The sequence below is a fragment of the Drosophila navojoa genome, chromosome 4, assembly GCF_054131105.1.
Source record: "Drosophila navojoa isolate 15081-1374.11 chromosome 4, UAZ_NAV_1.0, whole genome shotgun sequence".
NCBI classification, from domain to species: Eukaryota; Metazoa; Arthropoda; class Insecta; order Diptera; family Drosophilidae; genus Drosophila; species Drosophila navojoa.
In genome coordinates, this window is record NC_142892.1 from 25205197 (window position 1) to 25343448 (window position 138252).

Below are 138252 nucleotides of genomic sequence, written 5' to 3' on the forward strand. Positions count from 1 at the left end.
ACCCTTGGGGCAGGACATATAAGATAGTAGTTAAAAGACTATACGTAGGTAGACAAGTGCAGCCTACGGATCGTCTGGAGCTTAAAACGATTGTGGAAACGCTCTTTCCAGAAAGTTTAAGCTCCATTCACGCCCCTCGGTCCGAGTCTGCTTATCAGGGCTCAATGAGCACTGAAATTGTTTTAGTCACAGAGGAAGAAATTATATTAACTCTCCGGGGTCTTAGAACCAACACTGCTCCAGGGCCGGACGGGATCCCAAATCGTGCGCTAAAGCTAGCCCTCGCCTTGCACCCTAATACGTTCGCTGAATTATTCAACGAATGTTTAATACAAGAGAGGTTCCCGGCAAAATGGAAAGCCCAGAACCTGGTGTTGCTACCCAAGGCTGGCAAACCACCAGATGAGCCATCCTCATACAGACCGATCTGCCTCTTAGACACCATGGGAAAGGTGTTTGAGAAATTGATCTGCTCCAGACTGGAGACTGCGATTACTAGCGCCGGAGGCCTGTCACCAAATCAATTTGGATTCCGGAAGGCCCGGTCAACAACGGATGCGCTAAACAAAGTTGTTGGTCTGGCCACCTCCGCCATTCATGGCACAAGATGGAAGCATGGGACGAAGCAATACTGCATTATTGCGACCCTGGACGTAAAGAATGCCTTCAATACAGCTAGTTGGGATATGATACTGAATGCGCTGTCACAATATAATATCCCTAAATATCTTAAAGAAACAATAAAGAGTTACTTCAGAACACTGGTATACAATACGAGTGAGGGTCCCCAAACTCATACAGTGTCAGCTGGAGTACCCCAAGGCTCAGTGCTGGGGCCTCTCCTATGTAGCTGTCGTCGCCATAGGCAAGGAGCTTAAAGATACTGAGGATATGTCCAGTGTAAGTATCAATCGCATACGAAGCTGGTTGACTGGAGCTGGGCTCGAGCTAGCGGCACACAAAACCAAAGCCGTCCTAGCCAGCAGTCGCAAAAGAGTGGAAACTGCCAATATAAAGATCGGCAGCGTCACCATTGCGTCAAGGAGGGCGATAGAGTATCTTGGTGTCATGACAGACACAAGATTAACTTTCCGTGAGCACTTAGAATATGTGCATAAAAAGGCAGCTGATTCTTGTAGATCTCTCTCTAGAATTATGCTTAACACGTGGGGACCAAAACAGCAACGGCGTCTCCGTCATAAGGTCCGTCATTCTCTACGCTGCCCAAATATAGGCAAGGGCGATTGCAAATCCGAGCTACAGCCGGGGCATTTGCGCGACCTACAGACTGTGCGCAATCAGAGTCTGCTGCGCATTCAGAACACAGTCTCTGATGTGGCGGCGCTCGTCATAGCGAGCGTGGTGCCTCTTAATTTCTAGACGTACAATCTTAAATGAAACTTTTAGAACGTTATCATAATGTTCAAATTTATGTATATTCCCAAGCACAAGTCTCTAGTATTTTTCTAGTATTTACAAATATAATGGGGAGGGGGTGTTTATAAAGGTGGAGGGTGAAAAATTAACAAAAATGTTAATTCTATAAAATGCGTCTTAATATATACTTCGATTTTTAGTGATAAACTCGATATGCGCGCGCTATGTACGGACATTTTTTTTTATACCCTGAACCCATTGAAAATGGGAAATCAGGGTATAATGGTTTTGTTGAAATGTATGTAACAGGCAGAAGGAGGCGTGGCAGACCCCACAAAGTATATATATTCTTGATCAGGACGACAAGCTGAGTCGATTTGGCCCTGTCCGTCTGTCTGTCCGTCCGTCCGTCCGTATGTATGAACGCGTCGATTTCAGAAGATATAAGAACTAGAGTCTTCAACTTTTTTTTAAAATGTCCGTATATATCACGCGCAGATCGAGTTTATCACTAAAAAACGATAACTAATTCCGATATTTTTTTATCGATAAAAAACCTTATCGAAGATCACTTAAATAATTATATCTCCTACATCTTTCAAGCTAGAGTCTCCAAATTTAAAATGTATATTAAGATGAATTTTATACAATTTCGGTTTTTGTTAAAATTTACCCCCCACCCCTAAATCCACCCCCTCACCCTCATCTTTGTAAAAGTCGTATATCAAATACTAGAGACTTGTGCTTCGGTATACACATACATTTTAACATTATGATTACGTTCTGAAAGTTTCATTACGATCGTACGTCTAGAAATTAAATTATTCAACAAATAAGTTTTCATTATATTGCCAACATTGCAATGCAACCCAAGCGCAATCGCCTGTATATGCGAGTGTGTGTATATGCGTGTGTTTGTTTGTATGCGTGTGTGTGCGTGTGTTTGTTTGTATGTGTGTGTGTGTGTGTGCGTGTGCGTGTGTGTTTGCTAATTCTTATTGGAATATCAGTTGCTTGTAGGGTTCAGGGGATCTCGTAGTCGAGCAGTCTCGACTAGAGCTTTCTTTCTTGTTTAATTTGAAGTCCCTAGCTCTTATATCTTCTGAAATCGACTCATTCAAACATACGGACAGACGGGCGGACGAACAGACAGACAGACAGACTGTTCAAGAATATATATACTTTGTAGGGTCTGCCACGCCTCCTTCTGCCTGTTACATACATTTTAACCAAACCATTATACCCTGATTTCCCATTTTCATTGGGTTCAGGGTATAAAAAGTCACAGCCCTTATGGTTTCCCGGATTGGTTCAGGCTGTAAATGCATACGGTAGTACTTCAACTGCCGCGTGTGTAGGAGCCATATCCTCTTTTTGAATGAGAGAGATATAAGAATACCATCACCGGCACTTAAATGTGTTGCATAATTCAAACAACATTTGTGCAGAGCTTTTGTCAAGTATAAGCATTCTGGAGGTGAAACGGAAGTGTGAAAGCATAGCCAAGCAAAAAGCAAAGAGCAGAAATCAGCATTTGAAGACGCAAAGAGCAACGGCCAAGGCAGCTTCAGCTGAATGGTAGTTTATTGGAGACAAGGATAGTATACAAAAAATATAAAACTTCACACGCCAAGGATGCAGATGTGAATATGGATGAACTCCCTTTCTAGCGGAGCTATCAGCTCACTTGTGCGAGTATAGAGATAAGGGTGGCTAGATCCAGTGTAATGCCAGCAGTTTATGCATAACTCAATTGTGATAATCTCCGTCGGATTCGCTCGTAACACTTAACAGCTTTTATATGACGGCGAATGCCTGATACATATCTATTTAGAATCATAGCGCCTTAGAGCATATCATATATGTATCTTAGTTAAATATTTGTATAACTAAGCACAGGATGCTAGGTGAAGCACACATTTACATATACATACATATATAAATACATATTTATGGCCTAATCAGACAGTTTTGTAGAGTGTAGTAGAATACTTTTACCATACAAAATTACTTGCTGCTTTAAATTACATGGAACCAAGTTGGTACCAAAAATGGGTTTCGCCTAGCAATATTTGGTTATTAAAGGAAAACAGTTAATAGCCTACAAAAGTGTAGCAGTTCGGTTACCAATTACATTTATTTTACATCATTTTCAATCACAGTTACATACTACAAATTTATTATTACTTTACACTAACCAAATCTTAGAAAACATTTTGTTTTTAATAATACCCATTTATCTTTCGCAGTGCATACTGAAAGGTTGCCAGCGTGTACAAGTATGTGCGTGTGTGTTGTGTGAGTGGGTGGTTGGTTGTGTGTTGTGGATGTGTGGGTGTTTCTATCTATAAGGAATGTGCGTATTTGTGTGTTTGTGCTGGGGTCGCGCTTCGCGCTGTTTACACGGGCCTACATAAGTAGCTACATATGTACACGCGTACACACATACATAATATGTATGTATATATGTAAGTTAACTAGCTAAACTTGAGATGTGGGTATTTCAGTTTCGGTTCTTGTAGGCGCGTCTCATTTGGGTGTGAGTGTGAGTGTGCGTGTGCGTATGAGTGTGTTGTGTCATTTATGGCACAAGTTTCTTAAATCCGGCACCTTCTTGCCCAAGTTTGAGCTCTTCGTAAATTGAGGGATTCACTTCATTGCACTGCGTATTACTAAGCGGGTTGTGAAAATGATGGGCCGCATCTGTAACACCGCGGCCGTTTCGCAGCTGCTGCTGCTGATGTCTGTTCCCATTCACTATGCTCCCCGTATCAAGCGTCGTGACTGTGGATGTGAATGTCGTCATTGTGGCTGCATTGCTATTGTGATTATGGTCGTTGCTGTTGCTGTTGCTGCCAGTGTGTGCGCCGACACCGCTGCTGCTGCCGTTGCCATTGCTGTTGCTGTTGCTGCTGCTGTTGCTGTTGCTGTTACTGTTGATGTTGCTGCCATGCGTGTGATTGTTTCCATTCTGTGTTGTTGTGATGGCCGATGTCACTGTTGGCAACTTTAGCGAGCGTGTATATGTGTGTGTGTGCGTGAGTTCATTTCAATTGAAAACAACAAAAGGAGGAAGATACACGTTGTCGTTATAACAGGAATACAAATAAGTATATGCAACACTCCGATTTACAGTCATTGCGGCTGGCTTATGAAAAGATTACAGGTATAGTTAATAGGCTTTATACACACCTGCACCTGCTCCAGTCCACGTGTGTACGTGGGATTCTCGAAGGCAACATTGCCGTTGACTGCCTTCCCATGGTGACAGCGATGTCGCCGATAGAACACAATGGCGGCCACCGCCAAGAGGACGGCCAAAATGCTCGCTACGATGCCGCTTATGGTGCCCACGGCGCTCGAGTAGCTGCTGGTCGCGGAGGTCACCTGCTGTTCACCCAGGGTGAACCTAATCGGATCGGTGAGTACACTGGCACCTGGGGAAACAAGTCTGCGAATTAAGCCTAGGCAAACGGCACACGGCAAGCCGTCGATTCACCCACCGTATATATTGCCAGCTTTTACCACCAGCTCATAGAGCACGTCCTTCTTCAGACCATTAATGCTTATTGTTGTGTCCTTTACATCGATGCGTTGAATTTCCACGGCGCCTGCTATGGCCATGTTATTGTAGTTGTTGTTGTTGCCATTGCTGTTGCCTATACTTGTTGCATTATTCATGGAGGCCACTGTATCCAGGGCAGGCTCCATCGAAGATGGCGGCAGCACGGCGGCCTCATGGTAATATATTCTATAGCCGTCGACGGCATTTGGATTCTTTGTTGGAGCATCCCATCTGTAATGAAATAGTTTTCAGACCGTGTGCATGGCGCCATATTATGAGTAGTAGTAATATTGTTGCAGCCGCAAAACTTGACTGGAATTTTAATAAATTTAATGCGGACTGGCATCTCGACCAGAACCCATTGCCCACACATTGCCCACCACCCAAAAGGCGCTGTGCTCACGCAGCGGTTCCAGACTGTGTGCGAAACCTTTGACGTTGACTAAGTGTATTAAAGTGAGATAAAAATCTCAGCTTTAATGGATTTTGCGGTCTATTAGTGCAGACAGCAGCAGCATCTACGCATGGACTTGCGACTTTTCGCACACACAGACGCCAGATGGGGCATGAGTGTAATGAATGTATTGGCTGGTGAGCAAAATGGATGAGTTCAGTTCCGGCTAAAGCAATGAAAAAGTATTTTCGGTCTTCTGGCCGGACATTGTTAAGATATTTAGCTTGATAGGTCCTAATGAAATGAAGAAATTTGCCACTTGCGCGCTCCGAAGCCACTTACTTAATGTTCACCGCGTTGTCTGACAGCACGCTGACTACAATGTTCTCTGGGGGTCCCGGGAGGCGGTCCCGATTCTTCTCAAAGCACCCAATGATGGTCCTCGAGTACTGCAGGCTGCAGATCTCCTTGGAGCGCACCGACTCTCCGCGACACCAGTTCAAGCACTTGCGTGGCACCTGCTCATCTGCGCAACAAGATCTGTGATCCGACCCATCGGCAGCGCACTTCATCAGCTTGTCAAAGTCGACGATGCATTCGGGCCGGTTGGCTATGGTATCAAAGTCCACGTAGTAGGTGCAGGCATCCCGACAGGCCACCGACACGTTTTGTGCGGCACAGCACTGCGACACGTTCCGATGCAGGTTGGGCGTGTTGCGTATACGCACCGACACCGGTGTAGTGGAAGAGCCAAACGGATTTTCTGCATGGCAGAAGTAGTCGCCCACGTCGTTCGCTTGCAGCTTGCTGATGCGAAGTGCCATCGTATAAATGGTTGACACATTCGTGACGGACACGAAGTAGTTTCCTCCCTGTGGCACGGGCACACGGCCGTCGTGATCGCGCCAGAAGATGGTCTTAGGCGTGGGCTTTGAGTCCACCGTGCAGCGCAGCTCTACCTCATCACCAATAGAGGCGACAGTGATGCCAGCCGCCTGTATCTTGGGCGGATCTGTGGAAGGGGCCAACCTCAATTATAGATTAATCAATTTCGATAGATTTCGATAACTTACAGCAAATATTGACGCGACGCGTGGCTTGCATAGGCACACCGTAACCGTTGTCCGCGTAACATGAAACGTGCTCCATGTCCGCGGAAACATTGTGAATGACAGTCACCATATGCCGGGAAGTGTCCTGTCGCACTAGGTGCCCCCCGACGTACAGGGATATGGTGGGGGCTGGGTTGCCCAGAGCTAGGCACAGAATTGTCATTGATCCGCCCTCGGGTATATTGTCCGCCGGATGTACAGTTGGGGGCTAAAGCAAAAAACACATTTATTCATTTTGCTCTCTTCAGGATATGCAAAGCAAGAAGCGGGAATTACATCCACAAAGGCAGGCAGGGCCGGATCTGTCCACGCCACAAGGGTCTCTGAAGGCAGCGAGGTAGCTCGCTCGCCTACCGCCTCTACGTAGAGCACATGCTGAGAACTGGGCTTTAGATTCGTTATTCGCAACCAGGCCAACTTCGTCTCGATTCTGGTAAATTCAGCAGAGTTCGTTGTCTTATGGTAGACTCTGTAATAGTCTGGTTAGTAACACACAAGGCATATACTCCTGGTCAACAGCTTTGCCACGACTCTAGCTCACCTGTATGTGATCCGTTCGTGCGGATGCGAGTACTCAGACGGCTGCCAGGCTATCTGCATCCAGGTCGCGCTATGGGTAAGCACTGTCAGCGAGTGAGGCGGAGACGGTGCGCCCCACGTATCGTTTGGATACAGGGCTACAAAGACACAAGTCCATGCAGTAAATTCAATATGCAATAACCCATATGCCATATCCAGTGACTCAATAGTCAACCGGTTTAGGCTAGCAAATCTGTCGACATTGACACACAGATCACAACGATCACACCGATCACAGCCACTTACCTTTTTCGCCAGCAGCACTCGTATTTACAAGCAGCATCGATGCCGGCAGCGATGTGCCGAATTTTCCACGCGCCACAACCATAATGCGGTATAAGGCATTTTCTTCCAAGTTGGTCAGATCTATGCTAGTCTCGTTCGTCGTCAATTCCTGAGAGTAAAATTACGTAAATGGAATGTCGTCTGCACGCCGAGATTGCTCGAGTAGAAAATACTCTATACTGATACACCATATAAGCTATAAATAAAATCCTCTATCTATATATAGGGCTGTGCACATAGTTAATGTAGCAACATAGAATGACAATCGAAATTCGTGAAATGCAAATAATTTGTCAGTGCATCGTAGCTGCCATGCAGTGGCACCTGCGACTACATCTGCGACTATAGCTGTAGCGGCTGCGGCTGTGGCTCTGGCTGGGCATCAGCTAGCTGAAAGCCACATTGTCGTGTTTAGCCGTTTTCGAAATTGCTGCAAAGTAGCGCGATTTGCGGTATTTAGCCACAAAATGACACCGCCAGCCAACACCAACGAAGCTGACAGCGCGTAACGATGGCACTGCCATTGCCATCCGCATTTGGCATCAGATTGTTTCAAAAACTATCGCCAAAAATTGACAGCTGTATTTCGCTCGCATGCATGCATGTTATATTTACAGCACTTTATATATTCAGCACTGTTATTCGGCCCACGTTCAAAATAATTGGCTAATCGGCTTCGCGGCTGCCGCGTTAACGTTTATCGATTGTTATATCCCTTACCAAATCAAGGTAGCAATGTAGACTTTTTTCTCTGCACTTTTACTCAATTTGATCATACTGATGATAAATAAATATTGTTATATATCAGCACTGACTTTTTGTACATGAAAATAAGCATTAAATTTTAATATCGCTTTTAATATTTTGCAAGATTTTGCACACATTTATGAGATCTAGTCAACGTTTGCTCCGCTCGTGCGAGACATTGACATTTTAATTTTAGTAAGTGGGCCTAAAAACTTTACTTATACTATATTTCAAACTCTGCTACTCTGGTTATTGCATTTGATTATTGCAGTTTGAGTTCGCCCAATTAAATGGCTGCACCAAGTAACTCTTTTGAGCGTTGATTGCGAAAGCCCACAAAAAAAACCTCCTAAGTGGTTGTCATTAGGAGCGATGCCCCAATGAATAATTAATGTGCACGCAAGTACGTGAGCTATTAGCTAAAGAGTAAGCTACAGCACCCGGGAAGATTCTATTCCAAGCAGCAGTTACCAAGCGATATGGCAAATAAATATGCAAAAACCATTGCTCCACTAACACGGAGGCCAGATAACTTTTGGTCGTAAAAATACGTCCCAAGGTGTTCATTTTCCACAGCTCCAAAGACACAAGTTTGAAATTCGCCATCCACGCTCCATCTGCCATGTGCTCTGCCAGTGCCAGTGCGTAACTACATAGGAATTTAAATGTATTTTAATTGGTAAACTGTAGACAGGGTAGCCATTTTATATTCCTCCTTATTCCAGCACACTAAAAAGTTTGATGGTCATCATTTAGGGTGCTTCTGCTAACAACAAACAAACCGACACTTTGTCGACAGCGGCATAAAGCCCACCCACCCACTAAGCTGTCCAAGCTCGGATAACTCGCTCCTTTTATTTCATTTTAGAAATGTCCATTTAGCACCTAAAGCTTCTCGAAAAATTAGAGCTATAAAGACTACGATCCCACTTCATGGAGACATATGTAGACATGTTAAAGACATATGTATTTCACCAAGAGTCAGCTGCCCTACGTAGTTCTTCAATTACTATTCCCTCCACATAAAGTAAAAATATTCTGTATCTATCAGCTTGTGTTTATCAAGAATATCTTAATAATAATATTCGCATTTATGACTACAGCTACTGATGACCTCATATTTCGATACAAGTTTATTATGATTAACAATATCTCAGCCACATCTAAAACAAATAAATTTATTGTGGGGATAGCCGAGGCCACATGACTGCCCCCGGAGTCAGAAATACTCTTGACCTTTCGAAGAGTTTGAGATTCAGCAACGGACTTACATTATATATGTACGGACATATATATACTTACATATATATGTATTTCAGAACAAAGCTGCATCTCCTGCTTAATTTATATTTATATACATATACATATAATGAAAAATATATATATAACAAGAAAGAAAGCTTTAGTCGAGACTGCTCGACTACGAGATCCCCTGAACCCTACAAGTAACTTATATTTCAATAATAATTAGCAAACACACACGCACACACACACACACACGCATACAAACAAACACACGCGCACACACTCACATATATAGGCGATTGCGCTTGGGTTGCGCTGCAGTGTGGCAATATTATGAGAACTTATTTGTTGAATAAATTAATTTCTAGACGTACGAATCGTAAACTTTCAGAACGTAATCATAATGTTTAAATGTATGTGTATACCGAAGCACAAGTCTCTACTATTTGATATACGACTTTTACAAAGATTAGGGTGAGGGGGTGGATTTAGGGGTGGAAATTGTATAAAATACATCTTTATATACATTTTAAATTTGGAGAATCTAGCTTGAAAGATATAGGAGATATAATTTTTTAAGTCACCTTCGATAAAGTTTTTTATCGATAAAAAAGTATCGAAATGAGTTATTGTTTTTTAGTGATAAACTCGATATGTGCGCGCTATATACGGACATTTAAAAAAAAAGTTTTAAGTCTCTAGCTCTTATATCTTCTGAGATCGACGCGTTCATACATACGGACGGACGGACGGACAGACAGACGGACAGGGCCAAATCGACTCAGCTTGTCGCCCTGATCAAGAATATATATACTTTGTGGGGTCTGCCACGCCTCCTTCTGCCTGTTACATACATTTCAACAAAACCATTATACCCTGATTTCCCATTTTCAATGGGCTCAGGGTATAAAAAGTCTGAGCCCGATGCATGGGGTGCATTTAAACCAATTGACACCAGGCGGTCAGGGTAAAAAAAAGATGCTAAGCTCCAGCAGCTCCGCTCTTTCGACCAAGCTAACAAAACCAAAGTGAACAGGCGAATGAATTTTGAACTGAAGGCAAAACAAGATAAAATGCTTATCTTCGGCACCTCGAAGACTAAATACCCTTTCAGTCATGTGACTTAGATTGATATTTAAGTATAAGTTACTAAGGAAACAAAACAATATATAAGTACATTATAATATGAAATAATTTTGAAGATCTTTCATTAAGCAGAAGGTTATGCAAGTAGTTGCATATACGAATTAATGCATTAATTAATGCAACTTATTATAGGAAATATATCGATGGGATCAGACTGTGGCGCATTTAATAGTAAAATTATAATGCAAGGGTATTCGCTCCGAACATTGGCAGCGAATAATGCTGACAGCAGCTGCACTCTCTAAATGGCTTCCCCAATATCGATTCAGCTGATGTCTGTGGCTGGGTGTTGGGTGCTGGATGCTGGATGCTGGCATTATGGGCAGGTTGCCGTCGACAGGCCGCCACTGGGGCCTGCCCACATTGAAAACATTTTGCGCGCATCAACAAGAACAACATAAACACGCGACAAACATTTGCACATTGTTTTTGTATTTTTTAGCATTCGCCGTTTTTTGGGGCCAATAACTCTGTTGATGGCCACGGCTGATGCTGCAGGTGGCACTGCCGCTGAGCTTTGATGTGTGACAACAATAGTCAATAGTTGCAACAATGCCAATGGCAATTTATATGTACATTTGCCAACTCTGGCTCCATTGTGTGCTTGCCAGTTTTGGGTGGGAGCTATTTTGAATAGTTTATGGTCACGTGCCCTATCCATATCCACAGTTATGAACCACAGAAAAACTTCGGGCCCCACTGTCCCCCAACGCGTGGCAGTGAATGTCTAGCTATGTATACACACACATTGCAAAGTGATCAAATAAGCGCAACACAAGCTTTCCATATTAAACCTACTATTTCACAATGTCTTAAGTTTGCTTCTGTTTTCTTGGAATGTAATTAATATTCAAAGATCGTAACCAAATTTTCCAAATTTGGAATCAAACTATTTATGAGCTCCAGTAGTTAATTATAATTATCATTACACACTGAACCCATTGAAAATGGGAAATCAGGGTATAATGGTTTTGTGAAAAATATTAACCCAAAAAAAAATAAAATCAATTTTTCGATTATTCTCGATAAAAAAGTTATCTGATGAGTTATTGAAAAATGGTAATCAACTCGTACTGCGTACGGTATATACGAATATGTATTCCCATCTTATAACTTCTAGTCCCATCGTATAACTTCTGAGATCGACGCACTAATACGGACGGCCGGACGGAGGGGCGGACAGACGGACAGGGCTATATCGACACAGCTCGTCGTCCTGATCAAGAATATAAATACTTTATGGACTCTGCGATGATTCCTTCTGCCCGTTACATTCTTTTCACACAACTATTATACACTGATTTCCCATTTCCAATGGGTTCAGGCTATAAAAATATATATATTTAAAAATATTTGGATTCATCACATTAATCTACACAGTCAGTCTGAAAACTCTAGCTCTAACAGTATTGAAGCTTAAAAACGAACTTAATTTATCCATTATTAATGAAAAGAAGTGGGATGAGCTATCGGAAAAATATTATGGACTCATAATGCGTACGGCGTATGCATTTGTATTTCCGGAGATCTTTACGATAAACGGGCATGAAATCATCTCGCGTCATCCTCATCGAGAATATACAATATATACTTTATTTTCACAAAATTATTATCCCCTGATGTCTCAATTTTAATGGATTAAGGGTATTGAAACCCTCAAGAACTGAATACAGAGTATAACGGGGTCCAAGTAAATATATAGAGCATGCAATACAACATGGCGTAATGTAAAACTTGTTTGATCAACTTGAACTACTATGTACTCACATTCTCTAATTTGGCAACCGTTTCGTAGATGGTCATGTTATTGACTCTGCCATATTGAACTACGAATTCAATGGCATCATTGGCATCGTTAGCGTCAGCAGCGTCGCTCGCAGCAGAGGAGCGCGACGGTTGTTGCGACTGGGAGGTGTCTGCTGCTGATGCAACATCGCCAGCCACAGCGCTGGTGGCAGCTTCAATCTCATCGCCAGTTGCCGTGTCACTGCGATGGGTAGCGGCGGGGTCCACGGGCGGCGTCCAGGCTATGCTTATGCTTCTGCTGGTAATCACTGTTGCATGGACATCTTCTGGCGGCCCTGGTATGTTATTTGTGCCTGAAAACAGCCAGTTGTAACGCAAATTTAATTGACCAATATTGGTTTTGTCTGCCAAGCCTAGGCATCAAATCAAATACTTAATATGGAACACATTGAGCAACGCATGACAGACGTATCGGCTGCGAGGGATGTTGACTCACCTTCCTCGAAGCATTGTAAAATGTTTCCAGCGTACGACAAGCAGTCAGGCATATTGCTCGCCCATGTGGAAGCGGTCGACGAAGACATGCTGCCCACAGTAGCACCTGCTCCTGCTGCGGCTCCTGCTCCTGCTGCTGATGCTCCTGTTGTCGATTTCGTGGTCAGAGCCAGTGGCATGACGCCGCGGCAAAGTGGCATGCATGCGTTTATAACGCTGCGTCGACTGCAGCAAGGGCTATGGTCACGTCCGCCAGCTGCACAGCGCGCCAGTAGAGCTGCGAATAATCAATGGAAGTTAATAACGGACGTATCGGCATGAGCTTGCAGTATTTGCCTTTGACATAATGTAATTATAACGCCATACACAGCATAACGGAATTATCAATTTGATATTTGAATAATTTAAATACTTGAATAACATTTTTGATACCTCAACAGTTTTTGCCGCTTTGTCTCAGTTGAGCAACCAATGGAGCAGTAACTGAGTCAGCATATTTCGCCAACTAATCGGAAATTTTATTCACTTCATGTCTGTTCAATATTGTGTCAATATGCACCATGCAGAGCTTCAGTTTAATGAAAATATTTAACAGTACCGCGAATCCTAAATAGCAGGTATTTCATTCATTACCAATTCATTAAGATATATGCATTTAATAAATAATATGTATGTAAAATTCTAGAATGAACAAGTAAGAAGACTCTAGTCGAGACTGTTCGACTACGAGATACCCTGAACCCTCCAATCTAATATTCTAATCATTCTGCACTTCTTTTATGTACATATGCATACACATGCATCCGCACGCACGCATAAGCCCGCGCTCTGCTAACTACGCAGTTAGCAGCGACTGCGCTTGGGCTTCGCTGCAATGTGGGCAATATTATGAGAATTCATTTTTATACCCTGAACCCATTGAAAATGGGAAATCAGGGTATAATGGTTTTGTTGAAAATTTTTGTTTAAGACTGCTCAACTACGAGATCCCCTGAACCCTACAAGCAACTGATATTTCAATAATAATTAGCACCCACACACGCACTCATGCAAACAAATACACGCACACACACACACACTCACATATACAGGCGATTGCGCTTGGGTTGCGCTGCAGTGCTGGCAATATTAGGAGAATTTATTTGTTGAATAATTTAATTTCTAGACGTACGATCGTAATGAAACTTTCAGAACGTATTCATATTGTTTAAATGTATGTGTATACCGAAGCACAAGTCTCTAGTATTTGATATACGACTTTTACAAAGATTAGGGTGAGGGGGTGGATTTGGGGGTGGAAGGTAAATTTTAACAAAAACCGAAATTGTATGACATGCGTCTTAATATACATTTCAAATTTGGAGACTCTAGCTTGAAAGATGTAGGAGATAAAATTTTTTTAGTGATCTTCGATAAGGTTTTTTATCGATAAAAAAGTATCAGAATGAGTTATCGTTTTTTAGTGATAAACTCGATATCCGCGTGATATATACGGACATTTAAAAAAAAAAAGTTGAAGTCTCTAGCTCTTGTATCTTCTGAAATCGACGCGTTCAAACATACGGACGGACGGACGGACGTACAGACAGACGGACGTACAGACAGACGGACAGGGCTAAATCGACTCAGCTCGTCGCCCTGATCAAGAATATATATACTTTGTGGGTTCTGCCACGCCTCCTTCTGCCTGTTACATACATTTTAACAAAACCATTATACCCTGATTTCCCATTTTCAATGGGTTCAGGGTATTAAAATCACTATATCTTTAGGTTCGATATGCCACGAACCTAAAAGGCGTAGACATAATTTTTTTTATCAATCTTTATAGAATCATAACATTAGCTCACGTCCTTCAACGTTCTAACTTAAAGACTAGAAGATACAGCTGTATCCAAGTATCCACGCCCCTAATGGACGTAGATACATATATCCGAAATAGCACGTAATCTTGGGTGGTCGATGCGGATCAACATTCCAAATTTCAGCTTTCTAGCTGTTCAACTAACATGATTTCTGATATATCGTAAAATGCATTCTCCGATTTGCCACGCCCCTAATGGGCTGATCCAAGTCTCTAGCTTCAAAAGCGCCGAAATGAACTGCGTTCATGCGGACAAACGAACGGACAGCCAGACGGACATTTTACAAAACCAATAACCACTAATTTCACTTTCGTGAGTGAGTATAAAAATTATTATACGGAGATATGCGTATATAGGAATAACTAAATATGCAAAAAACTCTCTTTCATTTAGTTTTAGCTTAAATTAATTATAATTCGAAGTGTAAGCCGAAGCCAAACATAATCCCTGTTAAAATATTTGTTGGACCTTATAACAGTTTTTCCAAGTTTGTAGTTAAATGCGACTAAAGAATAATCTATATCTATACCTATCAGACAATAAAATGGCTAAATAAGTCAAATGAGCTCATGTAAGTCACTGAAAGTGAAAGCCTAAAGAGATTACCCAATTGAGAGTTGTTAATCAGGCTTCAGGACTGACACTAATTAGTGTTTGCTAGATTCATGTGAATGTATGGGTGTATGTGCGGCTTGGATGCTACTCACGAATTTGGGCACGGCATGCCGGACCGAGATTTTCAATGTCTGAAAGCCGTATGTTGTACGAACAAAGCGGGGCACATTGTGGCAGCAGTCCTGAAGCTTTGCAGCACGTCGACATGTTGTATTTGGCAACAGGGTCTGTGGCCAGCTCGGCTGGGAGGGTCCGGGTGATAAGCCGTGGGGAGGGCTCACTTTTTCCGTACGCATTAATTGATACCACATAGAACTCGTAATAGATGTCCGGCTCCAGGCCTTCAAGAATGAGTGGCGGCTGACGCTGCAAAGGTAATTAAATTAGTCATGCAGTCTGGAGAGTAGCCTCAATCATATGTGCCTTTTCCACAGTCAAATAGTCGTCACCAACGCCGAGACGTCGGAACTTAACGTGATAGGTGTTTACAGTGTCACCTAGTCGCTTCGGGTTATTCCAGTCCAGAATGACAAAGCTGTCCGTTTTAGCAACTGTGCGCAGCTTAGAGGGAGGATCGGCCAGCACGCCATAGCCTTGATAGAGACAGCTGCTATACTCAGACATAAAGCGCAGGCATCTGTCCCGAAAAATACGGCTATAAATCCATTGGGATACCAACTTTCTCGTCACTTACTTAAACAAGCTGAAGTCAAGCGATGCCAGCTTTCCAGCACATATCGGGAAACATGCGGACGGTATGCCGCGGGCCCTGCAACAGGGCGTATGATCAATGTTATTGGCCAAGCAACTGAAGGTGATGTTCGACCACGGCGCACACACCATTAGGTCTGGCAGCGTAGCCAAGTCCGTCTTCTGCGGATCGCACATCTTATCCATGCACAAGCGGTGAGTCATCCCACTGGACTCGCAGCAACTGCGTATGTCGGGCAAAGTGGGCATCACCTGCTTGTTCGGGGTGCCCGTCTGGGACTCGACCACTGATGCGCTTGTGTGCGTAAAGAAACGCAGACGCTCATTTGGCAAACTCGCACCGAACTCGTTGACGGCCGTCACTATGACAGCATACATAGTGAGAGGCGTGAGTTTGTCGAGCGAGAGAAATGTCTGATTGGCCGTCACATTGTACAACATTGTTTTCTCCGTAGCGGAGGCGCTTTGCGCTTGGTGCTTGGCCTCGCCAGTCAGCTCATCTTCGTCGAAGCTGTGCAAGACGATCAGGCTCACAGTATAGTAGGAGACTTGGTCGTCCAGCTTTTGCGGTGGAGCCCAGCTTATGTTAACACTTGTTTCTCGCACATTATCTATCGAGACTCGCGTAGGCGTACTGGGTATCAGCTGAATACCCTTGAGAATGCACTGCAGCCCAGTCAGGGTGTGCTGCACGCACGAAACCCGGGTCTTGAGTTGGTCGGTGAACGGTGTATATTCGCCACGACACATATCTTGGCACAGATCCGGTATTTGCTTCTCCACACAGCACGGTACGTGGTTACGCCCGTCGGCCATACACCTCACAATGCTTGGAAAGTCCCTCTCGCAGGCCTCGGGATCGATGCCTGTGGTGCCATCTAAGATGTTGTGCAGGTTGCAGAAGCCCATGCACTGAGAGGAGACATTCGCACGCTCACAGCACTCGGTGAAATCATGAGTCAGCTGCGGCGGAGACTGACCCGGGCGCCAAAAGCTGCGATTGTCCTGCGCGTTGAGGGGCGGTGGCAACAGAAATACATCGGTAGATTCAGCTGCCACTGGATCTGAGGCATTGGCCTGCAGGCCTGTTGCCGTTGGCAGCTCCTTAACTAAATTCCCATTAGTATGAACTGAGTGGCGCTATAACCCAGACTAACTTACCTTTTAGTATGTGAATACTACGCAATACGGGATCGGAGTTTAACTCGCAAATGTAGGCACCCGAATCATTTGCCTTGAGGCCCTTTATCAGCAACACCCACACCTCCCCACCCACATTCTGATTACTTCCCCTGGGATCTGTGTATAAGGATGCTTATTGATTATGTCACATTTAAGTTCACTTATACTCACTTTCATCGTGTAAAACCCTAACACGCTGGTCCTTGGTAACACGCACCGTACCAGCCGTTAAAATCTCGTCACCCTTCTTCCATATTACTGTGTTGTTGCCTGAGTTTTCGGAGACCACGCAGGTTAGCAGCGCGTCTTTGCTTTCGAATATTAGCGATGGGCCACCAGTTCCTAGACCACAGTTGATTGCAAACTGACATAACTGGACCATTCGCCCATTTTATATTACACTAAGCACACTTACCAATTGGCACACCTGAGTTAACACTCGATAATAAAAGACATATCGTTATTACTGGCAACACGAACAGCTTGAGCATTATTCCTATTATTGCCTAAAAGTAAAACAGAAAAAGAAAATATTTTCTTAATAATATTACTCTTCCCATTTTGTGATCCAGCGATGTACTCGGCTTAATCGATCTTATCAACCTGTCGTTTGGCAACAACAAGTTGTATGAATTATTACCCTCTAATCTGATATTCTAATCACTCTGCACTTCTTTTAGGAGCACATACAGACACACGCACGTATTAGAGCGCGCTCTGCTAACTGCGCAGTAAGCAGCGACTGCGCTGCAGTGTAGGCAATATAATACGAATTTATTTGTTGAATAATGTAATTTCTAGACGTACGATACTAATGAAACTTTCAGAAGTTAATCATAATGTTCAAATGTATGTACATTCAGAGTACAGAGGGGGGGGGATAAATTAGAACGAAAACCGAAATTATATAAAATATACATAGGTCTACATTGAAAATTTCGAAGCTCTACCTCTATAGGTGTAGGAGATATAATGAAACAACTAGCTTTCGATAAGGATTTTAATCAATACTCAAATATCGGGAGTAGTTGTCGATTCTTAGTGATAAACTCGATATGCGCGTGATATACATGGACCTAAGAAAAAACAAGTAAGAAAGCTCTAATCGAGACTGCTCGACTACGAGATCCCCTGAACCCTACAAGCAACTAATATTTCAATAATAAATCGGACACACACACGCATACAAACAAACACACGCACACACACACACACGCATATACAGGCGATAAACTCAATATGCGCGCGCTATGTACGGACATTTAAAAAAAATTTGAAATTTCTCTAGCTTATGAGATCGACGCGTTCATACATACGGACAGACGGACGGACAGACAGACGGACAGGGCCAAATCTACATAGTTTGTCACCCTGATCAAGAATATATATACTTTATGGGGTCTGCCACGCCTCCTTCTGCCTGTTACATACTTTTAACAAAACCATTATACCCTGATTTCCCATTTCAATGGGTTAAGGGTATAAAAAGTTCAAGTCTCTAGCTCTTAGACAGACAAACTAAAATCGACTCAGCTCGTCGCCTCTCTCAACTCTATCACATTTTTTTGATAATTCATCTGATTTCTAGTTTATTGAGAATAATCGATAGATTGATTTATTTTTGTTCAGCCTAATTTAAGTAAAGTAAATTCTTATAATATTGCAGCGCAGCCCAAGCGCAGTCGCTGCTTACTGCACAGTTAGCAGAGCCTTATGCGTGCGTTTGGATGCATGTATATGTATATGTATATGTGCATAACAGAATTGCAGATTGAGTATAATATCAGATCTTTCGATATGCTACGCCCCTAAAAAGACTCAAGAATTATTTTAGGTTCATCAATAGAGGTGGTTACAAGTAACTAAGCTATCCACATTTGTAGCCTCTAAGCCTTAAACTGAAGGGGATATACAAAATTACGGTTTACGACGCCCCCTGTATGCGTAGTTTTTCAACTGAAGTGCTCAATTTGAGCTATATACCAAATTTCAGGTCTCTAGTATCAATAGTGCCTAGAACATCGTACAGTTTTAAAAATCACTATATCTTCAGATCCGATTTCCACGCCCTATTAGCGCGTGGGAAATTTTAGCTTATAAACTGTATTAGAACATATTTATCCAATTTGCCACGGCCCCAATGGGCGTAGATATATCCCCCAATAGCTCGGGATCTTGATTGATCGACGCAGACCTATATTCCAAATTTTAGCTTTCTAGCTCTTCAACTACTATGATATTTTCATTTTCCGATTTCTTCAGTTCCTATTGGGCGGATCCGGAAAATTTTAAATTTTTTCAATAAAATGTGCTTTGCCGAGCCCGGTAAGGAGTAATGCCATTGAAGCTAGCTGAGCTTTCGCCATCCATCCACCCAGTTATTGTCGCCACGTTCTATCAGCCACCCCGAACGACGCCGTCAGTGTCACCCCTCGACTTTGGGTGTCTGCTAGAAGATTGTTTGTTTGCCCCTGGCAATTGTTAGTGGCACTTGTAAGGCATCAGAGGTTTGTGACACACTCGCAGCACTAAAACCCAATGCGAATAACGCCCGCTGACCAATGACAATGCCGACGACAACAATGCAAAAACAATAGCCTTGGGCATTTGCTAGTACATGACATGGTAGTAACGGCTAGAGCAAGGGGATGGGAACGAGCCAGCCTCGTGGGCTGACTCACTCGTTGCCATTGAAAAGGGTATTTGATGAGCCCTAAACGCATTTTAAATTGAATTTACATCACAGAGCGCGAGCGTCACCTGCTTGCCAGACTGATACACCTGAGACGCCGACATAGTTGGAACTTAGACACTGAACGCCCATTCATAAATTGCTCAGGCGAAAACCTTGCGACAACTGCCTCACGTACTCGCACTTTTACTGTGCCCCACAATGGAACGATGCTGGCGGCGACTGTCTCTGCGCCTGTGACTGTGCCTGTGGCTGTAACTCTGACTCCCGGGAGTCGCTCAATTGCAAGCGTGACAAATTTGATTAAATTATAGCACTATTGCAAAACGTTTTATCTTTTGCTTTCGCTGGCTGGCGCACTTGCACTCCGACATAGAGCAACACGTACGAGGAGCCACTCAATTAATTGTTTCTGCTGTTGCTTTGCCTTCCTTGTTATTTCGCCATTGCAGCCGTTGTGCACACCCATAAAAGTAGACACGGACACAGATACAGAGACTCAGAGCAATCCTAGCCAAGTCAGACCCAAACCAACATCACCCAACCCATCATTCATACACTCATGTACGTATACGTGCTTTACACGGATGATATCTACTTGTCTTCATCTGCCCGTTTCCCTGCCAGAGCAGTCAGCGTTACGACTCATTCCCCTTTTCCCCAGCAAATTGTATAACGTGGTATCTGAGTTATACGATATGCATGCTTCGATTCCGTATGTCGTACGGAGGAGCATGCCCGCTGAAGAAGATGTGGTAATCAGTTTTGATTTTATTAGCACAAGGACACCGCGTTAAAAAGAGCGGTAAACGTCTTGGATCCTCGTCAGCGACACGCGGGGGAACTGGATGAGTGTTGGCATCTTATACGGTTCAGTCCTCCGGGCTTTGTAGTCATCACATTAGCGGTAGGGTTCGCAAATGGCAGTAGTAGCATTCGTTAACCATGCTAAGGTCGTAATCTGATTTTCATAATATAATTTTCATAATTGTAAATTCGTCATTCCCAGCATAAATAAACCTCTTTCTTATTCAAGTCGAATGCGAGTCTCGGAATGGGAAATAAGGCCAATTGGTAATTAGGACTCGATATGAACAAATTAACTGTAACCGCTACCGGGGCTCTATTTAGAAAAGTTTGCCTTAAGTTAACTAATTATTCGATTCAATAACTGCCTATGCTTCACAAGCTCTCGCTAATCGACTTCTTACATCTCATGAATCAATTGAATAGGAGTCGGTTCCCATCCGTAAGCTGCATTGAAACAAGTTCAGTTTTATTTACCTAATATTAGCTCCCCCGTACTTATTTTAATTTCTATCAAATCAATGTACATTGTACAAAAGACTAGGATTAAGTAGAAAAGGATAATGTGTCCTGTATTCTTAAATAAAAAAAAGAAAAACATCATTTTTATACCCTGAGCCCATTGAAAATGGGAAATCAGGGTATAATGGTTATACCCTGAACCCATTGAAAATGGGAAATCAGGGTATAATGGTTTTGTTGAAATGTATGTAACAGGCAGAAGGAGGCGTGGCAGACCCCACAAAGTATATCTATTCTTGATCAGGGCGACGAGCTGAGTCGATTTAGCCCTGTCCGTCTGTCTGCCCGTCCGTCCGTATGTATGAACGCGTCGATTTCAGAAGATATAAGAGCTAGAGACTTCAACTTTTTTTAAAAATGTCCGTATATATACGCGCATATCGAGTTTATCACTAAAAAACGATAACTCATTCCGATACTTTTTTATCGATAAAAAACCTTATCGAAGATCACTTAAAAAATTATATCTCCTACATCTTTCAAGCTAGAGTCTCCAAATTTAAAATGTATATAAAGATGTATTTTATACAATTTCGATTTTTATTAAAGTTTACCCCCCACCCCTAAATCCACCCCCTCACCGTCATCTTTGTAAAAATCATCGTATATCAAATACTAGAGACTTGTGCTTCGGTATACACATACATTTAAACATCATGATTACGTTCTGAAAGTTTCATTACGATCGTACGTCTAGAAATTAAATTATTCAACAAATAAGTTCTCATAATATTGTCAACATTGCAGCGCAACCCAAGCACAATCGTCTGTATATGTGACTGTGTGTATATTCGTGTGTTTGTTTGTATGTGTATGTGTGTGCGTGTGTTTGTTTGTATGCGTGTGTGTGCGTGTGTGTTTGCTAATTATTATTGAAATATCAGTTGCTTGTAGGGTTCAGGGGATCTCGTAGTCGAGCAGTCTCGACTAGAGCTTTCTTTCTTGTTGTATATCGTAAACTGATTTAATGTAGCATTCCATATAAATAAACTAAATCAAATTTAATTTTAACAAAATAAAAGTAAGTAAACTGTTATGCAGCCAGTCAGCTTTGATAAACAAACACAGTATAGCTGTAACTTGGTATTTATTTACATAAATAAAGATCCAATACCCACCGAGCGCTGTGAATTAAATTCGCATTTAATTAAGGAGTAAAAGGACTAAGCAAGCAGCTACTTTATAAATTTAGCCTATACTCCTCCTCGATCCGAAGAAAGGGACTGACAAATGACAGTTGCTGGATAAGGTGCGCACTCCAAGCTATCTTTTTTGATAAATGGAGTACACCGCAAAACATTTTAAAAGCAAACCAACAACGCTTTCCACTTTCCGCTTTCCGGCTAATTCAAAGTTTAAACTCTACGCCACAAGAACGTGGTTGGAGACGGCCAGTAATGGAGCTCAGTTTGGGTGAGCAGAGCAGCTCAGCTCAACCCAGGCCAGCAGTCAATTCGCAACATGGTTTCCATGGCTGTTGGGCCTGTCCGGCAGGACGAGTTCGCCCTTTGACTTGCCTGTATTTGACTGAAGCTACTTTATGGCTTCTGTTGTCCCTTTGTTTTTGTTTTCGCTTTGGGTCTGTCTTTTTATTTTTTATTTTAAACATTTCTCTTTTTAAAGAGGTAATTTTTCTTAATTACCTAAAATGTTTACCTTGTTGCTCGTGTTTCGGAGTTTGCCCTTTTGGACGCACAGATAAGGACTGCGTCAGAGTGGTAGTTAAAAGTCTCCGTAAATTGTACCCTTGTGTAAAGGTGTAAAATATTTTTCGACATGGCACACAAAAAAACAACAGCATTTTACTTTTTGCAAATGTTTTTGTTTATGCTTCTAAGCAGCTTTGCTGTGATCTGTGCGGCTGTGATTTCCACACTCACACACAGGAGCAAGTAGAGGTATGGAATACCTAACAGCGGTGGCAGCACTTGCGTATACTTGCCAATAAGTGTGTGTGTATTGTGTGGTTGAGGGTAACTAACCATCTGGCGACACTAAGCCAAAAACCAAAACAAATTTTACAGCTTACTGCAAGGTGAGCAACACTGTTCAACAATTCCGCGGGCCCCTCCAAGTACGTCTGCGACGAATACATATTTGCAGCGCCCATGTGAGGCCGATGGGGTGTGCTTAGGCCTGTGTTTGTTATATCTTGTTTAAGTAAATATATAATGATAAAAAATTGCGTGACAACTTTTTGGACCACACCGCAAACACAAAGTTATTGGGCTAAAAAACTTTTTAGAGCCGAAAAGCAGTCAGCTTACCCCATAAGCCCTGATAGACGGAACCATCTAGATGAAAACTTCCTTTCTAAGCTCCACAAACTTTTTGTCAGCGTGTTGAAAGCGATAGTTTTCGGTAGATATGCATGCACACTGTGTTGTCTGTAAACCATTTTAAGACAAATTGTAAGAATAATATTGTGAGGACGGCATCTCTATAAACATACAAATCTTAAATAAAACGATAGTTTGTATTGTTTCTAATTATACCAAGTAGATAAGATAGATAAATAGATGAAATAGAGAAATTCGAGAGTTAAATAGCAGCTGTATTAATGAGAGCTATAAGTAAAAAATGTATTAATATAAATTAAATCGAGCTGCCATCTGGAAATGTAATCCTGTTCGACTACGATTAAAGTAACTCTTAAATACAATAAGTTTGTGTCTTTTATGCGACGAGCTGAGTCGACTTAGCCCTGTCCGTCTGTCCGTCCGTCCGTCTGTCCGTCCGTCCGTGTCTCTGTGTGTGTGTGTGTGTGTGTGTGTGTGTGTGTGTGTGTGTGTGTGTGTGTGTGTGTGTGTGTGTGTGTGTGTGTGTGTGTGTGTGTGTGTGTGTGTGTGTGTGTGTGTGTGTGTGTGTGTGTGTGCGTGCGTGTGTGTGTGTGTGAGTGTAAGTTAGTAATTGTGACTGAAGAGAGGCTGCAGAAACTTTGGACCCATATTCAGAAAGTGTATATGGATATGAGTTGTAGTACAGATCAGCAGAAGAATAAGTGGATTGAAAAAAATCAGCAAATAGATCAGAGGAATCCTGGTCATTGCAAGTTTTTTCACCACCAAGGACAAATGAGGACGGCAAACCAGAAGATTTACGCTTCAAGTTAGCAAATGAATAAAATTGTTTGGGATCTCGGGCAAACTAACGTTTGCAATGAATAAGATAATTCTCATAACAGCTAGAATTCAAAAGATTGAAGTTTGACTTGGCAATGGACAATGGGCCAGTCAACACTTGAACCAGACTTTTTATAATTATACTCATTCACGAAGTGAATTAGTATATTGGTTTTGTGCAATGTCCGTCTTGCTGTCCGTCCGTCTGTCCGTCCGTCCGTCTGTCCGTCTGTCCGTCTGTCCGTCCGTCCGTCTGTCCGTATGAACGCAGTTCATTGCGCCGCTATCGAAGCTAGAGACTTGAAATTTGGAACACATACTCGTGTATAACTCCGATTTATAAAGTGTTAAAATTTTCCCGATCCGCCCACTAGGGGCGTGGCAAATCGGAAAATGCATTTTCCGATATACCAGAAATCATGTTAGTTGAATAGCTAGAAAGTTGAAGTTTGGTATGTAGATCCGCGTTGACCCCCTAAGTCCAAAAAGCTATGGTGGATATATCTACGCCCATTGGGGGCGTGGCAAATCAGATAAAACTGTATCTCATAAAGTTCTAAAGCTAGAACGTTGAAATTTCGCACGTGAGCTAATGCTATAATTATATAATAACTGATGGAAAAATTGTATGTCTACGCCTACAGTGGGCGTGGCAAATCGGACCTGAAGATATAGTAATTTTTCAAATTTGGCTATATTTTAGGCACTATTGATGCTAGAGACTTGTAATTTGGTATATATACGCGAGTTGACCACCCAAGTCCAACAAGCTATGGTGGATATATGTCCGCCCAAAGGGGGCGTGGCAAACCGCAAAACTTTATATCTCCTACAGTTTAAGAGCTAGAAGCTTCAAATTTGGATAGTTGAGTTACTGGTAACCTCCTCTATGGATGCCCCAAAAATAATTGTCACGCCTCTTTGGGGGCGTGGCATATCGAAAAATACCCTGTAATTTTCACATTTTTTGAGCGTAAGCATTCAAATTTTGCATTTACGTTACCGTTAGCTCTTTCTAAGAACTGGCCAAAAATGAGGTGTCTACGGCCACTAGGGGCGTGGCAATCGGCATTTGTAGTATCAAATTGCGACATTTATATGCTTGAGCTATCTATGTATGTACATGTATATACAAATAGGCTTATAAAATTTAAAAATAAAATTTTAATATTTAAAAAATATAAAAGAAGCTAAAATAACAAAATTTGCAATTTACAAAAAAGAGTTTTCCGCGGGATTTGAACTCGCACCCTAGTCATGTTTGTCAAAATAACAAAAACAAATTTAGCCGGCGCCTTTGCCGACAGCGCTACCGCATACCGTCAGCAATAGTAATTAAAATGAAATCCAAAAATAAGATTCTTGTTATGAGAGTAGCGGATGGTAAATTCAAGAACAAAGCAAAAACAAATCAGTCTCATTTCAACGCTAGAGTATGCATTTATGTGTACATACATACACACATACAAATGAGCGCGTGCATAAGAAAGGTTGGAATGCTTGATGCTACATATGCGTGCAGACTTATATATGTTCATACATATTCATGCATATATGCGTACATACATGTATGAGGGCTTTTTAAGAAGAATAAAATATCTATTTTATAAAAAACGAAATTATAACCTTGATGGGGACTTGAACCTTCGCAACTGTAACATAACTTGCGACGCCTTTAGCGCCCACGCTATCGCTTTTCTTTACAAACTGGTAGCTAAAATACAATAAGCTAATAACAGAGGGTCACTTGACAAAACTACAATAACAGCTAGAAAATCCAGAAATCAATCGCAATTCTTAGAATGTTAAAAAGCGCGCTTTTGTAATGTAAGCAAACGCTAAAGAATCTGCAATAGGTGTGACCGAAAGCTATCAACGAAAATTACCATACATTTGTACTCAAAAAGTGCACGATCAATATAATAATTATCGATTACTCGATAAAAATTACCAAAAGCTACAAGATAATCAAAAAGCATAATTGTTTTGTACTAATTTTTTTTTAAAGCCAAATTAAATTAAATTTACAAAGGGACTGTGAATGAGTATTTCGCAGTCGGTAGCGCCCGACTGCAACGTTCTTACTTGTTTTTAAAACATTTAGTTTTAATGTTTCTCAAGTTCAAAAGAGTCTTGATAAACCAAGGTGACTTCTTTGAAACTGGCGAAATACGGCAGAGAGGGACACAAACATCCAGAATAGAGTTTAGGGTAGAATAAAAAAACGATGCTGCCAAATTGGTCTATTTTATATGAGTCGAATGAATTAATTAATTCATTAAGCAGGGTCATTGACCTGAAGGAAACTATCAAAACGTTACAGCTGCAGGGATATTTAAAAAAAAAATTATTGAAATTTCGTACAATTGCAAAGCGGAAGGACCTCATATGTGCTCAAGCATGTGCAACAGAAATAGTTAATCTGACGTAATTGCATGAACTCATGTGCTCATTTAACTAGGCAAAACATCGAAACTTTTGTGCACTTTTAATAACTTGCTTCAAGCCCAAATGCACAATGAAACAGCAACAACAACAACAATGCAAACAAACATATACAAATCCGGCAAATGATAATGAATAGAAGACACCAGGCGACAGTCACAACAATGCCTTACAATTCGCCCTACTGATGACAAAACATGTGTGTTTGTATAATGGGGAATGACAAACTGCTTGATACTGTGGCATAGCATCGTCAAAGGAATACTGAATCATTTCTATGCTTATATTATACTAATATTTCCAAGCACCAATCAGCACTGAAGCAGCTTAAGCTGTCGATTATTTGCAAATTTTAATCGGCTTTATTACTTTTAGAGTACATGATAGACGGGGTCAGCAGACGGAAATACATCGAGATTGTTATGGCGTTGAGCCTGAAATATACCCTTCTAGGGATCCTCCACATCATAACTACAAATAACAGTACATATATAGAGCTAGCTATACCTGGTGTAATCCGATCAGCTATGGTACACTCTTGCTTGTCCCTTTTCACTGGGTAGAAAGTATGAAAAATCATCATGTAGTGCTGGCGAAAAACTCAACAATAAAAGCATTGAAAATGAAAGTAAGAGGCAAAAATACATTTCCGCCGCTTTGCTTGCCGACTTCCGGCGCTTCCATTCTTTCCGAGCCAAGAACAGTTTGCGAGGCAGAATTTGGGTTGCATCTCCTATATGTGGAACGCATTTCCAGCGGCCCCGCTGTGTGTGTGTATGGTTACGCTGTAGTTACATGTATATAAAAATATCTTTAGGCAGTCCAAAGCACGCAAGACACGCCCACTCACACACGCGCACACACACAACTCCAAAATGACTTGCGGCTTACGCACACATGCCCTGATAATCACACACTTACAGAGCCTATACATGTATGCGTGAAGTCATGTGATAACTGCAGTTCGTACGCGCAGTGACAACAACTTAAAAGCCAGTCAACTCAAAAGTGGCAACAACTGACGTCTGACGTCTGATGCCCTATGTCGGATGCGTGATGTCTGTCGTCTGTCGACGTCAAAACTCTGCAGCTAACGGGCTGACGAAGTTGTAGAAGTTGATGTTACATGGCCGCAGATGGTGCAGCCCGTTGACGCGGGCTCAGTTTGTGAGGCTAGAAATTAGATTTACAAGTCTCCCGGCAAAGCAAGGGGAGCAAGGGCTACTCAAAGCTTCTAAAAGTGGCAACAACTTTAACAAAAGTAAAACAAACGCCGTTAGCTAGAGCTCCAGGCTCCGGGCTGCATACCCAGTTGTACTATTACATTTTCCCATGAGAGGGCACGGGGATGTAGAAAACGAGTAATGCAACTGTTTTGTTGGTCTTTGGGCGAATTGGCTAAATTTGGCAGAGGTCGGCACGAAAGGTAATCAATAGAGTATTTACTTTTCAACACAAATTTTTTACAACAATTTAATCACTTAAAAAGGTTGGCTCTTGCTGCTCTAAAAGTTGCGAAACATTTATTAAGGCCATTTTCACAGCAAGAGTCGAAAGTTTAAAGTTGTTGAATGGAGCACTCACTTAAGTTGGGTTAGCTTGGGTTCCCTAAACCTGAACCTGAACCAGAACGAGGACCAGAACCACGACCAGGACCATTACCTGTCCTGTGATCATCCAAGCTGTCACCCACTTAACACGTCACATTGTGGCAGCAATCGTATTACGTGAATACTGACTTCTGTTTTCCTCGCAACTCACTATTCGCCCGTCGCATCTTGGCACGGGAAACTTGAGATTGCGGCTAACTCAATTTCAACAGAATGTCGCGTCAATAGACAAGGATTGGCGGCAAGTTTGCCTAGCAGCATGGGGAAGACTCAAGTCGCTAATGAGCTGCAGTTGCAGATGCGGGAGTGCAGCAGAATGGTGCACATGCAAGTTGGCAACTATTTTACACAGTTGGCAACTTTTTACTTCAGCTTGTACCTTAGCTTCTGATGCTGCTGCTGCTGATGTTGAGCTGATGCTATGTTGTCGCTTGCAGCTTGTTGGCAGCACTTAAAGGCTTTGTGCCATGCACATGCCTTGCCAAACTGCCAACGCGCTGCCAGCCTCTGCTTACGCTCTTGATATTTTTGACGTGTTCGGTTGACATTTTTGTTTCCGTTGCTGCTGCTGCTGCTGCATCTTTTACAGGTTGGCTGCACTTTGGGCAAGTTAACTGCTACTGAAGGGTAATTTCGCATTATTTGCATTGCAGTTTTAATTAAAATTTCACATGTCAAATATTCTCGAAGTTGGTCATTGAGTGGGCGCAAGCACTGCCACACAGCAAATGGCTGTTTTGAGGTCTTACAAACCACAAACTTTTCGCTTGCCACAACGCACGAACTGTTTCCCATTTTTGGCACTCACCTCACTGATGGTATCAACACCTTCCTATTACCAAAAACGATGCCAAATGAGGAGGGAAACCTCGGAAGATATTTTGAGTGTTAACACGAATATTGAGCGAGTTTAGTGTAACTCTATATGGAATTTCATGTTATTTTACTCATCTTTCTCTTTCTTGTTAATAGATTCTAAAAAAAATGATTCGGAAACTTCATAAATGGATCATAATAATAAATTTATTTATGTCGAAAATTTAAAATACCCGAAAAGACTTTTTATTTACTTGACGATTTGGTCAATAGTTTTGATAAAGATACAAAACTCAAACTTAGCCCATTGTTATTCTTTTGATTAACATGTAAGAACGTTGCAGTCGGTCTTTACCGGCTCCGGAATACTCATTCACAACCCATCAGCAGCTTAAAAGCTAAGTTTAGCTTTAATACCGTTCAAAATTCAGTTTTTCCCGAATTGTCACGCCCACACCTCATTTTTGGTCAGTTCTTAGAACGAGCTACCGGTACCCTAACTGCAAAATTATGCTTATGCACACCCTAATGGGCGTAGACATATAAATTCTTATACCCTGAGGCCATTGAAGATGAGAAATCAGGGTATAATGGTTTTGTTAAAATGTATGTAATAGGCAGAAGGAGGCGTGGCAGACTCCATAAAGTATATACTTTCTTGATCAGGGCGACGAGCTGAAACGATTTAGCCCTGTCTGTCAGTCCGTCCGTCCGTATTCTTCCGATTTGCCACGCCTCTAAAAGGCGTACACATATAATTTTTTCACCAATCTTTATAGAATCATAACATTAGCTCACGTGCAAAATTGTAATTAATTTAGCTTAAAAACTCTAGAGATACAGTTTTATCCGATTTTCTACAGGTGTAGATATTTCCGCCATAGCACGCACGTGCGAATCTACATTCCAAATTTCAGCTTTCTAGCTCTTTAACTAATATGATTTCTGGTATATCGGAAAATGCATTCTTTCGATTTTCCACGCCCCTAATTTTAACACTTTATAAATCGAAGATATACACGAGTATGTTTACCGAATTTCAAGTCTCTAGCTTCAATAGCGCCGAAATAAACTGCGTTCATACGGACAGACGGTCGGACAGCAAAACGGACATTGCACAAAACCAATATACTCATTTCACTTTCGTGAATGAGTATAAAAACATATTGCGGACAATACATCAACTGACGCCACATTTCCCAGTTCCCGAAGGTCCAATCTTTTATCCCAATAATGTGCAAACGAGTGTAAATAGTAGACGACTTTTTCTATTCAGCAGCGAAAACAGCATTGTACCCTCTGACTGGACTGCAGAGCATTATGCAAAAATATATGCACTCTGCCTCTCAAATAGAAAAGTTCGCTTTTGCGCCACAAAAAGTGGATTTAAAAACACACTTCTGCAACACGAAATTTTTAACTACCACCAGAGAGCAGAACTCAAAATAAATAAAAAAAAAAAAAAAAAAAAAAAAAAAAAAAAAAAAAAAAAAAGTAAGAAGGCTCTAGGAGATACCCTGAACCCTCCAATCTGATATTCTAATCATTCTGTACTTGGCTCTTATATCCTCTGAGATCTCGGCGTTCATACGGAGAAACGGACGGACGGCCAGACGGACAGGGCTATATCGACTCAGCTCGTCGTTCTGATCAATAACATATATACTTTATGGTTCAGAGTATAAAAAAAGACTCTACTATTATAATCATTATTTTACTGATTCATTATCAACTTCCCAAGTATTAAATAAGTATTAAATACATTTTGGCTGCAGTACCTTTTAATACTGCATAGACGACCGAGGGAAGATGTGGTGGCCTGGCTATGAGTCCTCAGTCAAATCAGTTGTTGGCAGAAATTTCGCAATAAAAAATCTAAGAAGTAAAAAGTTTTGATGCCGCCGCAGCATCCAACGCACAATCGACAAGTTTTGCGTTGGCTTAACTTCTGCCACAAAATTTAGTTTCCGGCTTTTGATGGCTTGCAGTTTGTGCTAGCAATATGTATTTGTTGGCTGCCGGTTCGCTCAACTTCTTTGCCTTTGCTCAACCTTAACTTTTTTCCACTGCATAAAAGTTGTCGGCATGGTGTTGCTTATTTGATTTTGTGCAGTTTTTGTGATAAACAATCAACACGAAAAAAAACAAGTAAGCAGTCTCTATTCGAGACTGCTCGCTAGGAGATATCCTGAACTCTCCAAGCTGATATTCTAATCATTCTGCACTTCTTTTGTGCACACTGCGACTGCGCTTGGACTGCGCTGCAGTGTGGGCAATATTATAATAACTTATTTGTTGAATAACCTTTTTTGCAGAAATATAACTGAGACTTTCAGAGCGTAATCATATGGTAAAAGGTGTGTACATTCCAAAGCACAAATATCTAGTACTTGAAATATGTTATTTACAAATTTAGCGAAAGGGGGCGTGGTATTCAAAATCTGTAAATTACAAAATGTTTGTATTCATCATATGTATTTTCACAGTAAATCTAAAGTCTGCACGTCTAATAGTATTCCATTGATGCTCAGAAAACCAAATCAATTTTTTGATTATTCTCGACAAAAAAGTTATCGGATGAGTTATCGAAAAAATATAATAAACTCGTAAGCGTATGGTACACACGAGTGTACATAGAAAATTTCAGCTCTCTAGCTCGTATATCTTCTGAGATCTCGGCGATCATACGGACAGACCGACGGGTGGACAAACCCACGGACGGACGGACAGGGCTATATAGACTCACCCGTCGTCCGATGACTCCTTCTGCCTGTAAATTTCCATAAAAGCATTATACCCTGATTTCCCATTTTCAATGGGTTCAGTAAGAACGTTGAAACTGGCGGAATACTCATTTACACCTCATAAGCAATTTAGTAGCTAAGTTTAGCTTTTCTCGATTTGCCACGCTCTTACTGGGCGTAGACACTTCATTTTTGGCCAGCTCATGGAACAAGCTAACCGTAACCTAGCTGCTGTTCCTAATTTCTCTAGCTTCAATAGCGCCGAAATAAAGTTTGAACACTAAACTTGCATTTTATACCTCGTATGCTTTTGATTATCAATCAAGAGATAACAAGTATTGGATTGAAGAAACATAATAGAATAATAAACATATGGCTTCCAAGGGATGCTAGAGCTCTTCTATCCTTAATTGTTTCCAGTTTTGCATGTGGTTAGAAACTTTCAGTTCGAAGTAAGCTAGCCATATATTAAGTCCCAATTGTCATGTAACTAAATATCTTTACGTTTCGCAAATAAAAATTTTTAAAACTTTAGATGTGCAAATAGAAATCGCTCTAGTTGAACTTTTATAAATACTATAATGATTATTATTATTATTATGTGCGAGAGTATATAGGGGGTGCCCGATTGACAGGAGTTATCAAACGAAAAATTTTCAACAATACATTCAATACACACAGACGGACCAACTGACAGGCTAGATCAACCAGATCGTCCGAATATATAATACATATCATCTATGTATGGGCTCTGTTACGCCACTCCGTAAGTGAAAACCGATTGCTAATTCCGTCCCATTGAATTCAATCGCATAATAAATCATTTAGGTGCCCCCGCTAATTCGCTAATTCTTTTACATCAAATAATATTTTAATTATTTCATAGCTATGAACAACCGCTAGGTTTCTTCTGTCTCTACTCAAATAATATTATTCGATTTGCACCTAAGTGACCAAGCATGTGAAAATTCAGAAATTCGCTCGCAGCCGAGGCACCAAAATGATAATCCAAAACCTATTTAATCGTGAATGCTATTCACTTCAGTTATGGCAATTGCAAATGCATCATAATTCATAATTTAATTACTAAATAACTATAAATAATACTGTTATGGATAACCACATCCTTATAGGGATCTATTTTAATCAAATTTTAAGCGCCTTGAATATGGTATATACAAATTTGCGGTTTGTCGCACCGTCAGATAGCATCGACAAAGAATATTTGTGGTTCGCATGTGGGCTGGACTGCAGTAATGCTATTCGGTAAAGGTAAAAGGCAGACAACTTAAAATTATTCGATACGTACACTTATATTACTTCAATGACAAGCTTCAGCACAAAGAAAAATACGAGCTGAGAGACAAGTCGACTTTTAGAATTGTATACAAGTATATATACGTAAGTACTACGTCATACCGTCGGTCTATCAGAGGCGTATTTGAAACCGGTTGCTATTTCTATAAACACAAGACGAATACACAATCAGGCATACAAAATTAGTGAACAAACGTATAATTAGTAGCAGAGATGCAATCAGACTTCCAGTCATTAGTTGCTCGTCTAACAAAACTAATTCGAAAATCACTCACATACAGAATATCTAAGTCTTGGTTTTATTATTATTATTATATTTTGTATATTATATTTTTTATAAAGCCGATAGGGAAGCAAGTATAGAAATTCGTGTGATTAAAATACTCGTTTTGTTATAAATTGTGTGAATTTCTAATAGGATATCTGCAAAAGTGCAAGCAACAAAATTTTCACCCGGCTTTGCTCGCGATAAATGAATTATGTTGTGCTTTCAATTGACAGCAATATTATTAAAATAAGACGATTGCGGTTCAGATGCAAAAGCGAATTCAGATACACATACATATATGTCTGTATATAAAAAAATTGTGTGCAGTTTTGATTCAGTATTTATTTAATTGAATAAATATATATTTAGCCGTCGCTGTTTTCATTTGAGTTAATGCTATTATTAATATTACTTTTATAGATTTACGTTGTAGTTACTTTTAATCAGGCTCTGACGAGAGTTAGAGAACCCAACTATACCAGAGTCCTCACAAAATATTTGACTAGGTTCAGAAGACGAAATGAAGTTTCATGCAAATCAGGAAAAGAGCGATAAACCTTTCGATTATGGTAATGAAAATAAAATGGTATTGCTACATATACATATACATATATATATAAGTTAAGCGCTCCCGCACTGGAGTACTAGTGATTGGGGACGCTGTGTTAGGTTATTGTGAATATATAACAACTTTGTGTTCAATGAAATAATATATTTTATATAATTTGGAACAATAGGTCTAAACTCTTTCTAGTCCGAATATAAACTGAACTAAATCTGTTCTTCTCGTTAGATTCTCCCTTTGAATGTCTGACTAGACTCTCCAGCCTCCTTAGATCGTCGAAAGTCTTAACATATATAATATAAAAATAAGTAATATAGTAAATATATATAAATAAATAAATTAATATCTGCCTCCAAGATCTTATATTTAATTGTAAGATGGTATATTAGTGTAATTCAAAATTTTTTAAGAGCAGCACTGCATATGGGAATGAATGTTGAATGGAAACGCAAAAAGAATCGTTTTCGGTTGGTCCACAGTCAGAAAATAAGGCGTAATTTTCCGTCCGTCTATCTGCTTGTAGAGGGTGTCAACGGACCGCAGTAGTTTGCAAATTGCATTAACATATCACTTGTTGAGAGCAACAAGAACAACAATAACGACAAATATGCGCTTGATTGCAAGCTATTAACAACATTAAGGACGAGAAATATAAATAATTCCCGCATAAATTGAAGCATTTCTCTTGGCATTTACAGTCAAAGCTCTGATAGACGCCAGTATTCAGGTATTATTGCAGACAGAAATGGGTGCTTCAATACTCCTGCTTGAAAACCATCAAAAACAGTTTTGCAGAAATATGAAAAATCCACCATAACAACGATAAAGCCAAATGCCTGTCAAAACAGCGACACTGAGGAAAAATATTGAATCTCAAGGAATAGAGATGCCATTGAAAGGAGATGCTCGCCCCAAGGAAGTTGTCAGTTAGTCGACCTTTCACTGTACACAAAAACTACGAACATTCATGGATATACATATATGTATGTACATATGTCTGTGTGTATGGCATTCACAACTGGGTGTATGGGTGTATGGATGTAGGGGCCTATGAGTGTAGGGGTGTACGTATTATGAGATGTACATTCTGGCTGCCGTTGCAAAATGAAGCTAAACTGTCATTCGGAGATAAACAGCTTTGAGCTAAATGCACGAAGCTGCCAACGACATGGCCGAGGCTTATAAATTACTAATACGCACGTTGTCCACGTCAACTATCCCCACACGTCCACACAAACACCTAAGTACATGAATGCACACACGTACCTAGAGCCTCATTTGTAAGTAGCGTGGGTTACACTTGTTTGCATATGCTTGCGTATGTATTCGTATAGCTCACACAGACATTCACACGCATAGATTGGCGGATATATATGCGAGCTGAAGGACCGAGGAATAAAACCAAGTAAGAAGGCTCTAGTATGCTCGACTAGGAGATACCCTGAACCCGCCAAGCTGATATTCTTATCATTCTTCACTTCTTTTATGCACGCACACATACAAGCATATGCTCCACCCTCACGCGTCCGCGCTTTGCTAACTGCGCAGTAAGATGCGACTTGTGAATAACTTATTTTGTAGACGTACAATCTTAATGAAATTTTTTCAGAGCGATTCTGTTGATTACAAAATGTTTGTATTCATCATATGTATATACACAGTAAATCTGAAGTCTCCACGTCTAATATTATCCGAATGAGGCTAAAAAAAAATCAATTTTTCGATTATTCTCGATAATAAAGTTATCGAATGATTTATCGATATCGAGTATGCACACAAAATATCAGCTCTCAAGCTCTTATATCTTCTGAGATCTCGGCGTTCATAAATATCTTCTTCAAATAAGAGCTAAAATCCCTTGCATTTTTACCTAGATATAATAATCCAATGATTATATTGATGCATGCCAACCCATCGGGATGGGGAGGCTAACCGCATAAGCCTAGAGGAAGAAAGTACTAAGTAGACTCGGTCGTATGTGTTCCATGAATCTAGGTACATAAATAGCTAGAAATCTAACACTTACATCTATGTCAGGTTGAGCAATGCCTTTATAAACTTATATGCATATAAGTCTCAGTATGTTCCATAAATTTAGTAGAAAAGTTTCAATAGCGCCCAAATATTATCAAAGCTATCCTCTACTGTGACTATATATGAGTCAACAGAATCTATTAAAATATTAAATTTCATTGGACTCAACTTTAACCATCAAAATATGCGCAGTAGCATGCTTCGAGAAGCAAGGTAGCAGAGCCTTGTAATTGACAATCGCACTCGCATCCACGGCCTGTCTCAGCTGACTAAAACAGCAGATAATTTCTAAAATTCATTTTAGCAAATACGAAATTGGCTATATTCAAACAAATTACTGCGATACGCCTGTATGAAGTACTTGGCGGGTCTATCGCAATCGCTGGCAAGCTCAACCGTCGAGCTGTCTAATGCAAACAGCTGTTTAGCTACTCAGATGGGAATTATGAAGTGTTTCTGCCGGCACGTCGCAACGCGTCGTGCACGGCTGAATTGAGTATTATTTATATCTCGACTCACTAGAATGGCAATATCTGTGTGCCTGGGATCACTCGCCAACTGGTTTGTTATGGCGCTGCATGAGCTTGACCTTGTATCTGTTTCAAGTTCTACATCACGTGCAAGGGGTACGATCGGCAAGAGAGGGTTACGCCATCTCATTATACGCAAACCATGGGTAATTTTCGGTGAGGTGTGAAAAATGATGCGCCATGCAAATTGAATGTGTATACGCTGTTACACAGCTGTGATTGCTCAGAACATTTTTTCATTGATTCCATTTGACTTGGATGTCTTATAAACTACATGCAAGTGGCTGTCAAGCCTGTTTTAAACTTGTTTTCAAAGCTTTTCGGTTTGAGCAGAAAAGGGTGAAAACTCACCTGTGTGTGCACTTGAAAGAAATCTTTGAAGCAAACCGGTCTAAGATTATATTCTCCATATGAACTCTGTGCAACTGCCAATGATCAATCAAATGCATAAACGATATGAATATAACGAGTGTGTGTTAAATTATAAGTATAAGCACAAGCCACATAAAAACAGCAATTTTGAAGGAAGCTTGATTTTTTATGATTGCTTATACTGAGGAATATATGAATATAAGGTCCATATATTCAACTAGAGTGAAGATCGTCTAAACCCTGCAATGAAGGGATATTCATTTTTGTGGGTAGATAACATCCAGCACATAAATAAATAAATCCTTTTATTGAGGGACTATCTATGGGCACTCGATTATAAATGTATAACTTAAACTCTAAATAGCTTTGGTAGCTCACGAGGTTAATCATAGGGACGGACGGTGGACAGACAGAAATCCAAGGAAGCAAAGTATCCAGGAATGAGGGCCACGAATATGCTTACAATATTTCAATAATTTCTGTGATTTCTGTGATATTGACTATTCAGTTCGATATTGTCTTTTCTGAAACATTAATGCCAGATTCTTAAGTAATAAACTTCGGAGGATAGCACAAGTGATGAGGATCATGTTGTAGACTCATCTATTGAAAAACGCTAGTTCGGATATTAATATGCAGCCCAGTCCATACGTATATGAACTGAGCAAAGTAATGATTAAGTATTAAAGGGCTGGCCATTTAGCATTGAGCGCAGCTTTCCCTCTTGGTCATTGCGCTCAATAAGTTGAATAAAATGCATAAAAGTGGGCCTAATTGCCTAGTGGGCTGGCATTAAATACATTAACTGGCAGAGAGCAGAGCTTAGATGGAGATTGAGTGCTGCAAATTTGAATCCGTAATTTCCTTGAATGGACGGTTTACAACACTGCAATTTTGTTGCAGCTACGGCGTTTCTTTTACAGTCGCTTTCTTTCGATGGCACTCTCAAGTTGGGATGTTGGAGTTGGATTTCCGTAGTTCGTCCTCCTTTCCTTCCTTCGCCACCCACACCGACCCCCGCCCAAGCTGCAACTTTGCATTCGCACTTTATCGACGTATCCGCATCGGTCTATTGCACAAGCAAGTGCAGCATCCTGGCAAACAGCGCTCGAGCTGACCCCCCAAGCCCTCTGTCATGTCCCACAGCAGCTGTTAACAAACTAGACATTTTTGAGTACCGCTATATAGCGCTGCGAAGTTAACCGACGGCGGCAGGGGCTTTTTTGATTCAACCTCGACAAATGTAGCTCAAAGTCGAGCTACATCGTAAATCCAACGTTGAACTATAAAACACCGTCTCATTGCAATGTGTATCTCTTTTAGCAGCGAAAGAAGAACATTTCAGCGGTTGGCTTTACGCTTTGCCCAGTTGCCTTACCACGAGCTTTCTTAATCCGATTTGCTTGCATTTTTTCCATGTTGTGTGTTGCTCGGCGATTACGCTTATTCCTCTTACTACTACTTTTCTACCACTACTTTGGTTATTTTATTTTTTATTCGACCCACTCACTAACAGCTTACCATTTTAATACCCTATAGCTGAGTGTCTCAAATGGGTGTAATTTCAAATATACCTATTGTTCACATTAAATGTGTCTTTAAAGGTATGGCATATTTAAACCTGTTTATGAAACTGGTAAACATGAATACTCTGCGAAATGAAAATATAATAATATTTCTTTTCTTGATGATTGTCTTTTAATGTAAGATTGTAAATTTTGTTCTGATTTATTTAGTATTCAATTAAATTTATAGCCCATATATTTGTACATTCGAATGGATTAGCATTAAACTATATCTACATATACCTTCTTATTCATTGAGAGTATTTATCAAGGCAGTACCGCAATGAAATATGTTCTTTCTCTTGAACTGTTACTATGTGAGAAATTTGAAATAGAATTTAGTTGTAGCGATATAAAATATTAAGTGTGTCCCATATGTCCAATTAAAAAAGACAATGTGTAATCATACAAACCGAAATGCTCGTTGACCACAGTTTTAGTATTAAGTCGTATTAAAAATTATATTTTCAATGTTTTCAAACATTTACTGATCGACTTATTATTATTTTATTTTCTCATTCAAGACTTCATTGTACACGATGGATTCGAGGCTGGTAATAAGTTACTTGAATCGTTTGATATAAAACAGATTAGTGGCTCAGTGTATATGGATGCTCGCAAAGAAAACGATGCACATAGTATATGGCATATTCATGATACTGCGGTTCTTGTTCCACGTTTGCCAAAGCTTACGAGTATTTCCTTGTTGCCTTCACACTAGTGTTCCTCTGTTTATGGCCTATTTGCATTATGAATTATTTATTTTACTACTCTTTCTTCCAAAAGAACCACAATCGAAAAACAGAATGCAAACTGAAACCAAACAAAAATCAACAACATTTTCCAAGAGTCGTACTTGACGTCACCTCCGCGATAAACGTGATAGCAGAGTAGAGCAAAGCCAGCCGAGCCATAGAGAAACTTAGGCCAACGAAATATGCGAAAAGTGTTTGTTCGTATTAAATTTATGAATATTATATTTGTGTATTCAAGGAGGTTTTCGCAAAGCAGGCTGCTCTGTAGCCAGGTTAACTTTGTCTATAAATTGTCCGTTGTTGCTAGGACTTTACGGCGCTGTTCAGTCCACGATGAAGCGGGACTGGCTGAGCGGGAGCGGTGAGAAATAGGAGCGAGACGCCTATGCAATTCGCTTTGGGGTATCATTTTAGTCGAATGGTTTATTTCTTATGCATCGTGATATAGAATATCGGCTGGGCATCATGTTCGCTTAAATTAGCCTTAAGCAGGTAATTTGCCTGCTCTTCCCTATTGTGATAAGTTATCTATTTCAGCGAAACTAATTCAGCACCTAGCAGTGCGAATTTCTGCTGCATATACAATATTTGGCTACTACTACTACAATAATATCGCATTGATAGCAAATGCAAATCATTTATTATGTTAGACCCCTTTGGGCATAGAGTGTATAAAATACGATGAAAGTCAATGTCAGAATTCACCTTTGGAAAGTAAAACGATTTCAAAGAGTTTTTAACTAGCTACACATTAAAAGGTGAAACAATTACAATAGAAAGAATATGACTGGACAAACGATGCTCATTTGATTTGCACTAGCGATAGCCTATAATTATAATTTTTAAGGCTTTTTTCAGCCGTATCATCAATGCAATTATTGTCAAATGGGTCAATAAAATAGTAATAAATAGCAAGGAAAATTAATGATTGCAGAGTGCAGATTGATTTTCGTCCGAATATGGAATAGCACTAATGGAATGTCAGAGAAGAACTAAATCATGTCCCACAATGGAAAGCAGGTTGGAAAATAAATAATGTCAAGAAATTCCCGACAATTCAAAAGGAAACCTAAAATACGTTTAAAGATGCGCGATAATAAAGGAATATGTCAAAAAATATGCACATAATATACGTCGGGAATGTCCAACTAGTACTTATGCAGTCCACAAATATCTTTTCCTAGAGCAATAAAAAGCCAAGCATAGTTACAAGAGGTATACTCATTTCTCGCCTAATATTTGCTTTGTCCCGCTTTTTTTGCACCTCACTAAACATCCCTAAGATTTCAGTGAAATATTCATTACACTTTTAAATATTTAAGGAACTTTATTAAAGAACAAGTAAGAAAGCTCTAGTCGAGACACACGCAGACAAACATACACAAGCACACACGCGCGCTTGGGTTGCGCTGAGGGTGAGGGGGTGGATTTAGGGGTGGGGGGTAAATTTTAACAAAACCCGCTTTAAAGATGTGGGAGATATAATTTTATAACTGATCTTCGATAAGGTTTTTTATCGATCAAAAAATATCGGAATGAGTTATCGTTTTTTTAGTGATAAACTCGATATGCGCGCGATATATACGGACATTTAAAAAAAAAGTTGAAGACTCTAGTTCTTATATCTTCTGGGATCGACGCGTTCATACATACGGACAGACAGACAGACGGACAGGGCCAAATCGACTCAGCTCGTCGCCCTGATCAAGAATATATATACTTTGTGGGGTCTGCCACGCCTCCTTCTGCCTGTTACATACTTTTAACAAAACCATTATACCCTGATTTCCCATTTTCAATGGGTTCAGGGTATAAAAAAACCAAATGAATCATGTGTACAGATTTATTTTTGTTTACTTCAAAAATACGTAAAACATGTAAGGAGCTGCAATATACAAGCTAAATGCCGTACAGAGCGACTCGCATTCCCTAAGCGCGCAAATAATGGTGAATTTTAAATGGACTCGTAAATTGATTAAATTGATAGCGAGGGTACTTTACACATTGCAATAGGAAACTGTGGATGGCTGGTCGTCGTCTTTTGACGTTTCAAACTATGTAAGTTTTTACTTGGCTTTTATTTCATTTTCTAATAACGTTCACAATGTACCATTTTCATTTCAGCTCCTCTCGCGTATATTATCAGCAGCTCCATTGCGAGTGCTGGATTTCAGTGCGGCGGATAGTTACTCTAGTCGATTAGATTACATCCTGTACTTTGAGTCATAATACACATAAGTTTTTACGTTTGAAAATGAGAACTTGAAAATTTAATGGAAGGTGATGACAAGTCTGAATATGGGGATTCATGAGTGCTACTGCTGAAGTTTTTTAACGGAAAATTGTATATGTCTAGCACTTTAGCTAAGTCGTAAGAAGGTAAATGGATAATGATCGATTTGAAATAAATGTATAAGCAACCGCAAGACACTGCCTTAAATTTGTGCTTTTTTTTACAAATTTTTCAATCAAGAATTATAGTGGTCTAAATCATTCAAGGTAATACCTTAAAAACTCTCTTCCTCCCTTCCCCAAACATTTACAATGTGCTTATAAAATGACAAAATAAAATGAAATTTAATTAAAGTTAATAGAGCGTAAAGAGTTAAATTTTTTCTATTCGGGTCTTTACAAAGTAGAATGCTTTGAAACGCTTAATAAAAGTTCATGGTTTAATTAAAATGGTTTTAGGCAGCATAATGTGATGTATGTATATGTATAAATGTCATATACAATTAATATGTATATGTTGAAACAATTACATCTGTCCCCTCTATGAATTGATATATTGGCAATGTAGTAAAAATAATGTAAGTCATAAATATGACGCAATTTATTGTGATAATTAACTATAATTACGAGTGAAAACAAGAGACGGGAGTGATCGACTAGAGAATAGCCCGAACCCTTTGTATATCAAATCACATGCACTCTTCGACAATGGGATTCGCATAGGTTAATCACTACTGTTTACCCATTTAAGCCTTATGGCACTCAAATAAAATAACTGATATTTGAAAACGCAATGGGAGGACAGCTTCCATTTGAATTTGAATGAATTTGAATTTTAATGTGTATATAAATTGTACAGTTAAATAAAATACTGTACACAAAAAGTGTATCTGTTGTAGCTGGCGTAAAATATATACATACGTGTTGTGATTAGATGGTCAGGTGCTCACTTTTTGTGCTTTCAATGCAAAACCTACTATCACCTAGTCGTGTGGACGGTGTGGATTACAACATTGTTTTTCGCACATATATCCGTGGCCAAAAGTCGCAAAGGCAACGGCTTTTTGCAAAATTTCATTTCGAGCATAAACTTATAGTCGTAAACAAGCCAGAGAAACGCCTAAAACATTCACACGCAAATGTTCGCTGTGCAGTGTGCAATCCTCAAGCGCCCTATTCCAATCCCATCCCAGGGTCCCGGCGTAGCTACTCTTCCGCTGGGATGGGTACACCGGACGCACCGGCGCAAGATAAACTGTACGTCTTGAAGCGCATACGCCTCCCTCCTGCCGCAGCTCCACTTGCACTTCAACATTTGCTGAAGGGGATAGGGGCTGTGCGCCAATGTGTCTACATAAATGTACACTGCATGTGTGCATGTGTGAATGTATGCATGCATGCATACATGTGTACATGTGTGCTTTGACTGCTGGCATTTTTGCATGTTTGTCCCGCAAATTATGCGTCGCGCACAAACAAAAGCGGAAACTTAGCTGCCGGCTACACTGAAACACTTTTTGGTACAGATGATGGCTCCGGGTTTCAGTTGAGACTGGGTTGGGCTGGGCCCGGCTGAGCCTTAGCGAGCCTCATTTTGTACATGGCCGTAGAGTCTGGCGCGTGTTGCTTCTTGCTCATTTTATGTTTCGCTGCGAGCCGGATATAATAATTGCAACATGGTACTGACTCCCCAGGGTAAAAGTTGCAACTGTAACTGCAGAATGCATTAGATGAGCTCAGCATCCGCGCGCGCGCGAAAAAATTGTCATTTGTGACGAACACTTTGACGCCCCAAAAGCCGATTTGTTAACCCACATTAACAACATAACAAACCCACATCAACAAACCGTGTCCTTAATTTTGGTACCCAACAGAATGACCGATTGTTTTTAATGATCCGCGAGATCATGCAACAGCTTTCGCCTCAATATAGAAATAAATATCTTAATCCTATCTCGTTATAATATAACGTCTCGCTGTGGAATGTATGATGTCTTGTACAATATCAAATTCATACACAGTCATCAAAAAATCGAAATGAAACTATAGCTTGGACTCCATCTCTTGAAGGTAATAATTTTGATATTTTTATACCCTGAACCCATTGAAAATAGGAAATCAGGGTATAATGGTTTTGTTAAAAGTATGTAACAGGCAGAAGGAGGCGTGGCAGACCCCACAAAGTATATATATTCTTGATCAGGGCGACGATCTGAGTTGATTTAGCCCTGTCTGTCTGTCCGTCCGTCCGTCCGTCCGTCCGTCCGTCCGTCCGTCCGTCCCTCCGTATGTATGAACGCGTCGATTTCAGAAGATATAAGAGCTAGAGACTTCAACTTTTTTTTAAAATGTCCGTATATGTCACGCGCAGATCAAGTTTATCACTAAAAAACGATAACTCATTCCGATACTTTTTTATCGATAAAAAACCTTATCGAAGATCAGTTTAAAAATTATATCTCCTACATCTTTCAAGCTAGAGTCTCCAAATTTAAAATGTATATTAAGATGAAATTTATACAATTTCGCTTTTTGTTAAAATTTACCCCCCACCCCTAAATCCACCCCCTCACCCTCATCTTTGTAAAAGTCGTATATCAAATACTAGAGACTTGTCCTTCGGTATACACATACATTTAAATATTATAATTATATTCTGAAAGTTTCATTACGATCGTACGTCTAGAAATTAAATTATTCATCAAATAAGTTCTCCTATTATTGCCACACTGCAGCGCAACCCAAGCGCAATCGCAATGCGTGTGTTTGTTTGTATGTGTATGTGTGTGCGTGTGTTTGTTTGTATGCGTGTGTGTGTGTGCGTGTGTGTGTGCTAATTATTATTGAAATATAAGTTCCTTGTGGGGTTCAGGGGATCTCGTAGTCGAGCAGTCTCGACTAGAGCTTTCTTACTTGTTATCTTTTCTGTGTGTGATATTTATGGAATATAGAATATAGACAATTAAGACCATGAGGCTGACATACGACGTATATATATTATCTGAACACAAACGGCAAATTCTATATACCTAAAAAATAAGGAAAAAAGGCAATTAAACTTATTTATGAAAATGTGTTTGCCATAAATAAAACAAAGTTTTTCAATTTATGACGGAGAAATAGACACTCAAACGATTTTTTGCAGGCAGCATCAGACAAGTAAATATTTTCCCCGTAATGAAGGCCTTCAGTAAAATATGTGCACAGTATATTGCCAAAGCATCGACTCGATCGCTATTGAAGTTCGATTTAAAAGCGAAGTCAGTTATATCACAATTCTCATAGAGAGTTCTAGTTTTATGTTAAAGTCTATAACAACTTCATCGTAAATTTGTCACATTCTTTATGTTTCCTGCAAATTTAGTGCATTTCCGTGCCAAGTGACCCAATCAACTTTTGTCTCACATTGCTTTATTCAACAATTTGGAGATGTTGCTGCAATCAATGATAGAACAGTCTAGCCATATATACATATATATTTATATACATACTGATAGATATATAGATATATTTACAGATATTATTGTATATAGCGACTATTTGTTAAATTATACTTTACACATATAAGCATATACATTTTTTTCTCTTCATCTTTCAATTTGTTCAACTTAGTCGTAAAGCAAGTTTAACACAATAGCTCCTTCTTCGGGACTATCCGACTAGGAGATACTGTGAGCCCTGCGGTCAACTGATATTTCAGTCATTTCACGTTGTTAATATTTACAGCTAATATACACACATATATACCTACATATATACACGCCCATATGACTCTTTTGTTGTATAGATTTTTTTCTAGAGCTATCGCCGAAAATTTCCAACTCGTACTGCTTATCGAATATGCAAATGAAAACTGATAGAAATACATATGTACGTACTATATAGTATGTATATGCATGACGATATGTCTCCTAGTTACAATACTTTTATATAGAGTACAATAGAATTATATAAAGTAATTCAAACAAATAGTTGCATAGTGATTAGTAGCAGAGTGTATAATAATATACTATATAGTAGATATACATATGTATGTAATCCATGAAATAGCCTTGCTAACTTATATTATTATGTTTATTTAAAAACAAATCGACTACAAAAAAGACTTAAACGGATTTAAGAGATTAAACCTGAAAAAGTTAGTCATGTAAATTTTATTGATCATATATTAAGATTAAATTGGCTTTAAAAATTCGCGAGCGTATCTAATTGTCGGTGTGTAAATAAAAAAAAAAACTTTGTACAAGCGAAACAAAAATTAAGAAGCAAAATAGTGGTCACACTCCTCTGCCAGTCTGTCAGTCTTTTTTTTAAGATTTCTCTAATATTCAGCAATAGCTATAGCTACAAGTACGTTCCTATTGTATATCGTTTGAAGGTCCACACAAAACGTAACTGTGATTGTTGAGGGTTTTTTTTTTGTTCAATTATATGTATAGACGTTGTGTGTCTAACTCTTACAAATATGTAGACATCTATACACGTTTGGATAATATTTCTAGAAATACATCATTCACAAGAGATTATATATACATATATTAATATTCAATTCGGGTTTTATAGATCTTATAAAATAAATAGATTTTATAAATCTAATCAGATTTTTATTAGAATATTTTCAATTGTCTGTTTAACGTGAATCGACAAAATAAATGTCGAGAAATCTAACTAATCGAAGCAAAAAAACAAATTTTATTCATACCATATTTTTTACATTTATTTAATTGCCTAATTTAATTTGCATCAGCAAGTAAAGAAGAAAACAAGAAAAAAATAATAATTACCAAAAAACATACCTCGGTTCTTTTGTTAAGGCGTAGCAATTTATTTCACAAGTGCTATATACGTATGTGTGTGTGTGTGTGTGTGTGTGTATGTATGTATGTATAAACATATATGCACATTTATATGTATGTATTTACAAATATTTATTTTTGTTTTTTAACACTTCACTGACTTTTTTCAATTTTTGGTGTGCTTTGCCAACTTTTAGAATGGTTAATCAATGGCAATCGCCTATTGATATAGAAGTAGTTTTTATTATTTGACGCTCTGCTTTTACTTCGATTTTTATTATTATTATTATTTATGGCGCCTTTGTGCACTTCAGCATAACAGAACGGCACGAAATACTCGAAATACTCATTTACATTCGCACAGCGATTGGGAAGCAAGCAGCGGACTTGTTTACGTTTTGCGTTAGCTCGAGCAAATTTCTATAAAAAATTAACAGTTAAACTACAAGTTTTCTCAGTAAAACGGTTGCAGCTTTGCTGCCAAAAAGCTCGCCAGAACTTTTCTGCCCAGCTGGTTTGAACTCCGTTAGACGACTGAGTCGCCAAAGCGCCAAGCCACAATTTTATAGCCGACCAGTGGGGGCAGCCGACGCCAAAGCCGAATCCGAAACCAACGCCGAAGCCGAAGCTCAGATTCGTGCCCAACTCAATGCGCATGAGCTGCATAGTTCTCAATAACAAATATAAACACAAAGCAGCTGCTTCTGGTCCCTCAGCTGTTTCGCTAGCCAAAACTAAAAAGCCGGCAACAACAAGCGTTCATTTAGCGAGGTGTTTGGAGGATTCAACTTTAACATATTCTTTTTTTTTTAGAAAACTTTTATATGTAACTTTCTGGAAGTTACGATGTCCTCTAAAATTTTAGCCTTGATATATGAAGCACTCAAGAGCCGCCCAAATGACAAATGATTTCAGCATATAACTTATATTTTCTGATATGTAGTTAGCGGTAATTTACAAATTCTTGTCAAGAAAATAAAATGAACGAGATCCTTGGAAAGCAACCTTACAATAAAATACAGAATACATTTTTTTTCTTTGATTTCCATACCAACAGAATTATGTGACTTCAGCAATCATATAGATTAGTACACTTGTATATGTATGTATATTCTTTCTTTCAGAACGCTCAAACATTTACATAAGCAGTTTTCGCAAAAGCTTTGTGCGCAGTATCTTAAATGAGAATATAAAAACAAACAAAAAAAACTCGTCAAACTCGCTTTAATTAGATACTAAATATTCACAAGTCCTGATCTTAAATGACAAGTCTCTTTTTTACAATTTAGAAATTTGGTTTGTTTCCAGTTTATTGAACTTAAATTTGCAAATATTATTAATGAAGAATTGACTATTATAAAATATATAAGTAACAAATACATTAGCTTCTCAATTTATTGTAATGGATATTGATTTTTTTATATATTGAGAAATATTGTTCCTTAGGTATTATCTATTACACCCAATTCACATGAATACATGTATATATGTATGTGTATATGTATACCAACAAACAAGTTTCTTATTAAGATACAATCAAATTTGCAAGCCAAAAGTACTAAGCATACACTGTGCATCGCGCCATCTGTTGTTCATTTAAGCATCAGTGGATCTATTAATAGGTCTTAGCTGTAAGTGCTGTAAGTTATACAAAAACTTAGAGAGCATTTTGCTCGAAAGCTTCAAAAGCTTTGATTCAAACAAAACTTTATATTATTTTTATTTTGAAATCTTCAAAGATTTCATCAAAATTTCGGGCTTTCTGTATTTGGCTTAAACAGTACAAACAAAAGGATATTTTTCTTGCACCCAATTTATATTCAAATTTCCTTTCTTCTCTCTTTATTTAAGATATTTGTTTCAGTTTACAAAAACTTTGACAGATCGCATAGAATATTATAATATATCAATAAAACTAAATTTAAAGCTCAAGATTTCCAGAGTGCACCACAATTTTGCGCACACACGCGTTCATATTCAAACATAACGCAGCGTTGCCAACTATCAAAAAAGCTGCCAGACTGCATTACTTCGCGTATGTGTAAGTATGTAAATATGAATATGGTCTCGATTAAGTGATAGTGTCTGTGTATAGTGACTGTGTCTTTTAACAGTGGAATATGGTAAATATACATATGTATGTGTTCACATAACATACATGTGAATATGCATGCTCGTGCATGTAATTTACAGTTCCGACTATAATGCGCGTTTCATTGCTTGCGCTGAGAGTTTCAGAAAATTATTTAAAACGCTTCCATGGATCGCTATAACCGTGCCTGGAGAGGTAAACTTCACGATATAATTAATGAGATAAAAATACTTGAATATCAAATTATGAATAGATCCCAGATCGCCGCTCACGCCCATAACACCACTTACAACCCGGGCCTTTAGTTTTGATAATATTCCGTCGCCGCCAACGCCTAACCCCTGCAAGTCGCAGAGCTACAACTCCCGCGGTCTTCGACCCAACCACCATAGCGTGCAAAATCAAACAGCTGGCCATGCACGACGCTTGATTGGTTCATGTACTCCAAAACATTTCTCGCAGGATTTTATGCGGATTAGATCTGTCTTTTCACCTTGTGCTCATGGCACAGCAATTCAAGGTGATTCTGCGCCGCCAAAGAAAGATACCCGATCCTCTCAACTAACGGATGCAATCACTAAACAAGCCCCACCAAAACGCCACTTCAAGCGTAGCTCACCCGTTAACCAGCCTGAGCTCAGTCCCAGGGTTAGTTCACTGCTCAATCGCACAGGCAACAATCACCTACTCGATTTGTTCAGACGTCAAGAAATCGACATGGCAGTACTGGTTCAGATGACTTTGGAGGAATTGGAATCCCTCGGAGTCCGTGGTGTCAGGGAATTGAAATTGGCCATCGATGTAATCAAATTTGCTAAAAAGTTCATATAACTCGATTTGAATTTGAATGTCTTTGAAATTCTTTGTAATTTAATACTTGTCCTTATTAAGAAAATGATACGTTTTTTTATGTTTGTCTAAATATTCAATAATATACATACATACCTATGTTACAATCAAATTCAATCACGAAAAACTAAAATTATTTATTTATGTTCCAACAATCATATATATTATACAAAATAATGTTAAATTCTAACTAATAATAATAATAATAACTTATTACAAAAGCTAAACAATTAGTTATATGCTCTGGAAAGCAAACAATTGCAGACAAAGAATATGCACAAGACTATCGTATTAAACATTAAACCGACTGACTATAAATATTAAATAAATAAATGTTATAAATAAAAATACGTAAATCTACATAAGAATTGAAATCAGAGTTGTACAAAGTACGTTTAAATTTTTAGACAATTTTATGCGTTACCGAAAAATTAAGTTAAGATAAGCCATAGCATAGACTTCGTATAAACTGCATTATATCATTCCGATAGTCGAGTTTTTTATTTAATATCGGTCGACCACCACATTTTAGTGCTGATAAATTAGTTAAAAAGACACTCATGAGCGATACAACACTAGTACATACATAGCTTATTTTTAACATTTTTCGACGTGAGATGTGCATTTTCTATCATAGTTTGTGCTTAACCATGTAAAATTAAATTAGACTTTAGTGTAGCATTATTAACAGTTATTGCAAAGGTAACTAAATTGTGCTTGTGAGATAATCTAATGCCACCGAATATGTATACCAATGCCTTAGCTTGACAAATGACAGCTGCTGCGCCTTTGCATTTTTCTGTTAGTAGAAGTACAAATATTTTCGTTTACAGAAAATGTTGAAGTATATTGCGAAAATCCAAGAGAATTTATATACATGAATGTACTTTAAAATAAAATGTCCAATTGAATTATATATATTTATATATATACGTAAATATATATTATATATACACAGATAAATATGCATATATATGTATATTTATACATGTACATACGTGTGTGTATTTGCACATTTATAAGTATGTGTACATTTATATGGCAACATCATTGCGTATGGCCGTATCAAAAGGCACAGGCTGTTAATTTGACATTTCGTTTTGTGTTGAGCACCGTCTACTGTTGCAGAACCTACATACATACTATATGCGAAAATTAACACGAAAAGTGAATATATCTTGCGAAAACGAGTACAATTGCAAATTAATGACGAACTATGTAAAAATACTGTTTCGAATCAAGCGTACCACATACGCATGGAATGCCCGACATCGGTTCGATGTAAATGTATCTTTTGTGTAAATAAAATAATTAATTAAAGAGAATTCTTTTATGTGATATTAACTTACATTATGTCTATATTTTAACAGCATGTATTTAAGTCCTGCTAATGTATACCACTTATCGTGTGCGCTAATACATTTCAAAACAAAAACTAAAATGGATACAGAGTTAAATGGACTCAATAGGTACAGCTGTTGCCCTATAAGTCCAACTTTCCTTTAATATATGCATTTGACTACCAAGATGATTCAAACGATTCACCACGAACTTAATTTGCATTAATTGGACTTGCGGCTATGCGCTATGTATTTGATATTGATATTAATTACAAACTGGACAAGTTCTTACGCCTTTTTGTTTGTTATTTTTCAGTAAGCAGAAGCTGGTATATAAGTGTAAATTGTTAGCTTAAGCAAGTGCCCATATACATCCATACTGCGAATCCATTAAAAAAAGAGGACTGTGTAGGGGCTTGAAGGAAAGGCAGCAGGACTTCTTTTCAGCTCGCAGCATTCATCGAACTTCGGCGAACTTGTCTGGCCAATTGAAGGCTGCCCTCAATGGCCGCTGAAAAGGAGATGCAGGCGCATGACATGGTGCGACGGCGAAGCTGGGCGCGTGCTGTGACACTTTACGATCAAATACTCTCGGCCAGTGCGAACCCACAGCCACAGCCGCAATCACAAGGGCAGCCGAATGGAACGACACGAGTGCAGAAGGATCAGCAAATCGCCTGCCTGCTTGGACGTTGCGAGTGTCTCCTGGAGCTGGGCAAATACGAAGCGTGCCTGCAAGATGCGTACAAAGTGCTGACTCTTCTTTCAGAGCAGACGGAGTGTTTGGCAAGCGTCTCGCGGGCGCGCCGTTGGCTGGTGCACGCCCTATTCAAGCTGCACAAGTACTCGGTGAGTCGCTCGACAAAAAATTAATTGGAAATTAAGTAAACACGCTTTGTACATGAATTAATTATTACAGGATGCAGAACAGTTTCTGAGCAAGTGGATAAATGAATTAAGTGGCCAGCAAATCTTTTCGGACATATCGAAAACTCTTGAGCGGTATAAATCAATTATACAGATGATTATGAACGGACAGAACAAATTACAGACGCAATCGCAGAAAATTCCTCATGCACGCCTTGAGGATGAGATGGCAATACTGGACACCAAGCTCGATCACTGGGCTACAAACAATCTGCCCCTGGATAAGTATAGCAAGCTACTTAGCAACAAAGGATTAAAGAAACGCGAGCAGCAGCAACAACAGCAGCAACAGCAACAGAATGGCAGCGGTAGCTTCAGCAGCAGCAGCAGCAGCACCGGTAGCAGCAGTACCATGTCCACTTCCAGCTTGAACACCAAGAATATTGAACTGCTGTCGGCAATTAAGCTGACTGGCGTTAAGCATTCATCAGTAGATGCTGTACCCGATTCGGATCAAGCAGCGCACTCAACATCAACAATAACGTGCAGTTATTGTGCCATCAACTTCCAAACACGGAACGAATTGAGGCAACATTGCCAGACTGAAAGCCACCAGAAAGTGATAATGAGTGATGAGGGTAAGTGCCGTTCGTTGCGTTCTTTCGTTGTTCATTGAGAACAATATGTGTATTTCGCAGGTCGCGACTGGAAATGGCGTCCTCCACCTCGGGGTTACACGTTAGACACTTATAGCCTCTGCGAGACATTCGCGGAAGCACAGACATGCCATTACGGAGCTCAATGCGTTGAGGCTCATGGTTTGGACGAACTGAACGAGTGGAAGGAACGATTTGAGTATCGGCGAATGCGTGTGCAAAAGGCTTGTGAGAAGGAGCTATATGGAAAGTCATACACGGAACAAGTGCTCGAACGATGGATTCAAGCCACAGCCCCGGAGCGCATAATGTGCGAGAAAGTTGCGGACATAGAAGCGAAATGTGAGCAGCAATTGGTTACCAGCATCAGCTCAAAGACTTCTAAACGTGAATGGCTGTTCCAGCTAGAGACATTGCGGCCGCTGAAGGCGGTTGCTCTGCTACAGGACGCGCATCGCAATCATTTTGCAATCAAGTCCATCAAGCTGGGCCAATCCACAGGCGATGCGGAGGTCAATGTAGAATTAAAGTCTGATCAGGAGTGGGTGTCTTCTACATTACCTGAGAGCCAAGAAAGCACGACACCATCTAAGCTCGTTAGCGCACATGAAGTTACTGTTGAATTTCACACTGAAATTTACGGCACATTTCGGCAGTCGGTTTGTTTCGATATCGGCCAGGAGCCTTTGCTGGTACGTCATCTTTGCGTTGATGTGTTACCTGTCAGCGATGCCGAAAAAATCGAGGAAATCAAGCGCGATATTATAAACAGCTCGGCCACTCGATGGGATGTTTCTAACACCAAGTTGACTCGCTTTGAGACCACGATAGGAACGCATTTGAAAACGGAGGCCTATCTCAGTGACTTGCAGCACGAACGCGAGCTTTTAGAGAGATATCCCTGTCCACGTGCTGCCACCTTTACGTTAACACAGTCCACTATTGTGGAGAAACGCCTGACGCAAAACAACTACCGCTCACGTATACACGAGTTGCTTTACGTTGAGGAGATCGCTCGTTATGAGCAAATCGCACGGTATAACGTGCGCACCCGGCTGACAGTTGCCTCGAATTATATATTGACACCGGCGGGAATGGCAACTAGTACGGCGAAATATTCGTTAGCCGGTGAGCTTTTCGCATTGATGCGCCTGGGCAAAGACATTTCAGAGGATACTTCACCGGGTCGCCTGATTTTATCGAACTGCAGCAGCGTTTATATTTCAGCGCCGGAGGAAACAACAGCTAAGTCCGATAAATCAGATAAACCGGAGCAGCGCGCCGTTTACGAAGCACTTATTGAAGATAAGGGAAAGAATGTAATATATTTGAAGCTGTCGTCAAAATGTGTCGAAGCAATGGGCCTGCAAGCGGACACGGAGCTGGACGTAGATATACAGTTCCAGCTTAATCGCATGCCATACTGCGAGTGGCACAACGCTGTGGATAAAATAACCGACTTTCGTTTAATATTTCCCGCAACTGAACTGGAGCCAGCCATACCCTGGACACCTAAAAAGCAATGGGCTGATGCCTGCGAACCTAAGCTGAATGCAAAACAGCGCGAGGCGGTCAACGCCATTACAACGGCTTTAAGTATTAAGCTGCCCCCAATATTACTTATCGGACCGTTCGGCACGGGCAAGACATATACACTGGCTCAGGCAATTAAACAGCTCCTTGCCCAGCCAGAAGCCAAGATACTCATCTGTACGCATTCCAATTCAGCGGCAGACCTGTATATTAAGGAGTACCTGCATCCGTGGATTGAGGAGGGACTCACGGAAGCGACGCCACTGCGAGTTTACTACCACAAGCGTTGGTCCGCGACCGTCAACAGTGTAGTGCAAAAATATTGCATAACCGATGGCGTTGGCAACTTTCGACGGCCTAGCGTTGAAGACATAATGCGACATCGCATCATAGTTGTCACCCTGAGTATCAGCATGGAGTTGGCTTCGCTCGGTTTGCCCAAGGGTCTATTCACCCATATATTTTTAGATGAGGCAGCGCAGGCGATGGAATGTGAGGCGATTATGCCGCTGGCTCTGGCCAACGATTCCACTCGAATTGTACTGGCTGGAGACCATATGCAGATGAGTCCCGAGCTCTTCTCTGCGTTTGCAAAGGAACGCAAATTGCATATTTCACTGCTTGAACGACTTTACGACCACTATCCTTCGAACTTTCCCTGTAAGATTTTGCTTTGCGAGAACTACCGTGCGCATGAGGCCATTATAAAATTCACCTCGGAGCTATTTTACGAGCAAAAGCTTGTAGCATCTGGTAAGCAACCGCGTCATGAACGCTTTTACCCCCTCACATTTTTTACAACAAGAGGAGAGGATGTACAAGATAAAAACTCTACAGCATTCTATAACAATGCTGAGGTCTACGAAGTCGTAGAACGTGTCTCGGAACTGCGCAAGCGGTGGCCAAGTGCTTGGGGCAAGCTGAATGACACTAGCATCGGAATTATGACTCCGTATGCGGATCAAGTTTTTCGCATTCGTTCCGAGCTGAGGAAACGTCGCATGGGCGGAATATCTGTGGAACGCGTTCTCAATGTGCAGGGCAAACAGTTCCGTGCAGTGTTTCTGTCCACAGTGCGAACAAGGCGGACATGCTTGCCGCAAGGAAGCAATCCCGGTGCGGGGGGTGCGGCCATTTCCGCAGCCAGCATAGGTGACGCTGATACCGATTATGGCTTTCTAAGCAACTCAAAGCTTTTGAATACTGCGATTACGCGAGCGCAATCTTTGGTGGCTGTTGTTGGCGATCCGGTAGCTCTCTGTTCCATAGGACGATGTCGCAAGGTCTGGGAGCGGTTCATTGAAATATGCGATGAGCACAAGTCACTGTTTGGATTGACTTGGTCAAACTTGCGATCCCAGCTAGATGGCGTCGAAATGAAGCGCGGCTATGTACTCAATCCATTAGCTCCCGAATTCGTTCCTCGTGCTCTACAACCGGAGGCATACTTACGCGAGCAAGCAGCTCTGTACCTAAATGCTCCAGCACACGTGCCACCTGGCAGTCAGCCGCCTCATTATACTGCCAACGCTGGCATGGGTCCCGGGCCGTCTGCGCATCAAATGAATCAAATGGCCGCAGCAATGGCTGCCAATCATATGTATTCCACTCATATGGCTGCAATGATGGCGGCAGCAGTAGCCGCTGGCGGTAAATCTTCCAACGGACCGTCGCCAGGACCAGGCCCGGGACCTGCCGGACATATTCGTGGTCATATGGGAATGCGTGGCCCGCCAACTAACGGACCACCTCCCGTGCCACCACATATGCGACAGTCTCAGCCAGGAAGTGGAGGACCTCCGCCCCCGCCATATGGTCAGTACGCAGCTATGCAGCATTGGCGGCCACCCGTCGCCCCACAACAGCCTCAACAGCAGCAACAGAATCCCAATGCCAGTCTCTGGGGTCCACCACCTCAAACCAATCCCTGGAGCGTCTTACCACCCAACAAACAGCAGCCACCTCAGCAGTCCAATGCTCCAGGCCGTGGCCCGGGACCATTGCCCCCTCCAGTAAGTTTGAATATTAATCGAGAAATATAATAATAATATTCAATATGCCAAGGGCGAGCCTAAAAGGTTTTTGTTTCAAAAGTCAATTGGTGATATTCGAGGCGATCCTGAAGACTTGTTAGTACTATCGCCAGATTTTCTTACCATTGTGTGGTAATTATTGCTTAACATATTTTGAAAAATTTTCGTTAACAGGCTTTGCGAGGAGGCAGTGTGCCGCCGGCTGCAGCCAATGCAACCTCTGCGGCGCAACTACTAAGGAATCCAAGTGAGCTCGGCTACTTGGCTAAAAAGACGCTTTACAATCATGGCCAGGCGCCACCATCCCAACAGCCCCTTCCTCCACAACACCATCTGTACGGGCAGCCACCAATACCAATTCAACGAGGAAGCAGCGTTCCCAATGGGCCAATGAGCCCAATGGAAAACGGGCCGCCACCCTATCTGCGTCATAATGGCACTGCGGCAGGTTATGCCAACTACGATAAGTCCGCAGGTCCACCTCAGCAACCCCCACCTGCACCCTATATGTACACGGCCGGCAAACAGCCGTCGCCAAGCAACTTGCGCTTTCCGGCTGCGCACGAGCTTCTGCCTCCCAACATGAGTATCTATGAGATGGCGTTCAGCTCTAAAGAAGAACAGTATAAGTGGTACCTCAAACTACTTGAGTCAGCGGGTCAAGAGGCAGCTAACAAGTTCGGCGATATGCTGCGCCAAGTGATGACCACGTTGCAGCAACAGGGTCACCAATCACAACACCATCCGCAAGGACACAAGCCCCAGCCACCGGTAGCACCGGGACCGCCGATGATATCTAATCCACATGCTGTTATGGGGCCACAGCCGCAGCGGGCACAGTATCCAGTAATTTACACTGGACAGGGTCAAAACCTGAATCAGCAGCCAGTGGACTCGTCGCCGCCCTTGGACAACTTTAATCAGCAAATAGATCTTGTGTTCAATTCGATCATGAATGGGGCCAATGACATCGCACAACCCATTTTGCGGGACGTTCTTGGCATGGTAGGCGTATCGACATCGACAGCGGGTACCGGGGCGATGCCACTCTCAAATGGCATGATGAATGGCGGAGATTTGCAGCATCAGCAGCAGCAACAACAGCAACAACAAAGTCGCCTCTTTAGTATGATGCAGGGTCAACAGCAGACACAACCAGCATCTCTGACTATGGGAAAACATGGCCCAAACGCTGGTCAGTTGCAGCCGTTAGCTATGTATGCCAACCATATGACTGGACCGTTGCAGGGAGCAGGTGTCCACCCAGGCTCTAACAGCAATGCTGGTGTATCTAACTTCATGAACAATGGTAAGTTCCATCTGGCTTATCCTCTTTTATGTCCAAGAGCATGACACTCATTTTTCTGTAGCCGGAAACACCTTACTGAACGACAAGCCGTTTAACAATTTTAATAGTCATAATAATGGTGGACAGAACACCAATGGCCTTCATAATAATGGCAGCTCTGTTCCGCTCTACCGGCGCCAGGCAATGACCGGCAATGGTGGCAACAATTACAACAATATGCCCGGTGTTTTCGCCAATTTGGACACGAGTGCCAACCTGATTGAGGTCTTGTTCCAAGCCAACAATACGGCGTCCGAGCACTCGAACAAGTCCGATCCCAGCCACGGTCTGCTCTACAATAACTACAACACAATCAAGAGCGGTCATGATCTGGACTTGTTCTCCAATGTGGCACCACAGACTGCTCAACAATCCTCTACCGACGCCGTCAACCAACCGCAGTCCTCAGCAACCACGTATGCGGCTGTGCTAAGTCAAGGGCCGCAAGCAGCTTCCGCACATCAGCAGCCAACAATGAATTCAGCACGGCCACTTCATGCTTCGAAATCCTCCCTTACAGCGAATGACATGGAAAAAGACCCATTTGCGGCCATACGAGAATTGGGACAGGCAACATCTGGCTTCTACAACTATTTTCAGTGATTACATGTAATGGACGTCGTTGAATGCCGCCGCCTGCTGCACGTGGCATCAACGCCATAAATAAAAGACTTTAGGGTCTTAAAGAAAAAAAGAAAAAAAAAAATTGAAAAATTAGAAAAACTCAAAAACAGATCATGAATTGCTTGTTAATTTTAGCTCTCCCTTTGCTTTTTTAATCAGAATTAATTTAAATATGTAGGTTTAATTATTATTACAATTATTATATATTATATACATATGATTATTAATTATAAATGCCGCAGCAGGCCGATCCGCCCTATGCACGCCCTTGGCGCTGTCATTTCGTATGTCGCAGGGTCGCTCTGAGCACCCAGCCTTTAAAACTAAAAAACAAAAAAAAACAAAAAAAAGTAATATAAAAAAAGCAAAGAAAATTATAAAAAGAAAACAAACAAAAAAAATACAAAACACAACACAAAAAAACAAAAACACAAACAATTAGCTAGTTCTTAAGGTAATTAAAACAAGTTTGTATTGTATAATCATTCTATTAGCCGTAGATCATATGCTACGAGAGTAATGTTCAGCTTGGGCTAAGTGCGCTTGAGTTATAAATACATATAAATATATATTGTATCTTGAGTATTGTACAGCAGTTGACCATTCGAAAAATTAGAAACTGAAAATTTATCATGTACTCAAATACATTATTATCTATCTTTATTCAAATCTTTAATTTATTTACGTACTTATAACGTACAAATATAATGCTTTATTATTGTATTTTTAATATATTGCCTACTATATATGTATATGGGACACTCATTGTATGTACATACATACCTCTACAGCACTTACGTATAAAAAACTTTTCTCAGATTGTCCGGATGCAAAAAAAAAAAAAAAAATTGGATAAGTATCTAACGCTGCCCACGCCCAGTAAATTCAAAGTCGAGTATCATAGAAATGAAATCATTTTATTATTCTTAATGTATGTCTGTTCGATTTTTGGTAGTTTGTATCTATTTGACCTGCAAGGGCGTAGAATGTAATTAAATTATAAAATAAAAAAAAAAATATATACATATATATATATATATATATATATATATATATATATTACCTTTTAATAACAGTAAAATACAAATATACAAAATATAGTTATATTAATACCAGTTTGTCTTAACACATTTCATTAAGCACAAAAGTTAATTATTTAAACCAAGAACCACATACAAAATACACGTTGAAGAACTGTGTAGCACAATATATATATGTAAGTATTGTATTTCCTTAAGGACACCAAAAACAGCATCCAAATCTTTTCGTTCCTCCAATTCAATTATCTACATTTCTGAAACCGTCAGGTGGAAGCTATCTGTGCACGGGTGCAACAAATATTTTATTAGAATGATTGATTTCGAGCTTCCCTGGGGCTTAAAGCTCTTGGCTATATTTAGTACAGTGATTGATTTAAGCCCAGCATTCGAAGCGAACGAACGAACCACGTCGATGCAGACAATATAGGCCAATAAAAAATTCAGATTATACTTTACTTGCAATCACCCCAACTTCGACCTACCGAATTGGGAAGCTTGTAGCTTGCCTACTTAAAAGCAAAATTTTAAGGTCAAATCAATTAACATACATTATTATTATGTTTTTATTATTAATCATCTAGTTTTGAAGAACCTATCTATATCTATTATGAATTTACTAATTGGCTCAGACACTGTAATTGGAGCAACATTTCAATTAAAATTGCATTTTGTAAAGTTTAATAAATTCTCATAGTGTCCCGCGCCTTATTTTCATAAGTAACACTCAATAATTCATAAAATGTTGATGTATATTTCAGAAATTACAATAATGATATACATATGTATACAAAAACAAATAGATAGTAGTCTATATGACTACCAGCAGATTTGTTTTCATTTATAATTTGTCCAAGTTCCTATTGGATTTTTAAACTTTACTCTAGAAGTGTTGACTTATTAATAAAATCCTTAAAGAAGTATGAATTAGTTTTAAAAGATCAAACGGGAATATTTAGGTTAGACAATTCTTCTTTAACTTCATCGTATAGATCCTTGTATTCATCGTTTTGTCGCACAAGCAAAGCCACAGTACCTCTCTTGACTCCCATAGCAGCGCCGAGGTCAGCACGACTCGGAGTATAAGTATATGGAATACCTTTCTCCTCACAAACCGCCGGCAGGTGACACATAATATCAACAGGAGTCACATCCCCAGCGAATATGCAAATCCTACGAGAGTTTTTGTTTATTAGAAATTGTGGCAGATAGAATTTGAGCTGTCTTACCCTGTTTCACCTTTCCTCAAACGCGTTTGGACATCCTTCAATCCATTTCTCAAATAGGTTTTATGCTTCATGGCTTTTTTCACCAATTTATAACACTTTTTGGCCAGCTTCTTACTTGCCATTGGTTTCGCTATAGCATTTATAAAAAGCAATTTGTCGTCATAGGTTTCTTCTTCCTTAATTGTCGTATTTTCGCTAACTTTAATAGAAACGTCCGTTTCTTCGGCGTGTTCCAGCTTTACTTTAACCATTTTATTAAAATAGACAAAATCGCAGATTTGTTGCTTCTACTTTTTAACACGTGCTTGTAGGTGTGGCCGTATTTTTTTAATTTTTTGCTCTACTTTCTGAAAATATAAAAATTAGTATATACTAAATACTATAGATATAGCCACTGACACTGACCACCAGGGATGCCAACCCTCCGTCTTTTTACGTAGATCTCCGTATTTTAAAGGAGATCTACGTGCCTACGTGTGATGAGACTAAAACTACGTACTTTTATAAAATTTCGCAAAATACCCTAAAAACGAACTATTTTATAAATAAACAAGATGATATGATTTAGCAGATGATATGGTTAGCAGCACTAAATTCCGTTATGTTTACGAAAACTTAGAGCCTTCTGACAAACACCTAAATTATTTTAATCAAAACATAAATAAAGTTTTGTAAAACGTACATTAATCAATATGTACAATTTGAAGAATGTAATTTGCTTTCTAAAACGGCAAATAAAATTATTAATGCATACACACATATACACATTTGAGAGAGCGAAGAGCATCGATAAGAGAGAGAGAGCAAGGGAAACATTTAGCATAGAGGGACCTTTTGTTTAACAATCGACCATCTCGGTCGAGCGTATGAAGAGAAATGATTTTGTGTTCCCATATTTTCGTAGCACAATGTGCTGCCAACTTTTTACCAGAATAAAAAGCTGTTTTAGATGTAAGAAACGGAAAAAAAAGCTGAAAATTTTTACAAAAAAGCCTAAAAAAAAGCGGTTTTTATGGTTTGATTGTTTTTTTTTTTTTTTAATTCACAAGATTTTCAGCATGCTATCTAATTCTTCGCGACTAGCATCGGTTTCAGAATCGTACGACCTGTTAGTACCTATCATGCGAAGATAATTTGAAGGAACTTTGTATTCATAGCAGCATTTGCCCAGTCTTCGCAAACCATATCTGTGTGTTATATTAAATAAAAAAGTAATATACATATATATCGGTATCATCTTTTCACTCTCAATAAAATATTACCTTATGCTAAGAATACTGTTTATTGTGCTAAGGCTGATTGAGTTCCTTAACTTGGACTTTACCAAGTTAAGCTGGCTAAATACGCGTTCCACCTGCGCGTTGGACCATGGTAATGAAAACATTTGCAGCGCAACAGCTGCCAAGTCAAGGAATCTGCGGTTGCCGCCAGAATCCTTGTAATTGGAGACTTCATTCCAAAATTTGGAGCTGTCATTAACGTTTTCCCACTTATTTAGATTAATATCATAGTACCGCCGCTCAATGTCGGCTATTCTGTCTACTTGGAGGTGTTCCAACAATTCTGTAATTCCTTTTTTTTTAGTTGACAGAATTTTATCAACGGAAAAAACGTTAATGTTTTTTAAGATTTTAAAATTGTCGGGGAGCCTGCAGATAAAATCAAAATTATTTAACGGTCGGTAAAAGAATCAGAAAAATTGGTTACCTCTGCTTTAGCTGCTTGATAAGTTCAATAACAAAAGAAGAGCAGCGAGCACGAATTTCTTGTTCGAGGCCTGCATCGATATTTGAAGACTTGATTTTCTTTTCAAAATCATACCCTTTGTACATATCGGATTCTACATGCTCTTCAAAGTTTTCTATTTCCAATACGTCAATTTCCTTGATAGGTGGAACAATTAAATTTTTAACGATTTAATGGCAATTCTGTGGCACTTGTTTTATTGCTTTGAAAGCACTTGTTTACTTTCTGCATGTCGGACAGAATTGGTTTTAAAAGAATTAAATATAATTTATTAATTTGGTCATTATATAATTCATAGAGAATTTGCGACTTGTAGCATTTTTCTTTTGTCGCGGCCAATTCGAAATGCAATTTGAGCTCGTCCTATTGGTCCAAAATGCGTGATACAGCCACTGACCAGAGAACACATAGACTAGACATGTAGAACAAATTTTTCTACAGCTCGAAACTGTTAAGTTGAGCGACCGCTATACTTCGTATTTGCTCGGCTCGGTCGCTGGAGGTTCGAGCAATGAAAATACTGCATGACAAAAACAGTGCGCTGTGAGCGCTCAACCGAAATGGTCCCAATTCCGTATGAAGCACAGCTATGAGCCATTTTTTCTACTCTTTCTCTCTCTCAGTCCCTCTCTCTCGCTCTCTGTGGTCGCTGAAATCATCACTCTCAGCCGCGCACAGAAATTGAAATTTTTGTTCGCGACGATCCCAGCTCTTTCCTTTTAAGTGAAGGGTATACCGAAATTTGTAAAGCGTTTGCCACGTTCATACAAAATGCTAGCTTTTTCATAATTATTTCTAAAAAGGGTATGAAAGTGTTGATGCTCATAATGGAAATGTTTTCGCGATGAGCATGCACACACACAGTCTTCGTTGCTACATGTATTATGAGCATTTGTATGCCTGTGTGCGAAGCTCTTGCTGCCTGTAGCAATTTTAAAGCCCAGCATTTGCATTTGGTCGATCATGAGAAGTGCTCACATACATACATACATATGTATATATGTACATTTGATTGTGTGTACGCATGCAATGCGATGGATTAGCACTTGTAGAAGCATTTGTTTGCCTATTTGCCTTTACATGTGCGTGTGTGTATGTGCATGTGTGTATGCATGGGACATGAACATTAGCGTGTGCCTACCTCAACTTAGAATTGTCTGAATGATTTTGGGTTCGAAATGAAGAGGCGCGCTTATACATAAATATGTATGTATGTATTTATGTAAGTAGCTGATCAACTAAAGTGACAAGTGCATATGCCAATTCTTTGTGGCACTGTGACCGGCGAATAACTCATACTGTATGTGTATGTGTGTAGTATAGTTACTGGCGGGTAACTCGCGCTTATATTTAAGCACCTGGATTTAATTTTAATGATCGTGGGTTGGCTATCAGAAGGAATAAAAAAAAAAGTTTAGTACCTTATTAAGCTCAGTATACGAAATGGGATGCGATTTTCGATCCCCTGTACCTGTTCATATATTTACATACATATACAGGTGCATGACAATAAAAAAAAAATTCTAAAAAGAATTGGCAAACTATCGATGGTTCAATGTCTCGATAGTGGACGATAATATCGTCAAAGGCGCGGAATAAATAATTATAATTTTTCTTAATTTTATATCATAGCTTGCAAATGATAGTTGATCGTTTTATCGAATATGCTCTGCTTCATAATAACATAAAAAGCGGCTCTCTTTGTTTTGGTCAAAAGCTTCCCATTGACTCATTGGTGTCACGATCTCAAATGAGTGTCGCGTAAAGAGTAATACGATTTTCGCTTACGCAAAGACTTTCAGCAAAAGACAGTTTGACTAAAAAACATACATACATATATAACGCAACAATTGCGTGTGATTAACCATACAGTGACGTCATTATTTCAGAAAATGTTGGGCGCGCATTTGAATTAAAGCATAATCTTAAAATGTGACGTCACAAGAGAGCTGTTAGTTAACATTAAAAGTAACGGGACTGCTCTTTGCGCAACCTACTGTGTCTTTTAACAGTGGTTCGAGCAGTGAAAATGCTGCACGACAAAAACAGAGCACTGTGAGCGCTCAATCGAAATGGTTCCGATTCCGTATGAAGCACATATATGTGCCATTTGTCCTACTCTCTTTCTATCAGTCCCTCTCTCTCGCTCTCTCTCAGCCAGGGATGCCAAGTCAAAATTTGAGAATCACGTAGCCAGGCTCCATAATCGACGTGTTTTTCCGTAGCACAATTTTGCTTAAATGCGTACTTTTTTTATACCCTGAACCCATTGAAAATGGTAAATCAGGGTATAACGTTTTTGTGAAAAAGTATGTAGCAGGCAGAAGGTATCATCGCAGACCCCATAAAATATATATATTCTTGATCAGCACGACTAGAGAGCTGAAATTTTGAATTGAATGCTTTGGAATGAACACACATTTTGACCATATAATTACGCCCTGAAAATTTCATTTAGATCGTATGTTTACAAACGAATTTATTCACCAAGTAAATTCTCATATTATTGCCCACACTGCAGCGCAGCCCAAGCGCAGTCGCTGCTTACTGCGCAGTTAGCAGAGCGCGGGCGCGTGAGGGTGGATGCATTTCTTTGTATGTACATATGTGTGCGTGCATAAAAGAAGTGCAGAATGATAATATCAGCTAGTCGAGCAGTCTCGACTAGAGCCCTACTAGTTTAAGTTTAACAAGTAAGAAGACTTTAGTCGAGACTCGACTAGGAGATACCCTAAACCCTCCAAGCTGATATACTTATCATTCTGCACTTCTATTATGCACGCACACATGCATACATGTGCATCCACCCTCACGCGCCCGCGCTCTGCTTTGTTATTAATTTTATTTGCCTTTTTAGAAAGCAAATTACATTCAAATTATACATATTAATGATGTACGTTTTACAAAACTTTATATACATATGTTCTGATTAAAATATTTTAGGTGTTTTTCAGAAGGCTCTAAGTTTTCGTAAACATATCAAAAACGGAATTTAGTGCTGATAACCCAATATAAATCATATCATCTTTTTTATTTAAAAATTTTTTAGTTTGTAGGGTATTGTGCAATATTTTATAAAAGTACATACGTAGTTTTAATCTCATCGCACGTAGGCACGTAGATCTCCTTTAAAATACGGAGATATGTATGTATGTGAGCACAAGCAGCAGCTTACGAAAATCGAAATTTCTCCGCAGCAAGAACCCATGACCTCCCTTCTGTGTGAAGAGAAACCGAACTCTTCAAACCGTTTGCCTAGCTCGTACAAAATATTTGCGTTTTCGTTATTTGTGGAAAGGGTATGAAAGCGTTGGTGCGCATAGAGAAAATGTTTTCGCAATGAGCATACACACATACAGTCTCCCTTGCTATGTACATGTATTATGAGCATTTGTTAGTGATCATGAAAATAATGTCTAATATACCACCACTAACCAGAGAACACATATACCGGACATCTAGTGTAAAGCGCCACTGACCAAATATGTTGAAAAACTTTACCCAATGCACTATGGGCGATTTGTCGATTTTGGCGGCACAAAGTCTAAAAATAAAACTAGAAGCCTAATTATACTCATTCACGAAAGTGAAATGAGTATATTGATTTTGTGCAATGTCCGTCTTCCTGTCCGTCCGTCTGTCCGGGGGCGTGGCAAAACGGATAAAACTACCTCGTAGAGTTTTTAAGCTAGACCGGTAAAATTTTGCACGTGAGCTAATGTTAAGTCTACGCCTTTTAGGGGCATGGCAAATTGGACCTGAAGATATTAAGTTTATATCACCTTAAGTATAAGAGATAGAAGCAAAATTTTGACAATTAAGTTAGTAGTAGCCTCTATCGATTCCCCAAATAATATTGTTACTCCTCTTTAGGGACGTGGCTCATCAAAAAATACCCTGTAATGTTTTCATTTTTTTAGCGTTTAAGAATAACTTGTAAACGTTTGGCCAAATGGGAAGTTTTTGATCAGGCCTTGCCTTTATCTTTGTAGTATTTTCTCCTGTAAATAGCCCTCGGAACGGACGATTACGGTACGAATAATAAGTCTAATCGGCGAAGCAAATAAAAAAAGAGAAATACTAATAAACAGATCTCTCTAAGACTATTTAATAAATCACTTATCCGAATAATTTCAAGTTTTTTGATTCGAGAAAAATAATTTCCGCCTAATCAAAATCCGGTTCCTTAAAAAAGTGGAAACTACTAGCTTAAGACAGTTTTGTTAACTTTCAATATTATTCTACGCATTTCTATAATTGATTGTAAAACTTTAATGAGGCAATCAAACTTCGAATATGTAATTGAGCTTCCTTTACACTGAAAATGTTTCAAGGTATATAATAAACTCTATAGTTTAGTATGAATACAAATGTAGGAAATATTTATAAATTTTCTTTCGACGCATTTAATTTAGTTGTGAATAAGTTTAGACAGACAGCGCTCTTGGCGATTCCCTTAATATTCCCTTTTGTGAGGTGGAACATACACCTGTTGTTGCACAGTCTGACGATCGGTCCGATGGCGCGATTGGGGCTGCTGCGTCTGGGACAGGCTTGTTAGGGGCCTGTTCTGGGCGTCCGTGATGGGCAGAATATCAGATTTCAATACTTCCTCATGGTTGCCATAGCCGATGAAGAGCACCACGCAAGTATTTTCCGAGACAGCTGTGATTTCAGCTTCGTAGTACTGAAAACAGAAGACAATTTATTAATGAGTATTTCATGTTGAGCATTGTAGGTGCTGCTATATACTTACGCGCCCATCGTCCCAATACTTGGCCATGCATAAATCGCCACTCTTCCACTGCCAGGGATCTAATGGAACAGCCAGATCGAAACTTTTAGGCGGCGATGACATTGCTGGGGCCACAACTGCCGTTGGCTGTGGCGCAAGACAAGCAGTTGGCTCTACTTCAGCTGAAGAGACGTTATTTGGTTGCTGACTTGCCCACTGACCCTGAGCCGGGGTATGCGCATTTGGGGGAGAAGCAATACTCAATCCTTGACTCTTCAAAAGGCTCATGGCAAACTCATTCGCTTCCTTGGTTTGAAAGCCCATTATCTTGCTGGGATCATAAGTGTAACCATTTGGCAATTGAGTGCAATTAGCATTCGTGGGCTGTCGTGTATTCTCCTGCTGAAGTTTCTGCTGCCGTGGAGCTGGATTGCTCTTCTCAACGGATTTTCGGGCCTGAGGTAAACTGCTTTGAGGCTCAGAAGGCTGTCGGGTGGATTGACCTGCACTTTGTCTGGTACTGCGTCGATGTTCTCGTTTCGAGCTGCCTAGCTTCAAGTTGGTTGTCTCTGTTATGACCTTATTATTATATTCATCGGTGTGATTGGTAAAAGGATTGCTGGTCTTGGTAGGCGGAGGAGCAATGCCTGCTGCTCCATTCCCTTGCGTACGACGCCTATTGTGGCTGTTGTTGTTGCTGCCGGCAGTTCCATTCTCAGTGCGAGTGCTGCCATTGCGATTGCTTTGGCGCTCGTTGGTCCGACGATTGATTCCTGGATCCTTTGCAGAGCTCTCTGGCTTACTTGTTTCAATATTGCCTTTGCTGGGCGCGGGATTGGAGTCATGGCCATTGCGGATGGAGATTTTAGCATGCGGTTGCTCAGTTGCACGTGCATTGGCATCGGGCTTGCGCGCGCCTCCACTACCCGCAGCTCCGCCTCGATCGTAGAAGCTGCTGCCACTACCGACACCACGAGACGAACGCTCTTCGCGGCCAGCCCGACTGCGTGTGCCGCCCCTTTGAGGCCGGCTAGAATGACCGCCACGATTGGCAGCAAAACTGCTCGAAACATTGTTTTCAAAGCGTGTGCGCTCGGCCACACTTTGAGATTTGCTCTCAGCCAAAGACACAGCCACTGCTGCTTTATAATCACTTTCGTATTGAATGTCCAACGCCTTGTCGACATTGGATCTAGCTTTCACGTGCTCCCCGCTTATATCGACGGTTGCCTGATCCGCGCGTAGCTTGGTAGTAAGAAAATCGAAAAGTGTGGCATTTGCTGCAGGTTTTGCCGCTTCGGCCTCATCTTTTAGGCAGGCGCCACGCTTACTCTCCCTGCGTCCGCCATCGCCTCGACTGCCGCGAAAGTGCGTTTCGTTTGAATGGTCTGCCGCATCCTTTCGTCTCTTCAAATTAAAGAGAGCTCTCTCCAAATTGTTGCGCGTCGCTTGTAACGCAGCCTTGGCCTCTTCTTTACTGTATCCTTTCTCCAGAATTTTCTTTATGTTGTGGTCCACAATATTTTGACCCCCGCCTCCAAAGACCTTCTTAACAGCCGCCTTGCTTGCCATTGCGATTGCTTCGCTTCGCATATTGTTAAAGTCGTCGTTTTCCTTGCTAGGCTTGTCTTTGTCCTTGTCTGCAGCCGATGCAAGGCTTTTGAAATTGCGATCAGCATCCGCATCGATGCTCTTACCAAAAGTCACCCACGGCGGTGGAGCAGACGATCCAGTAAGTGGACGTCCGCTGCGAGCATATTTCAGCATAGTGCGGGCAAAGTCCCATTTCTCGTATAGTGCATCCACCCGTCCACCCAATAATTTAAGTTCGTTGCTTCGCAAAAGCAGAAAGCCTTGCAGCAGTTGAAGCTTCTCAGCGTGAAAGTAAATCTTTGTGCCAGGCGCCATGTTTACGTTGAGCGCTGGCACGTGTTCCAATTCAAGGGCCTGCAATACGGTTTGCCCATCGCTAAGCTCCACTTGCAAAAGCCGGGGCGCAACCTTCGACTCTTCATTGCTCTTCGGAGCCGCTATGTTTCGAACTCTTTGCACTTGCAGAACGATTCGACCTGGAATCACGCCAGAGCCTTCGTCCTTTTTGATAGGTAATGCGCCGCCACCAAACTCACGCAAGTCACGCTATAACAAAAATAATAGTTGCGATTATTAATCTGTATGCAATTACTGTTGCCGGCTTTCGTTCGGTTCTACTCACATTTATTGCAACTTCAATTATTTTGCTTGGGTCGGAGGCGTCGCTGACGACGCTTTGTAATGACTTTATTCCATTATCGGTGAAATGCCTGAGGAGATGTTGATGTCATCAAATGTCCACAGTTATATTGCTTATATTACTTACCATCCGCTAGCTTGTAATTTACTTGACAATTCCATTTTTTCTTGAATATGCAATACATATACATATGTGTACATATATTTTAGCAAGTGCAGCAAAAAACTACCCAATTTCGTCGCGCCGAATCCTAAATTCGCCGTACCCCAGAATTCGCTTTAGTAATCGTTAGACCTTAAATTATCGATGATTTGGGTATGGTTCCGCAAAAAAAGATTCAAATAGTAAAATTACTCATGTATATTAAATCAACTATATTGAATTGAAATATTCAATTACAAAGAAAATTCGACAGTTATAATTATTATAATTCTGTTTATAGATTCCTTTGTAAAAGTATATAATATTCAATCTTAAGGTATTTGGCGCCGAAGCTCAGAAAACTATCGATATTAAGTTGCAGATTTGAGCTAAATAATGCTGAAATATCTCTTATATATCAATAGAAAAATGTCTTATATTGCAACAACCAATTTTTCTGTTCATTGTTATTAAAGCAGCTGTAGGTAATGGTTCGTGGAAATTGTGATCGAAAGTAAAGAAAGTCAACGTGAAAATAAGAAGCTTAATAAATACTAAGCATACAAGAACAAGTGTTTTTGTTTACTAATTCTTGACGATATATATACATACGTATATATTTTTAGTGTCAATAGTCTAGTTGGAAAGCGCGAAAATTAAAGCGGTCTTATCAAACACCTGAAATAAATATATTACCTAGTGATAAAAAGAAGCACAACATGAATTTATCCTTTGCTGGATGCGGTTTCCTTGGAATATACCATGTCGGCGTTGCTGTCTCCTTCAAAAAATACGCTCCACATCTACTTCTAGAAAAAATTGGTGGAGCCTCGGCGGGCTCTCTGGCAGCATGCTGCCTGCTATGCGATTTGCCACTAGGTAATTTTATTTATACTTGCATATTAAAAAATGAATAAATAACCATATATGTATATATAAGAAAACTAAGCGCTAAATTAGTTGGCTCAGCTGTCGCATTGTTTAGATAGGGGCGTATTTAGATCTGTCGTTAGTGATAATATATCATAAAATACAAGACGTACATATGTACATAGAAACGATTCAGAGCCAGCTGTGAACACTCCCATTTGGGGGCTCGTCGCTGCGGAAACGTAAGCATATTAAAAACAAACCTAACGGACCAGCTGCAAAACACACAAATGTGCGTAAGCATATATGGATGTGTGTGTATTCAATGTAAACATGATTGTAAACTGCGACGAGCCCTAAAAATAAATTCCTATGTTCGTTCATTCATATGTATATATGTACATACATATATGTGTAACCAAAATATTTAATTTCGCGAAGGTCGATTTTCCTTATCTGTGTAGGCACGTTTTATATTGTGATATGTATATACATACATATATACATATGTATACGGATGACATTACTCAAAACCCTTCAAATGTGCTGTGGCTTACATACATATGTGTATTATTATATTTATGATTTTACTTAAACTTATATACATTCTTTTACCTGTTGCTGCATCTTGTTGCTACATATGTACTTGTAGAAAGTTCGGTGGGTAGCCAGGTAGAATACATTGCTGCACCTGTTCTGGATTAAATGCAGCAGTTCGTCTTACTCTGTGTGGATGTGCTCGTAAGTACATATGTACGTATTACATACATACATACGTGCATATGTAATATAAAAGTGCTCGACAAATAACGGTCTCTAGTGAGTAATTGGATTTGTTCTCTTTGGTTAATGACTTTCGAACTTTGAAACGAGTAATAACCCATCGAAAGTTAAAGTTGATATCAGTCATTGGATATATATGTACATATATGTACATTTATATATCAGACATATGTATGTATATACTAGATCATTTATTGGATTGCGATTTTTTCTCGATTTTTAATTTTGTATGTGAATACATATGTATGTGCTCGAATATATGTATATACTGTACATACATAGTATATACATACATGTTAGTCAGTGTGTGCTTACAATGGTTCCCAATTGACGTCAATTCAGTTTGGTTCGAGTTTAATAATTCAGCAAAACAAAGTGAATGAGTTTCCTATTAGATTAAAACTAAACATACATATACATTTGTTTGTATGTATATGTGTATATGTGTGTCTCTGGCACATACGCGCCAAATGTGATTATATTTACAACAAATACATACATATAAGCAGCTGTCTTTTGCAAAGTGTGAAGCAGCTTATCAGCTCGTTTCATTGTGACTCTTAAGGTCTTTTTACACATTTGACCATAATAAATTAGATATATTTAAATACATATACAAAAAGAAAATATAAATATAATTCGCACAGTTATTGGGCCTACTATAGCTATGGGAATTGTCTTAAGAACCCTAAACAAAACAGTTACAGTTTCACAATTGAATGATATTTATTTACTTCTGCCCTATATATGTATGTCTATCATTCCTAAGTTGAAATGTATCTTTAAGAGAACTCTAGCTTTGAACGAGAAAATATTATGATAATTTAAAATCAGGGGGACATACATATGCACATATGTCCGTTTTATGTACTTTTAGTATTCTTATTGTAGCCCTAGGAAGTTATTTTAAATCTAAATACATAGAACGTATAATTTAGATGTGATCATCACGTGCATCACGGACAGACAGACAATGGCGCTAGAGATACCTATCTTTCCGTATACCTTTGCTTTAATTTAATATGTATAAGGGATATTACTATGTAATTAAGGGACATTACTTCTTTCTGCATTAGGCTACCATCTGACGTCTGCTTGTTATTTGTGATAGTGGAAATAGTTAAGCCCTTACGTGTGGGAACGGTACATCATACCACCAAAATGTCAAAACATATATATACAAGCACGTAGACTAGCCCCTTATCAGCTGACTTAACAAAAATCTATAATTGAAAAACAGCTACTGCCACACGCAGAAATAGAAGATAGAAGGTTTTGCAACAACAAAACAGCTGTGGAGTACATATGTACACATATACTTAAATAAATAAATATATTATATTCAGCCTATAAATTTAATGGGGATATTGTTTTGCGTAATGTCCGTCCTGCTGTTCTTGGCAAACGAACACAAAGTGGCTTGCCGCTATTTAAAATAGTAATATTTACTAGGATATATACATAAACCTCTATATTTTACTTACCGATTTAGGACGGCCAAGTCGGGAATAGCCTGTGACTTGCATAATATATAATTGATGTAAATTGAATAAAATGTTACTTAATTGATTGTTTTTACGTTTCCTTAAAGGCAGCATGACATCTGACTTCTTCCGTGTGGTAAACGAGGCTCGCCGTCATTCGCTTGGACCATTCAGTCCGTCATTTAACATACAAACTTGTTTGCTAGAAGGACTTCAGAAACACCTCCCCGATGACGCACATAAGCGCGTCAGCGGACGCCTGCACATTTCCTTAACGCGCGTTTACGATGGAAAGAACGTGATAATTTCTGATTTCAAGTCGCGCAAAGAAGTGTTGGACGCTCTACTTTGTGCCTGCTTTATTCCTGGCTTTTCCGGAATTTTGCCACCACGATTCCGTGGCGTGCGCTATATGGATGGTGCATTTTCAGATAATTTGCCAATACTAGATGAAAACACAATCACTGTAAGCCCTTTTTGCGGCGAGAGCGATATTTGTCCACGGGACCAGAGCTCACAATTATTTCATCTAAACTGGGCCAATACAAGTATCGAAATATCACGACAAAACATCAACCGCTTTGTACGTATTTTGTTTCCGCCGAGAGCAGAGTTCCTGTCCAAATTTTGTCAGCAGGGATTCGATGATGCACTGCAATTTCTCAATCGTAACAACTTGATTAACTGCAGACGGTGTGTAGCCGTTCAGTCCACATATGTAGTTTCTGAAACTGTTGAATCATCGTTAGAGACTGAGTCAGAGTGCCGTGAATGCAAAAAACATAGAACGGTATGATCTAATATACATATTTAGAAATGTCACTGTTTTCAAACATATTTTGCAGGATGCGTTGAGTTCCAACTTGCCAGAAACAGTAATGGTGGTTATACAAGACTATATAGAGCAGGCGAACAAAGGCTTGGCCAATTGGATTTTCAAGCACCGGAGCATGAAATTGCTTTCACTGCCAGCTACCGTACCGATGGACTTTTTCCTGGCTACAATTTCAAAGTGTGTTATATCGTGTTTCTAAGTGATTGGCTCTTATTAATTTTTAATGAACGATTAATTTGTTTTTCAGGCTCACTACTCTTACGCCAAAATTGACTAAACGAATGTGTCACATGGTAGAAGAGTTTATTGATCAGCTAAACAATACCATGACAGTTCGTTTTCTTAACAAATTTACGGTAAGTAATTAGTTATGACCGATCTATGGTATTTCAAAATACAATTATTAATATATTTAAATTGCCACACAGCTTTACGATCAGCCTCATTTCGATGCGACTGGCCTATTGCATTCCAGCCGTCTTTGTGGGCCGCAGGTTTCAATTCTGGTCGATGAAGGGTAATAAAATATGGAACTCCTTAAATTAAATTATTGCAATCAAAGTCTCTTTTACATAGTGTCACAACCCCACTAGACAGAGAAGTTGGGCATGTTCTTGAGATGTCTACGTACTGCGACTCGCTATATTCGTATTATTATACAGATATTGATACCAACAAGCTGCAAGTAACCGAAATATTCGATATTGAACACATGACGAACACCGATTTGCAAGCATATGATAGGACAATGGACCATCTGCCTGTAGCACATCAGACATATAATCCTGAATGGGACGGAATACAAGCGGGTAAATAACAAAAAAATGTACATTGTAAAAATCATTATATATCAGAAGTTTTTTTTTGACTGTATTACAGTTAAAATTATGTCAACCACACCTGAACTACACGATGTTGCATTTTAAAATCTACCTAATTTGTCGCGAAAACTTTAATCTAATTTTAAAACTCCGCTTTAAAGGTAAATTCTACATTTCCATTTAATATTATTTTATAATAATTGGAAAATTTCCACATCTTTTCTTGTTATAGTTGTACAATCATCCCTTGCAGAAAAAGTATCACACCACCATAACCAAATATCCTGAGGCTGCGAAAAGTTTGCCTAGTTTGTATATATGAATTATATATAAACAAATTTTACACACAAATTAGTTAGTCTCTATAATTAGTAATACAAATCCCAAAGTGGCTTGTAGCCAAGCATTTCATAGTTGCACCTAAATTAAGTTTTGTACAGTATGGTTTATTCTCTAAGTTATAAATACAAAGTATCATATTGCGATAAGTAGATTGATGAACTAAAATTTAAATGTAAAATTCAATAAATTAAAATGGGCATTAATCGTATGTGTAATAAAAAACAAGTATAAAAACTCTAGTCGAGACTGCTCGACTAGGAGATACCCTGAACCCTCCAATCTGATATTCTACTCACTCTACACTTCGTTTAGGCACACATACATACACACGCACGTATTAGAACGCGCTCTGCTAACTGCGCAGTAAGCAGCGACTGCGCTTGGGCTGCGCTGCAGGGTGGGCAATATAATACGAATTTATTTGTTGAATAATTTAATTTCTAGCCGTCCAATCTTAATGAAACTTTCAGAACGTAATCATAATGCTTAAAAGTATGAATATACCCATACACATTGTGATTAAGTTCTGAACGATTCATTAAGATCGTACGTCTAGAAATTAAATTATTGAACAAATAAATTCGCAGCCCAAGCGCAGTCACTGCTTACTGCGCAGTTAGCAGAGCGCGTTCTAATACGTGCGTGTGTATGTAAATTACAAAATATTTGTATTCATCATATGTATATTACAAAGTAAATCTGAAATTTCCAGGTCTAAAATTGCTCAAATGAGGCTGAAAAAAAGAAAATCAAATTTTCGATTATTCTCGATAAAAAAGTCATCGGATGAAATATGGAAAAAATAAGACCAACTCTTAATGAAACTTTCGGAACTTAATCATAATGTTCTCTATTGTTATGAATATTAATATAATAAAGAAAATCACATCCATTTCGTTTCGAGTTGGTTTATTCAATGAATTCTTAAATCTATGACAATTGTCAAGTACAGTTAAAATCGGTTGGCTGCACTGCCAGTGACGCCGGCAGAGCAGCGGTCCGCTTATGTATGTATATATTAGAGGGCTGCATGAGTGCCAGAAAAAACGTACTCGAGTTAACAATGCTCGTATTGAACTGAGTGGAACCGAGGCCAACTCAGAAATGGATAAGTGAGTGAGTGCGCTCATATATGACTCAGAGGCACAATATTCTATTAAACGAGAAAGGGTCGAATAAATATGAGGCCGAGTATATGAGTTGCTTCACTGAGTTAATGAGTGGCGTCGCTGCTAGCAGAGAAAAAAAATTAGCGAAAAAACGAAGGGCAATGTAATCATGTGTGTGCAGGCCAGACGGCCGACCAACGGCAAATTTACCGTTACAATTTCGTAGCGAATACATATTCTTTATGCGTACCAACGCTTTCATACCCTTCACACAAATTACGAGCAAACGAAATCCCATGTAATTTTGTTATGCCATAAACTCGTTAGGAGTATTATTATTTGCTTAATTAGATATATTTTAATTAAGCAATTATAATTAATATAGAAGTTAATAAAATTATGTATAGATCGATATATAAGAGAATGATATGAAAACACTAACATTTTACATGAGCATGGCAAACCCTTTCAAGAGTTACATATACTCTCTAAAAGGAAAGGGCATAGAAAGAGACAAAACATGAAAAAATAGGCGCGCAGTTAAGCTTCATATTGAAACGAATGCTTTTCGTTTGAGGGTTCGCAGCGCACTGATTTAGTTTGAGATTTTTTCACTGATCGAGCCTCAAGCGACAGAGCCGAGCAAATACGAAGTGTTGACACGAACATATGTGTGCACTCAAAGACTCGAGTCACTCGACGCCAATATGCTTCGGATAAATGTTGTATTCCTCTTTAGGTCTTATTTATTCTTATTCATTATACTGAAGGCAGAGGGTTATGAGTCATAGAGTCCATGCACACTCCAGCTCGCTCAACCGTATTCTGCCTCGCACTCACACACTCAGTCTCATCTCGAATGGACTCTAATTTGCTAGGTTATGAGTGCGGCCATGCAGCCCTCATACATACATATCTATAAGTGTAAAAGTGTATGAGTGTATCTTCTTATGTATGTATATAAAAGAAAGTTGTCCTGCTCTCATATCACACAATAGTAGTCTACGGCACAGCCTTAGGTGAACCTGACTATTCTTAAAAAAGAACATTTGATAAAAATAATAAAATATTTGTTTGTCTATTCAGTATTACTATTAATAAAAATACCGCGTCCTAGAGGATCTAATCTTTCCCAGCGAACCCATAATGCAATTAAGCAACGGAATAACGCGAGTCAATTATCTGGCGAAGAACGAGAAATCGCCCGAGAAAGGCACCACGTTAGTTCCCAGCAAGGAAGGGCCTTAATTCGTGCTTCTCAAAGAGAGGCAGCCCGTGAAACGGCAATAAGAAACGGAGGGTTGGCATCCCTGCAGCTCACGAAAATTGAAATTTCTTCGCAGCAAGAACCCATGCCTTCCTTTCTGTGTGAAGAGTATATCGATCTTGTCAAACCGTTTACCAAGCTCGTACAAAATATTTGCGTTTTCGTTATTACTTGCGAGAAGGGTATGAAAGCGTTGGTGCTCATAATGAAAATGCTTTCGCGACGAGCGTGCACGCACACACTCTCCCTTGCTACATGTATTGCGAGTATTTGTATGCCTGTGTGCGAAGCTCTTGCTGCCTGTAGCAATTTAAGGCCCAGCATTTGCATTTGGTCGATCTTGTGAAGTGCTCACATACATACATACGTATGTATGTACATATATATACATTTGATTGTGTGTACGCATGGGCTGCGATGTTTCCAATTATAGGAGATCACTTGTAGAAGCATTTGTATGCCTATGTGATTTCATATGTGCGTGTGTGTATGTGCATGTGTGCATGGGAGATGAACATTGGCGGGTGCTGCCTCAAATTAGAATGATGTGAACGATTTTGGGCTCGATTGAAGAGGCGCGCTTATATTTATGTAAGTAGCTATATTGACTAGCTAAAGCTTGTCGTTTAGCTAGTCAATACAGCTCTCTGGTTAGTGCCACAAGCCTTGCATTTGTATTTTAAATAAGAAAACCAAACTTATAGGACAACCCACGCGAGCAATATACAGCAAAACATAGATCTGAACCCATGTCGGCCACCTCGTAGGTTCACAATGACCTCATTAAACTACCCAATCTATAGACTTACGACCAATTTGGTTACCACACAATTTACCACAATATTGGCCACAACTAAACCAACCCAACCAATATCGACAGACTCAACCACTAGCTGCTGCCAAGCCAGCAGAGCCAATCGACGTCGACCGAAATATGCAAAAGGAAATGGTCAAATACATATGTATATGAACAGACCTCAGTTTGAGGCCGGCAAAAGGCCACCATTCCCCGCAAACCAAGATGGGAAAAGACGAAGAATATTTAACACGAAAGAAAGAGAATCTCAGGAACAAAACGGAAAAGGCTACGCTGAGGCATATGCCACCAAGACGAATTATGAACAAGTAAGAAAGCTCTAGTCGAGACTGCTCGACTATGAGATCCCTTGAACCCTTCGAGCAAATGATATTTCAATAATAATTCAAAAACACACACACACACACTCACACACGCATACAAACAAACACAAGCACACACATAATAATAATGAATAATTTAATTCTAGACTTAATGAAACTTTCAGAACTTGATCATAATGTTCAAATGTATTTACATTCCAAAGCACAAGTCTCTACTACTTGAAATACGCCTATAGAAACGGGGGGTAAATTTTAATAAAAATCGAAATTGTATAAAATGCATCTTAATATACATATTAAATTTGGAGACTCTAGCTTTACAGATGTAGGAGATATAATTTTATAACTGATCTTCGATAAGGTTTTTATTGATAATAAAATATCGAAATGAGTTATCGTTTTTAGTGGTAAGCTCGCTACGGACATTTAAAAAAAAAAAAAACCTGAAGTCTCTAGCTCATATATCTTCTGAGATCGACGCGTTCATACATACGGACAGACGGACGGACGGACAGACAGACAGACAGACGGACAGGGCCAAATCAACTCAGCTCGTCGCCCTGATCAAGAATATATATACTTAGTGGGGTCAGCCACGCCTCCTTCTGCCTGTTATATACATTTCAACAAAACCATTATACCCGGATTTCCCATTTTCAATGGGTTCAGTGTATAACAAGTAAAAAGACTCTAGTCGAGACTGCTCGACTAGAAGATACATACATACACATGCATCCACCCTCACGCGCCCGCGCTCTGCTAACTGCGCAGTAAGCAGCGACTGCGCTTGGGCTGCGCTGCAGTGTGGGCAATAATATGAGAATTTACTTGGTGAATAAATTCGTTTGTAAACACACGATCTGAATGAAATTTTCAGGGCGTAATTATATGGTCAAAATGTGTGTACATTCCAAAGCACAAGTCTCTAGTACTTGAAATTTTTTACGAATTGGGGGCGAAGGGGGCGTGGTATCCAAAATCTGTTGATTACAAAATGTTTGTATTCATCATATGTATATACACAGTAAATCTGAAGTCTCCACGTCTAATAGTATTCCAATGAGGCTCAAAGAACAAAATCAAATTTTCGATTATTCTCGATAAAAAAGTTATCGGATGAGTTATCGAAAATATAAAGCAAACTCGTACTGCGTATGGTATACACGAGTATGCATACAAAATTTCAGCTCTCTAGCTCTTATATCTTCTGAGATCTCGGCGTTCATACGGATGGACGGACGGACGGACGGACGGACAGACGGACAGGGCTATATCGACTCAACTCGTCGTGCTGATGAAGAATATATATACTTTATGGGGTCTGCGATGATTCCTTCTGCCTGTTACATACTTTTTCACAAAAACATTATACCCTGATTTCCCATTTTCAATGGGTTCAGGGTATAACAAGTAAGACGGCTCTAGTCGAGACTAGGAGATACCCTGAACCCTCCAAGCTGATATTCTTATCATTCTGCACTTCTATTATGCACGCACACATGCATACATGTAACAATTATTTTGTATATAATTGTGTATTTATTAATTAGATTGAGTATTTGCGTAACAATCATTTTGTATATAATTGTGTATTAATTAGATTGAGTATTTGTGACAGCGTGTACGTCTTTCTTCTTCTAATGTCTTCTTAACAGCACGTCTTCTTTCATCCACACCTTCTCAATCACTGCCTTCGTCTTTTAATGGAGTTGCCACCCTGTTGCTATCGTGCAACCAGGATGCCACACCGCTCGACAAAGCCTCTCATGCCACATTACATACATATGCATCCACCCTCACGCGCCCGCGCTCTGCTAACTGCGCAGTAAGCAGCGGCAATAGTATGAGAATTTACTTGGTGAATAACTTCCTTTGTAAACATACGATCTTAATGAAATTTTTAGGGCGTAATTATATGGTCAAAATGTGTGTACATTCCAAAGCACAAGTCTCTAGTACTTGAAATTTTTTACGAATTGGGGGCGAAGGGGGTGTGGTATCCAAAATCTGTTGATTACAAAATGTTGGTATTCATCATACGTATATACACAGTAAATCTGAAGTCTCCACGTCTAATAGTATTCGAATGGGGTCTGCGATGATTCCTTCTGGCTGTTACATACTTTTTCACAAAAACATTATACCCTGATTTCCCATTTTCAATGGGTTCAGGGTATAAAAATGTGAACAAGTTATGACAGAAGTTAACAACAGCTTGGCAGAGTATGTAAAACAGCCGTACGAACAAGAATCCATACAACTCCCGATAGGGATTTGAACTTTTCAGAACGAACGACTCCTCGCTCAGAAAACTTTTAAAATCTTGATAGATACCGGTTCAAACAGAAACTACATATAACCGAAACACGTAACAATTCCTAAACGAAACACCTACACAAGCAGAAACTGTAGGAGGCAGCATCGAAATAACACACCATAAACTTGTAAATTTATTTAACCATCCCGAATGTAACGTACAATTTTTTCTACTACCAGCTTTAAAATCATTTGATGCCATTCTTGGCATCGATAGCCTTAAAGATCTAGATGCGGTAATCAACGTTGCTCATAAGGTAATGATAATTAAAGGAGAAAAGAAAATACCAATAACAGAAAAAAGGTGCGAGTCAGCTAACACAATTGTACCCAGGACGGAGCATTTAGATGACAAACAAAAGCTAGACCTTGACCAATTGGTCCATGAATATCCGAATCTCTTTGCAGACCCAAACGAAGAACTAACCTACGCTACGAATGTTGAAGCGGAAATAAAAACCTTTAATGGTTCTTCAATATACTCAAAATTCTATTAATACCCGATGTCCTTAAAAGACGAAATAGATCCAAATCCAAGAGCTTTTAGATAACGGCATTATTCGACCTTTACGCTAACCCTATAACTCTCCAGTATGGATAGTTCCTAAGAAACTGGATGCATCCTGTGAAAGAAATTGCGAATGGTTATAGACTATCGAAAACTCAACTAAGCCATTATAGCGGACAAATATCCCATTCCCGAGATTAACGGAGAATAAGCTCAACTCGGCAGCAATAAACTCTTTTCTGTGCTCGACCTTTGGAGCGGATTTCATGAAATCCCACTAAAAGCGGCAGATATTTCGAAAAAAAAAAAACTAAAAACAATTTTCCAAACTCTGCAAGACACCAATATGAGATGACAATCGGACAAATGCGAGTTCTACAAAAATAAAGTCGAATTTTTAGGATTCGTTATTTCTGACAAAGGCATTGAAACAAACCCAGCAAAAATGCTAGCAATAGCCAAATACCCACAACCCAGAACTTTGAGAGATTTGAGCATTTTTAGGATTAGCAGGCTACTATAGAAGGTTCATAAGGTATTTCGCTAAGTTAACTAAACCACTTAGCTAGCTTTTAAGAGAGAAAGATGGACGAGTGTACAAAAACGATTCAACGAAAAAACAAATTAATATGAGCCAAGACGCCATAGAAGCCTTTAAAAAATCAAGAACTCTATAGTGGCCGATGAGTTTGTACTTCAATTTCAATAAAAAATTTCAATTAAAAAGATATACCTCTGATTTTCCTATACGGTAAAGCAAAAGTTAAAATCTAAACTGATCACCAACCTCTCACTTATTCGGTCAGCAGCTGGAATGGAAATTCCAAAATAAAAAGATGGAAAGCATACCTTGAGAATTATAATTACGAATTACTTTACAAACCAAGTCAAAGTAACGTAGTTGCTGACGCGTTATCAAGACCTAGCCAGATCAATTCAGTTGCGTCTACACAACACAGTGCAAAAAGCTCACCAGGTAATCTAACCTTTAGCGTAGAAGTCCTTATTAATACCTTCAAAAATCATATTCTTATAAAGACGACTCAGCTAGCTACAATTTCGACATCCCATTCCCAACATTCCAGAGACATATAATTCGACAACCAAACACGAACATTTGAGAAGCGTGTAAAACTAGAGATTTTGGAGTCGAAGTTCTATTGTAATAAAGCGCGAAAAGTTTTGTCACTAGGCGTCGCACTTGCGCAATCAATAAAAATCAGGTGCATTCACTCTAACAGCTGTTAGTAGTGCTGGAAATTGCAGCGGACAATCAGCTGCTCACTAACTTTGGTGAGTTGCTAAGTCTTAGCAAAGACACCAACCTAACATCTGGAGTGAAGACGCAGTTACTAAAAGTAGTGCATACTTTCGGGCTCTCTCTGTAGTTAAGCTGAGTTTAAGATACTGCGGTCTGTAAACTCAAATTATATTAGTAGCCATTGCCTACCACAGGCTTCACGTCGTTGTAGTCGGAGCAAAAAATGGATGCCAGGATGGAGGACGAGCTGCAAGCTTTCGTGCGTCGTTCCTCGTTGCAGCGATCACCGCAGCAGCGGCGCTGCCACAGCCGTCGACCTTAACTTACTAAAAGAAGCGTTAGCCCAAATAGGAGTTACTTTAGAGGGCTTGACTGCCTTATTTGGGGGCCAGCGGCATATTAATCTATATATATAAAAGAGACCTGTGAAAAGTTTTCCAGCACTTATAACTCGAGATCTGCTGGACCAATTTTCATGGTTTTGGATTTGTTGGATTTGTCTCTGCTATGAGTAGGATAGCAGATCTTAAAAATACTGAAAAAATTTCACGAATACTTGAAAAACGCGGTTTTTCCCTAAAGATTCAAATTTCCATTTATACTCAGTAGGCTTTTTAACAGTTACAGTTTTCGGTCCTGCTCTCATATTATACAATAGTATAGAAGTAAATAAACAAATGTAGTACGGCACAGCCTCAGGCAAACCTGACTATTCATAAAAAAGCTAATTTTATAAAAAACAAAAAATTTGTTTGTCTCAGACATAAGTTTGTGTAAATTATTCATATTTATATATCTCGATTGTTTTGTGGTTTTGTGCGAGTGCATATTCAGTATTACTATTAATAAAAATGCCGCATCCTAGAGGATCTAATCTTTCCCAGCGAACCCACAATGCAATTAGGCAACGGAATAACGCGAGTCAATTATCTGGCGAAGAACGAGAAATCGCCCGAGAAAGGCACCACGTTAGTTCCCAGCAAGGAAGGGCCTTCTCAAAGAGAGGTAGCCTGTGAAACGGCAGTAAGAAACGGTTCAAGGATTTTATTATCTGGCGATTTCCGACAAACACTACCAGTAATTCCAAGATCTACTGCTGCCGACGAAATAAACGCTTGCTTCAAAGCATCAAAGCTGTGGCGATATGTAACCAAACTTCAACTGTCTGTAAATATGAGAATTGCATTGTTGAACGATCTATCTGCTGATTTCTCGAATCAATTGCTGAATATCGGTAGTGGCCGTATAGGAATAGTGGCCGTTGACGAATCGAGGGGCTTGATTTCATTTCCTCAAAATTTTTGCAATTTCGTCTCATTAAAAGATGAGCTTATCAACAAAGTATTTCCGAATATAATTGCTCTCCACAAAAATACTAAATGGTTAAGTGAGCGAGCAATTTTGGCATGTGGCAAACCATCCGCATTATTTGTTCTTGCACCTGACAAAAAAAAACAAAGAATGTCGTTTACCACAAGGTGCTTGAATGAAAATCCGATTAATAAATAAATCAGAGTGTATCCCAACCTGAACAACATAGCTTTCAACAATTTTTTACTTAGAAATGGATAGGGCAATGCAACGTTTGCCGGGCCAGCTAGTGCCCTAAAAAGAGAGGAGTTGGCTAGGCTGGTCAATCTCTATAAGACGGCCGAAAAGCTCTGCAATCGACCGGTTAAAAACTGCGAGACTATGCCGCTCCAGAAAGTAGTGGTGAAAGCGAGCAGTAGCGCGATCTTAGGTAGCAACACGCCCAAGCGGTCAAGGGAAGCTGCCACCGATCAGAGGAAAACACCCTCAAAAAAGCCAAGCCCCAATAAAGGCGCAGCGAACCCAAAAGAACAAATGGCTCTACGGGCTACAGCTGAAAATTCTAATCAGGCAGGTCGACAGACGAGCCCGAACAGCTGGACTGTCGTTTGAGGACGCAAGCCTACCCAAAAACGACCCAGAAGTGACGCAATCGCGATTTCAGGCGTGGGTGGTTGCAGCTATGCGGACATGCTTCCTGTAGTCAAGACCGACCCAAATCTAAAGCAACTGAGCGGCGACGTTCAAGGCATTAGGAAAACAGCTAAAGGGGACCTTTTGCTGCAATTAAGTAGGAAGTCGGAGCATAGCGCTGAGGCTCTGCACGAAGCTGTAGCAGGACCATGGCGACCGAACGGTAGTTAAAACACTTACCGAATCGGCTCAAATTGAGACTCGTGATCTAGATGAGTTAGCGAGCAAAGAGGAGATCTCGACTAGCTTTTGGTGGACAGCAAAGAGCTACGGTTGCCCTTCCAATTGAAAAAGCTAAAACTCTGCTCGAGCTGTCCAAAATCTGAATAGGATGGGTAGTATGCCGTATCCGAGCCGTGGATTAGCCTAAACGCTGTTTCAAGAGCCTCGATTACGGTCATATGGCAGCCAACTGCGGCAGCGACTGTGACTTAAAGGTCGCCTGTTTCAGGTGTGGAGAGATGGGTCTCTGTGAAAAGCATGCAGCAAGCCACCGAAATATAGCCTCTGCGTCCGGAAAGGTGAAAATCATACGGATCACTCAGCAGGCAGCTTCAGGTGCCCATCCTATCGTGAAGCTGCACGTAAAATGAAATGTTATGTGGAGATTTTAACTCATGGGCAGCCACACAACAAATGCCAGAGGCCGTATCCTACTGGAGATCTTCGCGACATCTAGCACTGGTCATCACTGGCCACGGTTCACCTTCAGTCGGGCTGGATACGGATCTGTAATTAACATTACTTTTGTCACTTCATCCCTCGTTCGGGAAGCAACATGGACCCACTGCGATAGCTATACGGGCAGCGATCATACGGCACTTCTGTTGGCCTGCCAGGGCGTCAACCTTGTGGAGTGAATCGTATCGGCTAGATACTTTTGATCCCGCGGTCTTTTCAGAGGCCATTCAGTCTCTGGGCACAATTGGTAATGCTGAGGCCAGAGCATGCCAAATGGTGGCCCAAATACAGAGTGCCTGTAATAGCCACATGCTACGCCGCAAGCAGTTCACGCGACAACAACCGCCTACGTATTGGTGGAATGCACAAATAGGTGACATTCGACGCAAATGCATCCAGGCGAGAAGAAGCTATCAACGGGCTCGGGGTAGGTCTACGTTTTTCGAAAAACAATTAGCTTACCAGGCAGCTAGAAAACAGTTGAAGAAGGCCATTCGGGTAAGCAAAAGAGAATGCTTTCTAGAGTTGTGCGACTCAGCCGAATATGACCCTTGGGACAGGGCATATAAGATAGTAGTTAAAAGACTATACGCAGGTAGACAGGTGCAGCCTATGGATCGCTTGGAGCTTAAATCAATTGTGGAAACGCTCTTTCCAGAACGGATAAGCTCCATTCATGCCCCTATGTCCGAGGCTGCTGATCAGAGCTCAACGAGCACTCAAATTCTTTTAGTTACAGACGATGAAATATTAGTAGCTCTCAGAGGTCTTAAAACTAACACAGCTCCAGGGCCGGACGAGATCCCAAATCGAAAGCTAGCCCTCGCCTTTACCGAATTATACAATGAATGTTTAATTCAGGAGACGTTCCCTGCAAAATGGAAAACGCAGACCCTGGTATTGCTACCCAAGGCTAAAAAGAAGCAAAAGCAAACCACCGGAAGAGCCATCGTCGTATAGACCAATCTGCCTCTTAGACACCATGGGAAAGGTTTTTAAGAAATTGATCTGCTCAAGACTGAAAATCGCTAGCGCCGGAGGCCTGTCACCTAATCGATTTGGTTTCCGGAAGGCCCGGTCAACAACTGATGCACTAGGAAAAGTTGTTGGCCTGGCAACTTACGCCATCCAAGGCACCAGATGGAGGCACGGAACGAAGCAATACTGCATAATTGCGACCCTGGATGTAAAGAATGCATTCAACACAGCTAGTTGGGATATGATACTGGATGCGCTATCACAATATAATATCCCTAAATATCTTAAAAAGAGATAATAAAGAGCTACTTCAGAGGAAGAACACTGGTATACAACACGAGAGAGGGTTCCCAAACTCATACAGTGTCAGCTGGAGTAGGAGGCTCAGGAAGGCAAAGGCAAAGGAAGTGGAATAGCTCAGCTAAAGGGCGGTGGAGCCATGGGTTAACCGCAAACACGCAAGGTTAACTTCTATCTTTCGCAGATCCTCTCGGGCCATGGATGCTTTCGGAGCTATTTGAAGCGCTTTGGTCACGAGGAAACTGACGAGTGCCCCTGGTGCGGGCGAGGGCATGTGGAAGACGCCAACCACATCCTTTTCGTATGCGGACGGTTCCTATAGGAGAGGCGTCGTCTAGAAGAGGCACTGGGCCGCTCCATCAGAGCGGACAACATAGTCAACGCCATGCTGGAATCGGAGGAAGCTTGGGAACTAACATGCACCTTCGCGGCCACAGTGATGATACAGCTGCGCAGAGTCGAGCGAATCAGAAGATGAGCTGTACCAAGCCAAGGTAGCGCATCGCGCGCTATCCGAGCCAACACTCAACTTGCAACTTGTAGTAAAATAAGATTGTAAATAAACGAATATAAAACAAGTAAGAAATCTCTAGTCGAGACTGCTCGACTACAAGATCCCCTGAACCTTACAAGCAACTGATATTTCAATAACAATTAGCACACACACACGCAAACACACACACGCACACAAACAAACAACACACACACGGGCACATATACAGGCGATTGCGCTTGGATTCCGCTGCAGTCTTGCAGTATTTTGAGAATTTATTTGTTGAATAATTTGAATTCTAGACGTACGATCGTAATGAAACTTTCAGAACGAAATCATATTGTTTAAATGTATGTCAAGTCTCTAGTATTTAAAATACGCCTTTTACAAATATGAGGGGGAAGGGGTGGATATAGGGGAGGGGGCAAATTTTAGCAAAAACCGAAATTGTATAAAATACATCTTAATATACATTTTAAATTTGGAGACTCTAGCCTGAAAGATGTAGAAGATATAATTTTTTAAGTGATCTTCGATAAGGTTTTTATCGATACAAAAGTATCGGAATGAGTTATCGTTTTTTAGTGATAAACTCGATATGCGCGCGCTATATACGGACATTTTTAAGAAAATGTTGAAGGCTCTAGCTCTTATATCTTCTAAGATCGACGTGTTCATACATACGGACAGACGGACGGACAGACAGACAGACAGACAGACGGTCAGGGCCAAATCGACTCAGCTCGTCGCCCATTTTAACATAACCATTATATCCTGATTTCCCATTTTCAATGGGGTCAGGGTATAATTAGAAACCCTGAAGAGCAGCAACAATATAAGAGCAACAGTCAATATAACACTCTCTGGCACTCTACTAATAATTATCATAGTGGCCGGATACTTGCTAAAACGAAAGACCCCAACCACCACAAGTCAAATCACAACATCCGAAGCAGAGAAGAGAGGAAATGCTCAAGTTTTCTATATTGCGACCGAGGACGTCCACATCTGAGGGGGGAAGAGTTAACGACAGACCTTACAAAAGGGCATTGCACCAGCCCAATAATATCACGGCTCCAGTGCATGCACTTTTGACACGTGCGCTTTGTTAGCAAAAAAAAACAGCAACGCAACCACAGCCGTGGGAGCCTATCGTCACACATTCTGGTCAACGTGTGCATTTCCGCGACGAGCGACGAGTCAGCGCACCGATCAGCACCACCGTGGGAGCCATCGTGTCATAAAACACCTATCAGCAACACAGCAGTGACCATGGCGGCAGCGACGCCAATAACAACAGCCGCAGCTTTAATATAAATAGTACTTTTATAATTGTTCTAATCCAGCTCTTAAAGTAAATAAATGTTTGTTTTTCATCCAAAAGTCACTTTCAAATATTTGATTTATATAGTTTATATACTGATACGCCTCTTTAGGGGCCTGGCACATCGAAAAATACCTTGTTATTTTCACATTTTTGGAGCGTAAGCATCCAAATTTTGTAGTTAGGTTACGGTTAGCTTGTTCTATGAGTTGGCCAAAAATGAAGTGTCTACGCCCACCTGAATTTTCTACAGTATTAGAGCAAATAAATAACTATATCACCTACTCCTTGATTATTTTGTTACTACTTTTAAAAAATATGTGTGCCATTTTTTTCCGTTTAAAATTGGTATATTATCTAATCTTTGAATATTTTATTTATTTTATTTATATACATATTTTTTTTCTTATTATGTTGATATTTTTTTAAAAATGATTTGTCAATTGAATTACACAAAAGAAATAAAATGGGACTATGGATTTTTAACGGTACCCCATATTCTTAAATATGAATGTCAACAATTGTATAATATTTATACAATTTACAAATTCGAACATTTTCAGAAGAAGTGTAAGGATGCGGGCATTGAAGATAAATTTGGTGCACACCAGGTGCGTCTGCGGGCCAACTACGTCGGCGTGTTTCTGATGCTGCATTTGTTTTTCACAATATTGCATTGCACTCTGTTATTGACGACCTGTGTGGTGAGAGGGTGGATCTGTATCACTTTAATAATAATTGTAAAATTATCTGTGTGCACAGTACCTGGATTTAATATATATAGACGTTTTCTGCTATGTAGCATTGACAGCTGTCATCATTGCAGTCATGTGGCCTAACATAAATGTGGAATTTGTAATGCGACACAAATTTATGATGTCCCTTACATCGATGATTGCCGTGATGGCTATTGTTTCAGTCGGTTGGTATCTTTGTTTATTATAATCTTACATTTTAAAAAGTAATATTCCTTATTCAGATCTGCTGCTTAATTATTTCCATAATCGAAATAGTGACTGGATATTGGAAACTATCTTTGATGTATATATTATATTAATGATTTATATGTTTTTCCCGATTCCATATGTGCTTGCGGCGATGCTTGCATTTTCTGTGACTATAACGTATATAATTTACTTCGGACTATATCTTGGTGCTGAATACCGAAAAAAAATGGGCTATACGACACGCTTCAACCAATTTATTGTAGAGTTATGCAACTATATTTGCCTAAATATGATGGGTACCTATTTTCGTGTAATGCGTGAGATAGTTGTGCGCGCCTCGCTCCTTGATCGGCATCAGTATGTAATGGAGGACACTACGTTAAGGAGCGCACGCGCGCAAGAAAGAGTATTTTTGCATAGCATACTGCCACCGCAAATAGCAGAGCCAATTCAAGATGATATTCGAAAGCGACTTGAATCCATGGAAAAGCAGCACAAAATGCCCTCTATAAAGAGAACATGTCGAATTATATCCATTCAAATTCATACAGACGTTACTATTCTGTATGCAGATATAGTTAACTATACCATGTTGACTACAACGTTACCCGTTAAGAGGCTTATAGCTTTACTGCACGCGTTGTATGCTAGATTTGATAAGGCTGCTTCTAAGTATTCTGTGCAGCGAATTAAATTCTTAGGAGACTGTTACTATTGTGTAGCCGGCCTTATAAATCCAGATCCTAACCATGCCAAATGCTGCGTCGATTTAGGACTTTGTATGATCGATAGTATTCGAGAAATTCGGTTAGTACTTAGGAAAATAACGGTTATTCTATTTCCAGCTGTTCTTTGGTTAATGGTACAACTATTACTGTCAGTTTCTCTAAGTGAGTACATTAAAATATTGTACAGATTTTTCTTTAACATTTGAATATACTGTACAGTACAAAAAGAGTAAAGTATTTGTAAGCACATTTTACTACTGTACAGTAAGTATTATGGTTTTGGAAATGATTACATTCATGTAGACCTGTAGTATGTATGAACGCGTCGATCTCAGAAGATATAAGAGCTAGAGAATTTTTTCGTACGTCCGTGTATGTCACACACATAGCAAGTTTTCTTTAAAAATTGAAACTATTCCCGATATTTTATTATCGCTTAAAATCCTTATCGAAATATATTCGTATAATATTGCCCTCACTGCAGCGCAGCCCAAGCGCAGTCACTGCTTACTGCGCAGTTAGCAGAGCGCGGGCTTATGCGTGTGTGTGGATGTATCTGTACGTGTGTATGCATAAAAGAAGTGCAGAATGGAGGGTTTAGGGTATCTCCTAGTCGAGCAGTCTCGACTACAGCCTGCTTACTTTGTATACGCTGAGCCCATTGAAAACAAGTATGAAAACTCTAGTCGAGACTGTTCGACTAGGAGGTACCCTGAACCTTCAATCTGATATTCTACTCACTCTACACACGCACGTATAAGAACGCGCTCTGCTAACTGCGCAGTAAGCAGCGACTGTGCTTGGGCTGCGCTGCAGTGTGGGCATTAAAATATGAATTTATATATGAATTTCTAGACGTACGATCTTAATGAAACTTTCAGAACGTAAACATAATGTTTAAATGTATGTACATATCAAAGCACAAGTCTTTAGTACTTGAAGTATGCCTTTTACGAAAGTGAGGTTAAGGGGGTGAATTTAGGGGTGGGGGATAAATTGTAACAAAAATCGAAATTATATAAAATACACAAAAGTCTACATTTAAAATTTGGAAGCGCTAGCTCTAAAGGTGTAGAAGATATAATAAAATAACTAGTTTTCGATAAGGTTTTTAATCGATAATAAAATATTGGGAGTAGTTATCAATGTTTTGTGATAAACTCGATATGCGCGTTATATACACGAACCTAGGAAAAAATTTCAAGTCTCTAGCTCTTATATCTTCTGAGACCGACGCGTACAGACAGACGGACAGGGCCAAATCGACTCAGCTTGTCGCCCTGATCAAGAATATATATACTTTGTGGGGTCTGCCACGCCTCCATCTGCCTGTTACATACTTTTAACAAACCCATAATATACTTTGTTTCCCATTTTAAATGGGTTCAGGGTATAAAAAGCAGATTATTAAAAACACAGTGAACAACGAATCAAACCTTGCACAGGAAAATATAGATATTTGCAATTTTCAACCGAACTGCAATTATGTGAAATTTAATAAGAATATTTAACTAAGAAAACAAGAATAATAATGCTTGACGACGGAGTTATCAGTCCTTTTAGATCGCCGCATAACGCACCAGTATGGATCGTACCAAAAAAATCTGATGCCTCGGGAAAAAAGAAATACCGTTTAGTGATCGACTATCGCAAACTAAATTTGGTCACAATCTCCGACCGATATCCCATGCCAGAAATAGGTGACATCATAGCCCACTTAGAGGACAATAAATTCTTCCGGTCCTCGACCTGAAAATTGGTTTCCACCAAATTCCCTTGAAGGAAACAGACATAGAAAAGACATCATTTTCTGTAAATGGAGGGAAATACGAATTACAAGACTACCTTTCGGTCTGAAGACTTCAATATTCAATATTCCAAAGATGATATTCTAAGGGACCACATTGGAAAAATCTGCTATGTCTACATTGATGACATCATTGTTTTCAGCAAAACTGAAAACGAACATGCTCATCACCTAAAACAAGTCTTCACGACTTTTCTTAACGTCAATATGAAACATCAAGTGTGATTTTTTCAAAAAGGAAGTCAATTTCCTAGGATTCACTATTTCACTATTTTAAGACAAATCCAGGAAAGGTTGACCTTATTTCCAAATTTCCCGTGCCCAAGACTCTTTTAAGACAAATTCAGGAAAGGTTGAACCTATTTCCAAATTTCCCGTGCCCAAGACTCTTAAAGAACTACGATCGTTCTTAGGTCTCTCCGGCTATTACCGCAGATTCATTAGAGATTATGCATAATTAGCTAAACCCCTTACCACTCACCTTAGAGGTGAAGGTGGTCATATGTCAGCAAAAGCATCAGAACAAGTTAAAGAAATTACAAAGTCATGTTCAACATGCAGAGAGTCGAAATATGATAGACACCCCCCAAATCCCGCAATCCAAGCAACACCAATTCCCAAATATCCAGGCGAGATCATTCATATAGATATTTATATAACGGAATATAAGACCCTTTTAAATAGCATTGATAAATTATCAAAATATCAGAAGATATAAAAATCCCATTAAGAGAAATCCTAATTCCATTCGGCATGCCCAAAACTGTAGTAATCGACAACGAACGAGGTCGAAATTCAGCCTAAATAAAGTTCTTGCTGCAAGACCAACTAGGTATCGAAGTTTATACAAACCCTCCTTATAGCTCAACAAGTAACGGACAAATAGAGAGATTTCACTCCACTCTGTCGGAAATAATGACTTACTTAAGAAAAGACAGCAAAGATATGAGATTTACAGATGTTACTCTTATATTGTTGCTGCTCTTCAGGGTTTCTAATTATACCCTGAACCCATTGAAAATGGGAAATCAGGGTATAATGGTTTTTTGAAAAAGTATGTAACGGGCAGAAGGAGGATGTGGCAGACCCCACAAAGTATATATATTCTTAATCAGGGCGACGAGCTGAGTCGATTTCGCCCTGTCCGTATGTCTGTCCGTATGTCCGTATGTGTCCGTATGTATGAACGCATCGTTCTTGGAGATATAAGAGTTAGAGACTTCAAGTTTTTTTTTACGTGTCCGTATATATTGCGCGCATATCGAGTTTATCACTAAAAAACGATCACTTTTTCCGATATTTTTTATCAATAAAGAACCTTATCGAAAATCAGTTATAACATTATATCTCCCACATCCTTAAAGATACTCTCCAAATGTTAAATATATATTAAGATGCATATTATACTGTTTTGATTTTTGTTAAAATCTACCCCCCCCACCCCTATATCCACCTATATCCCTCACGATCGTATTTGTAAAGGCGTATGTATGTATGTATGTGTGTGCGTGTGGGTGTGTGCTTTTTTTTTTATATTCGTTTATTGACAGTTTTTAATATAATAATAATACAAGATGCAAGCTGTGTGGTGGCTAGGATAGTGCGCGATGCTTGCGGGACGGCCGTAAAGCATTGCTTCGCAAGCACTGTGCGCTACCTTAGCCTGGGACAGCTCGACTTCTCATTCGCTCGACTCTGCGGAGCTCCATCATCACTGTGGCCGCGAAGGTGCTTGTTTGTTCCCAAGCTTCCTCCGATTCCAGCATGGCGTTGATAATGTTGTCCGCTCTGATGGAGCGGCTCACTGCCTCTTCCAGACGACGCCTCTCCTCCAGGAACCATTCCACATTCGAAAAGAATGTGGTTGGCGTCTTCCACGTGCCCTCGCTCGCACCAGGGGCACTCGTCAGATTCCTCGTGGCCGAAGCGCTTCAAATAGCTCCGAAAGCATCCATGTCCCGAGAGGATCTGCGTAAGGTAGAAGTTTACCTCGCCGTGCTTGCGGTTGACCCATGGTTCAAGCTCCGGGATGAGCTTGTGCGTCCACCGCCCTTTAGCTGAGCTATTCCACTTCCTTTGCCATCGTGCAATGCTGTTCGCCCTGATAGCGTTGGGTCGCGCAGGCGCGTGCGAATTTCGCTCCACGGCTTCGGCGACCAAGTACTCCAGCGGTACCATACCAGCTATGACGAGCGCCGCGTCATCGGAGATAGTCCTGAAAGCGCAGCTGACTCTGATTGCGCTCAGTCTGTAGATCGCGCAAATGCCCCGGCTGTAGCTCGGCGTTGCCATCGCTCTTGCCCATATGGGCGCAGCGTAGAGGATGACGGACCTAATGACGCTCATTAGAAGGAGACGTCGTTGCTGTTTAGGTCCCCGCGTGTTAAGCATAATTCTCGAGAGAGCTCTACAAGAATCAGCTGCCTTTTTTTGCACATACTCTAAGTGCTCGCGGAAAGTTAATCTTGTGTCTATCATGACACCAAGATACTTTATCGCCCTCTTTGACGCAATGGTGACGCTGCCGATCTTTATATTGGCAGATTCCACTCTTTTGCGACTGCTGACTAGGACAACTTCAGTTTTGTGTGCCGCTAGCTCGAGCCCAGCTCCAGTCAACCAGCTTCGTATGCGATTGATACTTTCGCTGCACATATCCTCTGTATCTTTGAGTTCCTTTCCTATGGCTACGACAGCTACATCATCAGCAAAGCCGATGGTGTGCGCACCTGTTGGTAGTTCCAAGCGCAGTACGCCGTCGTACATGATATTCCATAGGAGAGGCCCCAGCACTGAGCCTTGGGGTACTCCAGCTGACACTGTATGAGTTTGGGGACCCTCACTCGTATTGTATACCAGTGTTCTTCCTCTGAAGTAACTCTTTATTGTTTCTTTAAGATATTTAGGGATATTATATTGTGACAGCGCATTCAGTATCATATCCCAACTAGCTGTATTGAAGGCATTCTTTACGTCCAGGGTCGCAATAATGCAGTATTGCTTCGTCCCATGCTTCCATCTTGTGCCATGAATGGCGGAGGTGGCCAGACCAACAACTTTGTTTAGCGCATCCGTTGTTGACCGGGCCTTCCGGAATCCAAATTGATTTGGTGAAAGGCCTCCGGCGCTAGTAATCGCAGTCTCCAGTCTGGAGCAGATCAATTTCTCAAACACCTTTCCCATGGTGTCTAAGAGGCAGATCGGTCTGTATGAGGATGGCTCATCTGGTGGTTTGCCAGCCTTGGGTAGCAACACCAGGTTCTGGGCTTTCCATTTTGCCGGGAACCTCTCTTGTATTAAACATTCGTTGAATAATTCAGCGAACGTATTAGGGTGCAAGGCGAGGGCTAGCTTTAGCGCACGATTTGGGATCCCGTCCGGCCCTGGAGCAGTGTTGGTTCTAAGACCCCGGAGAGTTAATATAATTTCTTCCTCTGTGACTAAAACAATTTCAGTGCTCATTGAGCCCTGATCAGCAGACTCGGACCGAGGGGCGTGAATGGAGCTTAAACTTTCTGGAAAGAGCGTTTCCACAATCGTTTTAAGCTCCAGACGATCCGTAGGCTGCACCTGTCTACCTGCGTATAGTCTTTTAACTACTATCTTATATGCCCTGCCCCAAGGGTCATATTCGGCTGAGTCGCACAACTCTAAAAAACATTCTCTTTTGCTTGCCCGAATGGCCCTCTTCAACTGTCTTCTAGCTGCCTGGTAAGCTAATTGTTTTTCTAAAAACGTAGACCTACCGCGAGCCCGTTGGTAGCTTCTTCTCGCCTGGATGCATTTGCGACGAATGTCACCTATTTGTGCATTCCACCAATACGTAGGCGGTTGTTGTCGCGTGAACTGCTTGCGGCGTAGCATGTGGCTATTACAGGCACTCTGTATTTGGGCTACCATTTGGCATGCTCTGGCCTCAGCATTACCAATTGTGCCCAGAGACTGAATGGCCTCAGAAAAGACCGCGGGATCAAAAGTATCTAGCCGATACGACTCCCTCCACAAGGGTGACGCCCTGGCAGGTGGCTCACCTATTGTGAATAGAAGTGCCGTATGATCGCTGCCCGTATAGCTATCGCAATGGCTCCATGTTGCTCCCCGAAAGAGGGATGAAGTGACAAAAGTAATGTCGATGACAGATCCGTATCCCGCCCGACTGAAGGTGTACTCGTGCCCAGTGTTGAGCAGTGCAACATCTAGTGTTGCGAAGATCTCCAGTAGGATACGACCTCTGGCATTTGTTGTGAGGCTACCCCATTCTAACGCCCAGGAGTTAAAATCTTCAGCTATAATGGCCTTCCGACCCCTAGCATCCTCGGCAAGCTCGTCGAGCACCGTCGTGAATTCACTGAGCTGCATGCTGGGGGCCAGATAGCAACTGTAAAGCCATAAGTTGCCATATCGGCCGCGTACGAACCCATTGAATGACTTAACATTCGAAAGTACGTTCGTTGAGTTGCCGCATACCCACAACGCAGCTTTGCCATTAACGTCAGTTGACCATGTCCTAGGGCAGCTGGTTATACAGTGGTGGGGCTCACTGAGAAAAGCTACGTCTATACATTTTTCCCTAACGGTCTGCTCAAGAAGGTCTTGGGCAGCAATACAATGATTTAGGTTAAGCTGCAAGAACCTTAACATTTCATTTTACGAGCAGCTTCACGGTAAGATGGGCACTTGAAGCTGCCTGCTGAATGGTCCGTCTGCTTTTCACCTTTCCGGATGCAGAGGCTACATTTTGGTGGCTTAGTGCATGCTTTTGCACTGTGACCCATCTCTCCACACCTGAAACAGGCGCCCTTTAGGTCACAGTCGCTGCGACAGTTTGCTGCCATATGACCGTAATCGAGGCACTTGAAACAGCGTTTAGGCTGTTCCACGGCTCGAATACGGCATACTACCCATCCTATTCTAATTTTGGACAGCTCGAGCAGAGTTTTAGCTTTCCCAATTGGAAGAGCAACCGTAGATCTTTGCTGTCCACCAAAAGCTGGCCGAAGCGATTTGATAGCCTCAATGGGGAGTGAGCTATCCTTCAACTCCACCCTGATTGCATCCAAGATCTCCTCTTTACTTGCTAACTCATCTAGGTCGCGAATCTCAATTTGAGCCGATTCGGTAAGTGTTTTAACTACCGCTCGGTCACCCAAGGCTTTGCCTACAGCTTCGTGCAGAGCCTCAGCGCTATGCTCCGGCTTCCTACTCAGTTGCAACAAAAGGTCCCCCTTAGCAGTCTTCCTAATACCTTGGACGTCGCCACTCAGATGCTTTAAATTTGGGTCGCTCTTGACCACGCGAAGCATGTCCGCATAGCTGCAACCACCTACACCTGAAACCGCGATGGCGTCGCTTCTGGAACGTTTTTGCAGCGGCTTGCGTCCCTTAACAACCGTCCAGCTGTTCGAATTCGTCTGTCGACCTACCTGGTTGGTTTTAACGGCTTCAGCCCGTAGAACCATTGGCTCTATTGGATTTGCTGCGCTTTTATTGTGCCTCGGCTTTTTCGAGGGAGTTTTCCTCTGCTCAGTGGCAACTTCCCTCGACCGCTTGGGCGTATTACTACCTGCTGTAGCACTAACGCTCGCTGTTTTAGCCTTCTGAGCTACTTCTTTGACCAGCGTGGTCTGCACCTCGCAGTCTTTGACCGGTCGGTTGCAGAACGCTTCGGCCGTCTTGTGAAGACTGACCAGCCTAGCCAGCTCCTCTCTCATTAGTGCATTTATATGCCGCTGCCCCCCAAATAGGGCAGACAAACCCTCTAGCGTAACTCCTATTTGAGCTAACGCTTCTTTTAAAGACTTGGGTGCCTGGCACTCAGCCACTGGAGACTGGTTACAAGTCGACGGCTGCGGCAACGCCCTCTGTTGTTGCTGCGGCGATCGCTGCAACGAGGAACGGCGCGCGAAAGCTTGCAACTCCTCCTCCATCATGGCCTCCATATTGCTCCGACTACCACGGCGTGAAGCCTGTAGTGGGCACTGCCTACTAATATAATTTGAGTTTAGAGACCACAGTAACTTAAACTCAACCTAACTACAGCGAGAGCCTGAAAGTATGCACTACTTTTAGTACCTGCTACCTCACACCAGCAGCTGGGTTGCTGTCTTTGCTGAGACTTAGCAACTCACCAAAGTTAGTGAGCAGCTGATTGTCCGCTGCAATTTCCAGCACTACTATCAGCTGTTAGAGTGAATGCACCTGATTATTTATTATTTGCACAAATGTGACGCCTAATGCGACAAATTATTTCGCGCTTAAAAAGAAAGGGAAGGAGAAAAGCCCTGACGCCAAAAACAGTGACGCTATTGCCCCCCTCTCTTGTACCACCGGATTGTACCACTGGGGTACTCCGCGAAACCGCCGCGAAGTAAGTTTTTTATTGTTTTTGTTTTGCCGTCGCTGGGTGCGTCGCGCCCACAGCAACCACGTTGTCTACAGTTCTTTCCACTTTCACAGGGAAAAACAAAGATCAAGCTATTGTCCACGGTGGATCGCGATGACATCGACCGTACTCCACGAAAACGCAACTCAAACTCTGTGTGTGTGTGTGTGTGTGCGTGTGTGTGTGTGCGTGTGTGTGTGTGTGTGTGGGTGCACGTGTGTGTGTGTTGCTTGAAGGGTTCAGAGGATCTCGTAGTTAAGCAGTCTCGACTAGACCTTTCTGACTTGTTCTTGAGTTAAATCTGTATGCGACTTAAAAAAATTTGTTAAGATGTTAGTTCCAATATTCAATACTCATATACCAAAGAACATTTGTTTTTGCATATGTATAGGCGTGAGTTTTCCTAATTGGATATTTCCGAGTAGAGCTTTCATACTTGATTTTATGCTGCTGGCCTATATGTATATATATCTATATATATTTCAGAGATAAGGTAAAAATTGACATTGACATGCGTGTTGGTGTGCATTCGGGAGAATTGTTTGCTGGTGTCCTAGGTGCAGCGAAACTACAATATGACATTTGGGGTAAGCAAAATTTCCACCAATCTCCAGTTGTTGATAAATATTATTTTAATAGGTACAGATGTCTTAATTGCGAATCAATTGGAATCAACTGGTATGCCTGGTCAAATTCATGTTAGCGAAAGAACTCTGCAAATGACAGACGACAGGTACAATGTATTTCCTGGTACTGATAAAGCACGAAAAGATAATTTCCTTCGCAAGTGTAATGTAGTCACATTCCTTATTACCGGTATTGACGAAAATAAAACAAATGAATTTAAAGCTTTTAAGTATCCTGGCTCAACTTGCTCTATAAAAGAGACAAATGACAATGGGCTATCTTTAGATGAAGAATTGAAAAAGATGCCGCTTGGTCCCAAAGGGTAAGGATCATTTATTTTAACCCCATTGTACAATAAAATAGTGTCTTCCAACAGACTTAAAGAGGTCGTGTACGAAATATTTAATTTTAAAAACACAAAACAAAAAGAAAAGTCAACTACGGCCAAGTCAGAGATTGGAAGTTTTCTATTGAATTTTCATGATTCCCGACTGGAATATAAGTATATCCACCAACCGGACTATATGTTGAAATACAGTGTTCTTCTAGCCTGGTGCTGCGGTATGACCCTTATATACGTACAACTATTTTATAACCAAAAAAAGGACAGCTTCTCAGTTTATGTGGATATAGTTCTTATTATTACGTTGTCCATGCTATTATTTATAACTTGGTATAAGAAGATCTGTCATTGGCGCTATTCCACAATGTTACACGCATACTCACCTTTCACATGCTTCTTATTTAAAATCGCTGATAGTCTACAGTGCAGTCTCATTAATCGCATCGGTATATATATGTACTTCATTATATCATACTTTTGTATTATTGCTCTTATGCTGGTTGGTAACTAAACATTTTTATTGGATAACAATAATCATAACAATCAATTTATCTTTTAGAATGATTGTGATCGGGATGAGTTCCAGCTTTTGCATATCGACAGCATACTGTACAAGTACGAGCCTGATTTTATGATGTGCTTCGCCCCGTGGACCCTGACGTGTATGGTGTGTCTTATTATAATGATGAGTATAATATTTACACGAATTCCGTTTAACATGAGAATATTTATTGGTTTGCTAGAGGCTATTAGCTATCTAATCATTATGTTTTATCAATATGAGTATGTTGTACACACCAGTTTAACAACCAACCCATATTTTCTACCTGAATACGCACACTGCCTGTTGATATTAGTTACTTTGTTAGTTATATTTTTCAAAGAGCGACAGACGGAGTTCGATAATAAAATCAATTACAAGTGAGTCAAGAACTTCAATTTTAACTCCATAATAAAAGCATTATATTTAGATGGAGAGTGGAGCTAATAAAAAAACAGGATGATTCCCGCATAGCTGCCCAATCTATAACAATTTTATTGCACAATATTTTGCCATCCCATGTTGGTACGAAAGTTGCTTACTTAATTTTCATTTTAAATAGTAATGAATATATTACTATTGCAGTCAATGTCTACTTGACTTCGTTAGCCAAACATGAGCTTTATTATGAGAGCTACGATATGGTGGCTGTTATGTTCGCTTCCCTCAAAAACTTCGAGCTAACTTTGCCTAATTTACGCGTTCTCAATGAGATTATTTCCGAATTTGACCAAATCGTAAGAACTGTGCAATAGCAATTCGATTATCAGCTTTAATGTTTCTGTTTTAGTTGTCCTATTATAGGGACAAATATCGAGTAGAAAAAATCAAAATCGTGGGCTCTACTTATATGGCAGCCTGTGGGTTGGATGTACAAATTGGTCTAAATATAAAAAATGAAACACGGAGCCATGATTCTCTTATCCAGGAAGGTACATAATTAAATTACAAAGTATTTTTTTAGCACTAATGTATTTATTCTTTTGCAGTCCAACGTGCACGTTTCAAGCTCGCAGCTTTTCAAAAGAAACACTATTCCTTAACCGACGAAAAGGAAGAAGTGGTATTTGTGCTCACAACCTTTGCATTGGATTTGATGCGGACGCTTTGGGTGTGTAACAATGATTATAGGAACATTCCAATTGATCGTGATGTATTTAATGCCGACATGAGCATTGGGATATCTAGTGGAGAGGTGATGGCTGGGGTTGTGGGGGCTTCTCAAGTGCAGTACGATATTTGGGGTCATGCTGCTAACATGGCTTCTCGAATGGACTCCACCGGCGTTGCTGGCAAAATACACGTTACTCAGAATACGGCACTTATACTTAGGAAATATGGTATTGAGTGCAAGTATCGTGGTATGACCTACGTTAAGGGCCAAGGCATATTGCCCACTTATTTTGTTGATATCAATGCAAACTACGAATTCAATTATACCCATGAGAGCTATTACTCGATTGATGTCGAATCAGAATCAAATTAGACTTTTGTGGGTTTTTCCGATCAGAAAATACTTCAATGTCAAAATTATATTCGTCTCGAAGGTCATATTTTGCGTATATAAGTAAATAAAATTAAGTGAAATAAAATAAATTGATGATATGAATAGTATTTATGCAGTGTTTGATATATAAGGTAAAGTTTTTTATCAGATAGAATCAGAGAGGGGTTTCAATATAATAGATGAAAAGATAGTTTGATAAAGAAATTGATTAATTTGAATGAACAATTACTCTACATGAGAGCGAAGTAAGCGGTGCAGAGTGGACGAAACGGCTGATTTAGCGGCGATTGACTAATTACTTCTGCAAAAATGATGCGATTTTTGTACGGATACTTTTGTTTTATAGATAAATTTAATACACATCAGAGTTAATGTAGAAAAAAGTTTTTCATTTAGTGAAAATATTTTTGTGTTTTAAGATAGTGTCCTATTCAATGTCTGGTCGTTTTCGCTCAATTTTAAAGAATTTCAATAGATGTTTTTATAATTATTTTTTGCTATTAAAAAAATTCAAATAAGTTGGACAACAATATCGATTTCAAAAAGTGATTGAAAATGTAATGTAATAATAATAAAATAGTATGCGGGTATATGCAGCTCATTTTAGACAACTTCACTTGGTAATACACAGACAAATTATTAAACTAGAAAGTGGAAAATCTTAAGAAAACGTGTATGTTGTGGCGAGACGTACCTAGCGACTTCGAAAACTACCAGAGACTTACTGCACGGCGGATCGTGGAGTAAGCTGAGTAGTACTTAAGCTAAGTTTAAGTCACTGCGGTCTCTAAACTCAAATTTTATTAGTAGCCATTGCCCACTACAGGCTGCACGCCTTGGTAGTCGGAGCAAAAATGGATGCTATGATGGAGGACGAGCTGCAAGCATTCGCGCGCCGTTCTTCGTTGCAGCGATCGCCGCAGCAACAACAGAAGGAGTTGCCGCAGCCGTCGACTTCCAATCAGTTCCCAATAGTTGAGTGCCAGGCACCCAAACCACTGAAAGAAGCGTTAGCCTAAATAGGAGCTACCCTAGAGGGTTTGTCTGCCCTATTTGGGGGTCAGCGGCATATAAATGCCTTGATGAGAGAGGAGCTGGCTAGGCTGCTTAGTCTCCACAAGACGGCTGAAGCGTTCTGTAATCAACCGGTTAAAAACTGTGAGGTACAGACCACACCGGTCAAGAAAGTAGCGAAGAAAGCTAGCGCTAGAGCGATTACGGGTAGCAATACGCCCAAGCGGTCGAGAGAAGTTGCCACCGAACAGAGAAAAACTCCCTGAAAAAAACCGAGACCCAATAAAAGTGCAGCGAATCCAAAAGAGCCAATGGCTCTGCGGGCTACAGCTGAAAATACAAACCAGTCAGGTCGACTGACAAACCCGAGCAGCTGGACAGTTGTTAAAGGACGCAAGCCTATGCAAAAACTTCCCAGAACTGACGCAATTGCAATTTCAGGCGTAGGTGGTTGTAGCTATGCGGACATGCTAAGTGTAGTCAAAAGCGACCCAAATTTAAAGCATCTGAGCGGCGACGTTCAAGGCATTAGGATGACAGCTAAGGGGGACCTTTTGTTGCAATTACTTAATTGCAATTGAAGCCGGAGCGTAGCGCTGAGGCTCTGCACGAAGCTGTAGCAAGACCTTGGCGACCGAGTTAAAACACTTACCGAATCGGCTCAAATTGAGATTCGTGATCTAGATGAGTTAGCGAGCAAAGAGGAGATCTCGGAGGCAATCAGGGTTGAATTGAAGTTTAGCTCATTACCCATTGAGGCTACCAAATCACTTCGACTAGCTTTTAGTGGACAGCAAAGAGCTACGGTTGCCCTTCCAATTGAAAAAGCTAAAACTCTGCTCGAGCTTTCCAAAATCTGAATAGGATGGGTAGTATGCCGTATCCGAGCCGTGGATCAGCCTAAACGCTGTTTCAAGTGTCTCGATTACGGTCATATGGCAGCCAACTGCGGCAGCGACTGTGACTTAAAGGTCGCCTGTTTCAGGTATGGAGAGATGGGTCACAGTGAAAAAGCATGCACCAAGCCACCGAAATGTAGCCTCTGCGTCCGGAAAGGTGAAAATCATACGGATCACTCAGCAGGCAGCTTCAGGTGCCCATCCTATCGTGAAGCTGCACGTAAAATGAAATGTTATGCCATAGAACATTGGAGCAGGAGATTTTAACTCATGGGTATTAGAATGGGGCAGCCACACAACAAATGCCAGAGGCCGTATCCTACTGGAGATCTTCGCGACATCTAGCACTGGTCATCACTGGCCACTGGTCACCTTCAGTCGGGCTGGATACGGATATTATTGACATCACTTTTGTCACTTCATCCCTCATTCGGGAAGCAACATGGACCTATTGCGATAGCTATACGGGCAGCGATCATACGGCACTTCTGTTCACAATATGTGAGGCACCTGCCAGGGCGTTAACCTTGTGGAGAGAACCGTATCGGCTGGCTATTCAGTCTCTGGGCACAATTGGTAATGCTGAGGCCAGAGCATGACAAATAGTAGCCCAGAAAACGTTCCCTGCAAAATGGAAAACCCAGAACCTGGTATTGCTACCCAAGGCTGGCAAACCACCGGAAGAGCCATCGTCGTATAGACCAATGTGCCTCTTAGACATCATCGGAAAGGTGTTTGAGAAACTGGTTTGCTCTAGACTGGAGACTTCTACTGCTAGCGCCCGAGACCTGTCACCTAATCAATTTGGTTTCCGGAAGGCTCGGTCAACAACTGATGCGCTAAAAAAAGTTGTTGGCCTGGCAACTTCCGCCATCCAAGGCACCAGATGGAGGCACGGAACGAAGCAATACTGCATCATCGCGACCCTGGATGTAAAGAATGCCTTCAACACAGGTAGTTGGGATATGATACTGGATGCGCTATCACAATATAATATCCCTAAATATCTAAAAGAGATAATAAAAAGCTACTTCAGAGGAAGAACACTGGTATACAACACGAGAGAGGGTCCCCTAACTCATACAGTGTCAGCTGGAGTATCCCAAGGCTCAGTGCTCAGTACGACGGCGTACTGCACCTGAAACTACCAGCAGCTTTGCTGATGATGTAGCTGTCGTCGCCATAGGCAAGGAGCTTAAAGATGCTGAGGATATGTGCAGTGTGAGTATCAATCGCATACGAAGCTGGTTGACTGGAGCTGGGCTCCAGCTAGCGGCACACAAAACCGGAGTCGTCTTAGTCGGCAGTCACAAAAAAAATGGAAACTGCCAATACAAAGATCGGCAGCGTCACCATTGCGTCAAAGAGGGTGATAAAATATCTTGGTGTCATGATAAACACAAGATTAACTTTCTGCGAGCATTTAGAATATGTGCATAAAAAGGTAGCTAATTCTTGTAGAGTTCTCTCAAGAATTATGCTTAACAAGAGGGGACCTAAACAGCAACGACGTCTCCTTCTAATGAACGTCATAAGGTCCGTCAGCCGTCAGCGCCGATATGGGCATGAGCGATTGCAACGGCGAGCTACAGCCGGTGCATTTGCACCTACAGACTGAGCGCAGTCAGAGTCTGCTGCGCGAACAGTCTGTGACGACGCGTCGTAGCCGGCAAGAACAAATTTGCCGTGGAACGGAATGCACACGATCCTATACGACGCAATGATATTAGAGCGAGCAGCATTGCACGATGGCAAAGAAGGTGGAACAGATCAACTAAAGGGCATTGAACACATACTCTCATCGCGGAGCTTGAGCCATGGGTAAACCGCAAACACGGCGAAGTTAATTTGTATCTTTCACAGATTTTTTCGGGACGTGGATGCTTTCGGAGTTACTTGAATCGCTGTGGCCTCGATGAAACCGACAAATGCTCTTGGTGCGGACGAGGTCTGCTGAAGGACGCCACGCCTTATTCGAATGTTTGTAAATTTTAATAAAAATCGAAATTCTATAAAATGCATGTTAATATACATTTTAAATTTGCAGACTCTCCCTTTAAAGATGTAGGACATATAATTTTATTACTGATCTTCGATATGGTTTTTTATCGATCAAAAATATCGGAATTATTGATCGTTTTTATACCCTGAACCCATTGAAAATGGGAAATCAGGGTATAATGGTTTTGTTTAAATGTATGTAACAGGCAGAAGGAGGCGTGGCAGACCTCACAAAGTATATAAGTTAAGTTCTCTCTTTATTAAAACGGTAAAAAAAGATATTTTATTGCTGAAACGAAGTCCGTTTTATTCAAGAACAATTTGCAACTAAATTACTTAAATCAATTCTATCCCTAGCTAAGCTGTGGTTCAGTCGACGACGATGGCAGCGGCGTCGCTCGTGGTGTTGTTGTACCGTTGTGCAATTCTTCTTAGAATTGCTGGAGCTCTGGTTGGCGTGTGCAGGAAGTCCGCTACATGGTGTCAGCAGTTTTGGCTTATTGTTCTGATCAGCTTGTTACGTTTTATTTGTGTTTCAATAATTCCCATTGGGTTTTGTTGCAATGCAGAATATTTTGTTTTTAACTTGAAGAATATATTTGTTTTTAACTCTTCCCCCTTTGATTTGAACTTGTCCTCAGGCGATCATTAAAAGAAGGGAATGTCGTTGAACTGTATGTTTTCTATGGTTCGCCTTGGTGCCTCTGTTACTTTCTTTATCTGGCTATTGTCCAATTGTAACGTAATTTTTTTCGCCCTCTTTGTGTAGAGGAAGGCAATGACAATGATTATCACGACTATGCAGACCAATATTATGGACGATATTGCATGTGTCGTAAGTTTTAGGTGTTCTAGTCGTTGGCTATTGTTGATGTGTAATGCCTGCAAAGCCTTTAGTGATAGAATTTGGAGTCGTCTCGATTCTTCTGGTGTCATCTGGATTATCGAGGAGCCGACTCTCAGTGTGCTGCTCTCTAGGTTGTTGAAAGTCCGGTTGCCAATTGAAATGGACTCGTTGGTAAAGCGAATGACATAGGTGCCATTTAACCATGTACTTGTTGTCGTCGATGTCACCATTCCATCGAAGTTGTTGAGGATCAGCAGACCGTTGGCCTATATTATATATATATTTATATAACGTTATTTCTTACGACTGGTTTCACAATTAGGTTTTCATGATCAGTTTCTTCTACGTTAGGTGTTCTTATTACATAAAACAAAGTAGTAGTATTGTGAAATATGGCCACGTCTGAATATTCTAACATTTCTTCTACAGACAATGAAGGCATTCTACCAGCTTTGAAGATTCTCTCTATTTCATCTATTTCTGCCTTTTTTAGTAAAAATGCGTTTATTACGTTAACTTTTGCCCATTATATGGCATATTTTATATTGATAACCTCCTCTTTGATCAATCTAGCTTGGTTCTGTAAACTTTCTGCTATATCATGTGTGAATCTATCATCTTTCCGTATATTGTTTGTAAGGGTATTGGTAACTGTGGTCAACTTATTTCTTCTTTGTTCTAACTGTGAGTTTATTATTACTTGTTTGTTATTGTTATCAGTGACTTTATTAATATGTTCTTCTATCTGCACGAAGTCATCATGATCTGGGTTGCCTGCTATGTATTTCCAAGCTCTGCCTAGCATATTAATGGCCCTTGTGGTTCTCTTGTTAATGTCGTATTCTATAGTGCGTAAAGTCAAGTGAGTTTGGTTAATTTCGTGTTGCAAGGTGTGGTATAAACTGCTAAATTTTAAATCTTTTTCCGTATGAAATTCTATTTGCTCTAAAGCTTCTTTAATTTTGCCTAAGTTAATAATGTGAATGAATCTTGTTGTCATTGTTTGTATTTTGCCTAGTCCGTCGTAGATCGTTACGGTTTGTGCTTCCGTATGATTCGTTATGTCCATATTCGGTTCGATAGGTTGTACCATCATCGCCATTATTACGAGTAGTCTATAAATGTCAAACGTTTTTTTACCCTGGCAGACCCCACAAAGTGTATATATTCTTGATCAGGGCGACGAGCTGAGTCGATTCAGCCCTGTCCGTCTGTCTGTCCGTCCGTCCGTCCGTATGCTTGAACGCGTCGATTTCAGAAGATATAAGAGCTAGAGACTTCAACTTTTTTTTAAAATGTCCGTAAATACAGCGCGCATATCGAGTTTATCACTAAAAAACGATAACTCATTCCGATACTTTTTTATCGATAAAAAACCTTATCGAAGATCACTTAAATAATTATATCTCCTACATCTTTCAAGCTAGAGTCTCCAAATTTAAAATGTATATTAAGTTGAACTTTATACAATTTCGGTTTTTGTTAAAATTTATCCCCCACCCATATATCCACCCCCTCATTACGATCGTACGTCTAGAAATTAAATTATTCAACAAATAAGTTTTCATTATATTGCCAACATTGCAGCGCAACCCAAGCGCAATCGCCTGTATATGCGTGTGTGTGCGTGTGTGTTTGCTAATTATTATTGAAATATCAGTTGCTTGTAGGGTTCAGGGGATCTCGTCGAGCAGTCTGGACTAGATCTTTCTTACTTGTTTATATTACTTTTATGTATGACTCTATTTGTTGAGGTTAGTACTGTTGTGTTTCTGTCCTCGTTTACTGTTTCTTTTTTATATCTGGGAGACAATTTAGTTTCTAGCCTATTGTTGATCTTGACGTATATTTCTTGTCCTGGTGTGTAGGTACGTATTTCGTTGCGTCTTTTATTGTGGTTCTGTAAGTCCATCGTTTGTTTCTGTCTAAGTCTGTCAATGTTGTCTTGTCTAGATCTTTCACATTGTTCTGGGTTCGTCGTTAGGTTTCTGCCAAAAAACAAATCTAGTGGTCCTCTGTTAGTCGTTGAATGAATGGTGTAGTTATAGTCGTATATTGATTTGTCAATTCATTCTTGAAAAGTTTTATATTCTTGTTTTCTTTTGTTACATCTCATGATGTCTGAAAGTGTAGAGTGAAATCGTTCGACTTGGCCGTTGACTGTGCTTTTATAAGGTGGAGTGTTATAAATTTCAATCCCTAATTGATCTCGCATCATGAATGTTATGGATGCTGAATTCAGAGATTTTTCGTTATCTATGACCACGAATATCGGAACTCCATAATAAAACAAGTAAGAAGACTCTAGTCGAGACTGCTCGACTGGGAGATACCCTGAACCCTCCAAGCTGATATTCTGATCATTCTGCACTTCTTTTATGCACGCACACATACATTTACATGCATCCACCCTCACGCGTCCGCGCTCTGCCAACTGCGCAGTAAGCAGCGACTGCGCTTGGGCTGCGCTGCAGTGTGGGCAATAGTATGAGAATTTACATGGTGAATAACTTCTTTTATAAACATACGATCTTAATGAAACTTTCAGGGCGTAATAATATGGTCAAAATGTGTGTACATTCCAAAGCACAAGTCTCTAGTACTTGAAATACGTTTTTTACAAATTGAGGGCGAAGGGGGCATGGTATCCAAAATCTGTTGATTACAAAATGTTTGTATTCATCATATATATATACACTGTAAATCTGAAGTCTCCACGTCTAATAGTACTCCGATGAGGCTCAAAAAACAAAATCAATTTTTCGATTATTCTCGATAAAAAAGTTATCGGATGAGTTATCGAAAAAATAAAGCAAACTCGTACTGCGTATGGTATACACGAGTATGCACACAAAATTTCAGCTCTCTAGATTTTATATCTTCTGAGATCTCGGCGTTCATACGGACAGACGGACGGACGGACGGACGGACGGACGGACAGACGGACAGGGCTATATCGACTCAGCTCATCGTGCTGATCAAGAATATATACACTTTGTGGGGTCTGCGATGATTCCTTCTGCCTGTTACATACTTTTACACAAAAACATTATACCCTGATTTCCCATTTTCAATGGGTTCAGGGTATAACAAGTAAGAAAGCTCTAGTCGAGACTGCCGATTACGAGATCCCCTGAACCCTACAAGCAACTGATATTTCAATAATAGTTAGCACACACACACGCACACGCACACACACACACACGCATACAAACAAATACACGCACACACACACACACGCATATACAGGCGATTGCGCTTGGGTTGCGCTGCAGTATTGGCGATATTATGAGAATTTATTTGTTGAATAATTTAATTTTTAGACGTACGATCGTAATGAAACTTTCAGAATGTAATCATAATGTTTAAATGTATGTGTATACCGAAGCACAAGTCTCTAGTATTTGATATACGACTTTTACAAAGATGAGGGTGAGGGGGTGGATTTATGGGTGGGGGGTAAATTTTAACAAAAACCGAAATTGTATAAAGTTCAACTTAATATACATTTTAAATTTGGAGACTCTAGCTTGAAAGATGTAGGAGATATAATTATTTAAGTGATCTTCGATAAGGTTTTTTATCGATAAAAAAGTATCGGAATGAGTTATCGTTTTTTTAGTGATAAACTCGATATGCGCGCTGTATTTACGGACATTTTAAAAAAAAGTTGAAGTCTCTAGCTCTTATATCTTCTGAAATCGACGCGTTCAAGCATACGGACGGACGGACGGACAGACAGACGGACAGGGCTGAATCGACTCAGCTCGTCGCCCTGATCAAGAATATATACACTTTGTGGGGTCTGCCACGCCTCCTTCTGCCTGTTACATACATTTCAACAAAACCATTATACCCTGATTTCCCATTTTCAATGGGTTCAGGGTATAATAAAATGTCGTGAATTATATGTCCAAGATATTGAGGTATGGGTGTTTCATTTAGTTTAGGGTTGTTCGGTTGTCTGTCGTATTTTTCTTCTTTACAAACTTGACATTGTTTGACTAATGCCGCTATTTTCTGTTTCATTTTAGGGAAGTAATGGGCTTCTGATAATTGTTTTTTATTTCCTATTGCGTTGCGGTGAGCTCTATTGTGTATTTATACCCTGAACCCATTGAAAATGGGAAATCAGGGTATAATGGTTTTGTTGAAATGTAAATAACAGGCAGAAGGAATCATCGCAGACCCCATAAAGTATATATATTCTTGATCAGCACGACGAGCTGAGTCGATATAGCCCTGTCCGTCTGTCTGTCTGTCCGTCCGTCCGTCCGTCCGTCCGTCCGTCCGTCCGTCTGTCCGTATGTATGAACGCGTCGATCTCAGAAGATATAAGAGCTAGAGACTTCAACTTTTTTTTTTAAATGTCCGTATATATCGCGCGCATATCGAGTTTATCACTAAAAAACGATAACTCATTCCGATATTTTTTATCGATATAAAACCTTATTGAAAGTCAGATAAAAAATTATATCTCCTACATTATTATAGCTAGAGTATCCAAATTTTAAATATATATTAAGACGTATTTTATACAATTTCGGTTTTTGTTAAAATTTACCCCCCACCCATAAATCCACCCCCTCACCCTCATCTTTGTAAAAGTCGTATATCAAATGCTAGAGACTTGTGCTTCGGTATACACATACATTTAAACATTATGCTTACATTCTGAAAGTTTCATTACGATCGTACGTCTAAAAATTAAATTATTCAACAAATAAATTCTCATAATATCGCCAATACTGCAGCGCAACCCAAGCGCAATCGCCTGTATATGCGTGTGTGTGTGTATGCGTGTGTGTGTGTGCGTGTGCGTGTGTGTGTGCTAACTATTATTGAAATATCAGTTGCTTGTAGGGTTCAGGAGATCTCGTAGTCGAGCAGTCTCGACTACAGCTTTCTTACTTGTTCTTCTTTACAAACTTGACATTGTTTGACTAATGCCGCTATTTTCTGTTTCATTTTAGGGAAGTAATGGGTTTCTGATAATTGTTTTTTATTTTCTATTACGTTGCGGTGAGCTCTATTGTGTATTTTTTATATGTATTTTAGTATATGTTCGTCCTGTTCTGTTTCGTTAGTCAAGTCCTTCACTTGTGTCTGGGTGAATCTGATTTTATAATTCCTAAAGTGTTTGGGGTATATTTGTTGAATTTCCTAAAGTGTTTGGGGTATATTTGTTGAATTTGGTTCATGATTTCTGCTGACGTTATTATTCCGTTAGTTACAGAAGGGTTTAAATATTTTTTTAAATATCTGAACTAGGTTATTTTCTGTGAGCTCTTGTCTAGTTATTAGGTGTCTATGGAAAGTTGGGAAAGGAATTTGGAATTTGTAGTCGTCTGTGTTTGCTTTGTTTAAGAATTTTTGTTTCTTGAATACGTTTATCGGGACCTCCATACTAGGTATTAAGTTACTAGGTATTAAGTTGGCTTGAACTTTCTGCGCTATGCTGAGTGGATGTTACTGAATGTATTTGGTTTATGGGTATTCTTGACAATGCTTCTGCTACTGTGTTATCCCTGCCTGGTTTATAAAAGAGTTCATAGTCAAACTCTTCTAGGTACGTTTTCCATCGTTTGATTCGAGCGTTGCCATTCCAACTGCTAGGCGAATGTGTAAGTGGTTGATGGTCTGTGAATATTTGTATACCCTGAACCCATTGAAAATGGGAAATCAGGGTATAATGTTTTTGTGTAAAAGTATGTAACAGGCAGAAGGAATCATCGCAGACCCCATAAAGTATATATATTCTTGATCAGCACGACGAACTGAGTCGATATAGCCCTGTCCGTCTGTCCGTATGAACGCCGAGATCTCAGAAGATATAAGAGCTAGAGAGCTGAAATTGTGTGCATACTCGTATATACCATACGCAGTACGAGTTTGCTTAATTTTTTCGATAACTCACCCGATAACTTTTTTATCGAGAATAATCGAAAAATTGATTTTGTTTTTTGAGCCTCATCGGAGTACTATTAGACGTAGAGACTTCAGATTTACTGTGTATATACATATGATGAATACAAACATTTTGTAATCAACAGATTTTGGATACCACGCCCCCTTTGCCCCCAATTTGTAAAAAACGTATTTCAAGTACTAGAGACTTGTGCTTTGGAATGTACACACATAATTACGCCCTGAAAATTTCATTAAGATCGTATGTTTACAAAAGAAGCTATTCACCAAGTAAATTCTCATACTATTGCCCACACTGCAGCGCAGCCCAAGCGCAGTCGCTGCTTACTGCGCAGTTAGCAGAGCGCGGGCGCGTGAGGGTGGATGCATGTGTATGTATGTGTGCATGCATAAAAGAAGTGCAGAATGATAAGAATATCAGCTTGGAGGGTTCAGGGTATCTCCTAGTCGAGCAGTCTCGACTAGAGTCTTCTTAATTGTTACTTTTGCCTTACCGTAAAGGTAATTTTTGAGGGCTTTTAGTGCCCAAATAATCGCCAACATTTCTTTTTCATTAGGGGCGTAATTCTCTTTAGATTTTGATAATGTTCTTGAAAGGAAACATATGGGTCGTTTATTCTGAGATAAGACTGCTCCAATTGCATAATTGTTAATTTAAATTCCTTATTAAAGTCTGGGTATTGTAAAATGACTTCATTGGATATTAGAGCGTTTTTGATTTTATCAAAGGAATCAATGGCTTCTTGATTGGGATTAATTAGTTTTTTTGAAGACTGGCTTTTGGACACTCGTCCATCCTCCCCTCTTGAAAGAGAGCTAAGTGGTTTTGCCAACTTAGCGAAATTTCTTATGAATCTTCTATAGTAGCTAGAGAGTCCGAGGAAAGATCGCAAATCTTTGAGTGTTTTTGGATAGGGATACTTGGCTATGGTTGCTATTTTGTCTGGGTTAGTCTCGACGCCTTTCTCTGAGATCACAAAGCCGAGAAATTCTACTTTGTCTTTAAAGAACTCGAATTTGTCTAACTGACATTTCATGTTAGCTTCTTGAAGAGTTCGAGAGTTGTGTCAAGATTTTCTGCATGGGTTTCATTATCTTTGCTAAATCTTGCCGATATGATCACGGAGAATGTCGTCTAACGCCCTTTGAAAAGGGCGAAAGGGAGTCGTGTAAACTCGTATTTTCAGTTGTTTACGGAGAAAGCGGTCTTTTCAATATCTGCTTCTTTTAATGGAATTTGGTGGAAACCACTTATTAAGTCAAGCACTGAAAAAATTTTATTATTCCCAAGTTGTGCTAGTAATTCGTTTATTTCTGGAATAGGGTACTTGTCTGCTATTGTTTTTTTTATTAAGCTTTCTGTAATCAATAACCATTCTATACTTTTTTTCTTGGGAAGCATCCATTTTTTTGGGAACAATCCACACGGGTGAATTGTAGGGTGATCGGGATGGGCGAATAATTCCGTACTCTAAAAGTTCTCGTATTTGCTTATGGACTTCGTCTTTTAAAGACATTGGGAATTGGTAAAATTTAGAATATATGGGTAAATCTGTCTTGGTTCAAACTTCTGCTTTTACATTGGTTGTGTAGGTTAATCTTTTATTTGGGGTAGCAAATAAATTGGGGTATTTCGTAACTAACTGTTTTAATTTTTGTTTCTGTTCGCTGGTCATGTGATCTGTCCGTGGTATGACAGTGCTAACTGCCTCGATTTTTTTCTGTCTAAGAGGTATAAACATGGTATCTTTAATTATTAGTTGGTTTTTGCTGCTGTGGATTACAGCGTCTAGTTCTTTAAGGCTGTCGTTGCCCAGAATTGCGTCAAATGCTTTTAACGTAGGTAATAGGAAAAATTTTACTTGAATATCTTGTCTGTCAAAGAGATTACGGCTTCGAAAGGCTTTTGATTGGGAATCGGGTTAGAAACTAGTTTGGGCTGTATGTAATTTCTGTAATTTGAACCTGTCTCTATTAGTATTTTAAGTATCTCTCCGCTTTTTGTCTTACATTCTATGTAAGGAAGCGAAGAGCAAGTTATTCTAAAAAATTAATGTTAGCATGTTCAATGGGGCTCTCTTGTTCGTCGTCATCTTGTTCTATTTGTTGTGCGTACTCTTGTAGTGATTGTTCGTGTTCGGTCTGTTGCTCGTAGCTTTCGATGGCCTGTCCGTATTCTTCCATGGTTATGTAAGTGTTGTGGTTGTCATTGTCGGGATATTCCCCTCCTGATTGAATATCAAAGTTTCTTTGTCTTTTATCTGTTGTATTTACTATTGGTGGGGGTCTTTTCCATAGTTCAAAATTTGGCCTGTTCATGTAATTTATCCTCCGTGTTTGTATGCTTTTGTCAACGTCCATTGGTTCGGGGCGTGGCTGTGGTTTGGGTGCTAATGGTCGGGGCGGTACGTTTGTCTGATGAGGTTTGGTTTGGTAAGGTTGTTGTCTATAGTATTGGTGTCCCTTATTCATGGTATTTGGCCATGCAGGTTGTGTTGGCATTTGGGCTCTGAAACCAATTGGTACCGTTCTCATCATCTGAGGGGAATTTTGTGCGTAATGAACCATACGCGGTGGTAACATGGGTGGTGTTGCGTTTCGAGCTACGTTTTTGTGACCTGTTTGATGGCTTTTATTGAAGGCTGTTTGTTCTATAGTTCTGATTTTCTAATTTAAAACATAAATGGAGGGCTGAGGGAAGGTCTGCTGGTTCCTTTATGCTAAGAATACGTGGCAAGTCTCCTCTCAAACCTCTGATGAAAGTGTCTAATGCTTTTTCCCTGTACATTTTCGTCATGAGTATTTCCGACTCTCTATTGAGCTCCATACATCCTACCTTGTTCAGTACTAAAGTCAGCTGGTTGTAGACAACCTGATAAAACTGTTCTACTGTCTGGTTGTTGCCCTGTATTAACATAGTCATCTCGTACTCTAATGTATTTATATCTCTTTTATCTGCATAATGCAGTGTGAGACACTTGGAGATGGAGTTCCAATTAAGGGGTACATTGTACGATTCGAGGGCCACGTCGGCTTGGATGATCTTATTTCTCACGGTATGCAAAATGCCATAGTACATTGGTGATCCAACTTGGCTTGCATATATGGAGAGTATGCGATCCACACTCTTTTTCCATGAGGTAAATTCGATTTTATTGCCGGAAAATTCCCTAAGACTTTTGACAATGTCTGGTACTCTGTTAAGGTCGTTTAAATTTTGATTGTCATTTATGGTCTGATCGTCCACGTCATTGAATTCTCTAGAAGGGTTAACTATTTGTCTCACTAGCGTCGGAAGTTGTGCTGTCAAGATTTGAGCGACAGTGGCTGCAATCAGCTGTTCTGCGTTATTCGCTATGCCTCTTTTCTGTAAGTGTTCGTTCTGGCGGTCTATATGTCGTTGTTGCTGTCTATTGATAATATGTGCACCTACTTGGGGTTGTTCGACTAACACTGGGGGCCTAATCAAATATTCTCGTTAGCCATACGTTATTAACTGCCTCTTATTGTGGCTTTTATCTATTGTTTTATGTTTACAGGGGTATTTCTGATTGAATTTATTGATGTTAGTATCGTTAGTACAAATTAATTTCTATAAATAAATTTTTATTACAATAAATTTTTTTTTTTTTTTTTAAATTAAATTTTTTTTTATACCCTGAACCCATTGAAAATGGGAAATCAGGGTATAATGGTTTTGTTAAAATGTATGTAACAGGCAGAAGGAGGCGTGGCAAACACCACAAAGTATATATATTCTTGATCAGGGCGACGAGCTGAGGCGATTTAGCCCTGTCCGTCTGTCTGTCTGTCCGTCCGTCCGTCCGTCCGTCCGTATGTTTGAACGCGTCGATTTCAGAAGATATAAGAGCTAGAGACTTCAACTTTTTTTTAAAATGTCCGTAAATACAGCGCGCTTATCGAGTTTATCACTAAAAACGATAACTCATTCCGATACTTTTTTATCGATAAAAAACCTTATCGAAGATCACTTAAAAAATTATATCTTCTACATCTTTCAGGCTAGAGTCTCCAAATTTAAAATGTATATTAAGACGCATGTCATACAATTTCGGTTTTTGTTAAAATTTACCCCCCACCCCTAAATCCACCCCCTCACCATCATCTTTGTAAAAGTCGTATATCAAATACTAGAGACTTGTGCTTCGGTATACACATACATTTCAACATTATGATTACTTGCTGAAAGTTTCATTACGATCGTACGTCTAGAAATTAAATTATTCAAGAAATAAGTTCTCATAATATTGCCAACACTGCAGCGCAACCCAAGCGCAATTTTTAGAGCTATAGTCTGCAAATTTTAAAAATATATTCCAATGCATTTTATACAATTTCGGTTTTTGTTATATTTTGGATATCGGCTCCAAATTCACCAGAATCCCCAGTGAATGTCAGATGCTAGTATAGCTAATTGTGAATGATTTGACATGTTTTTTTTTTAAATGCCAAATATTCAATAGAATATGTAGATCATATGCTGAAAGTTTCATTAAATTCGGTTTAGTCAATCGACGTTAAAAAATAACAAAATGTTTGGCCAATTAACAAACGCACGTGCTGCAGCAACAGCAGTTTTCCAATACGTGTGCACACATACATTCAAACATCTTTTAGCACATTCTTAGAATCACATCAGCAGTTAGTTTCGTTTAGTTCTGCTAGATGACGTTGCATCAGTGAATCTATTTCAGTTTTGACATTGCAAATAAGAACAGAGGAGTGGCGTTATGGTTAAAGGGCGCGGCGCACGATCACGAGGTCTCTGGTTCAAATCTTGCTGGGCGTATTGTAGTTTCCTTTAATTGCTTCAAAATTTTTATATATTTGATTAAATTTCTCTTATATTTTTTCAAAAATCGAAATTGAAATTTTAACCATACTATATGTACGTTTTTATACCCTGAACCCATTGAAAATGGGAAATCAGGGTATAATGGTTTTGTTAAAAGTATGTAACAGGCAGAAGGAGGCGTGGCAGACCCCACAAAGTATATATATTCTTGATCAGGGCGACAAGCTGAGTCGATTTGGCCCTGTCCGTCTGTCTGTCCGTCCGTCCGTCCGTCCGTCCGTATGTATGAACGCGTCGATTTCAGAAGATATAAAAGCTAGAGACCTCAACTTTTTTTAAAAATGTCCGTATATATCACGCGCATATCGAGTTTATCACTAAAAAACGATAACTCATTCCGATACTTTTTTATCGATAAAAAACCTTATCGAAGATCACTTAAAAAATTATATCTCCTACATCTTTCAAGCTAGAGTCTCCAAATTTAAAATGTATATAAAGATGTATTTTATACAATTTCGGTTTTTGTTCAAATTTACCCCCCACCCATAAATTCACCCCCTCACCCTCATCTTTGTAAAAGTCGTATATCAAATACTAGAGACTTGTGCTTCGGTATACACATACATTTTAACATTATGATTACGTTCTGAAAGTTTCATTACGATCGTACGTCTAGAAATTAAATTATTCAACAAATAAGTTCTCATAATATTGCCACCACTGCAGCGCAACCCAAGCGCAATCGCCTGTATATGTGAGTGTGTGTGTATGCGTGTGTTTATTTGTATGTGTATGTGTGTGCGTTTGTTTGTTTGTATTCGTGTGTGTGTGTGTGTGTCTGTGCTATTTATTATTGAAATATCAGTTGCTTGTAGGGTTCAGGGGATCTCGTAGTCGAGCAGTCTTGATCAGCACGATGAGCTGAGTCGATATAGCCCTGTCCGTCTGTCCGTATGAACGCCGAGATCTCAGAAGATATAAAAGCTAGAGAGCTGAAATTTTTTGTGCATAGTCGTGTATACCATACGCAGTACGAGTTTGCTTTATTTTTTCGATAGCTCATCCGATAACTTTTTATCGAGAATAATCGAAAAATTGATTTTGTTTTTTGAGCCTCTTCGGAGTACTATTAGATGTAGAGACTTCAGATTTACTGTGTATATATATATGATGAATACAAACATTTTGTAATCAACAGATTTTTGATACCACGCCCCCTTCGCCCTAAATTTGTAAAAAACGTATTTCAAGTACTAGAGGCTTGTGCTTTGGAATGTACACACCATTTGACCATATAATTACGCCCTGAAAGTTTCATTAAGATCGTATGTTTACAAAAGAAGTTATTCACCAAGTAAATTCTCATACTATTGCCCACACTGCAGCGCAGCCCAAGCGCAGTCGCTGCTTACTGCGCAGTTAGCAGAGCGCGGGCGCGTGAGGGTCGATGCATGTAAATGTATGTGTGCGTGCATAAAAGAAGTGCAGATTGATAAGAATATCAGCTTGGAGGGTTCAGGGTATCTCCTAGTCGAGCAGTCTCGACTAGAGTCTTCTTACTTGTTTCTCTTTATTTTTCTCAAAATTTTTCTTAAATTTTCTTCAATTTGTTTAACTTTTATTTTTCTCAAAAACTTTTCTTATATTTTATTACACTTATTTAATTTTGATTTTTCTTAAATTTTATTATATTGTATTACACTTGTATGTTTTAGTTTTGTTAGTTTGGTATCCTTATATTTCTAACTTACAATAGGGCTGATGTGGCGGTCTCCACTCCTGACCCGGAACCAGTGTCCGTTGAAGTATCCTGTGGGCGGACCGTACAAGATTACCGTCCACCGATGGGTAATCACGTTCCAGACTACCTTTAACGAATTTCACCGAACGTCGAAGTTACGCGACGTGAGTTGCTTTATTGATTTTCGGTCGCGTTCGTACAGGCGTTTTGCTGTGTTGTAACGCGATCGAATTTTCGTTTTATTTAAGCCGACCCTGCTTTTAACTTGCAGTATCACGCACGTACTAAACGTTTTGCTGTATTGCGCGCGAAGCCGGTCCCTGCTCGGGCGCCAGTTAAGTTCTCTCTTTATTAAAACGGTAAAAAAAGATATTTTATTGCTGAAACGCAATCCGTTTTATTCAAGAACAAATTTGCAGCTAAATTACTTAAATCAATTCTATCCCTAGCTAAGCTGTGGTTCAGTCGACGACGTTGGCAGCGGCGTCGCTCGTGGTGTTGTTGAACCGTTGTGCAATTCTTCTTAGAATTGCTGGAGCTCTGGTTGGCGTGTTCAGGAAGTCCGCTACATGGTGTCAGCAGTTTTGGCTTATTGGTCTGATCAGCTTGTTACGTTTTATTTGTGTTGCAACAATTCCCATTGGGTTTTGTTGCAATGCAGAATATTTTGTTTTTAACTTGAAGAATATATTTGTTGTTAACTTATATAAAAAAAAAAAAAAATACACGCACACACACACGCATACAAACAAACACACGCACACACACACACGCAGATATACAGGCGATTGCGCTTGGGCTGCGCTGCAATGTTGGTAATATTTTGAGAATTTATTCGTTGAATAATTTTATTTCTAGACGTACGATCTTTATGAAACGTAATCATATTGCTTAAATGTTGTGTGTATATTCCGAAGCACAATTCTCTACAGTGATGCCAATTTAAAAAAAAAAAACAAGTAAGAAGACTCTAGTCGAGACTGCTCGACTAGGAGATACCCTGAACGCTCGAAGCTGATATTCTTATCATTCTGCACTTCTTTTATGCATGCACACATACATACACATGCATCCACCCTCACGCGCCCGCGCTCTGCTAACTGCGCAGTAATCAGCGACTGCGCTTGGGCTGCGCTGCAGTGTGGGCAATAGTATGAGAATTTACTTGGTGAATAGCTTCTTTTGTAAACATACGATCTTAATGAAATTTTCAGGGCGTAATTATGTGTGTAAGTTAACACAATCGACCAGCAAAACATAAATGTTCAGATTGATCACGCGCCGTCAGCATGAATGTAGCCGTTCCCAGCGGATATTGCACAACAGCAGCAGTGGCTCCAACGCGCAACAATGTTGTTGCCCGAAGTAATGCGATGCCTCGCGTAAATATGCAATGTCAGCATAATCAGGGTTTAGGGCTAGCTTTGGATATAAGAATTTATGTCACTGTACTTTAGTTGATTTTTGATAATAAAGAACGTCGGTCGTCGCCACGGGATTATTGAAGTCTACTCATTTTGTGCAACACCGCACACTAACATCTAACACTTACAGCAAAAAAGCTTAATTGGCGCCCAACCGAAACGAACCCAAAAACGAAAAAAAAAAAAAAAAAAAAAAAAAAAAAAAAAAAAAAAAAAAAAAAAAAAAAAAAAAAAAAAAAAAAAAAAAAACGAAATTAAAACTTCGATTAAAACAAGCATTCAGTGAGATAAATACCCCACAAGTGCAAAAAAAACAGCAAGACAACTAAAACGCATAACCAAAACGAAAAAAGAAAAAAGAAAGCAGCATTAGACGAAACAGTACGCAGCGAAGACACCCACCACGAAGCGGCTCATCAGCGAAGAAACACACAACATACAGTCTACTAACATAATATAAGAACATGTGAGTAGAGTGTTCATTACAAAAAAAGAAATTAAGGAGTAAAAACAAATAAAAATACAATTTCAACCTTTAAATATTAATTATTAATAACAAAAAACGCAGCACGCAAAATTCCCTGTCTTTACTTGCCCTATGAGTGATAGTGAAATACAAGATTTAATAACAAATTTTCGAAAAATTTACAACACAGAAAATTTAAAAATGGCTTTGAATTCAGATCAATTAAAAGCTATAGTAGAAGGCGCAGTCGCAAGCGCTTTAGCTGCTCAAAAAGATAGCTTTGATAGAAAATTAAACGAAATTGAACAACGTATAAATTCAGTACAGGTTAGCGCACCCGAGGTAGAAACTTTCAAGGAGGCAGAAATCAAAATAGGTGTTATTTGCAACGAAACCCTTGACATCATGAAGTCCCTCCCGGACTTTGAAGGAAAAAGCGAAACTTATGTATCTTGGAGAAAGGCTGCGCATATCGCATACAAGGTATATGAGAAATACGATGGTAGCTCAAAGCATTATCAAGCTTTGGGAATATTAAGAAACAAAATTAAGAACGCTGCTGATATGGTACTCTCTTCTTTCGACACTCCTCTAAATTTTAAGGCCATTATAAATCGGTTAGATTTCACGTACTCCGACAAACGACCGATATACTTAATTGAACAGGAGATGTCAACACTCCGCCAAGGAAATTTGACACTACTGCAGTACTACGAAGAGGTAGAAAAGAAACTGACTTTACTTATAAATAAGACAATCATGACCTACGACACCACCGTTGCCTCTTCGCTAAATGAGAAATATAGAGCAGACGCCCTGCGAGTATTCATCTCAGGAACCAGGAAGGCCTTAAGTGATGTCCTATTCTCAGCTAGACCAATTGATCTTCCCTCTGCATTGGCATTGGCTCAAGAAGTTGAGTCAAATCATGAACGTTATATGTTCGCCACAAATTTCGCCCGCAGTATAGAAGAAAAAGCGCAGAAGATCGAACAAAGACAGCAAGTCAGAGACAAGACTCTAGCTCAAGACCCAAAACACAACCAACCAGGAAAAAGCCCACACTACAAAAGACCAGAATTCTCACCACGACAAGAACAGGTAGAACCAATGGACGTTGACTCATCTTCTCGCTTCAGACAGGCTACGCAACACCAACAAAACGCGACCTTCTCGAAACAGACTCAGTGGCCAAATCAACAACGACGCACTCAATACGAAAACTACAATAACCAGGGACAGGCAAACAAACGACCAAACAGCGGTAGCGCACGGTTCACAGGACCGAAACAGCAAAGAGTTAACCACCTAGGAACAGAAGATACAGAATACGAGCAGGACAATAGCGAATACCAAGCGATCGCAGAAACCGAGACAGAAGACGTTGACAATGAATTGGACGAATACGACCAGGTCAATTTTTTAGGAATAAATCCCTGCTCCCGTTCATAGAGAGAACGATAGCAGGGAAAACCATAAAGTTGCTAATAGATACCGGAGCCTCAAAGAATTACGTGAGACCATTAAAAGAACTAAAAAATATTACGCCGGTAGAAAAACCCTTTCGATTAAAATCAATCCATGGCCACAACGTAGTTGACAAGAAATGCATAATGCACCTTTTTAATACCAAGACAACATTTTTCTTATTACCAAACCTCACGACATTCGATGGTATAATCGGACTTGACCTACTAAACCAAACCAACGTTTTATTAGACTTCAAAAATAAGAAACTAACAACAAACTATGGTTCTGAGACCATTAACTTTCTAAAATGCCCAGCCGTAAATTTCACAAGTGTCAAAGAAATAGAAGCCCCTCAGGCTATAACAACGGAATTTCAAACAATGCTCAAAGCCCGAGCAGGAGTATTTGCGGAACCAAATGAAGCGCTTCCGTATAATACAAATGTCATTGCAACTATTAGAACAGAGGACGAGAATCCCATTTATTCAAAATTATATCCATACCCAATGGGCGTATCAGAATTCGTAAACACAGAAACTCAAGATCTGTTAGAAAACGGTATAATACGTCCGTCCCAGTCACCATACAACAACCCCGTGTGGGTTGTAGATAAAAAAGGTACCGACGAGCAGGGAAGAAAAAAGAAACGTTTAGTTATAGACTTCAGAAAACTAAACAAAAAGACAATAGATGACAAATACCCCATTCCCAATATAGCCTCCATTTTATCCAACTTAGGCACAGCAAAGTACTTTACAACACTAGATTTAAAATCCGGATTCCACCAGATTTTACTTGCCGAAAAAGATAGAGAAAAAACAGCCTTTTCTGTAGGAAGCGGAAAGTATGAGTTCTGCAGGCTCCCTTTTGGCTTGAAAAATGCACCTAGTATTTTTCAGAGAGCCATTGACGATGTGCTCAGAGAGCAAATTGGAAAATCTTGTTATGTTTACGTAGACGACGTAATCATTTTTTCTGAAAATATGGAAAGCCATGTCAAGCATATCGCCTGGGTCCTAGATAAACTATACGAGGCCAACATGAGAGTTTCACCAGAAAAGTCGCACTTTTTCAAAGAAAGTGTAGAATACCTAGGTTTCGTAGTCTCAAGTAATGGTATAAAGACATGTCCAAGTAAAGTTGAAGCGATTCGTAACTATGAAGTACCAACAACTTTGTTTAACGTCAGATCATTCCTTGGGTTGGCAAGCTACTATAGGTGTTTCATCAAGGACTTCGCGTCTATAGCAAAACCTATAAGCGACATCTTAAAAGGCCAAAATGGCAAAGTGAGCGCCGGACAATCCAAAAAATTCCAGTAAAATTTGACGAGAGTCAACATGCGGCATTCGAGAAGCTAAAAGAGGTTCTTGCATCCGAAAATGTAATGTTGCTCTACCCTGACTACAAGAAGCCGTTTGATTTAACAACGGACGCTTCATCCTCTGGTCTTGGGGCAGTTCTGTCACAAGGTGGAAAACCAATCACCATGATATCAAGAACATTAAAGGATAGAGAGCTTATCTTTGCAACAAATGAGAGGGAACTACTTGCAATAGTTTGGGCTTTAAAAACCTCCGAAATTATCTATATGGGGTAAAAAATTTAAATATCTTTACGGACCATCAGCCTCTGACGTTTGCAGTATCCGACCGAAACCCGAACGCAAAAATCAGGCGTTGGAAAGCTTTTATAGATGAATATAACGCAAACATCTATTACAAGCCAGGGAAGGAGAACTACGTTGCGGACGCACTGTCACGGCATAATATTCATGCCCTAGAGGACGATGTACAGTCAGACAGAGCCACAATTCACAGCGAAATATCGCTCACATACACCATAGACACAACAGACAAACCAATTAACTGTTTCCAAAACCAAATTATAATAGAAGAAAATAATATAGCCTCTGATCGTACAGTTATCCTATTTGGTAAGAAAATCCGACATACAATTCATTTCTCAAACAGAGACTCGTTAATCAAAAGAGTTTGCGATGTAGTCAAAAAAGATGTCGTAAATGCAATCCATTGCGAGTTACCAATATTAGCATTCATACAACATAAACTAATAGAAACTTTTCCAACAACAACATTTCGATATACAAAGTACATAGTAAATGACATTTTTGATAAAAACGAACAGAAAGAAATAATTGCAACAGAACACAATCGGGCTCACAGAGCAGCCCAAGAAAATGTGAAGCAGATTTTACAAGACTATTTTTTTCCGAAAATGACAAAATTAACGAACGAAGTTGTTTCAAATTGTAAAATTTGTAAAACAGCTAAGTACAATCGTCACCCACAAAAACAAATACTTGGAGAAACACCCATACCTTCCTATGCGGGCGAAATACTACACATAGACATATACTCAACCAATAAAAAATACTTCCTTACGTGCATAGATAAATTTTCAAAATTTGCAATTGTTCAACCCATCGCTTCAAGGACAATAATTGACATACAATCAGCAATTTTACAACTTGTAAATTTTTACCGGCATACCAAGACGATCTATTGCGATAACGAGCCCTCCATAAAGTCCGAAACAATAAAATCTCTGCTAAACAATCAATATAACATTCAAATCGTAAATGCCCCACCACTCCATAGTACATCAAACGGACAAGTCGAGAGATTCCATAGCACCCTCGGTGACATTGCAAGATGCCTAACAGCTCAAAGAAAAATTACTGACACTGTTGAAACGATACTTCAAGCAACTATCGAATATAACAATACAATTCACTCAGTAACGGACAAACGACCAATCGATATAATCCACTCATCCTCCCCAGAACTCGAAATAGAGATAGGAAATAAAATTCAAAAGGCACAACAACTCCTAACAAATAGAGTAAACGAAACAAGACACAATAGACAATTCCAAATAGGCGACACAGTTTTGGAAAAAACAAACAGACGCTTAGGGAACAAACTGACACCACTATACAACGAAGGCAAAATTGACGCAGACTTGGGGACAACAGTCTTAATAAAAGGGAGGGTGGTCCACAAGGACAATCTAAGATAGGCAAAACATTAAATTCCCTTTTTTATCTTTTTAGGATTTGGACTATACTTCTTTTTGCTACAACGATAACAGCGAAATTGACTGACTATACTAACATGGACTACATACCGATCTTGGACGGATACGTAACCATTTGGACGGATTTCCAATACTTGAAGCACTCAACCAACCTTACCCTATACTCAGAAATAGTAAAAAATACGAAAGAATTAGCAAACCATTTCCCCCGATCACATATGAGAATGTTATTAGACGCAGACATACAACATATAGAAACATTAATAGCTACAGTAAATGTCCACCATAGACATGCTAGGAGTATCAATATGCTAGGCACCGTTCTAAAGGTCGTAGCTGGCACGCCAGACCATGATGATTTCGAGAAACTAAAATTTACACAGAATGAACTTGTAGAGTCAGAAAATAGGCAGATAACCATAAACACAAAAATGCAGGAACAAATTAATAAGCTAACTGACACCGTAAACCTCCTAGTAAAAAACACAAAAGTAAAACAAGTAGACACAGAGCATTTATATGAAACGCTGCTAACAAGAAATAGAATAATTATCTCAGAGTTAAAAACCTTAATACTATCAGTAACACTTGCAAAGGTTGGAATTGTAAACCCCTCCATTTTGGATTCCACTGATTTAAAAAACATTGTTAATGAACACTCTATAAATATCACTATTACTGACTTAATGGAAGTATCTCAAATTAAAGTTTTGTTAAGCGAAAATTTTCTACATTTCATTATAAGATATCCTAAGCCTAGCATAGTATGTAAAAAATTAACCGTATACCCTGTCCAACACAACGGCATCATAATAAATTTCGCCGAAGACTACAATTTAGCTGACTGTGGAAATCATGTAATATCAATAGGAAATTGTAGTACAGCCCTCACAATAACGTTCTGCAAGAAGTCACCCTACACAACATGCGCTCAACAGCTACACTCAGGGGACACCGCACATTGTTCAACTCGGCCCAGCCACCTCGAACCTCTAACCATAGTCGACGATGGAGTAATCATCATCAACGACGGAGCAGCTACAGTCAACGAGCAGATGGTAAAAGGGACGTTCCTCCTTACCTTTGACGACAAGATAAAGGTAAACAACACCGTATACCAAAACCAAAAAAACTACGTGAGGAAATCCCCGGGACCAGCGGTATCTGCGCTTTTAAATATAACAGACCACCAAGAGATACCAAGCCTGCCATACCTGCAGAAGATAAGCATAAAAAATCTGCGGGATATTGCTCAACTAGAGGAAGGGCTAGTAAGAAGGCCAATAGTATCTGGGCTAACCGTGGCCATCCTTTTACTCTCCTGCTACGCTTCGATGAAACTCTATCAAAGACATCAGAGGAACAAACGTCAACGTGATCTTCAAACATTAATTAACAGTTTCAAGAAAGCCGAGGACGTCATTCATCTAAGTGGGGGAGGAGTTAACACAATCGACCAGCAAAACATAAATGTTCAGATTGATCACGCGCCGTCAGCATGAATGTAGCCGTTCCCAGCGGATATTGCACAACAGCAGCAGTGGCTCCAACGCGCAACAATGTTGTTGCCCGAAGTAATGCGATGCCTCGCGTAAATATGCAATGTCAGCATAATCAGGGTTTAGGGCTAGCTTTGGATATAAGAATTTATGTCACTGTACTTTAGTTGATTTTTGATAATAAAGAACGTCGGTCGTCGCCACGGGATTATTGAAGTCTACTCATTTTGTGCAACACCGCACACTAACATCTAACACTTACAGCAAAAAAGCTTAATTTGTACATTCCAAAGCACAGGTCTCTAGTACTTGAAATACGTTTTTTACAAATTGAGGGCAAAGGGGGCGTGGTATCCAAAATCTGTTGATTACAAAATGTTTGTATTCATCATATGTATATACACAGTAAATCTGAAGTCTCTACGTCTAATAGTACTCCGATGAGGCTCAAAAAACAAAATCAATTTTTCGATTATTCTCGATAAAAAAGTTATCGGGTGAGTTATCGAAAAAATTAAGCAAACTCGTACTGCGTATGGTATATACGAGTATGCACACAATTTCAGCTCTCTAGCTCTTATATCTTCTGAGATCTCGGCGTTCATACGGACAGACGGACAGGGCTATATCGACTCAGTTCGTCGTGCTGATCAAGAATATATATACTTTATGGGGTCTGCGATGATTCCTTCTGCCTGTTACATACTTTTACACAAAAACATTATACCCTGATTTCCCATTTTCAATGGGTTCAGGGTATACAAATATTCACAGACCATCAACCACTTACACATTCGCCTAGCAGTTGGAATGGCAACGCTCGAATCAAACGATGGAAAACGTACCTAGAAGAGTTTGACTATGAACTCTTTTATAAACCAGGCAGGGATAACACAGTAGCAGACGCATTGTCAAGAATACCCATAAACCAAATAAATTCAGTAACATCCACTCAGCATAGCGCAGAAAGTTCAAGCCATAACTTAATACCTAGTATGGAGGTCCCGATAAACGTATTCAAGAAACAAAAATTCTTAAACAAAGCAAACACAGACGACTACAAATTCCAAATTCCTTTCCCAACTTTCCATAGACACCTAATAACTAGACAAGAGCTCACAGAAAATAACCTAGTTCAGATATTAAAAAAATATTTAAACCCTTCTGTAACTAACGGAATAATAACGTCAGCAGAAATCATGAACCAAATTCAACAAATATACCCCAAACACTTTAGGAAATTCAACAAATATACCCCAAACACTTTAGGAATTATAAAATCAGATTCACCCAGACACAAGTGAAGGACTTGACTAACGAAACAGAACAGGACGAACATATACTAAAATACATATAAAAAATACACAATAGAGCTCACCGCAACGCAATAGAAAATAAAAAACAATTATCAGAAACCCATTACTTCCCTAAAATGAAACAGAAAATAGCGGCATTAGTCAAACAATGTCAAGTTTGTAAAGAAGAACAAGTAAGAAAGCTGTAGTCGAGACTGCTCGACTACGAGATCTCCTGAACCCTACAAGCAACTGATATTTCAATAATAGTTAGCACACACACACGCACACGCACACACACACACGCATACACACACACACGCATATACAGGCGATTGCGCTTGGGTTGCGCTGCAGTATTGGCGATATTATGAGAATTTATTTGTTGAATAATTTAATTTTTAGACGTACGATCGTAATGAAACTTTCAGAATGTAATCATAATGTTTAAATGTATGTGTATACCGAAGCACAAGTCTCTAGCATTTGATATACGACTTTTACAAAGATGAGGGTGAGGGGGTGGATTTATGGGTGGGGGGTAAATTTTAACCGAAAGAAGATATAAAAGCTAGAGACCTCAACTTTTTTTTAAAATGTCCGTATATATCACGCGCATATCGAGTTTATCACTAAAAAACGATAACTCATTCCGATACTTTTTTATCGATAAAAAACCTTATCGAAGATCACTTAAAAAATTATATCTCCTACATCTTTCAAGCTAGAGTCTCCAAATTTAAAATGTATATAAAGATGTATTTTATACAATTTCGGTTTTTGTTCAAATTTACCCCCCACCCATAAATTCACCCCCTCACCCTCATCTTTGTAAAAGTCGTATATCAAATACTAGAGACTTGTGCTTCGGTATACACATACATTTAAACATTATGATTACATTCTGAAAGTTTCATTACGATCGTACGTCTAAAAATTAAATTATTCAACAAATAAATTCTCATAATATCGCCAATACTGCAGCGCAACCCAAGCGCAATCGCCTGTATATGCGTGTGTGTGTGTGTGCGTGTATTTGTTTGTATGCGTGTGTGTGTGTGTGCGTGTGCGTGTGTGTGTGCTAACTATTATTGAAATATCAGTTGCTTGTAGGGTTCAGGGGATCTCGTAGTCGGCAGTCTCGACTAGAGCTTTCTTACTTGTTATACCCTGAACCCATTGAAAATGGGAAATCAGGGTATAATGTTTTTGTGTAAAAGTATGTAACAGGCAGAAGGAATCATCGCAGACCCCACAAAGTGTATATATTCTTGATCAGCACGATGAGCTGAGTCGATATAGCCCTGTCCGTCTGTCCGTCCGTCCGTCCGTCTGTCCGTATGAACGCCGAGATCTCAGAAGATATAAAATCTAGAGAGCTGAAATTTTGTGTGCATACTCGTGTATACCATACGCAGTACGAGTTTGCTTTATTTTTTCGATAACTCATCCGATAACTTTTTTATCGAGAATAATCGAAAAATTGATTTTGTTTTTTGAGCCTCATCGGAGTACTATTAGACGTGGAGACTTCAGATTTACAGTGTATATATATATATGATGAATACAAACATTTTGTAATCAACAGATTTTGGATACCATGCCCCCTTCGCCCTCAATTTGTAAAAAACGTATTTCAAGTACTAGAGACTTGTGCTTTGGAATGTACACACATTTTGACCATATTATTACGCCCTGAAAGTTTCATTAAGATCGTATGTTTATAAAAGAAGTTATTCACCATGTAAATTCTCATACTATTGCCCACACTGCAGCGCAGCCCAAGCGCAGTCGCTGCTTACTGCGCAGTTGGCAGAGCGCGGACGCGTGAGGGTGGATGCATGTAAATGTATGTGTGCGTGCATAAAAGAAGTGCAGAATGATCAGAATATCAGCTTGGAGGGTTCAGGGTATCTCCCAGTCGAGCAGTCTCGACTAGAGTCTTCTTACTTGTTTTATTATGGAGTTCCGATATTCGTGGTCATAGATAACGAAAAATCTCTGAATTCAGCATCCATAACATTCATGATGCGAGATCAATTAGGGATTGAAATTTATAACACTCCACCTTATAAAAGCACAGTCAACGGCCAAGTCGAACGATTTCACTCTACACTTTCAGACATCATGAGATGTAACAAAAGAAAACAAGAATATAAAACTTTTCAAGAATGAATTGACAAATCAATATACGACTATAACTACACCATTCATTCAACGACTAACAGACGACCACTAGATTTGTTTTTTGGCAGAAACCTAACGACGAACCCAGAACAATGTGAAAGATCTAGACAAGACAACATTGACAGACTTAGACAGAAACAAACGATGGACTTACAGAACCACAATAAAAGACGCAACGAAATACGTACCTACACACCAGGACAAGAAATATACGTCAAGATCAACAATAGGCTAGAAACTAAATTGTCTCCCAGATATAAAAAAGAAACAGTAAACGAGGACAGAAACACAACAGTACTAACCTCAACAAATAGAGTCATACATAAAAGTAATATAAACAAGTAAGAAAGATCTAGTCCAGACTGCTCGACGAGATCCCCTGAACCCTACAAGCAACTGATATTTCAATAATAATTAGCAAACACACACGCACACACACGCATATACAGGCGATTGCGCTTGGGTTGCGCTGCAATGTTGGCAATAAAATGAAAACTTATTTGTTGAATAATTTAATTTCTAGACGTACGATCGTAATGAGGGGGTGGATATATGGGTGGGGGGTAAATTTTAACAAAAACCGAAATTGTATAAAGTTCAACTTAATATACATTTTAAATTTGGAGACTCTAGCTTGAAAGATGTAGGAGATATAATTATTTAAGTGATCTTCGATAAGGTTTTTTATCGATAAAAAAGTATCGGAATGAGTTATCGTTTTTTAGTGATAAACTCGATATGCGCGCTGTATTTACGGACATTTTAAAAAAAAGTTGAAGTCTCTAGCTCTTATATCTTCTGAAATCGACGCGTTCAAGCATACGGACGGACGGACGGACAGACAGACGGACAGGGCTGAATCGACTCAGCTCGTCGCCCTGATCAAGAATATATACACTTTGTGGGGTCTGCCAGGGTAAAAAAACGTTTGACATTTATAGACTACTCGTAATAATGGCGATGATGGTACAACCTATCGAACCGAATATGGACATAACGAATCATACGGAAGCACAAACCGTAACGATCTACGACGGACTAGGCAAAATACAAACAACGACAACAAGAATCATTCACATTATTAACTTAGGCAAAATTAAAGAAGCTTTAGAGCAAATAGAATTTCATACGGAAAAAGATTTAAAATTTAGCAGTTTATACCACACCTTGCAACACGAAATTAACCAAACTCACTTGACTTTACGCACTATAGAATACGACATTAACAAGAGAACCACAAGGGCCATTAATATGCTAGGCAGAGCTTGGAAATACATAGCAGGCAACCCAGATCATGATGACTTCGTGCAGATAGAAGAACATATTAATAAAGTCACTGATAACAATAACAAACAAGTAATAATAAACTCACAGTTAGAACAAAGAAGAAATAAGTTGACCACAGTTACCAATACCCTTACAAACAATATACGGAAAGATGATAGATTCACACATGATATAGCAGAAAGTTTACAGAACCAAGCTAGATTGATCAAAGAGGAGGTTATCAATATAAAATATGCCATATAATGGGCAAAAGTTAACGTAATAAACGCATTTTTACTAAAAAAGGCAGAAATAGATGAAATAGAGAGAATCTTCAAAGCTGGTAGAATGCCTTCATTGTCTGTAGAAGAAATGTTAGAATATTCAGACGTGGCCATATTTCACAATACTACTACTTTGTTTTATGTAATAAAAACACCTAACGTAGAAGAAACTGATCATGAAAACCTAATTGTGAAACCAGTCGTAAGAAATAACGTTATCATAAATATAGAGTATAAAGAAATATTGCCTCGAAAAAATGTAATGTTTGGAATTATAAAAAATTGTAAAAAATATAATAACATTAAGATTTGTTCAAAAAATAACATTGTCAACATTAGCAATAGTACATGTTTGCCTAGGCTCCTCAATGGAGAAAAGTCGCTGTGTGAGTTCAGTAACGCCGAGCATGTGGAACCCATCGAAGAAGTGGCCAACGGTCTGCTGATCCTCAACAACTTCGATGGAATGGTGACATCGACGACAACAAGTACATGGTTAAATGGCACCTACGTCATTCGCTTTACCAACGAGTCCATTTCAATTGGCAATCGGACTTTCAACAACTCTTCAATAATCCAGATGACACCAGAAGAATCGAGACGAATCGAATCTATCACTAAAGGCTTTGCAGGCATTACACATCAACAATAGCCAACGACTAGAACACCTAAAACTTACGACACATGCAATATCGTCCATAATATTGGTCTGCATAGTCGTGATAATCATTGTCATTGCCTTCCTCTACACAAAGAGGGCGAAAAAAATTAAAACGTAACAAGCTGATCAGAACAATAAGCCAAAACTCTGACACCATGTAGCGGACTTCCTGCACACGCCAACCAGAGCTCCAGCAATTCTAAGAAGAATTGCACAACGCTGCCACGCCGCTGCCAACGACGTCGGCTGAACCACAGCTTAGCTAGGGATAGAATTGATTTAAGTAATTTAGTTGCAAATTTGTTCTTGAATAAAACGGACTGCGTTTCAGCAATAAAATATTTTTTATTTTACCGTTTTAATAAAGAGAGAACTTAACTGGCGCCCGAGCAGGGACCGGCTTCGCGCGCAATACAGCAAAACGTTTAGTACGTGCGTGATACTGCAAGTTAAAAGCAGGGTCGGCTTAAATAAAACGAAAATTCGATCGCGTTACAACACAGCAAAACGCCTGTACGAACGCGACCGAAAATCAATAAAGCAACTCACGTCGCGTAACTTCGACGTTCGGTGAAATTCGTTAAAGGTAGTCTGGAACGTGATTACCCATCGGTGGACGGTAATCTTGTACGGTCCGCCCACAGGATACTTCAACGGACACTGGTTCCGGGTCAGGAGTGGAGACCGCCACATCAGCCCTATTGTAAGTTAGAAATATAAGGATACCAAACTAACAAAACTAAAACATACAAGTGTAATACAATATAATAAAATTTAAGAAAAATCAAAATTAAATAAGTGTAATAAAATATAAGAAAAGTTTTTGAGAAAAATAAAAGTTAAACAAATTGAAGAAAATTTAAGAAAAATTTTGAGAAAAATAAAGAGAAACAAGTAAGAAGACTCTAGTCGAGACTGCTCGACTAGGAGATACCCTGAACCCTCCAAGCTGATATTCTTATCAATCTGCACTTCTTTTATGCACGCACACATACATTTACATGCATCCACCCTCACGCGCCCGCGCTCTGCTAACTGCGCAGTAAGCAGTGACTGCGCTTGGGCTGCGCTGCAGTGTGGGCAATAGTATGAGAATTTACTTGGTGAATAACTTCTTTTGTAAACATACGATCTTAATGAAACTTTCAGGGCGAATTATATGGTCAAATGGTGTGTACATTCCAAAGCACAAGCCTCTAGTACTTGAAATACTATTTTTTACTAATTTGGGGCGAAGGGGGCGTGGTATCAAAAATCTGTTGATTACAAAATGTTTGTATTCATCATATATATATACACAGTAAATCTGAAGTCTCTTCATCTAATAGTACTCCGAAGAGGCTCAAAAAACAAAATCAATTTTTCGATTATTCTCGATAAAAAGTTATCGGATGAGCTATCGAAAAAATAAAGCAAACTCGTACTGCGTATGGTATACACGACTATGCACAAAAAATTTCAGCTCTCTAGCTTTTATATCTTCTGAGATCTCGGCGTTCATACGGACAGACGGACAGGGCTATATCGACTCAGCTCATCGTGCTGATCAAGACTGCTCGACTACGAGATCCCCTGAACCCTACAAGCAACTGATATTTCAATAATAAATAGCACAGACACACACACACACACACACGAATACAAACAAACAAACGCACACACATACACATACAAATAAACACACGCATACACACACACTCACATATACAGGCGATTGCGCTTGGGTTGCGCTGCAGTGGTGGCAATATTATGAGAACTTTTTTGTTGAATAATTTAATTTCTAGACGTACGATCGTAATGAAACTTTCAGAACGTAATCATAATGTTAAAATGTATGTGTATACCGAAGCACAAGTCTCTAGTATTTGATATACGACTTTTACAAAGATGAGGGTGAGGGGGTGAATTTATGGGTGGGGGGTAAATTTGAACAAAAACCGAAATTGTATAAAATACATCTTTATATACATTTTAAATTTGGAGACTCTAGCTTGAAAGATGTAGGAGATATAATTTTTTAAGTGATCTTCGATAAGGTTTTTTATCGATAAAAAAGTATCGGAATGAGTTATCGTTTTTTAGTGATAAACTCGATATGCGCGTGATATATACGGACATTTTAAAAAAAAGTTGAGGTCTCTAGCTTTTATATCTTCTGAAATCGACGCGTTCATACATACGGACGGACGGACGGACGGACAGACAGACGGACAGGGCCAAATCGACTCAGCTTGTCGCCCTGATCAAGAATATATATACTTTGTGGGGTCTGCCACGCCTCCTTCTGCCTGTTACATACTTTTAACAAAACCATTATACCCTGATTTCCCATTTTCAATGGGTTCAGGGTATAAAAACGTACATATAGTATGGTTAAAATTTCAATTTCGATTTTTGAAAAAATATAAGAGAAATTTAATCAAATATATAAAAATTTTGAAGCAATTAAAGGAAACTACAATACGCCCAGCAAGATTTGAACCAGAGACCTCGTGATCGTGCGCCGCGCCCTTTAACCATAACGCCACTCCTCTGTTCTTATTTGCAATGTCAAAACTGAAATAGATTCACTGATGCAACGTCATCTAGCAGAACTAAACGAAACTAACTGCTGATGTGATTCTAAGAATGTGCTAAAAGATGTTTGAATTTATGTGTGCACACGTATTGGAAAACTGCTGTTGCTGCAGCACGTGCGTTTGTTAATTGGCCAAACATTTTGTTATTTTTTAACGTCGATTGACTAAACCGAATTTAATGAAACTTTCAGCATATGATCTACATATTCTATTGAATATTTGGCATTTAAAAAAAAACATGTCAAATCATTCACAATTAGCTATACTAGCATCTGACATTCACTGGGGATTCTGGTGAATTTGGAGCCGATATCCAAAATATAACAAAAACCGAAATTGTATAAAATGCATTGGAATATATTTTTAAAATTTGCAGACTATAGCTCTAAAAATTGCGCTTGGGTTGCGCTGCAGTGTTGGCAATATTATGAGAACTTATTTCTTGAATAATTTAATTTCTAGACGTACGATCGTAATGAAACTTTCAGCAAGTAATCATAATGTTGAAATGTATGTGTATACCGAAGCACAAGTCTCTAGTATTTGATATACGACTTTTACAAAGATGAGGGTGAGGGGGTGGATTTAGGGGTGGGGGGTAAATTTTAACAAAAACCGAAATTGCATGACATGCGTCTTAATATACATTTTAAATTTGGAGACTCTAGCCTGAAAGATGTAGAAGATATAATTTTTTAAGTGATCTTCGATAAGGTTTTTTATCGATAAAAAAGTATCGGAATGAGTTATCGTTTTTAGTGATAAACTCGATAAGCGCGCTGTATTTACGGACATTTTAAAAAAAGTTGAAGTCTCTAGCTCTTATATCTTCTGAAATCGACGCGTTCAAACATACGGACGGACGGACGGACGGACGGACAGACAGACAGACGGACAGGGCTAAATCGCCTCAGCTCGTCGCCCTGATCAAGAATATATATACTTTGTGGTGTTTGCCACGCCTCCTTCTGCCTGTTACATACATTTTAACAAAACCATTATACCGTGATTTCCCATTTTCAATGGGTTCAGGGTATAAAAAAAAATTTAATTTAAAAAAAAAAAAAAAATTTATTGTAATAAAAATTTATTTATAGAAATTAATTTGTACTAACGATACTAACATCAATAAATTCAATCAGAAATACCCCTGTAAACATAAAACAATAGATAAAAGCCACAATAAGAGGCAGTTAATAACGTATGGCTAACGAGAATATTTGATTAGGCCCCCAGTGTTAGTCGAACAACCCCAAGTAGGTGCACATATTATCAATAGACAGCAACAACGACATATAGACCGCCAGAACGAACACTTACAGAAAAGAGGCATAGCGAATAACGCAGAACAGCTGATTGCAGCCACTGTCGCTCAAATCTTGACAGCACAACTTCCGACGCTAGTGAGACAAATAGTTAACCCTTCTAGAGAATTCAATGACGTGGACGATCAGACCATAAATGACAATCAAAATTTAAACGACCTTAACAGAGTACCAGACATTGTCAAAAGTCTTAGGGAATTTTCCGGCAATAAAATCGAATTTACCTCATGGAAAAAGAGTGTGGATCGCATACTCTCCATATATGCAAGCCAAGTTGGATCACCAATGTACTATGGCATTTTGCATACCGTGAGAAATAAGATCATCGGCCAAGCCGACGTGGCCCTCGAATCGTACAATGTACCCCTTAATTGGAACTCCATCTCCAAGTGTCTCACACTGCATTATGCAGATAAAAGAGATATAAATACATTAGAGTACGAGATGACTATGTTAATACAGGGCAACAACCAGACAGTAGAACAGTTTTATCAGGTTGTCTACAACCAGCTGACTTTAGTACTGAACAAGGTAGGATGTATGGAGCTCAATAGAGAGTCGGAAATACTCATGACGAAAATGTACAGGGAAAAAGCATTAGACACTTTCATCAGAGGTTTGAGAGGAGACTTGCCACGTATTCTTAGCATAAAGGAACCAGCAGACCTTCCCTCAGCCCTCCATTTATGTTTTAAATTAGAAAATCAGAACTATAGAACAAACAGCCTTCAATAAAAGCCATCAAACAGGTCACAAAAACGTAGCTCGAAACGCAACACCACCCATGTTACCACCGCGTATGGTTCATTACGCACAAAATTCCCCTCAGATGATGAGAACGGTACCAATTGGTTTCAGAGCCCAAATGCCAACACAACCTGCATGGCCAAATACCATGAATAAGGGACACCAATACTATAGACAACAACCTTACCAAACCAAACCTCATCAGACAAACGTACCGCCCCGACCATTAGCACCCAAACCACAGCCACGCCCCGAACCAATGGACGTTGACAAAAGCATACAAACACGGAGGATAAATTACATGAACAGGCCAAATTTTGAACTATGGAAAAGACCCCCACCAATAGTAAATACAACAGATAAAAGACAAAGAAACTTTGATATTCAATCAGGAGGGGAATATCCCGACAATGACAACCACAACACTTACATAACCATGGAAGAATACGGACAGGCCATCGAAAGCTACGAGCAACAGACCGAAACTAGTTTCTAACCCGATTCCCAATCAAAAGCCTTTCGAAGCCGTAATCTCTTTGACAGACAAGATATTCAAGTAAAATTTTTCCTATTACCTACGTTAAAAGCATTTGACGCAATTCTGGGCAACGACAGCCTTAAAGAACTAGACGCTGTAATCTACAGCAGCAAAAACCAACTAATAATTAAAGATACCATGTTTATACCTCTTAGACAGAAAAAAATCGAGGCAGTTAGCACTGTCATACCACGGACAGATCACATGACCAGCGAACAGAAACAAAAATTAAAACAGTTAATTACGAAATACCCCAATTTATTTGCCACCCCAAATAAAAGATTAACCTACACAACCAATGTAAAAGCAGAAGTTTGAACCAAGACAGATTTACCCATATATTCTAAATTTTACCAATTCCCAATGTCTTTAAAAGACGAAGTCCATAAGCAAATACGAGAACTTTTAGAGTACGGAATTATTCGCCCATCCCGATCACCCTACAATTCACCCGTGTGGATTGTTCCCAAAAAAATGGATGCTTCCCAAGAAAAAAAGTATAGAATGGTTATTGATTACAGAAAGCTTAATAAAAAAAACAATAGCAGACAAGTACCCTATTCCAGAAATAAACGAATTACTAGCACAACTTGGGAATAATAAAATTTTTTCAGTGCTTGACTTAATAAGTGGTTTCCACCAAATTCCATTAAAAGAAGCAGATATTGAAAAGACCGCTTTCTCCGTAAACAACTGAAAATACGAGTTTACACGACTCCCTTTCGCCCTTTTCAAAGGGCGTTAGACGACATTCTCCGTGATCATATCGGCAAGATATGCTTCATATACATAGATGACATTATCATATTTAGCAATGCAGAAAATCTTGACACAACTCTCGAACTCTTCAAGAAGCTAACATGAAATGTCAGTTAGACAAATTCGAGTTCTTTAAAGACAAAGTAGAATTTCTCGGCTTTGTGATCTCAGAGAAAGGCGTCGAGACTAACCCAGACAAAATAGCAACCATAGCCAAGTATCCCTATCCAAAAACACTCAAAGATTTGCGATCTTTCCTCGGACTCTCTAGCTACTATAGAAGATTCATAAGAGATTTCGCTAAGTTGGCAAAACCACTTAGCTCTCTTTCAAGAGGGGAGGATGGACGAGTGTCCAAAAGCCAGTCTTCAAAAAAACTAATTAATCCCAATCAAGAAGCCATTGATTCCTTTGATAAAATCAAAAACGCTCTAATATCCAATGAAGTCATTTTACAATACCCAGACTTTAATAAGGAATTTCAATTAACAACAGACGCATCCAATTATGCAATTGGAGCAGTCTTATCTCAGAATAAACGACCCATATGCTTCCTTTCAAGAACATTATCAAAATCTGAAGAAAATTACGCCACTAATGAAAAAGAAATGTTGGCGATTATTTGGGCACTAAAAGCCCTCAAAAATTACCTTTACGGTAAGGCAGAAGTAACAAGAAAGAAAGCTCTAGTCGGGACTGCTCGACTACGAGATCCCCTGAACCCTCCAAGCAACTGATATTTCAATAATAATTAGCAAGCACACACGCACACACACACACACTCATACAAACAAACACGCGCACACACACACGCATACAAACAAACACATGCACACACATACACATACAAACAAACACACGCATACACACACACTCACATATACAGGCGATTGCGCTTGGGTTGCGCTGCAATGTTGGCAATATAATGAAAACTTATTTGTTGAATAATTTCATTTCTAGACGTACGATCGTTATGAAACTTTCAGAACATAATCATAATGGTAAAATGTATGTGTATACCGAAGCACAAGTCTCTAGTATTCGATATACGACTTTTACAAAGATGAGGGTGAGGGGGTGGATTTAGGGGTGGGGGGTAAATTTTAACAAAAACCGAAATTGTATAAAATACATCTTTATACATTTTAAATTTGGAGACTCTAGCTTGAAAGATGTGGGAGATATAATTTTTTAAGTGATCTTCGATAAGGTTTTTTATCGATAAAAAAGTATCGGAATAAGTTATCGTTTTTTAGTGATAAACTAAACTAAAACTAAAAAGTTGAAGTCTCTAGCTCTTATATCTTCTGAAATCGACGCGTTCAT

General features: G+C 39.8%; 7 protein-coding genes and 1 long non-coding RNA gene across 14 annotated transcripts; 4 read left to right on the plus strand and 4 right to left on the minus strand.

The window, feature by feature from the left end:
* Nucleotides 1-3495: 3495 nt before the first annotated feature.
* LOC108650542 (Ig-like and fibronectin type-III domain-containing protein 2) lies at nucleotides 3496-46805 on the minus strand. Its single transcript, XM_089260435.1, has 17 exons — nucleotides 46257-46805; nucleotides 17480-17570; nucleotides 17236-17406; nucleotides 17044-17181; nucleotides 15866-16991; nucleotides 15595-15808; nucleotides 15264-15537; nucleotides 12693-12968; nucleotides 12218-12549; nucleotides 7274-7421; nucleotides 6990-7125; nucleotides 6725-6917; nucleotides 6410-6656; nucleotides 5679-6348; nucleotides 4881-5173; nucleotides 4570-4814; nucleotides 3496-4384 (listed from the first exon to the last, which is right to left on the minus strand). Exons 2-17 carry the CDS (start codon nucleotides 17553-17555, stop codon nucleotides 3959-3961), a joined length of 4965 nt encoding a protein of 1654 aa, XP_089116561.1. The 5' UTR covers nucleotides 17556-17570; nucleotides 46257-46805; the 3' UTR covers nucleotides 3496-3958.
* Nucleotides 46806-48388: 1583 nt separating this feature from the next.
* gnu (giant nuclei) lies at nucleotides 48389-49545 on the plus strand. Its single transcript, XM_018099764.3, has 2 exons — nucleotides 48389-48543; nucleotides 48602-49545. The coding sequence occupies exons 1-2, from the start codon at nucleotides 48516-48518 to the stop codon at nucleotides 49177-49179; spliced, it is 606 nt and encodes a 201-aa protein (XP_017955253.1). The 5' UTR covers nucleotides 48389-48515; the 3' UTR covers nucleotides 49180-49545.
* A 184-nt stretch (nucleotides 49546-49729) lies between these two features.
* Nucleotides 49730-58261, plus strand: Helz (Helicase with zinc finger). 4 transcript variants are annotated; one of them, XM_018099720.3, is made up of 6 exons: nucleotides 49730-49899; nucleotides 50854-51386; nucleotides 51457-52042; nucleotides 52103-55605; nucleotides 55801-56935; nucleotides 56997-58261. In XM_018099720.3, the coding sequence occupies exons 2-6, from the start codon at nucleotides 51042-51044 to the stop codon at nucleotides 57575-57577; spliced, it is 6150 nt and encodes a 2049-aa protein (XP_017955209.1). In that variant the 5' UTR covers nucleotides 49730-49899; nucleotides 50854-51041; the 3' UTR covers nucleotides 57578-58261. The 4 variants fall into 4 exon arrangements, with proteins under 4 accessions (XP_017955209.1, XP_089116707.1, XP_089116706.1 ...); XM_089260581.1 differs by having other exon boundaries at nucleotides 49735-49809; XM_089260580.1 differs by lacking the exon at nucleotides 49730-49899 and adding an exon at nucleotides 50555-50666.
* A 1108-nt stretch (nucleotides 58262-59369) lies between these two features.
* Nucleotides 59370-60195, minus strand: NHP2 (NHP2 ribonucleoprotein). Its single transcript, XM_018099770.3, has 2 exons — nucleotides 59865-60195; nucleotides 59370-59808 (listed from the first exon to the last, which is right to left on the minus strand). Exons 1-2 carry the CDS (start codon nucleotides 60113-60115, stop codon nucleotides 59577-59579), a joined length of 483 nt encoding a protein of 160 aa, XP_017955259.1. The 5' UTR covers nucleotides 60116-60195; the 3' UTR covers nucleotides 59370-59576.
* Nucleotides 60196-60909: 714 nt separating this feature from the next.
* On the minus strand, nucleotides 60910-61767 carry LOC149091550 (uncharacterized). Its single transcript, XR_016196823.1, has 3 exons — nucleotides 61572-61767; nucleotides 61127-61513; nucleotides 60910-61051 (listed from the first exon to the last, which is right to left on the minus strand). It is a non-coding gene; the product is annotated as an uncharacterized LOC149091550 (long non-coding RNA).
* Nucleotides 61768-65838: 4071 nt separating this feature from the next.
* Tdrd3 (Tudor domain containing 3) lies at nucleotides 65839-68867 on the minus strand. Its single transcript, XM_018099734.3, has 4 exons — nucleotides 68705-68867; nucleotides 68561-68648; nucleotides 66367-68484; nucleotides 65839-66297 (listed from the first exon to the last, which is right to left on the minus strand). Exons 1-4 carry the CDS (start codon nucleotides 68776-68778, stop codon nucleotides 66067-66069), a joined length of 2511 nt encoding a protein of 836 aa, XP_017955223.1. The 5' UTR covers nucleotides 68779-68867; the 3' UTR covers nucleotides 65839-66066.
* A 338-nt stretch (nucleotides 68868-69205) lies between these two features.
* On the plus strand, nucleotides 69206-74133 carry bmm (brummer). The gene is made up of 8 exons (XM_018099739.3): nucleotides 69206-69598; nucleotides 71964-72646; nucleotides 72702-72868; nucleotides 72939-73047; nucleotides 73120-73208; nucleotides 73268-73500; nucleotides 73571-73673; nucleotides 73745-74133. The coding sequence occupies exons 1-7, from the start codon at nucleotides 69439-69441 to the stop codon at nucleotides 73615-73617; spliced, it is 1488 nt and encodes a 495-aa protein (XP_017955228.1). The 5' UTR covers nucleotides 69206-69438; the 3' UTR covers nucleotides 73618-73673; nucleotides 73745-74133.
* A 13444-nt stretch (nucleotides 74134-87577) lies between these two features.
* LOC108650547 (adenylyl cyclase X E) lies at nucleotides 87578-100144 on the plus strand. 4 transcript variants are annotated; one of them, XM_089259214.1, is made up of 12 exons: nucleotides 87579-87723; nucleotides 87799-87939; nucleotides 87998-88157; nucleotides 88215-88989; nucleotides 97586-97686; nucleotides 97745-98048; nucleotides 98103-98568; nucleotides 98629-98990; nucleotides 99041-99135; nucleotides 99196-99347; nucleotides 99401-99542; nucleotides 99600-100144. In XM_089259214.1, exons 1-12 carry the CDS (start codon nucleotides 87667-87669, stop codon nucleotides 100094-100096), a joined length of 3252 nt encoding a protein of 1083 aa, XP_089115340.1. In that variant the 5' UTR covers nucleotides 87579-87666; the 3' UTR covers nucleotides 100097-100144. The 4 variants fall into 4 exon arrangements, with proteins under 4 accessions (XP_089115341.1, XP_089115340.1, XP_017955219.1 ...); XM_018099730.3 differs by having other exon boundaries at nucleotides 97739-98048; nucleotides 99600-100143; XM_089259213.1 differs by having other exon boundaries at nucleotides 87637-87723; nucleotides 87802-87939; nucleotides 97739-98048; nucleotides 99600-100143.
* Nucleotides 100145-138252: the final 38108 nt, after the last annotated feature.

Excerpts from the sequence above, each read along its gene's own strand:
- LOC108650542 (XM_089260435.1), bottom strand. The coding sequence starts at position 17,555 with ATGCTCAAGCTGTTCGTGTTGCCAGTAATAACGATATGTCTTTTATTA. Across the intron at positions 17,182-17,235 it reads TAGGGTTTTACACGATGAAA|ATCCCAGGGGAAGTAATCAG; the intron begins GTGAGTATAAGT and ends CCTTATACACAG. Across the intron at positions 15,538-15,594 it reads ACTATTTGACTGTGGAAAAG|CGTCAGCCGCCACTCATTCT; the intron begins GCACATATGATT and ends TTACCTTTGCAG.
- LOC108650547 (XM_018099730.3), top strand. The coding sequence starts at position 87,667 with ATGATTTGTCAATTGAATTACACAAAAGAAATAAAATGGGACTATGGA. Across the intron at positions 88,990-97,585 it reads GATAGTATTCGAGAAATTCG|AGATAAGGTAAAAATTGACA; the intron begins GTTAGTACTTAG and ends TATATATTTCAG. Across the intron at positions 99,348-99,400 it reads TTTCCGAATTTGACCAAATC|TTGTCCTATTATAGGGACAA; the intron begins GTAAGAACTGTG and ends TTTCTGTTTTAG.
- Helz (XM_018099720.3), top strand. The coding sequence starts at position 51,042 with ATGGCCGCTGAAAAGGAGATGCAGGCGCATGACATGGTGCGACGGCGA. Across the intron at positions 52,043-52,102 it reads AGTGATAATGAGTGATGAGG|GTCGCGACTGGAAATGGCGT; the intron begins GTAAGTGCCGTT and ends TGTATTTCGCAG. Across the intron at positions 55,606-55,800 it reads CGGGACCATTGCCCCCTCCA|GCTTTGCGAGGAGGCAGTGT; the intron begins GTAAGTTTGAAT and ends TTTCGTTAACAG.
- Tdrd3 (XM_018099734.3), bottom strand. The coding sequence starts at position 68,778 with ATGTACACATATGTATATGTATTGCATATTCAAGAAAAAATGGAATTG. Across the intron at positions 68,649-68,704 it reads AAATTACAAGCTAGCGGATG|GCATTTCACCGATAATGGAA; the intron begins GTAAGTAATATA and ends ACATCTCCTCAG. Across the intron at positions 66,298-66,366 it reads AGTATTGGGACGATGGGCGC|TACTACGAAGCTGAAATCAC; the intron begins GTAAGTATATAG and ends TTCTGTTTTCAG.
- gnu (XM_018099764.3), top strand. The coding sequence starts at position 48,516 with ATGGATCGCTATAACCGTGCCTGGAGAG. Across the intron at positions 48,544-48,601 it reads CTATAACCGTGCCTGGAGAG|ATCCCAGATCGCCGCTCACG; the intron begins GTAAACTTCACG and ends AATTATGAATAG.
- bmm (XM_018099739.3), top strand. The coding sequence starts at position 69,439 with ATGAATTTATCCTTTGCTGGATGCGGTTTCCTTGGAATATACCATGTC. Across the intron at positions 69,599-71,963 it reads GCTATGCGATTTGCCACTAG|GCAGCATGACATCTGACTTC; the intron begins GTAATTTTATTT and ends GTTTCCTTAAAG. Across the intron at positions 73,209-73,267 it reads TCAATTCTGGTCGATGAAGG|TGTCACAACCCCACTAGACA; the intron begins GTAATAAAATAT and ends TCTTTTACATAG.
- NHP2 (XM_018099770.3), bottom strand. The coding sequence starts at position 60,115 with ATGGTTAAAGTAAAGCTGGAACACGCCGAAGAAACGGACGTTTCTATT. Across the intron at positions 59,809-59,864 it reads TTGAGGAAAGGTGAAACAGG|GATTTGCATATTCGCTGGGG; the intron begins GTAAGACAGCTC and ends AAACTCTCGTAG.